Raw genomic sequence first — 105000 nt, 5'->3', positions numbered from 1 at the left:
AAAAAAGAAGAAGAAAGAAAAGGAGCAGATGCCTTACCAACCATAAACCAAAACACGCCAGTGAGGCCTTTAGAGCCTACCTTAGGTTTGAATAAAACGGTAAGATAAACCGAAACAAAATAATTAAACAAAATAAACAATCAAGGAGGAGGAGGAATTTTGTTTAATGTCCCGTCACACATATCGGTGATTGAAGACAATTTGTTAAAGTATTTATGAATACATTTGAGTATTCTCAGTTAGAAGGGGTGGGAGATGTGAATGAATAGAGGGTTGGGGGGAAACTGGGCAAATGAGGGTGAAATGAGGGTGAGTAAACAATCAAATAAATACATTTAGCATGATAAAATGAAAGACACGTAGAATGCAAATGACGGAAATTAAAAATGAAACTGGAACAATAACACCACCAACATCAATCAACAACTTCGGTTACTGAACAACCACCTACCTGAAACATGGCTTCGTCACACGACTCGTTGATCCCCAAGTTCATCATGGTGTTGGACAGAGTCCGACCCATGAAGAACTCCAGGGACAGATAGTACACTCGCTGCACACACACACAGAGTACATTTCTTTCTTCTTTTTCCATTATGTAACTGAATACACGAATACAACGAAACATGATACATCAAAGGTACAACTGCATTACCACAAATGGCGATATGCAAAATATAGACGAGCTGTATTCAAAAACAAGGCACCAGATACACAAACGATAGCAAAAGACATTCAAACAGAAAGAGGAGAAGGGAAAAAAACTTGCACAGAAGCGATTCTCCATCCCTCAAAAAGCTGACTAAGTCAGTCACTAGTTGTAAGGGGGGGAGGGTGACCTGACTCACCCAGCACATATCTTACATTTTAAACACCTGTTCTGAGATTTATGGCTTTAAATCATCTTGTTGATATACCAATCATAATAAGTAATATCCTATTTTGTGTTGATTCTCAATCTGTCTTAAAAGGTTTGCTCCTTTTTGAGAATAATCAAAGAGAAGATTTATTTTTTGAAATTAGGTATTTATTGCACTCCCTATTTGTGAAGGGTACAAATGTTGATTTTTGTTGGATACCATCCCACACTGGATTCCGTTATAACGACCAAGCAGATAGGGCAGCAAAAAGGGGAGCAAAAAATCATATAGATAGTATAAAAGTATATTGCCCATTGTCATACAAGGAAATAAGCAATATACTAGAAAGAGACTTTTATAGGTGCTTGAATTCAAGTCTAAAACCTCGTCAGTTGACTCTCTCAGACTTTGGTCCAATTCGCAGACCAATTCTGAGCTTAGCTCTCAGACTATTATCAAATTCTTTACGGACCAAGTATTGTTCTAATGTCAAGTGTATATGCTTTAATAACCTGACAATTGAGCATATAATTTTTCACTGTAGCTTGATGAAGCCTTTTGTACACGAAAGTGTGTCTTCACAAGTGACTGAGAACGTTGATGTTTTTGACTTTTTGCATTCATTATCAGTTGTTTCGCTTGTCAGTTTAACGACTTCTCTTTTACGAAGTCCTTTAAGTAATTTCCTGTAACTGTATTTAGAGGGTTTTTTTTGTTTGTTTGTTTTTGTTTTTCTTTCAAATTTCACCCACATTTTTACCCTCATTTGCCCAGTTTCCCCAAACCCTCCATTCATCCACATCTCCCACCCCTTCTAACAGATAATACTCAGATGTATTCATAAATACTTTTACAAAATGTCTTCAATCACCGATATGTGTGACGGGACATGAAACAAAAAATTCCTTCCTTCCTTCTGAGATTTTGTTTTTCAGTTGCCAGCAAGAAGCTATCATTCTTGTGTAAACATGGAAAGAAGATCTGATGTCTCTATGACTTCATGCAAGAACAATCTCTGTGATGAAGACTGACACTCGTCTTATAATTACAAGTAAACTGATAGTGACGACAACAACTTTAACATGAAAATAAAGGAATATAATTTCTTTTTAGACGTTGAATTTTTCTTTTCCCTACACGCACACACACACACACACACACACACACACACACACACACACTACTAAACTATATGACATCACCTTGACGTGTTACGCATATAACAAGTAACTATGTACAGTTTCTCTCTCTCTCTCTCTCTCTCTCTCTCTCTCTCTCTCTCTCTCTCTCACCACTATCCATCACCAAGACGTGTTCTGCACAACAAATAACACACGAACACAGTACCTTGGGGTCTGTGGCGTCGTAGTGTTGCTGCGTCCTGACCCATCTTCCCACCAGATGGTCCCTGACAGTGTGCGCCAGGGCAGAGTAATGGTCCCTGCACGAGGCCAGGTCTCGGTCCTTCATCAGGGTGAAGTGCAGGTGGCGGTTGAAATCGTTTTTGATTTCAGCCACCTTCTTCAAGGGCGCGATGTGTCGGATGGTGATCTGCTTCCGTTTCTCGTGTATAAGGGCGTGGTGATGGTCGTCATGCCTCTTGGACTTCTCGGCTTCTGGGTTCAGCTCTGGCATTGTAGAGGCCGATCCGTTTTGGGGTTTGGAGGAGGAATCCATTGTTCAGATTTTTTTTTACTCTGCACACAGATTCATTCAACAGTGTAGGATTCCATCTAAAAGGTCAATCGGGGCAATTAATTAGTATTCAATGTAGATCTCAGCAGAGGAAGGTGGGGCCCAGTCCTCTCCGTCTGCTGTTTAAATCTTCCCCAACCAAAGTCAAGTGTCCATTCACATCATGGTAAATACAGGAATCTATCATTTATATTTTTTTTCTGTTAACAGTCACACAAACGTTTAGGATTCTGCTACAACATTCAGATTCACACAAACGTGTAGGATTCTGTCTAAGCTTTCAAATCCATCATTCATTTTTTTTTTAATTCAGTTAACAGATTAACACATCCAAACTTGTAAGTAAATGATCCTTGAACAACAACAAACATTTGACTTGACATAAATAATGCCCGCAGTCAGTTTCCGCCCTTACTGTCGTCGTTTCTCAGAGTGAGACAGAAGAGTTTCATTTTCTTCAGATTTGGGTCACAGGATGGCATTCGGGGGTAGAACTCAGCTTCTCTTATCTGTCACTACCACATTTCCTGCATTCATCCATCAAGTTGTGTTTCTCTTGTAGTCGTCATCCGGTTACTTGAAAATGGGTAGGAAACGAGAAAATTATCATGGAAACAGACACACACACACACACACACACACACACACACACACACTTTCTCACTCTCATTCTCTCTCTCTTACCCGTCGACGGTTTCAGGTGCTGTTCAAAGAGGGTATTTCCTCAAAGTGGTGAGTTCACCGATCAGCTGGCTGATGCCCAAAAGTTGTTCAGGGCTGTGGTCTTGCTTACTCCGTGAAGGTGCTGTGTGTCGAGGCGTTGGGTCCTGGAAAAGCGCTCGTACTGGTCGTTGTGGAAAAGCAATCTCCACAGTCCAGTCTCGGGTTTTTATAGCCACAGATGTCCTCTGTGTATATCATGTGACGCACAGAGTTGGTCAGCTGCTGTGGTCAACAATTTGCCAAGCTGGCCTATCAGTGGTGGCGGCAGAGATTCGGTGATGCAATGGGTGAATGGGGGAGGAGGCGGGAGGTGGGAGGGTGGGTCTGGGAGGGGGTGGGGTGGGGCAGCGAGTGATATCTGACGCTAGCAAGTGGCGGGTTCTTCGGTCAACTGATCAGGCAGACTGCTAAACAGTTGCCTGGAGCATTACAGACACTATAATTCTCAATGCCTGGAGGAGGTTGCAAGTGGGGGTTGGAGGTGGGATGGCAGGGGGTGATGGTGGGGAACTGATTCAATGGAGAGAGGGTGAAGACGAGACGTGTGATATTTGACGACAGCATGTGGTGGGTTCTTCAGTCAGCTGATCAGGCAGACTGCTAAACAGTTGCCTGGAGGAGGGTGGGGGTGGGAACTAGGAGGGGTGGAGGTGATGGCGGGGAACTGATTCAGTGGGTTAATGGGGAGGAGGGAGGGGGGAGAAGACGAGACGTGTGATATCAGCCTGTGGCGGGTTCTTCAGTCAGCTGATCAAACGGAGAACTAAACAGTTGCCTGGAGGAGGTTGGGGGTGGGGAATGGGTGTGTTAGTGGGGGTGACGGTGGGGAACTGAAGCAACGTGTCAAAGGGGAGGAAGGATGGTGAAGGCGAGAAATGTGATATCTGACGACAGCCTGTGGCGGGTTCTTCAGTCAGCTGATCAAACGGAGAGCTAAACAGTTGCCTGGAGGAGGTTGGGGGTGGGGAATGGGAGTGAGGGTGCGGACAATGGTGGGGTAAATGAAGCAACGTGTCAAAGTGGAAGAGGGAGGGTGAAGACGAGACTTGTGATATCTGACTGAAGAAGGTACGGTGGCGGGGCCTGTTCAGTCAGTTGACCAGTACCCCCGAAAATGGAGTATGGCAGCCTACATGGCGGGGTAAAAACGGTCATACACGTAAAAGCCCACTCGTGTGCATACGAGTGAACGCAGAAGAAGAAGAAGAAGTTGACCAGTCAGTGATAGAGGAACATTGAACTTTTTTTTTTGTCTGGAAGAGGTTTGGGGTGGAGGAGGGGAGTGTCATAGGGTGGGAGTGGGGGAATGATGCAAAGAGAGAAGTAGAGGAGAAGTTGGGGCGAGACCAATTGTGTGTGTGTGTGTGTGTGTGTGTGTGTGTGTGTGTGTGTGTGTGTGTGTGTGTGTTGAAAAAGAAAAGTATTTTTCCAATCTACCTGATTGTTACTTTTTATCATTGATTCAGATCATGTGTAGCAGTCACAAATTAAATCAGTGTTGAGACTTGTAGACGTCATGATAATCCACACGAATGGTGTACGAGTCATTACTGTGATATGGGTGTGATTGGAGACCAATTTCATTTTATGATGGAATGCGTGAAATTTGCAGTTCTCCGAAATGAGTACATTCCAAAGAGATATTTGAATCTGACATAGTTTTTATTTACTTATTTGGTTTTTATTATTATTATTATTTTCGCAACTTGTTGAAAGCAGGGAGAAGAGTGTTTGAAAGTGGGGAATTCATCCAAATATATCGTCAGTTTATATTCTCCATGCCATAATTGGTCTGGACGCTAGTTATTCGGATAGAAACGATAAACCAAGGTCCCTTGTGCAGCTTGCACTTAGCACACGTAAAAGAACCCATGGCAACAAAAGGGTTGTCCCTGGCAAAATTCTGTAGAAAAAACCCCACAGGAAAACAAAACTGCGGGCAGAAAAATGCACAAAAAAATGGGTGGCGGTGTCAGTGTATTGATGTGCTCTCCCTGGGGAGAGCAGCCCGCATTTCACACAGAGAATTCTGCTGCCACAAAAAGAGTAAAACAACAAGAACAACAATATGGATCAATGGATTGAATGTTCTTTCCTTATTCTTGCATGTGTGCATCTGTTTGTGAGCATGTGCATGTGTGTGTTTGTACACATGTGCATTCATATATGTGTATGTATATATATATATATATATATATATATATATATATATATATATATATATATATATGTGTGTGTGTGTGTGTGTGTGTGTGTGTGTGTCTGCACGTGCATGGGCGTGTGTGTGTTTGTGTGTTTGTAACGTGTGTACATGCCTGTATATATGTGTACGTGTATGTATGAGTATACGTGTATGTAAAACATGTTTGCATATGTGTGTGTTTGTGTGTTTTGTGTGTGTGTGTGTGTGTGTGTGTGTGTGTGTGTGTGTGTGTGTGTGTGTAATGTCTATACATATGCGTATGTGTGTGTGTGCTTGCACACGCACGAGCCCGTCTTTACTCTGAGCTCTCAGGATTAGCTCTGCTCTCTTTATTTCTAAACTTTGAACGTGAAGAAACCGACTGCATGGACCACTGACAAATCTCCGGGTGCCTTCTTCCGAACTGGCCAACGTGTCACTGTCTGTCTCCATGCTGACAACACTGGTCAGGCTGTTGTCACATGTGCTGCATGAAAGTGCCGTGGCAGACCCAGCGGTGTCACTGTTGGACTTTTGGACCAGGGTTCACCAGTTATCATCATCACCATGTCGGCCGGCGGTGGATTCACTGAGTTTTTCAGTCACTCTCCGCTCCGCCCCCACAACATGATGATAATCCAGGCCTCCAGTCTTGCCCGCAGATCGCCAAACTTAATTCGTCTCCCCACAACACCTTCCCGGTAGAATCGGTCGGAAAAAAAGTGAAGAAAACGTTCACCAAGTTTTCAGGGATTGTGGCCCCAGTTTCTGCATGGTATCGTGTCTCGGCCGGGATATATTCACTTTCCTCCAACTTCCCTCACTCACTGGGTACCTGACTTCAGTTTGGGAAGAAACAGCGAAAGAAGAGGATCGTTCCCCACTGCTTTAAGCTGATGAACAAGAGATGCCCGCCCAACCACCGCCAGCCACAAACACCCCCTTTCCACACACACACACACACACACACACACACACACACACACACCACCTACCCCCCTCCCCGTCCCCCGCAACACACACAGCCAGAACACCCCATCTCCATCTGACTCCCCACAGAACGAACACACGAGCACCCCCAGCACTCTTCCCCACATTATCCCACGGACGTGATTGAATTTAAAAGTCTGTGACACTCCCCTCACAGCACACACCACACCACATGATGTGACTGGAATTCAAACACTAGAATGACAACTTCCATACATAATCCCACACAGACATCAAATGAAACGTGAACAGTTATCAATGCACACACACGCACGCACACACACACACACACACACACATCACGCACAACAAAAATACACAAAAGACATACCGAGAACCACAACACCCAAATGATGTAATACTATATACCAATATCACAATATCTAAAAGCCAAATCACAATACTAAAAAAACCCAGTCCAAATGATTAAAACCAATGACGAACATGAAAATGCCAAAATAATGCACTGCTCAAAATCACAACACTCAAAGATCAGTCTCACTCTCCGTCCCTCGCTTCCACACAACGCCTCAATGACACATGTTCACACAAAACAGAAACGAGCACACATCCGCACTTTCGCGGGCATCAGGAGATCGACAAAAGGCAGTTTTAAACAGATATTAGTTTTGAAGTTGGTTTTGAAGTTTTAAAGTGGACCGTTAGCTTCTTCTTTCATATGGCAAGGAATTCCATTGAGTAGGGGTGATGAACATGGAGGATCTTTGACCGAAGGAGTTGGACGTAATAACAGAGGGAATTTAGAAACTGCAACTGTCAGATTATGAATGTATTTTTCTTGCTGAAATGTAAACAGTGGGGAGATGAGAAAAAAATTAGGTGAAGAACGGCAGAAAGCGTTGTAGCAATATCCTGTCTCAGCTAGCAGTAGGGTTGTTTGAGAAGGGGCCGTGTCCGGTCACTGTTTGGGCGTTTGAATAAAAGACGGGTTGATGATTTTTGGACTTTCTGGAGTTAGTGAATAATGTACTGCGGAGAACCAGCAAGCACAGAATAACAATAAACCAATTTCGAGAAAACAAAAGCACAAATGAGAGTTTGGGCTGCAACAGACAGGAATTGACGAATGGAAGCAATGCGGTGAAGTACTTTGCATGCTGACTTACATATATTTTTTTCAATGCTTGTCCATGGTCATGTCGCAAGAAAGTCAGACACAAAGGTTGCTTTTGCGTGATCTGCAAAGGGAATGTCGGTCTGACCTACATGGAAAGACGTGGGTGCTGTGTCTGGGAAGAGTGATATGGATATCTCACAGAGTTGGGTTTGTTTAGTTGTCCACTTATCTCAGTTTTGGATAACTGAATAACGTGTGTATATGACGCAACGGTCCATGTTTGCGGACTGACTAAGATCAGCTGAACTGTCATCCAAGGCTTTGGGCGCATGTGCGCGCGCACACACACACACACACACACACAGAGAGAGAGAGAGAGAGAGAAATTCACACAGACTCACACACGCACACAAGCACACACACGCACGCACACAAGCACACACACGCACGCACACACAAACACTGACGTACACGCACACACACAGACACACAGACACACACACAGACACACACACACAGACAGACACACACCACACACACACACACACACACACACACACACACACACACACACGCTTTGACACCCCGTTTTAAAAAAAAAATTGACACTGAAACTGAAACATCACGTCCATATCAATCTCTTTTCAGCCACCTCAGAGCAGGAGGGAAAAAATGCCACGAAAGGAAGCAGTTATATGACAATATTAATGAAGTGAAGTGAAGTCGACCAGACCAAGAGTCACGTCGCAAACAAGTCCAAAGGTTGCTTGTTGACCGGCTTCTAGATCAGCACAATCTCCAGTTATATGGAGATACGTCTCTGTGTGTTGTGTTGTGTTTGGTTACCTCCACAGATAACGTTTCTGACTTAAATGGACCCTCTTCTCTTACGCTCCTCCCCTCCCCTCCACCCTCCCACACACACAGAAGCACACAGAAGCACATACACAAACACAAAGACGCTGACACAGACAGACAGACAGACAGACAGACACACACACACACACACACACACACACAGAAGCACATACACAAAGACGCAGAGACACAAACAGACAGACAGACACACACACACACACACACACGCACGCACACACACAGAACCTTTATTACTGAATTGGAAAACATGACCGGTCCTCACACAGACAGACAGACAGACAGACACACACACACGCGCGCGCGCGCGCACACAGAGAGAGAGAGAGACACTTTTGACACTTTGACACTTTGACATTTTTATTGTCATTACCTGTAATGGTCTATTGACAAGGGGGTGACGGGGATTAATTCTTAAATCCTCTTAAATGCAAAGCAACATTCTGCTTAACAGCATTTCATCACCAAACAAACAAACAAACAAAATCTCTAAATATAACTCTCTCACGATACATTAAGCAAGCGGAACACACACACACACACACACACACAAAGAAACTAATCAATCAAACTCGACCACCCATTCTAGGAGTGAAATAGTTCAATATATCAATTATCTACCTTACCAAATTAACATAAGAAAATAAAATTTACATATGGATATCCTCCTCATTTACTCTGGTGTGTTCTGATCATAGTGATTATGCCTTATTTTTTGTGCTTCTGAGATAAATTTAGCTACTGACTGTATGATATATTCATCATCAGACGATAAAACAGAAAAAACATCATGTCTTTTAGCTAGATGAGATGAAAAAAATGTACATTTTTCTCTTACTTTATCGTATAATTTACAATGAAACAAAAAATGTTTTTCGTCATCTACACTAGATGCACACAAAGGACATGGCAATTCTGTGGATGCTGCAGGTTGAAACCACAATTTATTTGCATTGAAACCAAATGTCCGTAGCCGAAATCTTGCATAATTTAACCTGTGCCACTTATCTGTGATGACTGTTAGATATTTTTCAGTATGAAATATACTTTTGAATGAGAAAAACCAACTATATTTCTCTTTGCTTTCCATATCTGAATGCCAATTTTGCTTAAAAGAACAAATCAATCTATCTCTAAATTCTGATATAAACTGCTGTTCATTTCCCACTTCCTGATACATCCACACAATTCCAAAACCGTGTTCAGACAAAACCTTTTTTACACTATAAGTCCAGTTTTCCTTTCCTAATTCCATTTGTAACAACATCATCTCGTAAGCCTGTCTGGGTAAACGTGATTGTGGAAGTTTCAATAATTTCAACCAATACTTAATGCATTTTACAAATGTTCTTATATACAAAGGATATCTGCCCGTTTCCCCATATAACATTGTGTTGGATGAATGAATTGGCACATTTAAAAAACGTTTAATTGCATAAGTATGTACTTTTTCCATCTGTGAATTTACCTTTAGTCCCCAAACTTCGGCTGCATATGTAAGTATAGGTTCAATCTGTGTATCGAACATTTTCCAAAACAAACAGTAATCAATAGACTTAAGCTTTTTTAATGAATTCAATATTTCAATAACACCTTTCTTTGCTTTCCTGCAAGATTCTTCCCAAGCATAATTTAAGCTTAATTTTGTTGAGAATATCATTCCCAAATATTTATATGAATTTATAACTTTAACATCCTCATTTCCATAAAGCCATTTTTCGTGCACTGACAGATGTCCACCCATTCTAAATACAATAATGTTAGTTTTATCCATGTTCACTGTTAAACCCAAATAGTCTGCTTCTTCTTTCAATGCATTTAATTGGTTCTGTAAACCCCTAACAGTTCCAGACAAAAGAACAACGTCATCTGCAAATAACAGTAAAAATATCTCGATTGCTCCCGGAATTAATTGAATTCCATGTCTTCCTTTTCTCGACAATTCTGTTGCTAATTCGTTAATAAAAAAGGAGAACATTTGTGGGCTCAAAAGACAACCTTGCTTTACCCCATTTGGGCAATCAAAATATTCTGAATATATACCTTTCTCACGTACGCATGCAAGCACTGACTTATAAACACCTCTAAGAGCATTGTATAATTTGCCATTCACACCACTTTCACGCAGAACATGCCATAATACATTACGATTCACGGAATCGAAGGCCTTCCTGAAATCAATGAAAGCAACATAAAGTTTTGTGTTATTGAGTAAGTATTTTTGGACAAGTGTGTACAATGTAAATATGTGATCTGTTGTACTGTAGTTACTTCTAAATCCTGCTTGCTGTTCCATTATTTTTTCTTCTTTTTCAGACCATTTGGTTAGTCTCTTGTTCAATATGTAAGTGTACACTTTACTTAGAATACTGGTAAGCGCTACTCCCCGATAATTGTCGGGATTGTTGACTAGAGAGAGAGAGAGAGAGAAAGAGAGAGAACACCTTTAATACTAAACTGGGAAACATGACTGGCCCGAACACAGACAGACAGACAGACAGACAAACACACACACACAGAGATAAACACATACACACAGACACAGACACACAGACACACACACAGACAGACAGACAGACATACACACACACACACACACACACACACACACACACACACACACACACACACACACACACACACACACACACAGCACCTTTATTACTAAATTGGGAAACATGACCGGCCCGTACACAGACAGACAGACAGACACAGACAGACAGACAGACAGACACAGAGAGAGAGAGAGAGAGAGAGAGAGAGAGAGAGAGAGAGAGAGAGAGAGCACCTTTATTACTAAATTGGGAAACATGAACGACCCGCACCGGGTACGGTTCTCGTTCGATCACAGAAGTCAAGAATCGTCAGGCCCGGCTATTACTTGGATGGGTACACCAGGTGCTGTGGACATTCATTTTGGAAGAGGAAGGTGCCAGAACAGTCAAGACACTTATCTACCAATGCAGTGTCCGTGGGGGTCTGGGTTCGAATCCCGGTCAAACTGAGCGTCTTGTAATTCGGATGAGACGATAAACCAAGGTCCTGTCTGCAGCACGCACTTGGCGCACTGAAAAAGAATCCATTGCATTGAGGGTGTTGTCCTCTGACAGAATCCCATACAAGAAATCCAGTGGGATAGGCGGTACGTAAACATACAGGCACGCACACAAGGCCAGCCTTTCGCCGTGTTTGGTTATACTGCTGGTCAGGCATGTGCCAAAAAAGGAAGTGTGGTGTAGTGCATATGGATTTGTCCGAACGCAGTGACGGGCGCAATAGCCGAGTGGTTAAAGCGTTGAACTGTCAATTTGAGGGTCCCGGGTTCGAATCACGGTGACGGCGCCTGGTGGGTAAAGGGTGGAGATTTTTACGATCTCCCAGGTCAACATATGTGCAGACCTGCTTGTGCCTGAACCCCCTTCGTGTGTATATGCAAGCAGAAGATCAAATACGCACGTTAAAGATCCTGTAATCCATGTCAGCGTTCGGTGGGTTATGGAAACAAGAACATACCCAGCATGCACACCCCCGAAAACGGAGTATGGCTGCCTACATGGCCGGGTAAAAACGGTCATACACGTAAAAGCCCACTCGTGCATACGAGTGAACGCAGAAGAAGAAGAAGAAGAGTCCGAACGCAGTGACACTTCCTTGACTAAAAACTGAAACTGCAACTCGAGTCTGCCTTCATCGGGCCTGGTTATGTCCCCACTCCAACACTCTGCGCTAAATGTAACAACAACAGCAGTTTCAGTTTCAGTAGCACAAGGAGGCGTCGTCACTGCGTTCGGACAAATCCATATACGCTACACCACATCTGCCAAGCAGATGCCTGACCAGCAGCGTAACCCAACGCGCTTAGTCAGGCCTTGAGAAAAAAGAAAAAAAAAAGAAAAGAAAAGAAAGATAAATACATAAAAAAGAACTACCACTACTACTAAAAATATATATAAGGCGCAAAAACTTGAAGTCAACTATAAGCGTACAAAAAACAAACAAACAAACAAAAAACAAAAACAAACAAACAACTTAAATAAATAACAACAGCAACTCAAACAAAACGTACCCGTTCATATTGGTTGTTTTTTTTTGTTTGTTTGTTTGTTTGTTTGTTTTAAGCACAAAAATTGAGTAGCTGGCTGTCGACTTTAAAATATTTCGGTTTAACCCAGCAGACTGTATAGCTGTTTGGCTGTTCAGCAGCTACATTTATTTTTCCGCCAATCACTGCGTTAGTAAATTTCAGTCCAGGGTCTGGACGTCTCTGTGCGTCGTTACGTCATCACATCCTTAACCCCTCGACTGTTGCCGACAAATGTGTTTGTCTCAGTGAAGGGTTTCAACCTCACTGCGTGAGATAACCTTATTGAGGTCACCATTCATTATTTGAATTTCAGTCTTCCTCATTAGGATCAAGATTACCTTTAATCGACAGAATCAACTTTCTCGTTAAAAAGTGCACAAACAGCGGGAACTGCGGATTAAACTGATGCCAGACATTCATAGTTTACCGAGGTGCAGCAGTCATAGGGTTAATTGAGTTTAGAGCTTGGTCTCCGACCGAGGATATGCACTTTATAAGTATCCATTTAAAATAAAATCGTATTAAATTCAATTTACACATATTTATACTTTTTTGAAATCTTTTTTTTTTCTGTATTCATTGTTCATTTCTTTGTGTGTGTGGTGGTTGTGTTTTTTTTCTTCTTCTCTACATTCAGTTCTACCCCCAAAACACACCCGTCCCCAACGGACAAAATTCACCCGTGTGCAGAGTGGCACGGACTGCTTTGAGGTAGGTAGTCCAAAAGACGAAGACCCAGTCGAAGTGACCAGCTCAACGTGTGAAGATAACAGTTTGCACGATCGTCAAATGTAGTTCTTCTGTTTTGCACTAAGGCTTTCTCCGACTGATTGCTCCAGGAAAAGTTCGTCCACTCCTTCTTTTCAACGTTTTTTAGCTGGTGAAAATAACAGGTGTGCTTGAGGGCAAATACGAACAGGCAAGTCTAATTGCGAACGATGGGTTTAGGTACATGTAGACAATTAAAACAGAAGCAGTTCTTGAACTCATTAGACATAACATATTAATAGAACCTCGCCCCAGACTATTGTATTGTTGGTTTTGATCACACACACACATACGTACCCTTTTGAGACTGGGAGTGTTCAGTAACTGTGCAGCATCGTTCGCAAAGAGACTTGGACTCACGTCCAAATATCCTAAGGTCTTATTTCAAACTACACTATTTTAGTGATTCCTGTCAAAACTGACGTTTTGATCTGTCAACAACATGCATTCTTAAATTCTCCCCGCACAGGTAATCAGTGCGCGTTTGTGATATCCAATCAAATCAGCTATTTTAAACTGTGTCAAAGTTCAGCCGGATCCTGCTACTCGCTTCCTTTGATTTTTGGATTTTGAGAGCATGTTTGTGCGTGAAGCGAGACTGAAGAAAAAATGCGGAAAAAGCTGGCTGATGTTTGACTGGTTCTTGGAAATGGATATTCACTTAGGTATCAGAACGAGGTCGAAGCAGACGTTAAAATGTGAAAAGTGAGGGGTGAGAACGCTTCAGATTTGGGCGGCGATCTTTTCACATTCCTCCAGCGTCTTTTTTTTTTTTTTTTTTTTGCACACAGTGTTGACTTCATCAAGATTTTGCGCCTGATAAATATTATTATCATTAGTAGTAGTATTTTTTTAAATTTACTTATTTATTATTTTTTATTAATAATTTATATTATTTTTATTTTTAGTTAAAAAAATTTTTTTTTAAAATTTTTTTTATTTAAAAAAAGACTTATTTATTTATTTATTTATTTATTTACTATTTCATTTAGTTTCTTTTTTTCATTTTTTTTTCAAGGCCTGACTAAGCGCGTTGGGTTACGCTGCTGGTCAGGCATCTGCTTGGCAGATGTGGTGTAGCGTATATGGATTTGACCGAACGCAATGACGCCTCCTTGAGCTACTGATACTGATACCTCAGTCCAGCCTCAAATCGGTAGCAGTATGTGTGTGTGTGTTGGTCGGTGGGTGGGTCAGTGGGGACGGAGGGGGGGAGGGGTTGTGTCAGGAGAGCTCTGTGCATTTACGCGTATGTATGTTGGTGTGTGTGCGTATATTTTGTCACGTCTTGAATACGGTCCCTTAAGGGTACCAAATAAAGAAAGAAAAGAAAGAAAAAAGAATATCTTCATGAACTGTGCATAAACTTGCATTCACTTGCCGGACCTTAACTCACTGCAAAGAAACTGAGGAAGAAGACAGAGTAGGATGGTGAAAACGAGGAACTGAGAAGAGAGAGAGAGGTTTAGATAGACCGGCCGGACAAATCAGAAGAAGAAGAAGAAGAAGGCGAGATAAGTGACGATGAGGATCGAGGAGAAAGAAAGAAATGAGAGAAAGATCACCAGAGATGTCGGTCCGGACACCGGACACTAAGAACTGACGTGGTGGGGGGAAATAATGAAATAGAAAAGAAATAAACAGGTTAAAGAACGATACAAAAGAAACAGGAATGAGAAAAAGAAAACGATATCCGAGGTCATGTTGATTTATGGGGATATAGCCTCACCGACTCCCCACCCCCACCCCCACCCACACACACACACCGACACCGACACCGACACACAACCACACACACACACACACACACACACAAACACACACGGCACACACACACACCGTGCACACACGGCACCCGGCGCGCACACACACACACACACACACACACACACACACACACACACACACACACACACTGTAAACCCTATTCAGGGCGGAGACTGGATGTAAAAAAGTACCCGTGACCAGTGCTTATCTATTATCCTCGAAATAAAGAATTTGTCTTGTCTTCTCTCTCTCTCTCTCTCTCTCTCTCTCTCTCTCTCTCTCTCTCTCTCTCTCTCTCTCTTTCTCGAAAGTGAAGGGAAAAAAAAATCATACCACACAATCATATCATAGCGTTTAGGTTGGATGGTCGATTTCAAAGAAGCCGACATTTGTATCGTTTTTGAATATGCACGGAGAAAGTGCAAATTAACTGAATATGTATAGGTTTACTTTTCTTTTTTCTTACTTTTGTTTTAAGTTGATCACGCCGTGAGTTTGTCGAACGTGGGTATAGCCGTTTTCGACATGAGTGTTTTCTATTGTCTTGCAGCAGGTTTGTTGCTGCGACTTTGTTACATATTATATTCATGCTATTGGTTTGTATGTGTTGAACGATTATTCTGATGTGTCCCATGCCAATAGGACTGTAATGTCAATGGCATTAAAACATTTTTCAGTTTCAGTTTCAGTCTCTCTCTCTCTCTCTCTCTCTCTCTCTCTCTCTCTCTCTCTCACACACACACACACACGGTACGGGAGCACTGGCAGTCATTCGTTCAATAATGTCTTGTCATCTCTCTCTCTCTCACACACACACACACACACACACACACACACACACACACACACACACACACACACACACACGGTACGGGAGCACTGGCAGTCATTCGTTCAATAATGTGAGCCCATGCTTTGGAGAGACATATTATAGACGATTGTGGTAAAAAGATACACTGTCGGTCAGAGGAAGTCACCCATGTTACAAAGAAAGATAATTCACAATAACAAAAATGGCAACAGCTGAGAAGAAGAAATCACGTGGAAAGAAAAAAGACTCCGAAGCAAAGATGAAAGACGAACTTTCTCTTGAATTCATCAAAGATCTTGGTGGAACAAAGGTATGTGTACATATGAATATCATTCTGAAGACTTGGTATCTACAAGACTGAGAGCTGACAGATTTTTACAATTTATTGTTGAACACACGTGGGTGTCTGAGCCAGTATACGTGGATCTACTGGCTCAGACACCCACGTGTGTTCAACAATAAATTGTAAAAATCTGTCAGCTCTCAGTCTTCCATTTCACATCTGACGACCACAGAAATGTGCACCTAATATAGCAGTGATAATGATAATTGTTTGCATGTTATTTGCATCAGACAACAATCTTACACTGATTTTAAACGAAGTAGCTGGCCGTTAACCCTCGATCGATACGAAGCTCGGTGCTTCGCTGAAATCTTAATCCCGATGAGATTGTCATTCAGTGAATGTTAAGACAATAAACCACTGCATTCGGTAATCATTACATCTGGTAATTTGGGTGGGAGTTCCTCGGTAATTGAAAAAATAGCGGGAGTTCGTTAGTAATTTTGGTGGGAGACTCGGCAAATGTAGAGTCAGAAGGAGGTGTTGGGGTGACCTATATCATATGTGGGTCAAGAGTTTGATTCCTGGTTTGACTTTTTAAGTTTTTTGTCGCTCTGAAGACTTACACGGACCAGTTCTATCAGCTATTGGTGAAAAGTTTGTGCCGGACAACAGTGAAAGCAAACTCAAGAATCAAGAACTTAGGCACTTATTTCCCTGAAACGTCAGAACTAAACTATGCATAGACTTTCATTCAAAGAGAATTGAACGTTGCATCTGGTTATTATTTGGGACCGATGTCAAGCTGCTCATAGCACACCATTTGAGGATCGATGCCTAGTGCCAGCCAATTTTAAGAACTCTTTCATTTACTTTTGGAAAAGAGTGAGTGTGTAGGGGTGTATTTGTAAAATTAACAATAACACAGAGTGTGTGTGTATACACGTGTGTGTGTGTGTGTGCACATGTGTGTGTGTGTGTGTGTGAATGTATAATTGTGTGCCTGTGAATGTGTAGGTACTCAGTAAGTCACTTTTAGTCAGTCATTTATGTAACAGTGACAACCAGAAACTTGTTCACTGTGAAAAGCATCTTGTGAAACTGAATACATTATACTGATGACCAACAAGCTTTCTTTTTTTTTTTTTTATCTTATGATCCTATTCCTTATGTCCTGCTCCAGTTTGGTCCCCACATCTCAACCCCTTCCCTCTGCCTCCATTTCTTTAGCTCTCTCTCTCCCTCTTTCTCTCTTTCTGCATGCAAGTGTGTATGTGTGTGTTTGTGTGTGTGCATGTGTTACTCTGTGTATGTGTGTGTGTGTGTGCACGTGCGCACGCCCGCGCATGTGTACGTGTGTGTGTGCGCACACTTCATCATGTATGTCCTGCAGAGATTTGTTCTTTCTTTCTTCCTCGTCCTTTCCCTGTGTGCACTATATCAGTATATATTAAATGGATGTAGAGTAGCAAGGACAGACTGGAAGAAAAGGCCATGCCTAAAATCTTTATTCTTCATTTCTTGAATAAAAACGTTTTGAGTTCTGTACCTGTCCTAATCAATCAGATCAGTCTACACTGTGTGAGGATGATACAGTTTAGTGCTGATTCTATTTTGCTTTATGAATTATATCTTTAATCTTTAATTTACTAATGTTTGATCATTGTTCTGCTGCAAGTTTTATCACCTGTTGCATTTTTCACATCATCACTGTGCGCATGATGGAAATTAGTGTATTTTGTCAACCTTATTGTTTTTGTTTTTGACAGGATGACCTTCGTATGCTTGCTGACCTTAACGATGATGATGAAGAGCTTTTGCCTCCTTCTAATGACCTGGATGCAGACCCTGTTAAGAGAGAGGAGGTATACAAATATTTTGTGCATGCATGCTTTCAGTGACATCTTCTATTACTGTATCAGTTAACTTCTTTGGATTAGAGTTAGAATAAAAAGAAGTGCTCATCTTTGGATAATTGTAGAATTGTAGATAGTTTTAGACAAGATTAAATGACTAACTTAAATCCCTCTTTCACCAATTACAGCAATTTGGGAAATAAGCTAAGTAGTATTTTTTACCAAAACAGAGATTGCAAAAGAAAACTGGCATGTAACAGAACGTCTCAAAATGATACTGAGTGAATTATTTCCTTGGCTACATATACTTTTGTTTTCTATCAAAACAACAGAACTATATTTAGAATGTTTGGAATTCAAATAGCAAAATATCCTCTCCAAAATATTAGGGGAAAAGAAAACTCTTAAGTACCAATTTTTTAAGGAGTGCGGAAACAGACAGGAGCTTAATCGAAACAATTCAAGATGGATTTCTGATTGTGATGCAAACAGTGAGTCAATGTATGTCCCACTCCCAGTCGATATATTCAAAGAGACATATCATATGATATGGCTTGTGCAGAATATACTTCATATGATTATGTAATATGTAATAAATGTATGGGAGGCAAAATCCAGTGTAAAAATATCAAAACGGGTTAGGGATTGAGAAACGGGATAGAATGACTCAGAAGAACTATACTTTTGGTGAAATTTATTATTAATTATCTGCCTCTTGGAATAAAAACAGTTGGGTGCTTCATCTTGATGTTCAGAATCTTCCCCCCCCCTCCCCCCGCCCCACCTACCCCCATCATCTTGATGATGTCTTTATCAAAAGAGGATCAAAGATCAGCAAAACAATTTCATGAATATGGAATAGCTTCATTAATTTTCTGACAAACTCTGTTACAGGTCTGTTGATGGAGCCATTATTAATAGATTGATTGACATGTTTTATGTTTCAGGTTTATGAGTTCATAAAGCAGTTGGGCATATTAGATGAGGGAGCTGAAGAAGAGAAAGAAACAAAGTAAGTTCAGCTGTTGATCATGATGATTGTTGCATTTATGTTTCATTCTAATCTTTCTTATCTGAGCATGCTTTAAATGAAATTGTACTGAATCCACGGAAAGAACTAGCTGTAGAAATTCCACCTTCCTGTACCTGTTTTGTTTATTTACTTTTTAATTTGGCTGTTTATTGCTTCTGGGTTTTTTTTATGTCATTATTTGTTTCTTAACTACTGAAATAATTGCTAGCTGACTAAAGAGAATAAAATGTTTTTAGTATGTGGCATAGGCATAGATGGTGATGTCCTGCTTTTATTGGATCAGAACAAACACAACTGAAAACTGCCAGATGTTGATTTAGCAGCAGTGTGGGCTCTCCTCTGGTGTGTGCTTCTTTGCAACCTGACTTTAATTTTAAATTGATAACTCTCTGTAGACTGCTGGTGCTGGGACTGCGGCAGAACAGTGTGCCTGAGTCTGGGTCTGGTTAAGCATCTATGGGGGGCTGCGGATGAGATGTGGGAGGGTAATGTCATTGAAACAATACTAAAGAATGGGCAGCCCCCTGCATTTCCCCCAACGCCCCCCCCCCCACCCCTATCCCCTCCGACCCCCTCCCCTAAAACAACAACAAGAATAAACCTTTCATTGATTTATTCAGTTTTTTGCTCTTGCTTATCGGTATCCAATTTTTGGTTTATATATTTATTTGTCTACTCTGTCAGAAAACGTAAGAAGCTTCTGACAGCTCCTGACTTTGAAGACAGTGACGATGAGCCCCAGACAGCGAAGGAAAAATCACCAGCAGCTGACATTCCACAGCCTGGAGAAAAACAGAAAAAGAAAAAGGAGAAGAACAAGTTCAAAGAGGCTGAAGAGACCCCCCCAGAAGGCAGCCAGTCAAAGGTGAAAAAGAAAGACAAAGCGAAGAAATCCGCAGAAACCGAGCAGACTTCAACGTCACAGAGTGACAACACTGTCAGCACGAAGAAAACGAAGAAGGAGAAGAACAAGTTCAAAGTTCAGCACAGTGAGGTCAGCAGCACAACGGTCAGTGGGGAGGAGGAACTGCTCAGTCATCTGAAGACACGCCCACAGCGCACCCACATGCTGCTGAAAGCTGGCGATGCCTGGCTCGATGAACAGGTTGGTGCTGTGTGCCTTTTTTTTTTCTGCTTCTTCTTTTTTTTTTATATTTTTTTTTTTTTAGAATTTGTATAGTCATAGAAGAAGTCTGGAAAATTATTGTGGGGAAATGAGAGAACCATTTCCAGGTCTGTTAAAGTCTTGTGGGTCAGCCCTGAGATGGCCTAAACGGTCGGCTGGGCTCTAAACAACATGAATTGAAGTCTTGTGGGAAAATGAGAGAACTATTTCCAGGTCTGTTACAGTCTTGCAGGAAAATGAGAGAAAAACCATTTCCATGTCTGGTAAAGTCTTGGAAAATATTTTTATTCCTCAGGGTCAGGAAAAGTCTTGGAATTTTTAATAAGTCATGACCAGTACTTCTCAACAAAAGCTTAATGCATCAAAAAACACACAAAAAAAACAAACCAGTACAAACAACAAGTGGTGAAAATTGAATATCAGCACCAGTGTCTTTAGTGAGCCATGTTGCAGACAATTTGGTATTTGCTTTGGCTTTGTGTTTGGTGTGGAAATTTTTCAGTTTGGTGTGGAGAAGGTCTGGAAAAAGTTTGGAATATTGTTTAATCACATCACATGCATGCACACCCACCCACACGTATGCACAGGTCTACATGCACGAACATATACATACTTAAACACACAGTATATATGTATTAAGATGTACAGTACAAATTAAAAACAAGTGCTAACATTGACACACAGTGTGTGCATGGTGTCTCACAGGTCAGCAGTGCTGCGGAGGAGACCACCAAAAGCCTGGTACAGCAGTGTGAGCAGTTTGCTGCCAAGCTACTGGAGGATGAGGTGGCGCTATACAAAAAACGTGAGATTCTTGTTCCTTTTTGTAACGTCACAATACAGACTGATAGCTGGAATTTGATGACTTATTGGTTCATGTCTTACAAGTCAAGTTATTCAGGGCTTGGGTCTTTGTTTGGTGAAGGTTGTGGGATACATATTGCATGTAACTAATTCAAGATATTAAACACATTTGGCACATTGATCCCATGAATACGCAGAAAGAAAGAAATGGAATTTGAATTGCTCCCCCAGAGAGAGAGAGAAGACGAAGAGTGGAAAGTCGAACTGAACACAGAAAGAAAGAAATGGATTTTCTTAAAATTTTGTTCCCCCAGAGAGAGAGAGAGAAGACGAGAGAAGACGAAGAGTGGAAAGTTGAACTGAACACAGAAAGAAAGAAATGGATTTTCTTAAAATTTTGTTCCCCCAGAGAGAGAGAGAAGATGAAGAGTGGAAAGTTGAACTGAACACAGAAAGAAAGAAATGGATTTTCTTAAAATTTTGTTCCCCCAGAGAGAGAGTTGTAGTGGGTTTGTGTGTGTGTGTGTGTGTGTGTGTGTGTTATATTTAATTCCCTTCCCATTTTCCCTGTTGTTAATGCACTGCTTCTAAGTGCATATGTGACTGACTTACCACTAGAAATGTTGTGCTATTTACAGTCACAGAAAGAAAGAAATGGATTTTCTTAAAATTTTGTTCCCCCAGAGAGAGAGAAGATGAAGAGAGGAGAGTCGAACTGGATCAGGACGGTGCTGACCTCGGGCACCTTGTCGGACAAGATGGCGGCCCTGATGGTGCTGGTGCAGGAGTCCCCGGCCCACAACATGGCTGCCCTGGACACACTGGTCACTATGGCCAAGAAGAAGGGCAAAAGGGAGGCCATGCTGGCGGCAGGTCAGAACCTCATTCTTTTCTTCTTCTTTTTTTTGTCTTTTTCTTTTCTTTTTTAATAGATAATCTGATTTTGTTTTTGTTTAGAGAAAAAAATTGATGGATGACTAGGTGTGACATGGGTGGATCAGAGGTCCAGAGAGTGTATGGGAGGGTGTACGCTATTTGAAAAGCCCTTGCAACATCACACATTTTTGTTGAGATTAAACTATGAGTCAGTATGATAGTGATGCATATCAACGTCATGATTATTTTAATTGTGTATTTTGCACTGGTGATGTTAGCTGTCAGTCTAATCGTATATTCTGCACTGGTGATGTTAGCTGTAAATCTAATCATATATTCTGCACTGGTGATATTAGCTGTATCTAATCGTATATTCTGCACTGGTGATGTTAGCTGTCAATCTAATCGTATATTCTGCACTGGTGATGTTAGCTGTCAATCTAATCGTATATTCTGCACTGGTGATGTTAGCTGTCAATCTAATCGTATATTCTGCACTGGTGATGTTAGCTGTCAATCTAATTGTATATTCTGCACTGATGATGTTAGCTGTCAGTCTAATCGTATATTCTGCACTGATGATGTTAGCTGTCAATCTAATCGTATATTCTGCACTGGTGATGTTAGCTGTCAATCTAATCGTATATTCTGCACTGTCACTCTATCAGCTGGTATGCACCATAGTCATTGTTTGGTGGCATTATTAGTTTTGCTGACTTCGCTGAGGTCAAATGACTTGATGTTTTGGTTTGTTTTTGCTCATCTGTTGAATGTGGCTTGTCTTGTATTGATTGAAAAGGAAAGAACCTTATTTACGAGGGTCATTCAATAAATAAGGTGAATTTTTCGGTATAAGGACTTCTAATACAGATAGAACCTTTTTTTTTTTTTTTTTTTTTTCAACGTAGTCTCCCAGCACTGTCACACACTTTTCCCATCTGTGCACAAGCTTCCGTATTCCCTCAGCGTAAAAATCTTTGGACTGATGTCTCAGCCAGTCGCTCACAACACTTTTGACTTCATCGTCACTTTCAAACTTCGTGCCTCTCGTGAACGCTTTCAAGGGACCAAACAGGTGAAAGTCTGAAGGGGCAAGGTCTGGGCTGTAAGGGGGTTGAGGGAGCAGTTCCCAGCCCAGCTCGTTGATGGTCTGCACCGTTCGGGCTGCTGTGTGAGGCCTTGCATCTTTGGCACCCACCGGCAGCTGACCTTCTAGTAGCCAAGGTCATCATGGACAATTTTGTGTGCTGTCCCAACAGATAAGCTCAAAGTCCTTGCAATGTCATCCACTGTCACCCTTCTGTCAGACTGAATGAGGTCATTGACTGATTCGATCACCTCAGGAGACCTCACTTCTGTAGGCCTTCCAGGCCTGTCTTCATCCTCAACACTGCTCCGTCCTTCTTTAAACAATTTAGCCCACTTGTAGACATTTTTTCGGCTGAAACATGTGGCACCATACACAGTTGACATTCTCCTATGAATTTCAACTGGTTTGCACCCTTCAGCAACCAAAAACTTGATAACTGACTGCTGTTCAATCCTGGAGCATGCTTCTTGGTCGGCCATCTTTGTTAATCACCAAAACTCTCAAAGTTTTTTTTAATCTGCAAAACAAATTAAATCCATGTGAAAAAGAAGTAAAACAAAAAAAAAAGAAAAAAAAAAGTAAGCTTCTATCTGTATTAGAAGTCCTTATACCAAAAAATTCACCTTATTTATTGAATAACCCTTGTACAAGGGGGAAAAAGGGTCAGGGACCTTCAAATGAAAAAAAAAAAATCCATTTATGGCAAATAGTAAATTTTCTTCTCTTTTTTCTTTTCTTTTTTTTTTTTCCTGTTGGAACATGCTGACAAGGTGGACGCTTTTTTTTTTGCTTTTTTTTTTTCCACCTGGTTGGTTTCTTCCTGAGTCTTAATCCAAGCCAATTGCAGGAAATATGTATTTTTTCTTGTTTGTTGTTGGAGAATTTCTGTAAAAACAACTGGAGCCTGAAGAATGTGGAGATTTCTTATGAAATGTGGTTGTTTATTGTAGGCAGGGTTGCTAGTTTTAATTTTCATCCCTTAAGTTGTAGTGGGTTTGTGTGTGTGTGTGTGTGTGTGTGTTTTATATTTAATTCCCTTCCCATTTTCCCTGTTGTTAATGCACTGCTTCTAAGTGCATATGTGACTGACTTACCACTAGAAATGTTGTGCTATTTACAGTCACTTTGTTTGATAATACGTAACATTAGCACATTGTGTATTGTAAGGTCATTAGCAGCCACTCATGATGTATTGAATGATCCTACCTGGTTTCATTCTGTGGGATTTTTATTCCCACAGATACTTTGAAGAACCTGCTTGTGTCAGATACCAGTCCTCTGCCTGACGACAGGAAGCTGATTGCTTTTGATGCCGTAAGTCATGGTTTATATATCATAGGCTCTTTGTCTGGTCTGTGTCTCTCTGTTACCTGTGGCATTACTGGAAATGAGTAAACCTGATTGTGTGCTGTGTGTTTTTCTGTTCATACATTGGTGTACAGCAGAGTGGGATGTTTATTTTCATTGACATTCATTGCCATTTCAGTTCTTTTTTTTTTCTTCTGTTCTTGTATAATGTCATTAATATTGATAATACATATGTAATTTGCTTTCCTGTCGTGATCAATGAAATTTCATCAGCAGTTTTCAGATTGTTTTTTTTTCATAAAGCTTAGCTCCTTTTTTTTTTTTTTTTTTTTTTTTTAATCTTTCTTTTTTAGGAAAAGAAATGCTTGAATGGCATTGAAAATAGCATTTTGAAATGCATGAAAGTTGTTTTTGTGTTTGAGTCATGTATTACACATCAATTTTTTTTATATCGCACAAGGCAGTTGAACATGTTCATGATTTATGCTGAAAGGCACTACACAAAACAGAATTATGATTGCCATTGTTATTATGAACCGTTTCAGCGTCCATTCTCCACATTGTGGGGAGTGTGCAGTGGGAACAGGGACAGTGTGGATCGACGGCTGATGGCCTGGCACGCCGAGGATCTGCTGAGGCAGAAATATGCTGCCTTTGTCAGCGCTCTGGATGTGAGGCTCTCTGCTTGATTTGTCTGGCAGTGTTGTGGAGTGTGTGTGTGTGTGTGTGTGTGTGTGTGTGTTGTATGTTGTGTGTGTGTGTGTAGTGTGTTGTATGTTGTGTGTGTGTGTGGTTTGTGCGTGTGTGGCATTGTGTGTGTGTCTGTGTGTGTGTGTGTGTGTGGTTTGTGTGTGTGTGGCATTGTGTGTGTCTGTGTGACATTGTGTGTGTGACAGCATGTGTGTGTGTGTGTGTGTGTGTGTGTGTGTGTGTGTGCGACAGCATGTGTGTGTGTATGGTGTGCAGTATGTAGTGTGTGATGTGTGTGTGTGTGTGTGTGACAGTGTGTGTGTGACAGCATGTGTGTGTGTGTGTGTGTGTGTGTGTGTGTGTGTGTGTGGTGTGCAGTATGTAGTGTGTGATGTGTGTGTGTGTGTGGTGTGTAGTATGCAGTGTCTGATATGTGTGTATGTGACATTGTGTGTGTGTGTGTGGTTTGTGCGTGTGTGGCATTGTGTGTGTGTATGTGACATTGTGTGTGTGACAGCATGTGTGTGTGTGTGTGTGTGACAGCATGTGTGTGTATGGTGTGCAGTATGTAGTGTGTGTGTGTGGTGTGTAGTATGCAGTGTCTGATATGTGTGCATGTGACATTGTGTGTGGTGTGTGTGTGTATGTGTAACACTAACAGCATGTGTGTGTGTAGTAGTAGTAGTAGAAGTAGTCTTCAGTTTAACATGTTTCCACTTTGTGATATTAGACCTAAATGCTGTTTTGGGGTCACTTTTAAATTTGGCTGTATTTTGTCCAATGATTTCATTGACAGGTGATGTCCTACGACACATTGGTTGCCTGCAAAGAAAAAGCTCTTGGTAAGTTGTCCTGCATAACTGCAGTTGTATATGACTTTTTTTTTCTCTTTAATTCAACTGTAGATATATAACACTGGTCTATTCGGATAGAACTGTGTACAGAGTTGTTTTTTGAAGCTGAAAGTATGCATCAGCATAGCACATTTCTTGTATGCTATTATAAAGGATTGGAGTGGAGTATTAAGAATGGCTTGTCCATAGATACTGATGTTTTTTTGTTTGAAATAATGATTTGTCTTAGTCACAGTTATGGTTAGCAGGCAAGACATGAATAGGATCATGGTCATATTCATAAAGTAATCCATGTGTCACACTGAGCAAAAGATGTGTTTGTTCTGTTATTTTTCTTTTTCTGGTTCTCGAAATTTTATACGGCTAGGCCATTCTGTCTCTCAGCACTGGGAAGACGAATTGTTATCTCCTCTCTAAAAAAAAAAAATAGATGTATATATATATATATGTGTGTGTGTGTATATATATAGTCATAATTGGTGCATTCCACACGTGTGCTTGCTGCTGTATTGTGATGCAGGGAAGTAACTGTGTTCGGGGTAGTCAATGTCGTGTTTGTGGAGTATCCTTACGTTTACAACCTGCTTCACTTGGAAGGTAAAGCTTTTGTTTTATTGAGCAATCTGCATCAGACCAACTGACTGCTTCGAATGATTTTGTCTGTAACCTTTGTCTTTCATGTGGTGATGTGGTGCCAAAAAGTGGATTTTCGGTGCACAAAGAATGATTGACGTCAAATCATTGGTAATTGCATAGATATTGACGTCATCCATGCGGAGTTTGTCGTAGGGGAGGAAAAAACGTTGGTTTTGGGTTTTGTTCCATGTCGTGTTCATGTGTTGCTGTTAGTCTTCAGTCTGAGTTTTCTTTTTGTTCAGCTGAAGGGTCAGGGCCATCGACTAGCGAGTCGAGTAGTTTTTTGTTGTTGTTTTTTTTGTTTAATCTTCTTTCTCGAATAGTCATTCCTGTGGACCTACTGTCCTTAATGACAAATTTCGTGTAGCTGAGTGCCTAGCCATCTGGTCAACCATGACATTGGCAAGTTTGTGTTGGTGCTAATTCTATGTGCTGGTTTGATCAGCGGGTCAAATCCAGGTTTTCTTTATTCTTTCGTTCAAAAGTGTCTCTTGCCTCTCGATGAGGTAGCTGCTGTGCTGTCATCACTTGTGTTTATGTTTTGCTGAGGCCAGGAACAAGACGTCACCTATTTGTGCACCCTCCTTGTCAACACAGAGCGTGTGTATTGTGTTGTGTGCACGTTGTCTGGGCGTGTTTTACATGCGTGTTTCATCATCTGTTGCTGCTGTCATCCTAGCCTGCGCCCCTGCTGCCGTCGTCGTCGTCGTTGTCTTCACTTCGTCGTCGCTGTCGTCGTTGTCTATGGTTGTTGTCGTCGTTGCTTTCTCTTCGTGCTGGTTTGATCAGCGGGTCAAGTCCAGGTTTTCTTTATTCTTTCGTTCGGAAGTGTCTCCTGCCTCTCGATGAGGTAGCTGCTGTGCTGTCATCGCTTGTGTTTGTGTTTTTGCTGAGGCCAGGAACAAGACGTCACCTATTTGTGCACCCTCCTTGTCAACACAGAGCGTGTGTATTGTGTTGTGTGCACGTTGTCTGGGGCGTGTTTTGCAGGCGTGTTTCATCATCTGTTGCTGCCGTCATCCTAGCCTGCGCCCCTGCTGCCGTCGTCGTCGTCGTTGTCTTCACTTCGTCGTCGCTGTCGTCGTTGTCTATGGTTGTTGTCGTCGTTGCTTTCTCTTCATCATCATCGGCGTCTTCGCTACATCTTCGTCCTTGTCGTCTTCACTTCAGTCTTCATTGACGTTGTCAGCTATTCTACCATCGTTGATGTCAACGCCATGGCTGACTTTATTTCGTGATTTGTGTGTGTGTGTGCAAGGGCGTGCGTGTGTGTATCAATAGTTTATATATATATATATGTAAGTGTATTTTCTTTGCTTTCATTACAATTGGCTGTTTGAGTATAAAAAACATTTGTTTCTTTTATCTGTGGCTTCATATTATTTTGTTTTTGTTAGTGTCATTGTGTGGGAGTGTCATCAGTTAGGGGGGGTTGGGAAAGGGAAATAAGTTTCGGCTTAGCGACCGTGACAAATGGTGGAGATGCGGGGTACTTTTAGTTAGTGTGTGTTGGGATTTGTTTAGCTGGGTTAGGATATAGGTTAGGGGGGCAGGAGGGAGGGGTGTCCTTGTCTTGATCATTAGCGTTATAGCAGTGGGTGTTTGGCGGGCGTGTACGATATATCCCGGGTGGCTGTACGTAGTATCCTCCCCTAGCTATATATTGCCGGGCAGAGCTTGTCAACTTGTGTTGTTGAGTGTTGTGTATGCATTGTGTCTGGCGCCATGTTTACATGTATATATCATACGGTATGATATGTGTATGCACATACTTGCACTTGGGTGTGTGTCAATTACTTCATGCATTTCTTTGCTTTGTGGTAATGAATTTGATTTCGATTTGGAGTTGCTCTTTGGGGGCTGATGTTGACTCTTGATTGGTTTGTTATATATATCCTCACTGAGGTGGATACCTGATATGACAGTTTTTGCAATTGCATTCATGTCAGGGAGATGGGACAGTGACGCCAGTTTATGTTGGGTTGTTTTACAACCAATTGTAGTTTGATGATTGTAGTCGATTGTGGATGGGCATTCGTACTGGCTCAGTTCAGGGCAAGGTGGTCACGAATGAGGATATTCGTTTGGTTTATATTTGATTCCCTTGTGAGTAATATTGTTACCCAGGGAATGTGTTAGCAGTAGTCACACGTGTGGCAATAGCCCCACCGGTTGGCTGGGTTTTGGGCGGTAGATGTGGCTTGATTTGATTCGAATCTGGGGTTGACAAATTACTTATTTATTGAAGCTTCGGCTGAATATTTACTCTTTTTTTTCCCCCGTCAGTTGTGTAAAAACTAGAAACGCGTCGGCTTGCTAAAGCTTATGCCTCGTCATACCCGTGCGACCCCACAATATAATCCGGACGACATTATGGCTACTGAGGAGACTGAAATTAGACCGGCGGGTTCTGCTCCTGCTCGAGAGGACATGTATGTGAACTTAGGTCAGCTGGGAGCACGAATGGGACTTCAGGGCGAGGCACTGGCCAAGTTCATCACCGAGTCTATGAGAAATGAGGAAGAAAGAGTCACCAGACAGGAACAGCTTGCTCGGCAGAAAGAGAAAGAAGAGAGAGAAGAAGCCCGCCTTAGAGAGAAAGAAGAGAGAGAAGAAGCCCGCCTTAGAGAGAAAGAAGAGAGAGAAGAAGCCCGCCTTAGAAAGAAAGACGAGGAAGAGAAGGCTCTTAAGCAGGCTGAGCTAGAGATTAAACTCAAGGAGGTACAGCTCAAAGAAAAGGAAATGCAGGCCCAGTCGGAACATCGATGTAGACAGTTGGAAGTTGAGGAAACAAAATACGTCCACCTAGATCCTCTGGGAGATGATGATGATGTCGACGCATTCATCACCCACTTTGAGCGTATCGCTGGTCTCTGTCACTGGAATGATTCATCTCTGTCCACTCGATTAATTCCCCTTCTGCGGGGCAAGGCGAGAGAGGCAGTGCTGAGATTGTCCCCTACAGAACTGACTGACTACCATACGGTCAAGACCGCACTGTTTCAGCATTTCCGTCTCGACGCTGAAGCTTACCGGAAAAAATTTCGAAATATTAAAAAGGAACCAGCTGAGACGTTCACCCAGCTACTCGAGAGGATGAGGCGGTGGTTTTCGTTATGGTGCGTGACAGCAGGGAAGAACGAAAACAACGTGGAGGACGTCAAAGATCTTTTGATCCAGGAACAGTTCTTTCAGATGCTCAGTTCTGAATTCATAGTTGAGGTAAAAAGATCACGTCCGTCTACTGTTGATGATGCAGCAAGAGAAGCCACCGTTCTGGCAGAAGCCAAAAGAATGGGCAGAGAGGCTAAGCGAGACAAGCAAGGGTCAAATGGACAGGAACAGTCTCTTGGAGAGAGAAATTGTCAAGCAGAAATGGTCCAGAGAAACAGTAGTCCTGAAATTAGTAACCCGAACAATGGGAGGAATGATCATGCCTATTCCAGGATGCCAAGATCATCAGGATCGAAGGCATCTGTAGTGTGCTACAACTGCCAAAAGAAAGGACACTTGGCTCGTCATTGTCCAGAGCCTGCACCCATTCAGCTGGTCCGCAACAGATCTAAAGCCTCGAGCCAAGTAGTACCTACTCTCTGTGGCACCTGTGCTAACAAAGAGTACAATCCTCGGTGCATGGTCAATGTAAATGGCATGTTAGTGGAAGGGCTACGGGACACTGGAGCAGGATACACGGTAGTGGCAAAACGGCTGGTCTCAGCTTCAGCTTTTACAGGTGAATTGGTGCCAGTGGTGTTGGCTTCGTCACAGTGCCAAAGTCTTTTGCCCGTAGCTGTGATAGATCTGGATTCGCCTTTCATAAAGGGAAGGGTGGAGGTCCTGGTCATGGCCAGTCCTGTGGAGGATGTCCTCATCGGCAACTTCACACGTAGGCCTGGAGAGGCTGTGTGGACGAGTGTCCCCGTGTATGCTGACCCGGCTTTGGTCAGTGCAGTGCGAACCTGTGCTCAGAGGAGGCAAGAAGGTCAGGCACGAGAGGTTTTGCCTGTCCAAGAATGCGTTTTGGAAACCACCCCTGACACGTTGGCTCTCATGCAAGAAGGGGATGAGTCTTTGAGACGAGCCAGGGAAGACTGTGACTCTGGTGCAGAGATGGCCACTGGATACGGACACGCATCATTTTTTAGGAAAGGTGGGGTGTTGATGCGACAATATCAGGGTCCCAAAGGAGAGTCGACGCAAGTGTGCGTACCCAAGGAGCTGCGTCACGCTGTGTTGAGTCTGGGACATGACATTCCTATGTCCAGGCATCTCGGGGTCAGGAAAACCCGTGAGAGAATAAGGGATAGTTTTTACTGGCCTGGCATGTGTGACGACATTCGTCGATATTGTCAGTCCTGTTTACAGTGTCAGCTGAAAAGAATTATCCAATCGTTGAGAAAGAATGTTTGGCAGTGGTATGGGGGATTCAGAAGTTTCAGTCCTACCTTTATGGGACCCCATTCATCGTTCAGAGAGACCATTCGCCCCTACAGTTTCTGGACAAGATGAAGTCGGCGAGTGGAAGAGTCACTCGCTGGGCTCTTCAACTGCAACCTTTTCAGTTCAAGGTCCAGGCGATTCCTGGCAGGGAAAATGTGGTGGCTGATTATCTGAGTCGGTTGTGAGATCCTAATTCGTGTTGGTGCAGGTCCTGGTTTGTTCGTAAATCCTGCTCAGTGTGAGGTTTTGTTTGTTGATTTAGAACATACTGTTCTAAATCTTGAGGCGGGGGAATTGTCACACTGAGCAAAAGATGTGTTTGTTCTGTTATTTTTCTTTTTCTGGTTCTCGAAATTTTATACGGCTAGGCCATTCTGTCTCTCAGCACTGGGAAGACGAATTGTTATCTCCTCTCTAAAAAAAAAAAATAGATGTATATATATATATATGTGTGTGTGTGTATATATATAGTCATAATTGGTGCATTCCACACGTGTGCTTGCTGCTGTATTGTGATGCAGGGAAGTAACTGTGTTCGGGGTAGTCAATGTCGTGTTTGTGGAGTATCCTTACGTTTACAACCTGCTTCACTTGGAAGGTAAAGCTTTTGTTTTATTGAGCAATCTGCATCAGACCAACTGACTGCTTCGAATGATTTTGTCTGTAACCTTTGTCTTTCATGTGGTGATGTGGTGCCAAAAAGTGGATTTTCGGTGCACAAAGAATGATTGACGTCAAATCATTGGTAATTGCATAGATATTGACGTCATCCATGCGGAGTTTGTCGTAGGGGAGGAAAAAACGTTGGTTTTGGGTTTTGTTCCATGTCGTGTTCATGTGTTGCTGTTAGTCTTCAGTCTGAGTTTTCTTTTTGTTCAGCTGAAGGGTCAGGGCCATCGACTAGCGAGTCGAGTAGTTTTTTGTTGTTGTTTTTTTTGTTTAATCTTCTTTCTCGAATAGTCATTCCTGTGGACCTACTGTCCTTAATGACAAATTTCGTGTAGCTGAGTGCCTAGCCATCTGGTCAACCATGACATTGGCAAGTTTGTGTTGGTGCTAATTCTATGTGCTGGTTTGATCAGCGGGTCAAATCCAGGTTTTCTTTATTCTTTCGTTCAAAAGTGTCTCTTGCCTCTCCATGAGGTAGCTGCTGTGCTGTCATCACTTGTGTTTATGTTTTGCTGAGGCCAGGAACAAGACGTCACCTATTTGTGCACCCTCCTTGTCAACACAGAGCGTGTGTATTGTGTTGTGTGCACGTTGTCTGGGCGTGTTTTACATGCGTGTTTCATCATCTGTTGCTGCTGTCATCCTAGCCTGCGCCCCTGCTGCCGTCGTCGTCGTCGTTGTCTTCACTTCGTCGTCGCTGTCGTCGTTGTCTATGGTTGTTGTCGTCGTTGCTTTCTCTTCGTGCTGGTTTGATCAGCGGGTCAAGTCCAGGTTTTCTTTATTCTTTCGTTCGGAAGTGTCTCCTGCCTCTCGATGAGGTAGCTGCTGTGCTGTCATCGCTTGTGTTTGTGTTTTTTGCTGAGGCCAGGAACAAGACGTCACCTATTTGTGCACCCTCCTTGTCAACACAGAGCGTGTGTATTGTGTTGTGTGCACGTTGTCTGGGGCGTGTTTTGCAGGCGTGTTTCATCATCTGTTGCTGCCGTCATCCTAGCCTGCGCCCCTGCTGCCGTCGTCGTCGTCGTTGTCTTCACTTCGTCGTCGCTGTCGTCGTTGTCTATGGTTGTTGTCGTCGTTGCTTTCTCTTCATCATCATCGGCGTCTTCGCTACATCTTCGTCCTTGTCGTCTTCACTTCAGTCTTCATTGACGTTGTCAGCTATTCTACCATCGTTGATGTCAACGCCATGGCTGACTTTATTTCGTGATTTGTGTGTGTGTGTGCAAGGGCGTGCGTGTGTGTATCAATAGTTTATATATATATATATGTAAGTGTATTTTCTTTGCTTTCATTACAATTGGCTGTTTGAGTATAAAAAACATTTGTTTCTTTTATCTGTGGCTTCATATTATTTTGTTTTTGTTAGTGTCATTGTGTGGGAGTGTCATCAGTTAGGGGGGGTTGGGAAAGGGAAATAAGTTTCGGCTTAGCGACCGTGACACCATGTTCTGGTTTGACCCAGTATAACCAAGGGAAAAAAAGACTTGTTTTGATGTTACGTACTGGTACTTTTATTATTTTAATATGCAGAGTAAATTCAGAAATTTTGGAAATGAGTAGAATCAAATCAGAGCTTTCTTGCTGTTTGGTTTTTGTCGGTGGTGTTTATGTTGTTGTTTTGCACGCAGCTTCTTATCCTGGACTGAAAATCCTGAGCTTGTAAATCTGATTGATGTTGATTTTTTGTTGTTTCTTTTCCACCAGCTATCATGCAAAATCTTCTTACGTCCAAGCCAGAACAGGAAAATGTGAGTACATGAACATGGAAATGCAACCACAGAGACTTAGTTAGATATTACTCATTTTCATGAGGGACTTAACTGCGATTATCCTCACTCACCCCGGGTGTGGATGGGTACCTGAGCAAGTTGAGGACGGCTTATTCATTGAGCCCTGCACCAGGGCATTACTCTGGCATCAAAATTACTCTCATTAAAACAGTTTTCACGTTCATGCATAATCATATGTGGAGTGATGGCCTAGAGGTAACGCATCCGCCTGGGAAGCGAGAGAATCTGAGCATGCTGGTTCGAATCACGGCTCAGCCGCCAATATTTTCTCCCCCTCCTCTAGACCTGAGTGGTGGTCTGGATGCTAGTCATTGAGATGAGACGATAAACCGAGGTCCCGTGTGCAGCATGCACTTAGAGCACATAAAAGAACCCGCAGCAACAAAAGGGTTGTTCCTGGCAAAATCCTGTAGAAAAATCCACTTCGATAGGGAAAAATATAACTGCACACAGGAAAAAATACAAAAGAAATGGGTGGCGCTGTAGTGTAGCGACACGCTGTCCCTGGGGAGAGCAGCCCGAATTTCACACAGAGAAATCTGTTGTGATAAAAAGAAATACAAATACAAGTAAACTGCAAAGAAAGGGAACTAACTTCTACAGTATTTGCATGATGTGTCCACACGTAATTTGGAGGAAAAACAGTAAAAATTCTCCATTTTTTACGGCAACATTACGGCACTGAAGCCAATGGAAGCTGTAAACTCCCCTGGTTTGAATGGGTTAAAGTGGCAGAAGCAAAGGACTGCGGCCTTTTCTTTCTGTGCTGAGCCCTAGACAAACTGTCCTGATGGTTGTAAAAAAGATACGGGACCTTTCTGCGGCCTTTTCTTTCTGTGCTGAGCCCTAGACATACTGTCCTGATGGTTGTAAAAAAGATACGGGACCTTTTCTTTCTGTGCTGAGCCCTAGACAAACTGTCCTGATGGTTGTAAAAAAGATACGGGACCTTTCTGCGGCCTTTTCTCTCTGTGCTGAGCCCTAGACATACTGTCCTGATGGTTGTAAAAAAAGATACGGGATCTTTAACTTTTTTTTTTGTTCACACCTCACCCTCATAGTGTGCTGCTCCTGTTTGTGATGTGGCAGCCAGCAGTGTATCTTCAAATTTTAGAGGGGAAAAAAAAAGCAACAACCCAGTTTTGGGTAAATTTTTGAAAGCTTTTGCTGTGTGCTTCCAGACAATTTTTAATTCATTGCACACTGTTTTCTGAAGAATTTTGCTTTGGTATTGCCATGTGGTTACAAGTGTATTGTACTGTATTGTGATGCATTGTGTTGTTATATTGTGTTGTACTTTATTGTATTTTTTTTAATTTATTTATCAGGTTTTGCTGCCGATGTTGATAAACAAACTTGGTGACCCCAACCACAAAATAGCTTCCAAGGCATCATATCTGCTGATCAAATTGGGTGAGTGGTGCATCACCTGTTTGAATTGGTATGGAGTTAAAAAGGGGTGTGTGTGTGTGTTGTTGTTGTCTTCAGTTTAACGTCTTTCCACTTGAAGTGATATTAGACGGGAAAAAAAAAAAAAAAAAAAAAAAAATAATAATAAAAAAAAAAAAAAAAAAAAAAATTAAATAAATAAAAAAACTGTGGGGGTAGGGTCTGTGAGAGGGGCAGGGGTAAAAGTGTGTGTATGTGTGGAGGGTGAATAGGGAGAGACAATGCCAGGAAAAATGGAAACGTTATAAACGCCAACATCAAACAAATATAACTTCTATAACAAATGTCCTATAGGACTATGCAGCAAACCTTCTGCAATAACAAATAACATATTGGAATTGTTAATAACACATTCAAAAGTTCAAAAGAATGTGTGTGTGTGTTTGTATGTGCATGCATGTGCATGTGTTTCTTTTACTTTACTTGTATCTTTTAAAACAAATCATCGTATTTCCAAATGAAATGTAGATAAGTGTGTATCTCTTTTCTTTTTTTTTTTTTTAATTGTTAGATTTGTTTTATTTGATTTTTATTTTCATAAATGAAGTAATGTTTGCAACTACCTTAATGGCTTATGATGTTTTGTGAAAAAAAATCACTAAGTTCATGTTGTTAGACTGCCTGAGTCATGCCTCTGGTTGTTCTTCAGTTAACTGCTTACATTTTACATTGCTTCCGAAGAATACATTTTGTTACTTTTTTTTTTTCACAAAGACTCCTGGCTACAAGGATTGTAATTTTCATTTTTTTTTGTAAGTGCATATGTTTACATAATTCCTGCACAATTCACATTGCTTGTTATGTGTATATTTTTACATAATTCCTAAACATTTTACAGTGTATATGTTTACATAATTCCTTAACAGTTTACAATATAACTATGTTATGTGAATACATATACATAGTTCATGAGCAGTTTACTATGTTATGTGCATACATAATTCCTGCACAGTTTGCAGCGTATATTAAGTGCATAAGTATGCATAATTTCTGAACAATTTAGAGCGTATGGCATGTGCATATGCTTCCATAATTCCTCAACAATTTTACAATTCATGTTCATTTACATTACGTTAATTCATTTATTCATTCATTGTGCACCAGTGGAGGAACACCCCAACATGAAGTCGGTCATTGTGGGAGAAGTGGAACGACTGGTGTACCGGCCAAACGTCACGGAGCGAGCACAGTGAGTTGCCATCGTACATGGTGTGGTACTGCCCATCTGGAATGCAGGGCAGCAGCGAATACCCGTCACCACTCTTGTCTGTTTGGGACCAGTTTCAGAGTGGTACCCCGGGTGTGCGTCAGGGTCTTCAGTTCTCCTTGAATTGTTCTGTGCCAGTATGTTTTTTTTTTGGCCTTCCTGTCTTGCACCTATCTTCTGGTGTCCAGTGAGGGGCTGTGCGGGTGATGTTACCTTTGAGCTCTCTGTCCAATCCATTTTCACTGCCCTCTGGCTCTCGTGATGGTGGTCTCCATGTTCTTTTGATTGCACTGGGTGAGTAGTCGTTGATTGGAGGTTGTGTTGGGCCAAAAGATTTGCAGGATTCTTCAGAGTTTTTATGTTGTGGAAGGTGAGCAGCTTTGTAGGATCACTGTCAGTCTGAGCCGTAGAGCAGTGTGGAAAGTATACATCCTCGGTACATCCTCAGCTCCATCATACAGGGTTTACATGAAGTTAGGGAGCAGTTGGAAACTCGCACACTTTTCTTCTTTGGGGCTTTGTGAAATGATGCTGAATTTTCAGCAAATGGCAGTTGTTTGCAGCCAGTGTACGCTTGCACTTCCTTTTTTCTTTTCTTTTTTTTTTTTTTTTTTTTTTTTTTTTACAATGAAAGATCACAACTGTTGTTTATAATCCACTGAATAACTGTAAATTTTTGGCTGAAACATTGATTTTTCTTACGTACATTTCAAGCTGTTCATGTTGCACATGGAATCAGATGTGAAATTGAAGTAAAGTGAGTGTGTGTGTGCGCGTGTGTGCATGGTGTATGTGTTGTGGGGGGGTGGGGGGGGGGGGCAGGTGCGTGTGCACTTGTGTATTATCTGCTGTGCAGATTGTTTCTTATTTGTTTTTGTCTCTGTGTGTTTGTGAGTGGGTGGCACTGTGAACACACGACCTAAGTGTAGAAATTTTTACAAGCTTCATACAAATCAAGTTCATTCATTCATTCATTCCCTTGTTTTGGTGGTTGTTTGATGCACAGTTATTTGTTCAGGTGAATATGTCATTCAGTGCATTGTGTGTCGTATTGAGGTACTGAGCCATGTGCGACGTGAATATGTCATTCAGTGCATTGTGTGTTGTGTTGAGGTACTATGCCATGTGCTACATGTATGTGTCATTCAGTGCATTGTGTGTTGTGTTGAGGTACTACGCCATGTGCTACGTGTATGTGTCATTCAGTGCATTGTGTGTTGTGTTGTGTTGAGGTACTACGCCATGTGCTGTGTGTATGTGTCATTCAGTGCATTGTGTGTTGTGTTGAGGTACTACGCCATGTGCTACGTGTATGTGTCATTCAGTGCATTGTGTGTTGTGTTGTGTTGAGGTACTACGCCATGTGCTATGTGTATGTGTCATTCAGTGCATTGTGTGTTGTGTTGTGTTGAGGTACTACGCCATGTGCTGCGTGTATGTGTCATTCAGTGCATTGTGTGTTGTGTTGTTGTGTTGAGGTACTACGCCATGTGCTATGTGTATGTGTCATTCAGTGCATTGTGTGTTGTGTTGAGGTACTATGCCATGTGCTATGTGTATGTGTCATTCAGTGCATTGTGTGTTGTGTTGAGGTACTACGCCATGTGCTACGTGTATGTGTCATTCAGTGCATTGTGTGTTGTGTTGAGGTACTACGCCATGTGCTACCTGAACCAGATCAAGCTTCACAAGACAGACCATGCTCTTGCTTCCCAGCTCATCTCCATCTACTTTGCTTTCTTCAAGGTCAGTGCCATTGCTTGGGATTGCACGGGTGATAATGAGTTTGGGGCTTGTGTGTTGTGAGTTTTCTGTCATTTGTGTGTGTGTGTGTGTGTGTGTGTGTGTGTGTGTGTGTGTGTCCTGGTGTTTGTGGGTGTGTCTCTGACTCTGCATGTGTGTATGTGTGTGTGTGTATGTGTATGATGTGTGTGTTTTTGTGATGATGGTACCCCCAGGGCTGTGTGTGTATGTGTGTTGTGTGTGTGTGTGTGTGTGTGTGTGTGTGTGTTTCCTATTCACGCAGTGTGTTATTTTCATCTGTGCCTGGCCAGTAGGGAAGGTGATGGGGGAGGGGCACAGTGGCAGAATCCATTAGGTGTTGGACTTCTTATCCAGTGTTCAACAGTGACCAGGGTTTTGAGGCCATGTTTCAGCATATTGTTGTGTCCCATGGTAAAGGCATACACATACACACAACACACACACACACACACACACACACACACACACACACACATTGTCACACACACACACACACACACATTGTCACACACATACACACACAGACACACACATACACACATGCACGCACATTGTCACACACATACACACATGCATGCATATACACACATGCACACACACACATGCACGCACACTTGCAATGTCAGACACACATTGTCACATAAACAACACACAACACACAACACACACACACACAACATAAACTACACACACACAATGCGCACACTGCCATAAAGTCAACCAACAGATGTGTGTGTGTGTGTGTTTCAGGTGTACGTGAAGAAAGGGGAGGCGGACAGCAAGATGATGGCAGCACTGCTGACAGGGGTGAACCGGGCCTACCCCTACGCTAAAGGTGAGCACCACAGCTTCACCACCACCTCCTTGTGTGTGCAGCGGTGGCCCAGTGGTTATGCACCCAACCAGGAAGCGACTGCCCACTGGGTCGAGTCCCACATACGGACTGGGATTTGTATTGTATTGTATTGTATTACTCATTTTGTCACAACAGATTTCTCTGTGTGAAATTCAGGCTGCTCTCCCCAGGGAGAGCGCATCCTTACACTGAGAGCGCCACCCTTTTCTTTTTGTGTATTTTTTTGCCTGCAATATTATTTGTTTTCATATGGAAGTGGATGTTCCTGCAGAATTTTGCTTCTTAGGCAACACATCCAACACATCACCACTGGCCAACACTCCACTAGTCTCCCTCTTCTAATCCCCCTCCACCATTAGACCTTCTATGGTGGTCTGGGTGCTAGTATTGCGGATGAGGCTGTAAGTGCAGCATGCACTAAGCGCATGTAAAAGAACCCATAGCAAGAAAAGGGTTGGAAAAATACACTTTGATAGTAAAACACATACACTTGCAGACATGGTCTCCCACAGGGAGACCAATAATTATTTTACACAGAGAAATCTTTTGTGACAAAAAGCAAATCAGTACAACACAGAGAGCGGGGGACCTTCTGGTTCAGACTGCCTGGCTCAGAAGTGAGACAGTGATAAATAAATGGTGTGTTCGCTTGGAGGTAAGGTGTCCACCTAAGAAGCAAGAAAATCTGAGCACACTGGTTCGATTCCCATAGTCACCAGCATTTTCTCCCCCTCCACTAGACCTTGAGTGGTCACTCTTGTGGTCTGGACGCTAGTCATTCGGATGAGACGATAAACTGAGGTCCCATGTGCAGCATGCACATAGTGCATACTAAAGAACCCACAGCAATAAAAAGGTTGTCCCTGGCAAAATTCTGTTCAAAAGTCCACATTGATAGGAAAACAAATAAAAATTGCAGGCAGAAATAAAAAAAAAAAAAAAGGGTGGCACTCTCAGTGTAGTGACGCGCTCTCCCATGGGAGAGCAGCCCAAATTTCATACAGAGAAATCTGTTGTGGCAAACAAGAATAATATAATATCAGGGGGCACCCATTGCTGTCAGAAACTTTTTTTTTATAATTCGAAACCTTTGTCTAGAATGCCGCTGTGTGGAGAAACCTGTATGAACGGAGAGACTCATCGTGTGGGTGTTGTGTGGTGTTTTCAGTGAAGCAGGACTTCCTGGCGGAGCAGATGGGGACGCTGTACAAGATTGTGCACATCGTCAACTTCAACACGGGCATCCAGGCTCTGATGCTGCTGCTTCACGTCGTGGACCCCAGGTAAGGAATCAAGAATAAGATGTTACATGTCTGTCTGAGTGTCTGAATGTGGGCGTGGGTTCGTATCCCACTTCTGACACCATGTAAAGATACTGACCTGAGCCATGAATGTCTGTTGACAAGCTGAGTTATCGTTCCTTGTTCAGTGGTGGTTGTGTACTTTCACGTACTTCAGTTTCGCACCAAATATGTCACAGTATGCGTGCCTGAAATCTGATTGAATGACACAGGAAATGAATAATGAGCACCCAACGGCAGCCGTCAGTTGGCTGTACCCAGATAGGAAGCCTGTTGTGCAGATGACCCTGAGTTTGTAAAGTGCTTAAAGCTTGGCCTCCGAACGAGGATAGGCACTGTATAAGTATCTGTATCTAATCAAATCAAAGTAATCAAGAAACAAGAATATTCAGTCCTCTGAACCGTATTGGGGCATGGAGGAAGTCACATCGTTGGTATTACACACCAAAATCAAAACATAAATAGCAGTTAAAACATGTGGAATTGGTGATAAAAACAGATAAATAAATGGCCATGTCATCTTGCAATATTTGCCATTTTTTATTTCTCCTCTTTCAGATATGCTTTTCCTCCCTGCTTTGTTTAATTGCATAAAAAAAATTATTTGGATTCAGATATTTCTTTGGAATGTACTGGTTTTGAAAACCTGCAGATTTTGGGGTAATTTATAATAGAATCAAATTTATCTCCAATCATGTCCATGTCACAGTCATGACAAATACACCATTAATGTGGAATGTTATGACATCTACTAATGATCTACAAGACACACACACCAACAGGACTAAATGCTGTGAGTTGTGTGTTGACAGTAACAGTGGGAATGACCGTTTCTTCATGGACTAAATGCTGTGAGTTGTGTGTTGACAGTAACAGTGAGAATGACCTTTTCTTCATGGACTAAATGCTGTGAGTTGTGTGTTGACAGTAACAGTGAGAGCGACTGTTTCTTCATAGACTTTATGCTGTGAGTTGTGTGTTGACCGTAACAATGATTTGTATGTAGACAGTAACAGTGAGAATGATCGTTTCTTCATGGACTAAATGCTGTGAGTTGTGTGTTGACTGTAGCAGTGAGTTGTGTGTTGACAGTAACATTGAGTTGTGTGTTGACAGTAGCAGTGAGAATGACCGTTTCTTCATGGACTAAATGCTGTGAGTTGTGTGTTGACAGTAACATTGAGTTGTGTGTTGACAGTAACAGTGAGTTGTGTGTTGACAGTAGCAGTGAGTTGTGTGTTGACAGTAACAGTGAGTTGTGTGTTGACAGTAACAATGAGTTGTGTGTTGACAGTAACAGTGACAGTGACTGTTTCTTCATGGACTAAATGCTGTGAGTTGTGTGTTGACAGTAACATTGAGTTGTGTGTTGACAGTAGCAGTGACAGTGACCGTTTCTTCATGGACTAAATGCTGTGAGTTGTGTGTTGACAGTAACATTGAGTTGTGTGTTGACAGTAGCAGTGAGTTGTGTGTTGACAGTAACAGTGAGAATGACCGTTTCTTCATGGACTAAATGCTGTGAGTTGTGTGTAGACAATAACATTGAGTTGTGTGTTGACAGTAACATTGAGTTGTGTGTTGACAGTAGCAGTGAGAATGACCGTTTCTTCATGGACTAAATGCTGTGAGTTGTGTGTTGACTGTAGCAGTGAGTTGTGTGTTGACAGTAACATTGAGTTGTGTGTTGACAGTAGCAGTGAGAATGACCGTTTCTTCATGGACTAAATGCTCTGAGTTGTGTGTTGACAGTAACATTGAGTTGTGTGTTGACAGTAACAGTGAGTTGTGTGTTGACAGTAGCAATGAGTTGTGTGTTGACAGTAACAGTGAGTTGTGTGTTGACAGTAACAATGAGTTGTGTGTTGACAGTAACAGTGACAGTGACTGTTTCTTCATGGACTAAATGCTGTGAGTTGTGTGTTGACAGTAACATTGAGTTGTGTGTTGACAGTAGCAGTGACAGTGACCGTTTCTTCATGGACTAAATGCTGTGAGTTGTGTGTTGACAGTAACATTGAGTTGTGTGTTGACAGTAGCAGTGAGTTTTGTGTTGACAGTAACAGTGAGAACGACCATTTCTTCATGGACTAAATGCTGTGAGTTGTGTGTAGACAATAACATTGAGTTGTGTGTTGACAGTAACAGTGAGTTGTGTGTTGACAGTAGCAGTGAGAATGACCGTTTCTTCATGGACTAAATGCTGTGAGTTGTGTGTTGACAGTAACATTGAGTTGTGTGTTGACAGTAACTTTGAGTTGTGTGTTGACAGTAACAGTGAGTTGTGTGTTCAACACTAGCAATGAGTTGTGTGTTGACAGTAGCAATGAGTTGTGTGTTGACAGTAGCAATGAGTTGTGTGTTGACAGTAACAGTGACAGTGATCGTTTCTTCATGGACTAAATGCTGTGAGTTGTGTGTTGACAGTAACATTGAGTTGTGTGTTGACAGTAACAGTGACAGTGACCGTTTCTTCATGGACTAAATGCTGTGAGTTGTGTGTTGACAGTAACATTGAGTTGTGTGTTGACAGTAACAGTGACAGTGACCGTTTCTTCATGGCGCTCTACCGGAAGCTGTTGGATCCTGGGTTGAGGTCGTCGGCCAAACAGCCTCAGTTCCTCAACCTCCTCTACAGGAGCATCAAGGCTGACGTGGTGGAGAAACGAGTGGTGGTGTGTGTCAACTGTGAAATTACTTTTATTTGTATTGAATCGTGTTTGTTTAATTCCATTATAAGTGGTGCATAGTGTTTTGTATTTGTATTTGTATTTCTTTTTATCACAACAGATTTCTCTGTGTGAAATTCGGGCTGCTCTCCCCAGGGAGAGCGCGTCGCTATATTACAGCGCCACCCTTTTTTTTTTATTTTGTCCTGCGTGCAGTTTTATTTGTTTTTCCGATCGAAGTGGATTTTTCTACAGAATTTTGCCAGGGACAACCCTTTTGTTGCCATGGGTTCTTTTACGTGCGCTAAGTGCATGCTGCATACGGGACCTCGGTTTATCGTCTCATCCGAATGACTAGCGTCCAGACCACCACTCAAGGTCTAGAAGAGGGGGAGAAAATATCGGCGGCTGAGCCGTGATTCGAACCAGCGCGTTCAGATTCTCTCGCTTCCTAGGCGGACGCGTTACCTCTAGGCCATCACTCCACAAGGCTGTGTCTGTGTGGTGGTATGTGTCAGCTAGGAAATGACTTTTGTCGACATTGAATTATGTTTGTTTCATTATGTCGTAAATGTTGTGTAATGCCTGTGTGGTGGTATATGTCAGCAATGAAAACTTTTGTTGGCAGTGAGTGCAATGTTGTTATCAGAAACAAACCATACGTAGTACAGATACACAACAGCGATAGGCATTGGACATCATACAATATCTTCACAGTTGTTAAAATCATAAATGAATAATAACAGTCTTCTTTAAAAAGCAAACAAACAAAAAAGCGATAATTAATTGTAAGAGACAGGGAGATTAATTTCTTTCGCACCTCCTCCCTGCCCCCCACCCCCCAACCTTTCCTTCCTCCCATTTCAAAATCATTTGTATTTCTTCTAATCTTTCTTATAATCATTATTGTCTTTTTATTTATGTTCATAGATTGTTTGTTTTTTTGCGTTTTTTTTTAAAAAATTATTATTTTGTTTTATTATTTTTTTCTTTGTTTATTTATATTATTGTTGTTGGTTTTTTGTTTTTTTTGTTTTTTGGTTTTTTTTCCTCAAGGCCTGACTAAGCGCGTTGGGTTACGCTGCTGGTCAGGCATTTGCTTGGCAGATGTGGTGTAGCGTATATGGATTTGTCCGAACGCAGTGACGCCTCCTTGAGCTACTGATACTGGTACTAATTCTTGTATTTCTTCTTTTTTTTTCCCCCAAGGCGTTTTTGAAACGGCTGTTGCAAGCAGGCTCCCTCCTTGGGCCCAACTTCCTGTGTGGAGCCCTCATCATCATCTCAGAGGTAACCATGGGTTTTATGTTTTGACTTTGAGTGTCTGTTTCCTTCATTATTTTCAGTGTCTCAGGAATCCCTTTTGAGGGCAGGTGAGGGGTAGGGGGGCCATGGGTGTTATATTTTGACTTTGAGCGCGTGTTTCCTTCATTATTTTCAATGTCTCGTGAATCCCTTTCGAGGGCAGCTGAGGGGTGGGGTGGGGGGGGTGGGGTGGGGGGTGCGGGAGGGCACTGGTATGAACTGGGAGTGATCATTTCAGAAAGCAAAGTACTGATTTACCACAGAAAAAAACAAAAGCGAAAAAACACACCTCTTTTTTGCACCTTTTCTTCTTTGTGTGTGTGTTTGTGTATGTGAGTGTGTGTACTTTGTGAGAATGTGCGAGTGTGTGTGTGTGTGTGTGTGTGTGTGTGAATTATCATCTGCCTTTGTTCTGCAGAAGATTCTGTTGACTTGTGCATGAGAGCATTCTCTAAGGCCTCACACACGCAGCCTTTTTATATGTACACTTTGTACCCAGAGAAAGTGTATATCCATTACACCCATTGATTCCCTTGGACAGATTGCAGTGGACTTGCTCAGTTTCGTTTTCGTTGAAATGAAAAAAAGTTGTTGTTTTTGTCCTTTTTATTAATTATCCCATTATCCTGTTTCATTTTAGGCTAATATTTTTATACGTTTTTATATGGTTGGCTCTCATATTTTCACTCGGTGGTTTCAGCTTGTCAGCTTTAGCCTCTGCGTTGCTCACTGGTGTTTTCAAGGGGACTGAGCGTGTTTTTGATGACATTGTGTGACGGGTGCAATAGCCGATGGTTAAAGCATTGGACTGTCAATCTGAGGGTCCCGGGTTCGAATCACGGTGACGGCGCCTGGTGGGTAAAGGGTGGAGATTTTTACGATCTCCCAGGTCAACATATGTGCAGACCTGCTAGTGCCTGAACCCCCTTCGTGTGTATATGCAAGCAGAAGATCAAATACGCACATTAAAGATCCTGTAATCCATGTCAGCGTTCGGTGGGTTATGGAAACAAGAACATACCCAGCATGCACACCCCCGAAAACGGAGTATGGCTGCCTACATGGCGGGGTAAAAACGGTCATACACGTAAAAGCCCACTCATGTGCATATGAGTGAACGCAGAAGAAGTGTATGAAGTATGGCTTTGGCAGTACACTCAGCTGTTGTAAGGCTGGTCCTTAGAAACTGCAGTGCAGCTGCACTTAGTAATGGGGTACATAATTGGATTGTTGTGATGTTCGAGTTGGGTTTTTTTTGTTTTTTTTTCCAGCTTCTGAAAGAGAAGCCACACCTCCTGAGGATCAAGCAAGTTGGCAAGGTAAGTGCCTCAGAAATACACAAATAAACAAAAAAACAAAAATCCAATATGTTATGTTTGCTGTATCCTCTGTAGGGATGGCGAGGGCCTTTCAGTGAAGATAGCATGCCTACCTTCTGGAAATTCTGTGCTTTCTATTTTCTGTCGCTCTCTTCGTTTTTAGGTTTTTCGTTTTCTTTCTGTTATCTCTTCTTTTATTTTCTGCCTTACTGGTCCGTTCATCTTTTCTTTTTCTTGAAAGCCTTTTGAATTGTTGTCTATTTTCTGAACTTGGTGATAAGGCATTATTACTATGTTGTATTCTTTTTACGTGTGAGGTAACCGTTCGTAATTTTTTTATTTCTATGCTTGCTCTTATAATTGTGTGTCTTTTGTGTGATATGTGTGTGTTCAAGTTACTTTTTTTTTTATCCTCTGGTGAAAAATTAATCGTCAGAGGCATGTCTTAGGTTTTCACTGCATGAATATGACTGTACTAATTTTTCATTTCCATGTGTGTTTTTTGTTTTTGTTTTCTACATTTATCAGGTTGTAGCTTATCAGTATTGACGGAATTTTCAGCCCTGATATGGTTGTACGAGGTCAGGTGTGTGGTTTGAGAAACAATGATGAATAAATAATTGATTGCTGTAATGTTGGAATCAGGGTGGAGGTTTTTCCTGTCTCTCAGTTCAACATATGTTCAGACAGGCAAGTGTCCTAATCCCCATCATGTTTGTACACTTGCTTAAGTATTAAAAACACATAAATATCCTGTACTCCATGTCCATGTTCTGATGGGTTATGGGAACATGAACGTACCAAGTATGTTTCCACCAAGAGGATTATTTTATTTTATTTTTTTTTATTCATTTTCAGTTGTTTTTTTCCCTTTTTTAATTAAAAAAATTTTTTTAAGATGTGGATTGGCAAGGAGAGAAAGGGAAAGGTGTCATTTGATTTTAACTCACTCAGTACGGCCAGTCCTCTCTTCTCCTCTACACGGACCCCTCGGATGTCCAGTGGGTGTCTGAATGACCCAACCTTTAGCTTCTGTCGTCAGAATTGTGGTATTCTTTGTCAACATTCACGTCTTCAGTATAAGAGCGTTCCGCTTGCAATATTTTGATGATGGTAATTGGGGTGAAACGCTGTTAACGTCGTCTCTTTCGCTGTTCGTATGGAGAGAGTTAAGCTTTTTTCTTTTCTTTTTGTTTACTGTTTCATTTTGCTGAGGGTTTATTTTTTACCTTCAGGTTTTCTTCTTTTCACCCACTGTGAGAGTGAAGTGAGAGGTGCCATAGCAGAATCGGTTTTTAATGAAGTGTTTTACTTCAGATTCAGTGTTCACCAGTGATCAAAGTTTGAGGCCCCCCTTCACAGGGTGTTTTGTCCTTGACAAAGCCTTCATTTTGCTCCAGTTCTCCTCACTCCAACCTCATGTGAATGGCCACCTGAATTTGGCTGGGGAAGGGTAAAGGTTGGAGAAGGTTAAAATGGTGGAAGGAGAAGATCAGGCCCCGCCTTCCTCTGCCGAGCCTTCCTAGACACAGTGGACATGAAATTCAGTGACCTGATTGGCCATGAAAGGCTATGGGGACCCTCAACGTTAATCCTCTTTCACTTTTTACCAGAGTGCAGTAGGAGCAGACCTGGCTCTGGAGGACGACGACGAGGAGAGGTTTGTGGACCTGCCCCTGCCCCCTGAGTTTGAGGAATCGAACCCTGCAGGCCATGAGGAGGCACAGAGCCAGGAGGCACAGAGCATGGAGGAGGAGGAGGAGGTGAAGACAGCGGAAGACAGCAGCAGCAAGCCCCAGGGAGGCACGTCAGCGAAGGGGTCCTGGCTTCATCGGCAGAATCTGACAGGTTGGCGTTCCGTTAATTGTGTGTGGGGGAGGGTGTGTGTGTGTGTGTTTCAGTTTAACGTCTATTCACTATAAGTGTTTTTAGACGGAAAGGAGTAAAGTAGTGTATAAAGGAAAGGGAATGCATGTGATTATTAGTGAAAAAAAAAAAAAAGTTCATGTTATGTATCAGAGGAAAAGTATATCATAAGAAAAGAAAAAGTCTAAAGAGGTTGTGGTGTGTATTGAATGAGTTGTCATGGGAAGGAGAATATGTATATGCATATCAACAAGTATTAACCTACAACAATGTAAATATAAATAACAGTGTGTGTGTGTGTGCATGTTTGTGTGTTTGAGTATGTCTTTGTGTGTGTATGTCTGCATACATTATGCCATTTATGTGATGTTTTCTTCAATCCTAAATGGCCCCCGGCCAGAGAGGAAGGCTCAGTTGGAAAGATGTGGGCCACATGATGAAGGTCTTGTCCACCTCACATGTGTAAGGACTGAAATTTCTGCAACAGGGCCCACATTCATGACCCATCTGGCCTTCCATATTCAAAGGAGAAGAAGTAAAGCACCAGTGTATATGAATTAAAAAGACAGTGTGGTAAATGTGAAGACTAGAGGGAAGTCAGATGACTGTAAAAATGTAGTTGGTTTATTTTTACTTGTCCTTTATATTCATTACACCATTATCCTGTTCCATTTTACTTTTTAGGCTAGTGTTATTATACATTGTCCTTTTTATTCATTACACCATTTCCTGTTCCATTTTACTTTTTAGGCTAGTGTTATTATACATTGTCCTTTTTATTCATTACACCATTATCCTGTTCCATTTTACTTTTTAGGCTAGTGTTATTATACATTGTCCTTTTTATTCATTACACTAATTCCTGTTCCATTTTACTTTTTAGGATAGTGTTATTATACATTGTCCTTTTTATTCATTATCCCATTATCCTGTTCCATTTTAGGCTGGTGTTATTATACATTTATTATATGGTAGGCTCTGAAGACCCTTAACACTGCGCCAGGTTTATTTCTTAATGAGGCATCTGCTCGTTTTTATATATTTTTTAAAAGCAGGTGTGGAGTGGGACGTACTGTCCCATTTTGTTTGCCGTCTCACTGATATAACTTCCTGAAAAGTGATTGTTTCCGTCACATTTTCATGTCAGTTCTGTTTTGGTTTTTGGCTTTCAGAGCAGCGTGGTTACGATTGTTACCAACGCAACCCTCTGCACAGCCACGCACAGAACGAATGTCTGTGGGAGCTGCAGGTCCTGACACGCCATTTCCACCCGTCCGTCAGCCTGTTTGCTCAGAAGATTCTCAAGGTACGTATAACTGACTACAACGGTGGTGGTTTTGTGAGTCCAGTTTCATTGCCAGTTTCTTGGAGGTGTCGGAGAATGCAGACTGATCCATACAGGCTGCATCACATCTGCTGTTAAAAATTTTTTTAAACCAAATTTTTAAGGTAGCAGATGCCTGACCTTAGCATAAACCTCAACATGCTGATCAGACCTTGTGAGTCCAGAGAAAAGATCGCTGACATGGATTACAGGATCTTTAACGTGCGTATTTGATCTTTTGCTTGCATATACAAATGAAGGGGGTTCAGGCACTAGCAGGTCTGCACATTTGTTGACCTGGGAGATCGTAAAAATCTCCACCCTTTACCCACCAGGTGCCGTCACCGTGATTCGAACCCGGGACCCTCAGATTGACAGTCCAACGCTTTAACCACTCGGCTGTTGCGCCCGTCTGTAGAACGAGTTAATGTTCTATACAAACCTGGGGTAGATTCTCATTGCCCTGGCCAATGCGTTAGGTTCATGTGAAAGTCCGGCACCTGCTCCTTTGTTGTTGTTTTTCCATAGCAGATGCGGTGTTGCGTACCTGGATCAGCCTGCAAGCTGTAATACCTCCTTGAAACTGAAACTGAAACTTGTGTTCAGAACTGCATGTGTCGTGTTCACTTGTTGGTGCCAGTCGTCTTCTGCTTTTGTCCGTTTCTGTTTTAGCCGCACCTTTTTTTTCTTTTTTTTTTTGCATCTGTACTCTGTTTTCTGTTCTCGGAACAATTTGGAACATATTTTTGATTCCCAGTTGTTGTTTTTTTTTCACCTTCCATTTTGTAAACTTAGATATATTTATTATCCCCTCTTCCGACACGCCCAACCTTTTTTTTTTCCTTTCTTTTTTTTTTTTTCCAGTGAGGAAGAATAAATGTCAGTGTAATGGTTATATTGCAACTGTTTATAAAAATAAAAAAAAGCATGGCTTGTGTTTGTATGAGAGAGAAGAATAGAAGATGTGTTAGTGTGTGTGTGTATGCACACATATTGATTCTTTGATTAATAGGAATAGTTATATAGTACCTGTCCTCAGTCAGACACCAAGTTCTAAGTGCTAGACAAACAGGGAGTCATTTGCACAACAGGCTGCCTACCTGGACAGAGCCAAGTGAGAGCTGGCTTTAGGTTCTCATCAGTTATAATCTGTGTCATTCAGTCAGGTTTCAGTCATGTGTGCACGTAAGCGCACATGCACACACACACACACACATACATGCGCACGCACGCACACACACACACACACACACACACACACATACACGCACACATACACACACACACACACACACACACACATACACGCGCGCGCGCACACACACACACACACACACACACACACACACACACACACACACACACACACACACACACACACACACACACACACACACACACAACACACTCATACACACTACAGTGCATTCTACTAAGAAATACTGCCAGGGATAACCTTGTCTTGGATTCTTCCACGTGCGTCAGTTGCATGCAACACACAGGACCACAGTTTATCATCTCATCCAAATGACTGTGTGTGTGAGAGTGTGTATGTGCATGCAGATATGTGCACGAGTGTTAAGTTCTGAGTGTGTGTGTATGCATCCAACTGTGCGGACAAGTGGTAGTGGTGGTTGTGTCTCATGCTGTCTGAATCTGACTGTTTTCAGGGGGAGGCAATACAGTACACCAGCGACCCTCTCCAGGACTTCACCCTCATCCGCTTCCTGGACAGATTTGTCTACAAAAACCCCAAGAAGAAAGACGCAGGTGAGTGAAAAGTGCAGTATAGTAGGCTATGTTTATAATTATATTCAAATAATGTTTCTTAATTCTTTCTGTTTTTACATTAAGAATACTAGTTATTACCTGCAGTGTGTGGATGTATGTATGAAATGATGTATGTGATATTTTTTACATTTGTATCTTCGTAATATTTGTAGGGGCTGTTGTTGGCTTTTACAGTTATGGTCCCCATGTTGTTTACTTGTTTATGTTGTGATAATGCACCTGACCAAATTTCTCCAGTTGGAGATAATAAAGTTATTCTTATCTTCTTATCTTATCTAATAATAATAATGGTATTTATATAGCGCTGGATCTCATGCAGAGACAAATCAAAGCGCTTTCGCACCAGTCATTCACACGCATGCATAACTCTAAAACTGTAGAAACTAAAGACAAGGAAGGGCAGGCAAGGGAGGCTATTTTGGGAAGAGGTGGGTTTTAAGGCCAGACTTGAAAGAGCTGAGTGTGGAGACTTGACGAAGCGAAAAAGGAAGTTCATTCCAATCGCAAGGTCCAGAAACAGAGAAAGAACGGCGGCCAACAGTCAAGTGTTTGAATCTGGGTATGCGTAAACAGAGTTGTAAACTGTCCTGTGCTTTTTTCAGGAGGGATACAAAAAAGAGAATACTTTAATATCTCCAGTGAGAGAAATTACTTTGTTGTGTGAATCACCTAAAACAATGCACAGAAATCAGCCATTCAGGATTATACACGTAAAGGACATAAAATGCTTTGATGTAAACTGGAAGTAAACCACACAGTAATCACAGAGGATAGGAATAGATATACTTTGATAAACGGATATATAACAGCAGGCCATTCAACAGCTTATTAAGTAAGGTGTCATATTATGCAAATATGTACACTAGCATATACATTTTGTGAGTCACATCATTAATTATTGCAGCTAAGATAGGTTTGAAAGGGTTTCCAGGAGAATATCTCTAGAACAGGGAATAAAGAATACAGTTTTGCTTCTCTACACAATCGATACTACTTCAGCCTTTTATTTTTTTAATGTTTCTTTAAAACAGTATATCCCATATAATCTGCTATAGGACATTTTCAACAGCATCTATATTATAACCCACATCAATATACATGTGCACTTACGAATGTGATTTTGACCAAGTGTGAAGGCCATGCTGCACATTCATTCTCTCCCCTCTCTATACATGTCTTTCATTTTATGACATTTTGATGTATCTACTTACCAGTTTTGTTTAGTTTGTTTGAGATTATTTTATTTCAATTTATGCTAGTACTTTACACAAACCTAGGGTGGGCTTTCAAGGCCTGGTTATCCTGTTGAGTTTATGTGCTTCTTTTCTTTTTAATTTTTTTTTTTTTTTAAGCAGATGTGATGTAGCATAGATCAGTATTCGCACTTTGACACCTTGAAACTGAAACTGGCCAACGATTGTTTAATTTTTCTTGTTGGAAGAGGTTTTCTGTGTAATTTATTTCATGCAGCCAAGACAATTTGGTTAAACTTAAGCAATGTTGCAAAGATGAGCAGCGTATCCAGAGGTTTAATACCAGAAAAATACTATCATCATTTATGTTGTGTTTCATACAGTTTGTGTTCTGTTTCTGATAGTTATGTTATTTTAAATTGTTTATGTTTAATTTTGGTGTAAAATACTATTGCTGTTATATGATATCCTCCATGCCTCCAGAAGGGGTGAAAGGATGAAATAGTCTTGATTCTTGTGCATGTGCCGACAGTGGAGGGGAGGAGTGAGACGGTAGGGACAGCCTCAGGGAAGAGACAGCAGACAGGGGAGACCACTGTGGCGGTCAACTCGGCAGAGTTCCTGCAGGGTGGGGAGGAAGCGGTACCAGAGCACGAACGCTACCTGTACAGGTAAAATGACGATCAGGGTAACAAAGAGATCATGCATCAACAGGTAACTGATCAGCTAAGAAAAACAGAGGAAAAAATCAAGCGTGAAAAAACATAGCCGTTTCACTACACATACTTTGAAGTGACCTACTAGTGCAGATTCCGGCAGGGAGTCCGATTCCTGTCCTGTGCAAAGTACTATCCGCCTATGTGGAGAAAACGAATGTAGCTACAGCCGATAACCATCCCGGGAGTAGGTTACCTCCCCTGTTTGGATGCACAGATGCAAGAATAGAAGGGGAGGGTGGAGGGGATGGGGCCGGGGGGGGCGGGGGGGGGTGATATACCAAGGGAGGTCACAAGCCACAGCTGCTTTCGGTTTTTCTGCATGAGCAGGTTAGTATTTGGACAGGACAGGACAGGAATCAGACAGGCTCTGGACCAGTGAGTCATGGTACACGTGTCAGATTAGATGTAAATTTCCTTTCATGTGCTGTTACCTTTCCTAGATAGATATCTAGGGGGCCAGAATTGTTCAGAGAAAAAATATACTGAAATTATGCAACAGCTGCACCATATGATCATACAAAATTTGATGAAATTTGAACATCAGTATCAGGATATCTACCAGTCTGTTTTGTCAGTGTTTGTCAACACATTTGTTGCGATACATGCTATATAAGTATCCATCATTATTATCACAATCATTATTATTAATATTAGTATTGCTATCATCCACTTTGGCTTTGTGTTTGGTGTGGAAAAACTTCAGTCTGGTTTGGAAAAGGTCTGAAGAATGCATGGAATTTTGTTGAATCAGTGCAGACGATTTTTTTTTTTTTTTTAGTGCAAAGCAAACTTTGATCTGCCGTGATAGTTTATGCACCCCAGCACTTGTGATGTTGGTGAGGAAATGACCACCAGTCATGCGTGTTGTGTGGGACAGGTACTTCAGCCAGAGGGCGGAGGAGAAGAGGAAGAAAGAGGAGGAGGAGGAAGGCAGCGATGCTGGCAGCATCAGCGACACAGAGTTTGACGATTTCCTGGGTGAGTTGACGGTTTGGGATTTTCACCCTCCATCTATCTCCTGGGTTCGAATCCTGCCCTTGCCCCTTCTCCCAAGTTTGACTGGAGAATCAAATTGAGCGTCTCGTCATCCGGATGGGACAATAAACCGAGGTCCCGTGTGCAGCACTCACTTCGCACACTGAAAAAGAACCCATGGCAACGAATGTGTTGTCCTCTGGAAAAGTTCTGTAGAAGAAATCCACTCTGATTGGTGCACGAGGCCTGATTTAGCATGTTGCAGGTTTTGCTGCTGGTCAGGCATCTGCAGCAGCAGTTGTGGTGTGGCATATATGGATTTGTCTGAACACAGTGACGCCTCCTTCAGAGACTGAAACTATCTCCTATTTTCCCCAGCTCACTGTAGAACTCCCCTCCCATCCTTCCTTTGTGTCTATATGTTTTAAGTGGGGAAAAAAATCAAATGTCGGATTTGATACTTTAAAAAAGATTTCTACAATCCCAAGAGTGTGTGATGGGGTTTATAGATGATAGAAATCCAATGTGAAAATTGACACTTTTAACAAGATGTCTACAGTCGTCAGTATTAGTGATGGGGCTTTTAAATGACAGAAATCCAATGTGAAAATTGACACTTTTAACAAGATGTCTACAATCATCAGTATGTGTGACATGGCATGAAGCAAAAATTCCTTCCTTTGTTGAGTGAGTTGTGTAGTGGTGATTTTACCGTTTCTTTGGATGATATTTTGTTTTCGTTTTTATTCGTTTTGTTGTTTTTGATGTAGTTATTGTGGGGAGGTTGTTAGGTGTTTGTTTCGTTTTGTTTTTAAAGTGTCATTGTTCACAACTTCTGAAAAAAATTGATAAATACAGCACAGCACAGCATAATACAATACAATACAGTGCAATGCAGTGCAATACAATACAACACAACACAGTACAAAACAATACAACACAGTGTGTTGACCAGTGGCTGTGTGTGTTGGCAGACAAACACCAACACAACACAACACAACACAACACAACACAACACAACACAACACACAACACAACACAACACAACACAACACAACACAGTGTGGTTACGGGTGGCTGTGTGTTGGCAGACAAACACCAGCACAACACAACACAACACAGTACAACACAGTACAACACAGTACAACACAACACAACACAACACAACACAACACAACACAACACAACACAGTGTGTTGACCAGTGGCTGTGTGTGTTGGCAGACAAACACCAACACAACACAACACAACACAACACAACACAACACAGCACAACACAACACAACACAACACAACACAACACAACACAGTGTGGTGACGGGTGGCTGTGTGTTGGCAGACAAACACCAACACAACACAACACAACACAACACAACACAACACAACACAGTGTGGTGACGGGTGGCTGTGTGTTGGCAGACAAACACCAACACAACATAACACAACACAACACAACACAGCACAACACAACACAACACAACACAACACAACACAACACAGTGTGGTGACCAGTGGCTGTGTGTTGGCAGACAAACACCAACACAACATAACACAACACAACACAACACAGCACAACACAACACAACACAACACAGTGTGGTGACGGGTGGCTGTGTGGTGGCAGACAAACACCAACACAACATAACACAACACAACACAACACAACACAGTGTGGTGACCAGTGGCTGTGTGTTGGCAGACAAACACCAACACAACATAACACAACACAACACAACACAGCACAACACAACACAACACAACACAGTGTGGTGACGGGTGGCTGTGTGTTGGCAGACAAACACCAACACAACATAACACAACACAACACAACACAACACAACACAACACAACACAACACAGTGTGGTGACCAGTGGCTGTGTGTGTTGGCAGACAAACACCAACAAAACACAACACAACACAACACAACACAACACAACACAGTGTGGTTACGGGTGGCTGTGTGTTGGCAGACAAACACCAACACAACATAACACAACACAACACAACACAGCACAACACAACACAACACAACACAGTGTGGTTACGGGTGGCTGTGTGTTGGCAGACCAACACAACATAACACAACACAACACAACACAACACAACACAGTGTGGTGACGGGTGGCTGTGTGTGTTGGCAGACAAACACCAACACAACATAACACAACACAACACAACACAACACAACACAACACAGTGTGGTTACGGGTGGCTGTGTGTTGGCAGACAAACACGAGCGGCAGCTGGATCATGATGACCTGGGGGACCTGGACTTTGGCCTGGACTTTGCTGGGTAGGTGTCTTCTGCGTTGTGGCTGTTCTCTGGTCACTGGGATGTTGGGGGGTGTTTGTGTGGGGAGGCTGCGGGGTGGGAGGGGTTGTTTATGTTTGTGTGTGTCTTGTGGGTGTGGGGTGGCTGGGTGGCGGTTGTGTTTGTATGTCATAACGTGTGTGTTTGTGTGAGTGTGTGTTTGTGTGTGTTGTGTGTGTGAGTGTTTTTTGTATGTGTGTGTGTGCGTGTGTGCGTGCACACTCATTTCTGTGATGTGTGTGTGTGTGTGTGTGAGTGCATGCTTGCATGCATGCATGCTCATGTTTGTATGTTAAGATTGTATGTTTGCATTTGTGAGTGTGCGTGCGTTGTGAATAGTTCATTAAAAGGTTTTGGGTGTACAAAGTAATAGCTGTAAAGGGCGTTTCAGAGTCCTTTCAGTATGAATTGCGCCTTCAGTCAAGTAGTCTCTTTGGTAAATTCACATATATATTATACACAAAGAAACACACATACATGGCTTTTAGACCTTTGGAGAAAAAAAAATCCACTTCATCTGCATGTGTTATTTCAACTGATTTTTCTTCAGGAACATACGTGGGGAAAAGAAAGGCAAGAGAGGCAAAGCAGCCAAGGCTGACAGCAGCGATGATGAAGAGATGGGTGAAGAGGACGACGACGACGATGATGATGATGGTGATGATGTCGGTGGTCTCTCTGATGAGGAATTTGATTTTGGAGACGATGAAGACGATGAACTGGCTGCAGAGTTCCGACGGGAGATGGAGGCTCTGGGTGATGTGGAGGACGGGGAAGAAGGGGGTGATGAGGAGGATGAGCTTTCTGGTGGTGAGTTTCATGAGGGTGCAGGTGTATGGGTGGCACAGATCAGTAGTGCCACACGCACACACACACACACACACAATTACATTGGTAAATATATATGGCCACTTATACACACACATGTGCACACATATCACATGTTGGAAAGAGTCTAGTCTGTGTAACATCTTGGAGAATTAGACCACCCTCAAAAACATATTTGTACACACACATGCAGGTACACATGAGTGAACACACTCATGCATATTTTTGCCAATGAGGTTACAGAAAATTCCAACAATTTCTGTGAAGCCATGAATTGAATATACCACCTAGCAGGCTCCCACTTTTCTGCAGATCCATGGATTTCCACTGAAAGTAAAAATGAGGTTCAGCTAAAAGAAAAAGAAAAAAAAATAAACAGAAAAAAAAATGAAGGAAAAAAAGTGTCAATTGGATCCTGGAAGCGCTGGTTGAGTGTGCTAGCAGACGACGCTGACGTCACAAAATCTCTGTGAGGTGATCAGTGGTGTGATGGCCATGTACCTGGTTTGTAAGGTACTCTAGCAAAGTCTAGAATGATGTTAACTCATTCTACTCCAGGTACGAGTTAACTCATACCATGATTACTTCCCCTGTGGACCAGGCACAAGTATTCTCGTACCAACACACTATTCTGATTTCGTTCATTCTTGCTTGGTACAGTTGGCATTCTAAACTGAACTATTTACAGATTCTAGAAGCATGAAAACGAAGCTTTGTTTGAACGATTAAATCAACAATTTTCCATCTGTTTTCGCTGCTTAAGTGAACCACCCATTTTTTTCTGCAGTGGTCTCATATAGTGCTGCTCCTGGGGAGTTGTTGCAGGCATGTAGCTGTGGGGTAGAATGAGTTAAACGAGCAGCGCTCTCTTCATGCATGATGCTCTGTATGATCTGTTTCAGATGAACTCAAACAGATGATGGGCGGCCGCAAACGATCCGCTCAAGATGAACCAGGTGCCAAGAAACCGAAGAAAAAGTAAGACCCTGAGTGCCCATTCTTCTGTTGTGTTTTCAGTTTCAGTCCCTTGAGAAGGCATCACTGCGTTTGGGCAAATCCTGTTCACTACATCACATTTGTAAATATTTCTTTTAGATTTATTAAAGTGATCCCATGTGCAGCACACACACGTGGTGCACTGAAAAAGAACCCATGGCAACAAAAGTGTCATATTAATCATGCAGTACAGATTTATGTCCACACACACGCAGCCTTTTTATATGTACACTTTGTACCCTGAGAAAGTGTATATTCAGTACACCTATTGATTCCCTCGGACAGATTGCAGTGGACTTGTTCAGTTTCGTTTTCGTCAAAATGAAAAAAAATTGTTGTTTTTGTCCTTTTTATTAATTATCCCATTATCCTGTTTCATTTTAGGCTAATATTTTTATACGTTTTTATATGGTTGGCTCTCATATTTTCACTCGGTGGTTTCAGCTTGTCAGCTTTAGCCTCTGCGTTGCTCACTGGTGTTTTCAAGGGGACTGAGCGTGTTTTTGATGACGTTGTGTACGTTTTGTGTATGAAATATGGCTTTGGCAGTACACTCAGCTGTTGTACAGATTTATGTCCACACTTTTGTCAAAACAGTTTCCTTTGTTTTTAATCAAGTATATTAGCACAAAATCATTAAGTGTGGTATACTAACAGTTTCCCCTTCACTCAGCCTTACTTTCAATTCCCTTTTAGTCATGCAGAACCAACACTTTTATTTCATTTGAAAAAAAATACCTAGATTTTTTTTTTTCTAGCATTATCTTTATTGCAAAGCCAACACTTTGTGTGTGAACTGTGCCTACCTTAAGGTTTTCGATTTGATTTGATTTTATATGGATAATTATAGTGAACCTATCCTCGGTCAGAGACCAAGCACTTACTGTCTTAGTGCTTTACAAACTTGGGGTCATTTGCACGACAGGCTGCCTGCCTGGGCAGAGCCGACTGCAGGCTGCCATTGGGTGCTCATCATATGTTTTCTGTGCCATTCAATCAGATTTCAGACACACACACATTCACACTCGGACAGACATGTAACATTTTACATATATGACTGTTTTGTTTATTCACCCTGCCATGTAGGCAGCCATACTCCGCTTTCGGGGGTGTCCATGCTGGGTATGTTCCTGTTTCCATGACCCACCGAACACTGACATGGATGACAGTGTCTCTAACTCGTGTATTTGATCTTTTGCATGCGTATGCACATGAAGGGGGGTTCAGGCACTAGCAGTTCTGCACATATGTTTACCTGGGAGATGGGGAAAAACTACACATCATTTGCTGACTGTTCCTTGTAGGAGCCGGAAGAGCGGGCTGGCCAGCATGTTTGCCTCTGCTGATGACTTTGCTGACGTGCTGGAGAGCAACGCGGACACGGGTCTCACCTTGGCCGGCACTGGAGATGCCGTGCTTGTCAACGACAAAACCAGTGAGTTGTGGATAGCATGGTGTGCGAGATAGCGTAGTGTACGAGACAGCTTTGTGAACCAGACAGCATACTGTACTAGACGGCACATTAGTGTACCAGTTAGCATTGTGAACTAGACAGCATACTGTACTAGACGGCACATTAGTGTACCAGTTAGCATTGTGAACTAGACAGCATGCTGTACTAGTTGGCACATTAGTGTACCAGTTAGTGTTGTGAACTAGACAGCATACTGTACTAGTTGACACAGTAGTGTACCAGTTAGCATTGTGAACTAGACAGCATACTGTACTAGTTGACACATTAGTGTACCAGTTAGCGTTGTGAACTAGACAGCATACTGTACTAGTTGGCACATTAGTGTACCAGTTAGTGTTGTGAACTAGACAGCATACTGTACTAGTTGGCACATTAGTGTACCAGTTAGCATTGTGAACTAGACAGCATACTGTACTAGACAGCGCATTAGTGTACCAGTTAGCATTGTGAACTAGACAGCATACTGTACTAGTTGGCACATTTGTGTACCAGTTAGCACTGTGAACTAGACAGCATACTGTACTAGTTGACACATTAGTGTACCAGTTAGCATTGTGAACTAGACAGCATACTGTACTAGTTGGCACATTAGTGTACCAGTTAGCACTGTGAACTAGACAGCATACTGTACTAGTTGACACAGTAGTGTACCAGTTAGCATTGTGAACTAGACAGCATACTGTACTAGATGACACATTAGTGTACCAGTTAGTGTTGTGAACTAGACAGCATACTGTACTAGTTGGCACATTAATGTACCGGTTAGCATTGTGAACTAGACAGCATACTGTACTAGACAGCGCATTAGTGTACCAGCTGGCGTTGTGAACTAGACAGCAGTGTACTTAACAGTACAGTGAACTAGGATGTAGTATAATAAGAAAAGAAAGTGGTTAGCTGTGTGTTAGAGAATCATGTACTTTAAGATTAGTAGTGGTTTTTCTCCTGCCATAACATGAGAGAATCGTTATGAAAACTGTCATACACAGAGAGAGAACAGTTATGAAAACTGTCATACACAGAGAGAGAACAGTTATGAAAACTGTCATACACAGAGAGAGAACAGTTATGAAAACTGTCAAACACAGAGAGAGAATCGTTTTGAAAACTGTCATACACAGAGAGAGAGAACAGTTATGAAAACTGTCAAACACAGAGAGAGAATCGTTTTGAAAACTGTCAAACACAGAGAGAGAGAACAGTTATGAAAACTGTCAAACACAGAGAGAGAGAACAGTTATGAAAACTGTCAAACACAGAGAGAGAATCGTTTTGAAAACTGTCATACACACAGAAAGAGAACATTTATGAAAACTGTCAAACACACAGAGAGAACAGTTATGATCATAAACAGAGAAAGAACAGTTATGAAAACTGTTAAACACAGAGAGAGAATCGTTTTGAAAACTGTCAAACACAGAGAGAGAATCGTTTTGAAAACTGTCAAACACAGAGAGAGAGAGAATAGTTATGAAAACTGTCAAACACAGAGAGAGAACAGTTATGAAAACTGTCATACACAGAGAGAGAACAGTTATGAAAACTGTCATACACAGAGAGAGAACAGTTATGAAAACTGTCATACACAGAGAGAGAACAGTTATGAAAACTGTCAAACACAGAGAGAGAACAGTTATGAAAACTGTCAAACACAGAGAGAGAATCGTTATGAAAACTGTCAGTGACTCACTGTGTTCTCCTTCCCTTTCACTTTCAGGTGCCAAGCAGATTGCCTGGGAGATGAAACGAGGTCGTCAGTCTGGAGGCTCCAGGAACTGGAAAGACAAAAAGCATCGAGGTGGAAAATTTGCCAAAGGAAATAAGAGGAACAAGAAGAAAATGTGAAGTGAGAGAGAGAGAGGGGGGGGGGGGGGGCAGGGACAGATAGAAACAGAGAGTGAGACAGTGAGAGACAGAGAGAGATAGTGACATACAGAAAAAGACACACACACACACACACACACACACACACACACACACACAGAGTAATAGTGAAAATGAGAAAAATTGAATCTGTGAAACAAACGATTGAGAGAGAGAGAGTAATGTTGGTCTTCTTTTGTTGACAGAATGATGTCCACATGTGTTTGACTATAAAAAGAAAAAAAGAGGAAAGATGATTTGTTTGTGATATCATCATGGGTTATTTTGTCTAATTTGCACAATGCTATGCTGGTATTGTTGACATTAAATGTCTGTCATAAAAAAATTATAGTTCTCTGTGTGTATGTGTGTGACAGAGTGTGTATGTGTGTGTGGGTGGGTGTGTCTGTGTGAGACTGTATGTGTGTGTGTGTGTGTGTGAGCATGTGTTTGTGTGTATGCAAGTGTTTGGGCATGTGTGTGTATGTCCTCCTTCTCTCACTTTTCAGACACACAGCCAAACATTCAACCTCAGCCGTGGGAGCTTATCACTTTCCACAATCTATATACATGAGTGTATGTTTCCTGTGTCATTTGTACAGAAGTCAGAAACACATTATGTAACTCGACATAATAACCATCCATTCCATTGCATCGCATTTTTGTGTTATCTACACCCACAAGGAGACAACTTCCACTTATCTTGAAATGAATAAATAAATAGACAAATGAATAAATTTTGTAACAAGAATGAAACCAACAACAACAAACCAAAAATATGTGTCATAACCATGTCACATTTCATCAGAAATGCTGAAGCAAAAAATCCATGGAACTTTCTTGTGCGCTAGGAGGCACTGTGGCAGAACCAGTGTTCGCCAGTGACCAGGGTTCGAAGCTGTGTTTTTGTATGATGTTGTGTTGTCGACGGGCGCAATAGCCGAGTGGTTAAAGCGTTGGACTTTAAATCTGAGGGACCTGGGTTCGAATCACGGTGACGGCGCCTGGTGGGTAAAGGGTGGAGATTTTTACGATCTCCCAGGTCAACATATGTGTAGACCTGCTAGTGCCTGAACCCCCTTCGTGTGTAAACGCATGCAGAAGACCAAATACGCACGTTAAAGATCCTGTAATCCATGTCAGCGATCGGTGGGTTATGGAAACAAGAACATACCCAGCATGCACACCCCCGAAAACATAGTATGGCTGCCTACATGGCGGGGTAAAAACGGTCATGCACGTGAAAGCCCACTCGTGTACATGCGAGTGAACGTGGGAGTTGCAGCCCACGAACGCAGAAGAAGAAGAAGTAGTATGATGTTGTGGCCTAGGGGAGGAGGGGGGAGGGTGGGTGTGGGGGGTGGTGTCTTTTTTCTCCAATTTTCCTCGTTCCGCCGGTGGAATGGGTTCCTGTCTTTTGGGTGGGGAAGGTTGAACGTTGTGGAAGGAGAGGATTGGGCCCCGCCTTCCTGTATCGAGCCCCAGTCACCCTGGATCACTGTCCCAATGGCCATAAAGACTATGGGACCTTTGATTGCTTCCCCCACTTTCGCAACCCCACCACACGTGCACACACTCAGACAGAGCCATGCATACGCATACACACACGCGCGCGCGCACAAACACACATACTGATGATTGCGTTAAAAAAAAAGAAAAAAAAAATTTAAAAAACAACAACAAAAACACCGACAGTTTGTTAGTGGATGTGGGTTAAATCCACATATTTCGGGCGGAAAAACAACAATAAAAACCTGCGAGATTTCAGTGGACTCCATCCTTGTGAACAGCACAACTCTTTCTGATTCATAAGAAGATCTGGATCTCCCTCTCCATCTTCTTCTTCTCTCCTCCTCCTCCTTCACCAGATTCCTCCAGGTCTGTTGGTAGTGGGCGAGAGCAGCCAGGTCTGTTTTCGCCCTATTCAATGTGCAGTTCCAACCTGACTTATGGTTTGTCGCACTACGCGCGCGCGCGCACACACACACACACACACACGCATGCACGCAAACACACACACACACACACAAGTACGCACAAAATCTGACAGAAAATGGTGTGGGGAAAATGAGTAAGTGATCAGCATGATCTGTAGACAAATGAGGACCTAATACCGTGTGCACATACACACTCACTCACTCACGCACGCACACACACACACACACACACACACACACACACACACACACACACACGTACATGCTCACAAACACATACCATTTAAAAAAATTCACACACACACACACACACACACACACACACAAGAACAACAACACACACACACACACAAAGAACAACAACAACACACACAGACACACACACACACACACAAAGAACAACAACAACAACATTGCGCGTACAGACAGAAAAGCGAAGGAGAAAAAGAGAAAGTGATCACCATTATCTACACACGAATGAACACCCAATACCGCTAAATTTTGGATTGCAAAGCATAAAGACTCCTTCTCCAGGAGGAAGGTGTCAAAACCGGCTTCTCGTGATTCATTATTCATGCACAAACGCGGATATATCGCTGCTTCCATTGTCAGTCTCCTTATCTTAAAAACAAAAAGCGCCTTTCCACAAAGCGCATTCTTCCCAAGCCTGTGATGTTATCTTTCAACAGCGTAGCCATCTTTACTTTTTTTTTTTAGAGAACCCTCAACAGCTGTCTGTCTCTCTCAGATGTTTCCTTCCATCCACCTTCTGTTTCTCTGTCTCTCTCGCTATGTCTCTGTCCTCTACCCCCCCCCCTACCCCCCCCAAACTATGTAATGTTCTTTTTCAGAAACAATTCAGGAACACACGGAAGTTATGATCATGTTGTAAGAGCTTTGTGTTTGTCAGAAAGGTATCCGCCGTCCTTTACTTCGGCGGTACAGATTCTTGAAATTCTGTACTTATAACCACCCCCTCCTCTGTCTCTCCTTCTGTCCCTGTCTCTGTGTCTCTGTCCGTGTTTCTGTCTCTGTCTCTTTCTAAGGCATGATTTTAATTTCAAGTTGATTTTCTTACATTTTCTCCTTTGCTCCTCCTCCTCCTCTCCCTTTTCTTCCTCCTCCTCCTTCATTCTTTTTTGTTTATCCCTCTTATTTTTGTATTTGTGTCTGCCTGTTTCCGTGTGTGTGTGCGCGTGCGTGCGTGTGCGTGCGTGTGCACACGCATGTGCATGTATGTGATATATAATTTTTCAAACATTAAAATGAAACTTGACAGTTCCGTGAACCCCGTTCCTGGATATCAGATGGCAAAACACCACATGCACCGAAAACCAGGTTGAAATAAAAACAGGTCCAATTTCCCATTTGCGAACAAAAACTTTTTTTTTTTTTTTTTTAAATTCGCCAGTCTATACTTGTCTTCCCCAACCTGTTGTTGACGCCAGAAGATAAGGAAGTTTCAGATGTTTATGTTGTGCGTGGGTTTTCTTGTTGTTTGCCTCTGACACTGAACCACCAAGTGAAGGGGACTTAGAGTGTGTGTGTGTGTGTGTGTGTGTGTGTGTGTGTGTGTGCATGCACGCGCACAGTGTGTGCGCGCGCGCGCATTAGCACGCTTTTTTTTGGTGTGTGCGTACGTGTGGGTACGAGCGAGGCTTATTTTCATCCTTGTTTTCATTTTAATCATATGCCTTCCGTGTATCTTTCCCTTCGCTGTGTTTTGGTACATTAGTCTAATTTCTTTTCTATGTTAGCGTTTTACACAAACCTGGGATCGGCTCTCCAGGACTGATCAAGTGTATGCAAAGGTCAAATAAGGGAACTTTTTTTTCTTTTAGCAGATGTGGTTTAATTTTTCCATCCGACACCTTGAAACTGTAGCTATGTCTATGTGTTTCTTTCCTTCTGTCTCTGCTCCCGCATCGCCCCCCTCTTTCTGTATATATACGGACGTGTGTGTACGTGCGCGCGCGTGTGTACAAATATGTCCGAGACTTCAGTTCCAAATGAGGGAGGTGTTCGTAGACGGAAATGAGCGCATAAGATTTGTCTCTTTGTACCTATATCTCTCGCATTGTCTATCTCTCTCTCTCTTCACTTCTGTTTCTCTACCCCTCTGTGTCTAGCTTTGCCCATGTCTCTCTCTGGTTTGTGGGATAAGGCGGTGTTTAGGTACTTTTGTTAGGGCTGGGATGGCGTTTGTATTTAGTTTGGAAGGTTTCCGTCCTGAGCCCACTCATCTCTTGTTTACAGCTGCATTTACGCTCATTTGGTGTGCTTGTGCGAGTGTGTAAATAGATGCTTGGAGCTGTCTCCGCTGTACTAGCGTTCCATCTGTGGTGTAGTTGTAGAGAGCTGAAAGCGTTCTGGGACAAATTGAGCTGTGTCTAGGGTCTATTACCCGGAATATATCTTGGGTACGTAACACACCCACTCTCCACAGAACGTTGTATGAGCAAGCTGGGGTGATCATCGAGTGTGAAGATAGACCCATCCCGACACATGCACCCAACACGACGTAACGTGGACTTTGCGATCTTTCTTGATCGGTTTGTCACACACACACTGCCTCTGAAACGCGTTTCTTTGTGATGAGTTTGAATGCTGTGTGTGTGTGTGTGTGCACGTGTATGTGTGCGCGCGTTTTGAGTTTGTTCTGAGTGTTGGTGCAGTGTTGTGTAGTATGTGCCCGTGTTCGTTCCGAGGTTTAACTTGTTCATGTTGCTGTAATTCAACTGGACGAAGTGAGGCAGGGATGATAGCGATAACGAAAAGTAAAAAATTGTACTCTGCAAGATGCTGTAAAGTCTTAGATCCCGGTTTTTGTTTTTAGTTGTTGCTCATAGTTTGCATTATGTAGGTTCTGTATCAGAATGTCCGTTTTCTGTGCGTGCATGCGCGCGCATGAGATCCTTTACTATCATAATGAACTTTTTTTTCAATGACATTTGTAGACAGCACAGCTTAACACCTTTACAAGCATACACTGGTTTTCGAGTCCACGTCCGTCAGTTCACATGCACATACGATACGCACTATATCATCCATTTCCCTCAAGAGCGCAATTTCAATGGTTCTTGGACTTGTTTTGTGTTTTAAGGGGGGACACGGCAGTACAAAAGAGACAAAAATGATTTTTCATTTGGGTTTTTGATGGATTTTGATTCTTTAACATCTCTATCATATGCATAAGTTTTTCCACTGTAAAGATGTCTTTAAGAATGAAAAAATTGCCAATAAAGATTGCTGAAAATCACGTTTATTATTTTTTGTTCAATTTCGACGCAAATCGTCAGGTTTCTGGCCTTAACATACCTTGGACTTGCTCAATGATGAGTATACCTACAACCATGACTGTTATGACATGTTATTGAAGTTTTGTCACGAGTCTGAAAATTCTCTGGGTTTTAATTCATAGCAGTTCCAATCTTTTTACCCATTGTAAATTTTGAGGATTTAGCAATACCCAAAATTTCAAAAATTCATAAAAAGTACAATTGAAGAATCAACGCAATCTCACGTGAAAATGAAGATATTGTGGATCAAGTCCACATAACAAAAAGTGTCTGCATGCACCACATGGACCACAAACCCGATTTCTTTGATACATTGGCGGCCATTTTGATTTGCTTCCATAACGGGTATTCACAGAAATCCAATACTGTTTGTGATCCACAAGTGGTGATACACCTAGTAGACAAAGATAGTCGGAGAAAGTCATTTGAGTTAGTGTCTGGCCTTGAGGCAGTGAAGCTGGAGACAGGACCATGAGGGGCGAGGGAGAAGCAGGAGGAAGGTTAACATTTTAAGACCAGACAGCGAGGGAGAGAGAAATCAGATCCGGAGAAAGACCGTCACGGACACACAAAGAACCATTTTCGCTCAAAGCAACCGATTTCATTTTATTCTTCCTCCTTGCCTTTTTCAATCCATGTCCAGATTCAAGCATTCATCGTCTTTGTAGATCCATCACCTGCCAGTACTCTTATATCGTCCATTCCTGTCCAACGTTTTGAAGAACTTCCCGAAAACCCATGCCTCGGTCAGCAAGGGAAATATCCCCTATGTGGGACCCAGCAAATCTTTCCTTCACTGCGTTCTTGCAAAGCTTGATTTTGATTTGGACAAAGATTGAAGAGCTTGCATATGCCACTTGTATACAGGTCTTGTGCACTGCGTTGCAGACCTGATGGACACAGAACGTGAATGAATAAGTAAATGGATGAATGAATGGTGAGAAAAGACAGGACGTACAGAACCAACTCAAAGATTTCATAATTTTCATTTTCACAATATAAAATGGGACAATGTCGAATTCAAATAAAGCATGAAGGAATAGAAAGTAATGATACTGGTTCTTAGTCTCAAGCCAGCATTTCAAAAAAATATATTGCGAATTGAATTTCCATATACTCTGCATTGCTGAACACTGAGTACATCAATGCCAAAAATGGATGTATATTTTTGTCTACTAAAACAGGAAAAGGTTACTATACCCCCTATCACATGGGCTGATAAGATAATGGCCGTCTAATGGCCGTCTAGTAGAGTTATGTTACTCTATCACCCACCCAGACCATACTGGTCATCACTTATAACTTCATTTTTTTAAAACCAAATCATCCCTGTACATTGTGCATATATGTATGTGCGTGTGCATGTGTGCATACAGTCTTCCACTCTTAATCTGTACAAAATACATGGCATCTTTATTCGAATGAAACTTCATGTCTTCATCCGTTTTCTTTCAACAAATGTATTATCGTAATTACATTCGCTGAATTAGACCACGAAGAAGACAACCAAAAGCGGTGTTAAGAAATGGGGCCAATTTCATTTTTAAAACTAAAATGCAATCATCCGCTTTGTTTCATTACTGATAGGGATATTTTACATTTGTATAGAATAGCACTAATGCACCAGGTCATTCAACACATGACGTGTTAGGAAACCCCGTAGGGATGCCTGAAAATGTAACATTTCACGCTAATAGAAACTAGAATGCGTTTGGCTTTGTGCTCACAATTACAATGGTCACACCCAGCTGGTGGGTTAAGAGATTCATCCACAAACGACACTAAAAAGTGCAAGCACAAGTGCACATGTTTTGATAATAGACATGTCCACTGAAACACCAGTGTAGACAATTAAGACGTGTTGGAACAGCATGCAGAGAGAGAGAGAGAGAGAGAGAGAGAGCGAGAGAGCACAACATGCACACAGACGGAGAAAAATTGAGGGGAAGCGTCCTTACTCAGTACGGCCAGTCTTCTCTACACAGACCCCTCGGATGTCCAGTGGGTGTCTGAATGACCCAACCTTTAGCTTCCGTCGTCAGAAATTGTATTCTTTGTCAAGATTCACCTCTTCAGTATAAGAGCTTTCCGCTTGCAATATTTTGATGGTAATTGGGGTGAAACACTTAACGTCGTCTCTTTCGCCGTTCGTATGGAGAGAGTTAAACTTGTGAATGAAGAGTATCAACTTCCATAAATATCCAAACATAACCACAGCCATTTGTGCGGAGGTTATGTCAGTAACAGTTTTGTACATTTCTATCATGTCAAAGCATTCTGACTTTTCTGGAATACGTTGACAACGGCTGCTTGTGAAGCCATAACTAAAATCGAGTACATTTCGCAGGGGAATTTCTAAACAGTGGACATCTTCCAAGTTTGCCGTTTGCCATATCAGTGAGTGAAACTAGCACAACCTATGAAATGCATCACACTGTTCACAATATTAATACTTAACTTTACGGCGCGATTGCCAGTGTAAATTTTCAAAGTGCCCAACATTATCCTGTCAAAGTAAAATTAACTATCGACAAACATGCGTTCATGCATACAAATCAATTCCTGCATACAAAATACAGCAGCACATTTCCAAACTTAGCAACCAACATCGTCAGATGCTGGAATAAATGAAAAAAACATTTGTGAGAAAACGCGCTCGCATACATGCTTGCCAGAACACTCCACACACTTGTACACTAGGATTGAAAATATACAGTTAGTGCACAAGGGTGTGTGTGCACGCACACACCACACACACCATGAGTGCTAGAAGGTGGAGAAGTTGAGGATAGGGACGGTAACACACAAAAGATACAGATCACACACACACGTTAACCATCTTATAAAAACGTGGTATCACATCTAAGACGAAACCACGTGCTAAAACACCAAAAAAAACAAAAACTGCATTATAACAGCTTACATAAACACTAACACTGGCTTGCTGACAGACTTTGGTTTATTCGTTGTGCAAAGAAAAATGTTTACGGAAATAGTTTTCAGGTCTAAGGTATGGAGATCAGGGTGTTTCTGGGAGAATTCCAAAAGTTGGGAAGTTAGCTCTTTAAGACCTATTTCCTGTGCATTTCAGATCAATGCTTTGGAACTTAAGTTTCAAAACTCGATCTTAATGTTCTGCAATGTTCTTGAGTTTACCGTACAGGAGATAAGGAAAGACTCAAAATATACTCCAGTGTCTGACAGACAGGACTATAGGAAGCCAGTGAATCGATTTAGAAGATAGAAGAGGCAGTATGTGCAGCTTTTTGAGCGAGAATAAGTCGCGCACCATTGTTCTAGTCTGCAAAGTTGAATTTCAGATGAGTGATACAATGAAAATCTAGTCAGTTATTTAAAGATTGAGAAGGTATTTTGCTACTATCTGAAATGTGAGGCAGTGCCAAAGTGGTTATTTCATTAAACTTCGGTGTCTTTACAATGGACTACGGATTAAATATTGCCCTAAGATATGAGAAGCATATTTTGGGAGTGTGATTTGATGAAATCCTACGAAAGTGTCACTACAGTGAACGTTTTAATTTTTACACTCGTTGAATTAACGATTAACGGTTTCTTTTATGAAGTCCATTAAATTTTAAAAACTGTACTTAAAATATTTCAAATATCTTTGGATTACACCCTCCTATTGGGTTTCCCCCAGCTCACCATTCTCGTCTTCCCTCCTACCTTTCAAATGGTAACATTCAAATGTGAAAATTGCTACTTTACAAAATGTCTACAGTCACCAGTAGTTGTGACGGGACATTAAAATTCCACTCAGTTTCCCGGAGCTAAGAGTTTGGTTTTGTCTTCATTGAGCTTTGCTTATTAATTTTCTGTCCACATTTCAACCACACAGTATTCAGACTATTGACTTGAAATCACGTTGTGGAGCGGCATTTTGTAATTCAGTGCCAATCTATGGTAGTTAAATGTTTTGAAGATGTAAGGCTTGGTGTAGAAAGTGAAGATAGGGCCTGGTACTGATCCCTAATTATAGATGGAATGATAGAATGAAAGCTGATTTGAAAGCTGTGACGAAAAGCATTTTAACTCTCCATACGAACGGCGAAAGATACGTCAACAGCGTTTCACCCCAATTACCATCATCAAAATATTGCAAGCGGAAGGCTCTTATACTGAAGAGGTGAATGTTGACAAAGAATACAATTCTGACGACGGAAGCTAAAGGTTGGGTCATTCAGACACCCACTGGACATCCGAGGGGTCTGTGTAGAGGAGAAGAGAGGACTGGTCGTACTGAGTTAAAGCAGTAGATCAAATACCAAGAGGTAGATACAACTGACCAAATTTCTCATTTACAATCTAAGCACTAACACCACGACAGGCTTAGCAATGCAACTGCAGACACGTCTTTGCTTAGAGATGTCTCACATCGAGTCCAGTTACCAGTTGAGTTGGCAGAGGGAAAGATACACAAACGGAAGATAAAAACTTAACGGAGATAATGACAGGTAAGACCCTGAGAGAAAAAGTGGCAAACTGGAACAGGTAGACATGGGGCGAAAATAAATCACGGATTTTTAATTCATTCCCCATGGAAGTTAAGGGCACTAAATTTTTCAAATATGCGGAGTTAAAACCATTGCCTTTATGAAACATTGCGTTTTTTGCATTGAGATTTCATGACAAAAATCCCTGTATGTTCTGAGTAAGTCACGTCGCATGTAATTACAGCCTTTTCTCCGCTAACACTGAGTAGGTAGCATGTACAAATTCAAACGCAAAACCTTTCAGAGTTTTATGAGCGTTCAGGATTTAGTGGACTAGATTTTTCGTTTGGGCCTATCATCCTCTCCATGGACAGACCAGAGCCGACTCACCTGTGTGACGTGTTCCTGACGAGGTGGCCCCACCTTCCCCAGCCATCAGTCCCACCAGCAGCACCACCAGCAGCACGTGCATTGTTCCTCAGGTCTCACTTCTCAGCTGACAGATCCTTGGGAAAAGGCCGTGGAGCAGATCTGTGTCACAGTGCCACACTTCAATGTAATAACGGCATCAGGAAAACAGTGGGGAAATCGGGAGAGGTTAAAATTCAACAAGTGCACATCAAAGGACGTGGGTGGATACATTCGTGATAAGGGCCTGCATCTGCTGACAAACATTACCAAATTCTATGAGTATCATAAAGAGGAAAGCAACACGTTTCTGGTTTTTATATAAATTGAAGCAAATGAGTGCGACAACTTGTTAGGCCCTGCTGAGCATTCTCCAACCCTACATTTGAAATTACGCCATTACAAAACTTGAAATTACGCCATTACAAAACTTGAAATTACGCCATTACAAAATGGCTCCATTCACATTTCTTCCTTCACTGTGTGACTGGCTGAGTGAACATCCACACCTTGTGAACAGTCACGTAAGAATGAAAAACCTGTAAGCACTATACAAGTGTTCACTGAGTTAAAACTTGTGTTCGTCTTTTAAAGTTATAGTGCTTTGTGAAAATACCTACATCAGTTTAAATACGTTGTGCTGTAACATACATTTACCTTTTGAAAAAAGAAAAATTGCAAAGGCAAATAAAAAGTCAAACCCAAAAGCTGAAAAGGGAAAAGGAACGACCAAACCCTACTTCAGCACATCAAATCAGAAATAGGAATTAATGGGGAAAATGAAATAAAGTTTGAAAACTTTTTGGCAGTAAACAGCCTTCAGGTCGATTTTCCATACAGAATCTCTGCAGTTTTTTTTTAGTTTTTTTTTTAGGTGCATACAAGGACTTGCCATTGTAGACAAATTTATGAACCGAGCAACATGGCTGCACCTGAATGTGGCAAATTAATCTTTTTGAAAAGTCAACCTAATGTATAGCTGAAAACCACAGAAAATCAATGGTAGTGTCACTTAACTTCCCAAGATAATTGTTTTAAGCCCTAGAATTTAGCTTACTGAAGTCAAAGTATATATTATTTTTAGAACCCCCCCAAAAAAAAAACTCCCCCCCAAAAAAAACAAAAAAAACCCACACACACAAAAAAAAAAATCAGTGAACAGCTTGCCACAATAACTTACACAAGACAAAAAGCGTAAAAGGAAAATTTAGACAACTTGAATTGGAAGACTCAAATACAGTGAAGAGAGAAAAAAAAAACCCACAAGAGTGCATGAAGTAACAGAGTCCGAGATACAGTGAAGAGAGAGAAGAAAAGAGACAGAAGGAAAGAAGGAAAGAAGAAGAGAGAACTTACTGCAGTGTCCCGTTCCTTCCAAAGCTCTGTCCACACTGCTGGTGACTGTCAACATGTGCACGTTGTCACCTCCCTAAAACTCACCAGGCTCCTCGCTGTTTGCACGTGCATTCCCAATTCCACTCGTAACAGGAATATCACATGCAGTGACAAAAGTACTCACTTTGGGGATGGGAGGAAGGGTGGGAGTTGTGTCGGGGGGTGTGGGGGGCGGGGGGGGGGGGGGCAAAGGTAGTGGCTGGGAGAAGGGAGGATGGAAGAGAGAAAGAGAGGGAGGGAGAGAGAGAGCAACATGCACACAGATTGGGAAATGTGGGGGAAAGTTCTTTAAATTTGTGGAGACAGGAGAGAGACGGACACTCGCACATGCACGCACACATGCACTCTCTCTCTCGCTCTCTCTCTCCCCCTCTCTCTCTTTTCATCTATGTCTTTATCTTTGTCTGTCTGTGTCTCAGTCTATCTTTGCATGCCTCGATGCGCGGTATGTGTGTGTGTGTGTATGTATGTGTGTGTGTGTGTGTGTGTGTGTGTGTGTCCTTTAGCATATATACATAGAGACAGACAGACAGACAAACAAAGACAGGACTAAGCAAAAACAAAGAGCATTACATAGCACATAAGATCCGCTGAAAACAAGAACAAACAGCAACAACAAACATTACTGAATCTTTTGAAAGTTTTCTCTTGTTGCCCATTGTAACGGAATTTTTTTTACGTAATTACGTAGGCCTATGCTGTTTTCACCTGGCACTCCATTCGAACCATACTTACTTACTTACTTGACTTAACCCTCTTCGTTCCGGTCAGAACACAGGGCCCGCACTGCAGATTTCCATCTCGCTCTGTCTTGGGCTGTTCTCTTGGCTTCACCCCAGGTCATGTTGGTGGACTGAGTTCTGCCTGTAGAGTTCTTCTCCAGGTGGTGACTGGTCGTCCCCTCTTCCGCTTCCCCTGTGGGTTCCAGTCCAAGGCGTGGCATGGAATGTGGGCCTGTCCCCTACACAGGGTGTGTCCAACCCAACCCCACTTCCTCATCTGGATATTCTTGCAACACAAATGCGAATCTAGATTTGTGTGTGTGTGTGTGTGTGTGTGTGTGTGTGTGTGTGTGTGTGTGTGTGTTCTCTTCCCCCACCTCCGTCCCTCGCTCTCTCTCTTTCTCTGTTCCCGTTCTCTCTATGCTCATTGTGCACTGTGTGTGTGTGTGTGTGTGTGTGTGTGTGTGTGTGTGTGTGTGTGCTCCAGCACACACAAGCAAAAACAAAACAAAATTTTTTTTAATCATTTTCGTTCACAGTCAATCTGGAAATCCTCAGTTCTCACAAAGTGTCTGCTTCCTTCCAAAGCCAGCCACTGTGCCCAGACCTGAAGACAGCACGTGCAGCATTATTCAGACAGCTCTCTCTCTCTCTCATACACACAGTCACGTCTGTATTCAATTATTTGGCGTGGCTCCTGAGCGTGAAGAAGAATCCGAAGTCACACGCAATAATGACATTTTCCTTCCTCAATATATACCGCACTGTCTGGGTTGTTTTTTTTCCTGTTCAGATGTATGTCTGTGTTTGTCCGTCTCTGTATCTCTGTGTGTCTCTGTCTCTGTCTCCCTCTCTCTCTGTGCCAATGTCTCCCCACTGTATCTCTGTGTGTCTCTGTCTCTCTCTCTCTCTGTGCCAATGTCTCCCCACTGTATCTCTGTGTGTCTCTGTCTCTCTCTCTCTCTCTGTGCCAATGTCTCCCCACTGTATCTCTGTGTGTCTCTGTCTCTCTCTCTCTCTCTCTCTCTGTGCCAATGTCTCCCCACTGTATCTCTGTGTGTCTCTGTCTCTCTCTCTCTCTGTGCCAATGTCTCCCCACTGTATCTCTGTGTGTCTCTGTCTCTCTCTCTCTCTGTGCCAATGTCTCCCCACTGTATCTCTGTGTGTCTCTGTCTCTCTCTCTCTCTGTGCCAATGTCTCCCCACTGTATCTCTGTGTGTCTCTGTCTCTCTCTCTCTCTCTCTGTGCCAATGTCTCCCCACTGTATCTCTGTGTGTCTCTGTCTCTCTCTCTCTCTGTGCCAATGTCTCCCCACTGTATCTCTGTGTGTCTCTGTCTCTCTCTCTCTGTGCCAATGTCTTCCCACTGTATCTCTGTGTGTCTCTGTCTCTCTCTCTGTGTGCCAATGTCTCCCCACTGTATCTCTGTGTGTCTCTGTCTCTGTCTCTCTCTCTCTGTGCCAATGTCTCCCCACTGTATCTCTGTGTGTCTCTGTCTCTCTCTCTCTCTCTGTGCCAATGTCTCCCCACTGTATCTCTGTGTGTCTCTGTCTGTCTCTGTGCCAATGTCTCCCCACTGTATCTCTGTGTGTCTCTGTCTCTCTCTCTCTCTCTCTCTCTCTGTGCCAATGTCTCCCCACTGTATCTCTGTGTGTCTCTGTCTCTCTCTCTCTCTCTCTCTCTCTCTGTGCCAATGTCTCCCCACTGTATCTCTGTGTGTCTCTGTCTCTCTCTCTCTGTGCCAATGTCTCCCCACTGTATCTCTGTGTGTCTCTGTCTCTCTCTCTGTGCCAATGTCTCCCCACTGTATCTCTGTGTGTCTCTGTCTCTCTCTCTGTGCCAATGTCTCCCCACTGTATCTCTGTGTGTCTCTGTCTCTCTCTCTCTCTGTGTGCCAATGTCTCCCCACTGTATCTCTGTGTGTCTCTGTCTCTTTCTCTCTCTGTGTGCCAATGTCTCCCCACTGTATCTCTGTGTGTCTCTGTCTCTCTCTCTCTGTGTGTGCCAATGTCTCCCCACTGTATCTCTGTGTGTCTCTGTCTCTCTCTCTCTCTGTGCCAATGTCTCCCCACTGTATCTCTGTGTGTCTCTGTCTCTCTCTCTCTCTGTGTGCCAATGTCTCCCCACTGTATCTCTGTGTGTCTCTGTCTCTCTCTCTCTGTGTGTGCCAATGTCTCCCCACTGTATCTCTGTGTGTCTCTGTCTCTCTCTCTCTCTGTGTGCCAATGTCTCCCCACTGTATCTCTGTGTGTCTCTGTCTCTCTCTCTCTGTGTGTGCCAATATCTACCCACTGTATCTCTGTGTGTCTCTGTCTCTCTCTCTCTGTGTGTGCCAATGTCTCCCCACTGTATCTCTGTGTGTCTCTGTCTCTCTCTCTCTCTGTGTGCCAATATCTACCCACTGTATCTCTGTGTGTCTCTGTCTCTCTCTCCCTCTCTCTCTGTGCCAATGTCTCCCCACTGTATCTCTGTGTGTCTCTGTCTCTCTCTCTCTCTGTGCCAATGTCTCCCCACTGTATCTCTGTGTGTCTCTGTCTCTCTCTCTCTGTGCCAATGTCTCCCCACTGTATCTCTGTGTGTCTCTGTCTCTCTCTCTCTCTCTCTGTGCCAATGTCTCCCCACTGTATCTCTGTGTGTCTCTGTCTCTCTCTCTCTCTCTGTGCCAATGTCTCCCCACTGTATCTCTGTGTGTCTCTGTCTCTCTCTCTCTGTGTGCCAATGTCTCCCCACTGTATCTCTGTGTGTCTCTGTCTCTCTCTCTGTGCCAATGTCTCCCCACTGTATCTCTGTGTGTCTCTGTCTCTCTCTCTCTCTGTGCCAATGTCTCCCCACTGTATCTCTGTGTCTCTCTCTCTCTCTCTGTGCCAATGTCTCCCCACTGTATCTCTGTGTGTCTCTGTCTCTCTCTCTCTCTGTGCCAATGTCTCCCCACTGTATCTCTGTGTGTCTCTGTCTCTCTCTCTCTCTGTGCCAATGTCTCCCCACTGTATCTCTGTGTGTCTCTGTCTCTCTCTCTCTCTGTGCCAATGTCTCCCCACTGTATCTCTGTGTGTCTCTGTCTCTCTCTCTCTGTGCCAATGTCTCCCCACTGTATCTCTGTGTGTCTCTGTCTCTCTCTCTGTGTGTGCCAATGTCTCCCCACTGTATCTCTGTGTGTCTGTGTGTCTCTCTCTCTCTCTGTGCCAATGTCTCCCCACTGTATCTCTTTCTGTCTCTTCCTGAAGCTCTTTCTCTGCATTCCTCTGTCTGTCTGTCTGTGTGTATGTCTGTCATTCTCTCTCTCTCTCTCTCTCTCTCTCTCTCTCTCTGCCTGTCTGTCTGTGTGTATGTCTGTCATTCTCTCTCTCTCTCTCTCTCTCTCTCTCTCTCTCTCTCTCTCTCTGCCTGTCTGTCTGTGTGTATGTCTGTCATTCTCTCTCTCTCTCTCTCTCTCTCTCTCTCTCTGCCTGTCTGTGTGTATGTCTGTCATTCTCTCTCTCTCTCTCTCTCTCTCTCTCTCTCTCTCTGCCTGTCTGTGTGTATGTCTGTCATTCTCTCTCTCTCTCTCTCTCTCTCTCTCTCTCTCTCTCTCTCTCTGCCTGTCTGTGTGTATGTCTGTCATTCTCTCTCTCTCTCTCTCTCTGCCTGTCTGTCTGTGTGTATGTCTGTCATTCTCTCTCTCTCTCTCTCTCTCTCTCTCTCTCTCTCTCTCTCTCTGAATGTCTCTCTGTTGTCCACCTTCTGAGAGTGTCCATTTGTCTCTGTCTCTGTGTCCCTGTCGGGTTGTTTGCCTGTATATATGGGGGCACTGAAGAGATTACACTATTTGTTACTTGATGGAAATTTGTTGATTATCAGTCGTTTTAGTTGATTTGTGTCGTCGAATTTGTCATGTCATGTTATTTTTTTTCTTTTCTTATTATCATCTCAAAATGATATACCATTCAGTAAGGGGCCTTGGCCTTCCTCTAAATAAATATATCGCTATCATTGTCGTTATTGTTATCTCTCCCATTCTGAACTGAAAACGAATAAATCACACACTCACGCACACACGCACACACACACACACACACACACACACACAAGCAAGCACACGCACACACGCACACAACCATCGAAATAACAGAACAGTGTCTGGAAGATTTCCCCTGCCAGACAGTAGCTTCCTGTGTTCTAAAAAAAAAAGACTTTTCGTGCTGCTTGTCTCTCTGTCTGTCTCGTTCTATCCGTCTTGCCTGTGGGTCTGTCTCTGTGTCTGTCTCTCTGTTTGTCTGTCTGACTGCCTCTCCCTGTCTCTCTGTGTATATTTATCTCTCTGTCTCTATGTCTCTATCTCTGCACGATCTGTTTGTTTCTCTCTCTCTCTCTCTCTTCTCTCTCTCTCTCTCCTTTTCTTTCTTTCCCTCTCTCTCTCCTTTCCTTTCTTCCTCTCTCTCTCTCTCTCTCTTTCTCTCTCACTCTCTCTCTTTCTTCCTCTCTCTTTCCCTTTCTTTCTTCCTCTCTCTCTCTCTCCCTCTCTCTCTTTCTCTGTCCTCGCTACACCCCTCTCTCTCTAAAGCCAAAAAGACGCCAAGATAACACGATATTGCCAATATGGCTTCCTACGTTCTGAAATGGACCGATTTTCCATGATGCTTCTGTGTGTGTGTGTGTGTGTGTGTGTGTGTGTGTGTGTGTGTGTGTGTGTGTGTGAGAGAGAGAGAGAGACTTTATATCTCTGTCTTTGTCTCTTTGAATCTATCTATCTCTCTCTATATCTATCTGCTTATCTATCAGTCTATCTGTTTATCTATCTATCTATCTCTGAATGTGTGTGTGTGTGTGTGTGTGTGTGTGTGTGTGTGTGTGTGTGTGTGTAGTCCCTCTTTACTCTCTTGGAGATGAATGTGGAAGTAATTATCACTTGCACTGGGTGTGCATTGCTAAATTTGTAGCTAATCTTTTAATGATGTGCTTTGTCCTGTCAAAAAAAAAAAAAAGAAAAAAAGAAGAAGAAAAAACCAACCAACCAACCAAACAAACAAAAACAACAACAACCAGAAGTGACTTTTTTGTTGTTGTATTGGAATGTGTGTTTACTGCAACACTCCCCTACCCCCCCCCTCCCCTCTTGTGCCCCCCTCTCTCTCCCTCCCTCCCCTCTCACCGTCTTTCCCTCTCTAGCTGCTTGAACATGGGTCTGATCTGCAACACCCATGTTTACCCCTTGTTGTGTTTCTCTGCAACCTTCCTGGTCTTGTGTCTGTGAATTATTGAGTAGGTCAGGGGAGATGTTGGATGCTGAAAATAGGTCCTCTCTGTCTCTCTGTCCGTGTCTGTCTCTCTCTCTCTGTCTGTCTCTGTCTCTGTCCTCTCTCTCTCTCTCTGTATGTGTGTGTGCGTGTGTGTGTGTGTGTGTGTGTGTGTGTGTGTGTGTGTGTGTGTGTGTGTGTGTGTGTATGTGTGTGTGTGTGTGTGTATGTGTGTGTGTGTGTGTGTGTGTGTGTGTGTGTGTTGGATTTAAACCATGTGGGGACCAGCGTGAACTTTGAGACTTTGCATGTATGTGTTAATGGTATATGTGTTCTATGGTTGTGTGCGTGCGTGAGCGCGTGCATGCGTGCGTGTGTGTGTTCGTGCGTGCGTGTGTGCATGCGTGTGTGTGTGTGTGTGTGCGTGTGTGTGTGCGTGTGTGTGTGTGTGTTGGCCTTACGGATGTGATTTTGACCAAACGTGAAGGCCATGCTGCACATTCATTCTCTCCCCTCTCTATACATGTCTTTCATTTTATGACATTTTGATGTATCTACTTACCAGTTTTGTTTAGTTTGTTTGAGATTATTTTATTTCAATTTATGCTAGTACTTTACACAAACCTAGGGTGGGCTTTCAAGGCCTGGTCATCCTGTTGAGTTTATGTGCTTCTTTTCTTTCTTATAATTTTTTTTTTTAAGCAGATGTGATGTAGCTTAGATCAGTATTCGCACTTTGACACCTTGAAACTGAAACTGAAACTGGCCAACGATTGTTTAATTTTTCTTGTTGGAAGAGGTTTTCTGTGTCATTTATTTCATGCAGCCAAGACAATTTGGTTAAACTTAAGCAATGTTGCAAAGATGAGCAGCGTATCCAGAGGTTTAATACCAGAAAAATACTATCATCATTTATGCTGTGTTTCATACAGTTTGTGTTCTGTTTCTGATAGTTATGTTATTTTAAATTGTTTATGTTTAATTTTGGTGTAAAATACTATTGCTGTTATATGATATCCTCCATGCCCCCAGAAGGGGTGAAAGGATGAAATAGTCTTGATTCTTGTGCATGTGCCGACAGTGGAGGGGAGGAGTGAGACGGTAGGGACAGCCTCAGGGAAGAGACAGCAGACAGGGGAGACCACTGTGGCGGTCAACTCGGCAGAGTTCCTGCAGGGTGGGGAGGAAGCGGTACCAGAGCACGAACGCTACCTGTACAGGTAAAATGACGATCAGGGTAACAAAGAGATCATGCATCAACAGGTAACTGATCAGCTAAGAAAAACAGAAGAAAAAATCAAGCGTGAAAAAACATAGCCGTTTCACTACACATACTTTGAAGTGACCTACTAGTGCAGATTCCGGCAGGGAGTCTGATTCCTGTCCTGTGCAAACTACTATCCGCCTATGTGGAGAAAACGAAAGTAGCTACGGCCGATAACCATCCCGGGAGTAGGTTACCTCCCCTGTTTGGATGCACAGATGCAAGAATAGAAGGGGAGGGTGGAGGGGTTGGGGGGGTGGGGGTGATATACCAAGGGAGGTCACAAGCCACAGCTGCTTTCGGTTTTTCTGCATGAGCAGGTTAGTATTTGGACAGGACAGGACAGGAATCAGACAGGCTCTGGACCAGTGAGTCATGGTACACGTGTCAGATTAGATGTAAATTTCCTTTCATGTGCTGTTACCTTTCCTAGATAGATATCTAGGGGGCCAGAATTGTTCAGAGAAAAAATATACTGAAATTATGCAACAGCTGCACCATATGATCATACAAAATTTGATGAAATTTGAACATCAGTATCAGGATATCTACCACTCTGTTTTGCCAGTGTTTGTCAACACATTTGTTGCGATACATGCTATATAAGTATCCATCATTATTATCACAATCATTATTATTAATATTAGTATTGCTATCATCCACTTTGGCTTTGTGTTTGGTGTGGAAAAACTTCAGTCTGGTTTGGAAAAGGTCTGGAGAATGCATGGAATTTTGTTGAATCAGTGCAGACGATTTTTTTTTTTTTTAGTGCAAAGCAAACTTTGATCTGCCGTGATAGTTTATGCACCCCAGCCCTTGTGATGTTGGTGAGGAAGTGACCACTAGTTGTGCGTGTTGTGTGGGACAGGTACTTCAGCCAGAGGGCGGAGGAGAAGAGGAAGAAAGAGGAGGAGGAGGAAGGCAGCGATGCTGGCAGCATCAGCGACACAGAGTTTGACGATTTCCTGGGTGAGTTGACGGTTTGGGATTTTCACCCTCCATCTATCTCCTGGGTTCAGCACTCACTTCGCACACTGAAAAAGAACCCATGGCAACGAATGTGTTGTCCTCTGGCAAAGTTCTGTAGAAGAAATCCACTCTGATTGGTACACGAGGCCTGGTTTAGCATGTTGCAGGTTTTGCTGCTGGTCAGGCATCTGCCCAGCAGTTGTGGTGTAGCATATATGGATTTGTCTGAACGCAGTGACGCCTCCTTCAGAGACTGAAACTATCTCCTATTTTCCCCAGCTCACTGTAGAACTCCCCTCCCATCCTTCCTTTGTGTCTATATGTTTTAAGTGGGGAAAAAAATCAAATGTCGGATTTAAAAAAAGATTTCTACAATCCCAAGAGTGTGTGATGGGGTTTATAGATGATAGAAATCCAATGTGAAAATTGACACTTTTAACAAGATGTCTACAATCATCAGTATTAGTGATGGGGCTTTTATATGACAGAAATCCAATGTGAAAATTGACACTTTTAACAAGATGTCTACGATCATCAGTATGTGTGACATGGCATGAAGCAAAAATTCCTTCCTTTGTTGAGTGAGTTGTCTAGTGGTGATTTTACCGTTTCTTTGGATGATATTTTGTTTTCGTTTTTATTCGTTTTGTTGTTTTTGATGTAGTTATTGTGGGGAGGTTGTTAGGTGTTTGTTTCGTTTTGTTTTTAAAGTGTCATTGTTCACAACTTCTGAAAAAAATTGATAAATACAGCACAGCACAGCATAATACAACACAATACAGTGCAATGCAGTGCAATACAATACAACACAACACAGTACAAAACAATACGACACAGTGTGGTGACCGGTGGCTGTGTGTGTTGGCAGACAAACACCAGCACAACACAGTTTCAGTTTCACTTTCTCAAGGAGGCGTCACTGCGTTCGGACAAATCCATACATGCTACACCACATCTGTTGAGCAGATGCCTGACCAGCAGCATAACCCAACGCGCTTAGTCAGGCCTTGAGTGCATGCTTACATATTTGTGTACCTATGAAAGTGGATTTCATTTTACGTAATTTCGCCAGAGGACAACACTCTCGTTGCCATGGGTTCTTTTTCAGTGCGCCAAGTGCGTGCTGCACATGGGACCTCGGTTTATCGTCTCATATGAAAGACTAGACGCCCAGTTTGATTTTCCAGTCAAACTTAGGAGAAACGGCGAGAGCGGGATTCGAACCCACACCCTCACGGACTCTCTGTATTGGCAGCTGAGCGTCTTAACCATTCTGCCACCTTCCTCCACGACAACACAACACAGTACAACACAACACAACACAACACAACACAGTGTGTTGACCAGTGGCTGTGTGTGTTGGCAGACAAACACCAACACAACACAACACAACACAACACAGCACAGTGTGGTGACCGGTGGCTGTGTGTGTTGGCAGACAAACACCAGCACAACACAACACAGTACAACACAACACAACACAACACAACACAGTGTGTTGACCAGTGGCTGTGTGTGTTGGCAGACAAACACCAACACAACACAACACAACACAACACAACACAACACAACACAACACAACACAACACAACACAGTGTGGTTACGGGTGGCTGTGTGTTGGCAGACAAACACCAACACAACATAACACAACACAACACAACACAGCACAACACAGCACAACACAACACAACACAACACAGTGTGGTGACGGGTGGCTGTGTGTGTTGGCAGACAAACACCAACACAACACAACACAACACAACACAACACAACACAACACAGTGTGGTGACGGGTGGCTGTGTGTTGGCAGACAAACACCAACACAACATAACACAACACAGCACAACACAACACAGTGTGGTGACGGGTGGCTGTGTGTTGGCAGACAAACACCAACACAACATAACACAACACAGCACAACACAACACAGTGTGGTGACGGGTGGCTGTGTGTTGGCAGACAAACACCAACACAACATAACACAACACAACACAACACAACACAGTGTGGTGACGGGTGGCTGTGTGTGTTGGCAGACAAACACCAACACAACATAACACAACACAACACAACACAACACAACACAACACAACACAACACAACACAGTGTGGTGACGGGTGGCTGTGTGTGTTGGCAGACAAACACCAACACAACATAACACAACACAACACAACACAGCACAACACAACACAACACAACACAACACAACACAGTGTGGTTACGGGTGGCTGTGTGTGTTGGCAGACAAACACGAGCGGCAGCTGGATCATGATGACCTGGGGGACCTGGACTTTGGCCTGGACTTTGCTGGGTAGGTGTCTTCTGCGTTGTGGCTGTTCTCTGGTCACTGGGATGTTGGGGGGGTTTGTGTGGGGAGGCTGCGGGGTGGGAGGGGTTGTTTATGTTTGTGTGTGTCGTGGGTGTGTCGTGGGTGTGGGGTGGCTGGGTGGCGGTTGTGTTTGTATGTCATAATGTGTGTGTTTGTGTGAGTGTGTGTGAGTGTGTGTTTGTGTGTGAGTGTTTTTTGTATGTGTGTGAATGTGTGTGTGTGCGTGTGTGCGTGCACACTCATTTCTGTGATGTGTGTGTGTGTGTGTGTGAGTGCATGCTTGCATGCATGCATGCTCATGTTTGTATGTTAAGATTGTATGTTTGCATTTGTGAGTGTGCGTGCGTTGTGAATAGTTCATTAAAAGGTTTTGGGTGTACAAAGTAATAGCTGTAAAGGGCGTTTCAGAGTCCTTTCAGTATGAATTACGCCTTCAGTCAAGTAGTCTCTTTGGTAAATTCACATATATATTATACACAAAGAAACACACATACATGGCTTTTAGACCTTTGGAGAAAAAAAAAATCCACTTCATCTGCATGTGTTATTTCAACTGATTTTTCTTCAGGAACATACGTGGGGAAAAGAAAGGCAAGAGAGGCAAAGCAGCCAAGGCTGACAGCAGCGATGATGAAGAGATGGGTGAAGAGGACGACGACGACGACGACGATGATGATGATGATGGTGATGATGTCGGTGGTCTCTCTGATGAGGAAATTGATTTTGGAGACGATGAAGACGATGAACTGGCTGCAGAGTTCCGACGGGAGATGGAGGCTCTGGGTGATGTGGAGGACGGGGAAGAAGGGGGTGATGAGGAGGATGAGCTTTCAGGTGGTGAGTTTCATGAGGGTGCAGATGTATGGGTGGCACAGATCAGTAGTGCCACACACACGCATGCACACGCACACACACACACACACACACACGATTACATTGGTAAATATATATGGTGACTTATACACACACATATGCACACATATCACATGTTGAAAAGAGTCTAGTCTGTGTAACATCTTGGAGAATTAGACCACCCTCAAAAACATATTTGTACACACACATGCAGGTACACATGAGTGAACACACTCATGCATATTTTTGCCAATGTGGTTACAGAAAATTCCAACAATTCCTGTGAAGCCATGAATTGAATATAACACCTAGCAGGCTCCCACTTTTCTGCAGATCCATGGATTTCCACTGAAAGTGAAAATGAGGTTCAGCTAAAAGAAAAAGAAAAAAAAAATAAACAGAAAAAAAAAATGAAGGAAAAAAGTGTCAATTGGATCCTGGAAGCGCTGGTTGAGTGTGCTAGCAGACGACGCTGACGTCACAAAATCTCTGTGAGGTGATCAGTGGTGTGATGGCCATGTACCTGGTTTGTAAGGTACTCTAGCAAAGTCTAGAATGATGTTAACTCATTCTACTCCAGGTACGAGTTAACTCATACCATGATTACTTCCCCTGTGGACCAGGCACAAGTATTCTCGTACCAACACACTATTCTAATTTCGTTCATTCTTGCTTGGTACAGTTGGCATTCTAAACTGAACTGTTTACAGATTCTAGAAGCATGAAAACGAAGCTTTGTTTGAACGATTAAATCAACAATTTTCCATCTGTTTTCACTGCTTAAGTGAACCATCCAGTTTTTTCTGCAGTGGTCTCATATATTGCTGCTCCAGGGGAGTTGTCGCAGGCATGTAGCTGTGGGGTAGAATGAGTTAAACGAGCAGCGCTCTCTTCATGTCATGCTGTATGATCTGTTTCAGATGAACTCAAACAGATGATGGGCGGCCGCAAACGATCCGCTCAAGATGAACCAGGTGCCAAGAAACCAAAGAAAAAGTAAGACCCTGAGTGCCCATTCTTCTGTTGTGTTTTCAGTTTCAGTTCCTTGAGAAGGCATCACTGCGTTTGGGCAAATCCTGTTCAGTACATCACATTTGAAAATATTTTTTTAAGATTTATTAAAGTGATCCCATGTGCAGCACACACACGTGGTGCACTGAAAAAGAACCCATGGCAACAAAAGTGTCGTATTAATCATGCAGTACAGATTTATGTCCACACACACGCAGCCTTTTTATATGTACACTTTGTACCCTGAGAAAGTGTATATTCAGTACACCTATTGATTCCCTCGGACAGATTGCAGTGGACTTGTTCAGTTTCGTTTTCGTCAAAATAAAACAAAATTGTTGTTTTTGTCCTTTTTATTAATTATCCCATTATCCTGTTTCATTTTAGGCTAATATTTTTTTTACATTTTTATATGGTTGGCTCTCATATTTTCACTCGGTGGTTTCAGCTTGTCAGCTTTAGCCTCTGCGTTGCTCACTGGTGTTTTCAAGGGGACTGAGCGTGTTTTTGATGACGTTGTGTACGTTTTGTGTATGAAATATGGCTTTGGCAGTACACTCAGCTGTTGTACAGATTTATGTCCACACTTTTGTCAAAACAGTTTCCTTTGTTTTTAATCAAGTATATTAGCACAAAATCATTAAGTGTGGTATACTAACAGTTTCCCCTTCACTCAGCCTTACTTTCAATTCCCTTTTAGTCATGCAGAACCAACACTTTTATTTCATTTGAAAAAAAATACCTAGATTTTTTTTTTTCTAGCATTATCTTTATTGCAAAGCCAACACTTTGTGTGTGAACTGTGCCTACCTTAAGGTTTTCGATTTGATTTGATTTTATATGGATAATTATAGTGAACCTATCCTCGGTCAGAGACCAAGCTCGTACTGTCTTAGCGCTTTACAAACTTGGGGTCATTTCCACAACAGGCTGCCTGCCTGGGCAGAGCCGACTGCAGGCTACCATTGGGTGCTCATCGTATGTTTTCTGTGTCATTCAATCAGATTTCAGACACACACACATTCACACTCGGACAGACATGTAACATTTTACATATATGACTGTTTTGTTTATTCACCCTGCCATGTAGGCAGCCATACTCCGCTTTCGGGGGTGTCCATGCTGGGTATGTTCTTGTTTCTATGACCCACCGAACACTGACATGGATGACAGTGTCTCTAACTTGCGTATTTGATCTTTTGCATGCGTATGCACATGAAGGGGGGTTCAGGCACTAGCAGTTCTGCACATATGTTTACCTGGGAGATGGGGAAAAACTACACATCATTTGCTGACTGTTCCTTGCAGGAGCCGGAAGAGCGGGCTGGCCAGCATGTTTGCCTCTGCTGATGACTTTGCTGACGTGCTGGAGAGCAACGCGGACACGGGTCTCACCTTGGCCGGCACTGGAGATGCCGTGCTTGTCAACGACAAAACCAGTGAGTTGTGGATAGCATGGTGTGCGAGATAGCGTAGTGTACGAGACAGCTTTGTGAACCAGACAGCATACTGTACTAGATGGCACATTAGTGTACCAGTTAGCATTGTGAACTAGACAGCATACTGTACTAGTTGGCACATTAGTGTACCAGTTAGCACTGAACTAGACAGCATGCTGTACTAGTTGGCACATTAGTGTGCCAGTTAGCATTGTGAACTAGACAGCATACTGTACTAGTTGACACATTAGTGTACCAGTTAGTGTTGTGAACTAGACAGCATACTGTACTAGACAGCACATTAGTGTACCAGTTAGCATTGTGAACTAGACCGCATACTGTACTAGTTGGCACATTAGTGTACCAGTTAGCATTGTGAACTAGACAGCATGCTGTACTAGTTGACACATTAGTGTACCAGTTAGCGTTGTGAACTAGACAGCATGCTGTACTAGTTGGCACATTAGTGTACCAGTTAGCGTTGTGAACTAGACAGCATACTGTACTAGTTGGCACATTAGTGTACCAGTTAGCGTTGTGAACTAGACAGCATGCTGTACTAGTTGGCAGATTAGTGTACCAGTTAGCATTGTGAACTAGACCGCATACTGTACTAGTTGGCACATTAGTGTACCAGTTAGCATTGTGAACTAGACCGCATACTGTACTAGTTGGCACATTAGTGTACCAGTTAGCGTTGTGAACTAGACAGCATGCTGTACTAGTTGGCACATTAGTGTACCAGTTAGCATTGTGAACTAGACAGCATACTGTACTAGTTGACACATTAGTGTACCAGTTAGTGTTGTGAACTAGACAGCATACTGTACTAGTTGACACAGTAGTGTACCAGTTAGCATTGTGAACTAGACAGCATACTGTACTAGACAGCACATTAGTGTACCAGTTAGCATTGTGAACTAGACCGCATACTGTACTAGTTGGCACATTAGTGTACCAGTTAGCATTGTGAACTAGACCGCATACTGTACTAGTTGGCACATTAGTGTACCAGTTAGCGTTGTGAACTAGACAGCATGCTGTACTAGTTGGCACATTAGTGTACCAGTTAGCATTGTGAACTAGACAGCATACTGTACTAGTTGACACATTAGTGTACCAGTTAGTGTTGTGAACTAGACAGCATACTGTACTAGTTGACACAGTAGTGTACCAGTTAGCATTGTGAACTAGACAGCATACTGTACTAGACAGCGCATTAGTGTACCAGTTATCATTGTGAACTAGACAGCATACTGTACTAGACGGCACATTGGTGTACCAGTTAGCGTTGTGAACTAGACAGCATACTGTACTAGTTGGCACATTTGTGTACCAGTTAGCATTGTGAACTAGACAGCATACTGTACTAGACAGCACATTAGTGTACCAGTTATCATTGTGAACTAGACAGCATACTGTAATAGACAGCACATTTGTGTACCAGTTAGCATTGTGAACTAGACAGCATGCTGTACTAGACAGCACATTTGTGTACCAGTTAGCATTGTGAACTAGACAGCATACTGTACTAGACAGCGCATTAGTGTACCAGTTATCATTGTGAACTAGACAGCATACTGTAATAGACAGCACATTTGTGTACCAGCTGGCATTGTGAACTAGACAGCAGTGTACTTGACAGTGCAGTGAACTAGGATGTAGTATAATAAGAAAAGAAAGTGGTTAGCTGTGTGTTAGAGAATCATGTATTTTAAGATTAGTAGTGGTTTTTCTCCTGCCATAACATGAGAGAATCGTTATGAAAACTGTCATACACAGAGAGAGAACAGTTATGAAAACTGTCATACACAGAGAGAGAACAGTTATGAAAACTGTCATACACAGAGAGAGAACAGTTATGAAAACTGTCATACACAGAGAGAGAACAGTTATGAAAACTGTCAAACACAGAGAGAGAATCGTTTTGAAAACTGTCATACACAGAGAGAGAGAAGTTATGAAAACTGTCAAACACAGAGAGAGAATCGTTTTGAAAACTGTCATACACAGAGAGAGAGAACAGTTATGAAAACTGTCAAACACAGAGAGAGAATCGTTTTGAAAACTGTCAAACACACAGAAAGAGAACATTTATGAAAACTGTCAAACACAGAGAGAGAACAGTTATGATCATAAACAGAGAGAGAACAGTTATGAAAACTGTCATACACAGAGAGAGAACAGTTATGAAAACTGTCACACACAGAGAGAGAACAGTTATGAAAACTGTCATACACAGAGAGAGAACAGTTATGAAAACTGTCATACACAGAGAGAGGACAGTTATGAAAACTCTCAAACACAGAGAGAGAACAGTTATGAAAACTGTCAAACACAGAGAGAGAACAGTTATGAAAACTGTCAAACACAGAGAGAGAATCGTTATGAAAACTGTCAGTGACTCACTGTATTCTCCTTCCCTTTCACTTTCAGGTGCCAAGCAGATTGCCTGGGAGATGAAACGAGGTCGTCAGTCTGGAGGCTCCAGGAACTGGAAAGACAAAAAGCATCGAGGTGGAAAATTTGCCAAAGGAAATAAGAGGAACAAGAAGAAAATGTGAAGTGAGAGAGAGAGAGGGGGGGGGGGGGGGCAGGGACAGATAGAAACAGAGAGTGAGACAGTGAGAGACAGAGAGAGATAGTGACATACAGAAAAAGACACACACACACACACACACACACACACACACACACAGAGTAATAGTGAAAATGAGAAAAATTGAATCTGTGAAACAAACGATTGAGAGAGAGAGAGTAATGTTGGTCTTCTTTTGTTGACAGAATGATGTCCACATGTGTTTGACTATAAAAAGAAAAAAAGAGGAAAGATGATTTGTTTGTGATATCATCATGGGTTATTTTGTCTAATTTGCACAATGCTATGCTGGTATTGTTGACATTAAATGTCTGTCATAAAAAAATTATAGTTCTCTGTGTGTATGTGTGTGTGACAGAGTGTGTATGTGTGTGTGGGTGGGTGTGTCTGTGTGAGACTCTGTATGTGTGTGTGTGTGTGTGTGTGAGCTTGTGTTTGTGTGTATGCAAGTGTGTGGGCATGTGTGTGTATGTCCTCCTTCTCTCACTTTTCAGACACACAGCCAAACATTCAACCTCAGCCGTGGGAGCTTATCACTTTCCACAATCTATATACATGAGTGTATGTTTCCTGTGTCATTTGTACAGAAGTCAGAAACACATTATGTAACTCGACATAATAACCATCCATTCCATTGCATCGCATTTTTGTGTTATCTACACCCACAAGGAGACAACTTCCACTTATCTTGAAATGAATAAATAAATAAACAGACAAATGAATAAATTTTGTAATAAGACTCAAACCAACAACAACAAACAAAAAATTTCATAACCATGTCACATTTCACCAGAAATGCTGCAGCAAAAAATCCATGGAACTTTCTTGTGCGCTAGGAGGCACTGTGGCAGAACCAGTGTTCGCCAGTGACCAGGTTTCGAAGCTCTGTTTTTGTATGATGTTGTGTTGTCGACGGGCGCAATAGCCGAGTGGTTAAAGCGTTGGACTTTAAACCTGAGGGACCTGGGTTCGAATCACGGTGACGGCGCCTGGTGGGTAAAGGGTGGAGATTTTTACAATCTCCCAGGTCAACATATGTGCAGACCTGCTAGTGCCTGAACCCCCTTCGTGTGTAAACGCATGCAGAAGATCAAATACGCACGTTAAAGATCCTGTAATCCATGTCAGCGATCGGTGGGTTATGGAAACAAGAACATACCCAGCATGCACACCCCCAAAAACAGAGTATGGCTGCCTACATGGCGGGGTAAAAACGGTCATGCACGTGAAAGCCCACTCGTGTACATGCGAGTGAACGTGGGAGTTGCAGCCCACGAACGCAGAAGAAGAAGAAGAAGTATGATGTTGTGGCCTGGGGGAGGAGGGGGGAGGGTGGGTGTGGGGGGTCGGGGGGGTGGGGGGTGGTGTCTTTTTTCTCCAATTTTCTTCGTTCCGCCGGTGGAATGGGTTCCTGTCTTTTGGGTGGGGAAGGTTGAACGTTGTGGAAGGAGAGGATTGGGCCCCGCCTTCCTGTATCGAGCCCCAGTCACCCTGGATCACTGTCCCAATGGCCATAAAGACTATGGGACCTTTGATTGCTTCCCCCACTTTCGCAACCCCACTACACGTGCACACACTCACACAGAGCCATGCAGACACATACACGCGCGCGCGCGCACAAACACACATACTGATGATTGCATTAGAAAAAAACAAACAAAAAAATAATAACTTGAAAAAATATTTTAAAAAAACAACAAAAACACCGACAGTTTGTAAGTGGATGCGAGTTAAATCCACATATTTCGGGCGGAAAAACAACAAGAGAGGCAAGGCCTTCAAGACTCACTTGTGATAAATTATGTCCCCTAGCATTAATTACAGAGTAATTTCCCTTCTTTACTATCTGCACCAAAACGTTTAATAAAAATTCCATGCTTAGCAAAAGAAGTTCCTGTTTGAACAAAAAATGATAATAATGACTGCTCTTGTTGTTGTGTCAGAATAAGAGGTCAAAGTGCCAAGTTTAGAGAATACAAAAAATATAAATATAACAGTAAATGCAGTTTGCATATAATTAGGCTTCATTTTTTTATTTTTTTGTGCCCATCCCAGAGGTGCAATATTGTTTTAAACAAGATGACTGGAAAGAACTGAATTTTTCCTATTTTTATGCCAAATTTGGTGTCAACTGAAAGTATTTGCAGAGAAAATGTCAATGTTAAAGTTTACCACGGACACACAGACACACGGACACACACACACACAGACAACCGAACACCGGGTTAAAACATAGACTCACTTTGTTTACACAAGTGAGTCAATAAAAACCTGCGAGATTTCAGTGGACTCCATCCTTGTGAACAGCACAACTCTTTCTGATTCATAATAAGATCTGGATCTCCTTCTTCTCCATCTTCTTCTTCTCTCCTCCTCCTTCACCAGATTCCTCCAGGTCTGTTGGTAGTGGGGGAGAGTAGCCAGGTCTGTTTTCGCCCTATTCAATGTGCAATTCCAACCTGGCTTACGGTTTGTCGCACTACGCGCGCGCGCACACACACACACACACACACGCATGCACACAAACACATGCATACACGCAAACACACATACACACACACACACAAGTACGCACAAAATCTGACAGAAAATGGTGTGGGGAAAATGAGTAAGTGATCAGCATGATCTGTAGACAAATGAGGACCTAATACCGTGTGCACATACACACTCACGCACGCACGCACGCACACACACACACACACACACACACACACACACACACACACACACGTACATGCTCACAAACACATACCATTTAAAAAAAATTACACACACACACACACACACACACACACACACACAAGAACAACAACAACACACACACACACAAAGAACAACAACAACACACACACACACACACACACACACACAAAGAACAACAACAACATCATTGCGCGTACAGACAGAAAAGTGAAGGAGAAAAAGAGAAAGTGATCACCATTATCTACACACGAATGAACACCCAATACCGCTAAATTTTGGATTGCAAAGCATAAAGACTCCTCCTCCAGGAGGAAGGTGTCAAAACCGGCTTCTCGTGATTCATTATTCATGCACAAACGCGGATATATCGCTGCTTCCATTGTCAGTCTCCTTATCTTAAAACAAAAAGCGCCTTTCCACAAAGCGCATTCTTCCCAAGCCTGTGATGTTATTATCTTTCAACAGCGTAGCCATCTTTACTTTTTTTTTTTTTAGAGAACCCTCAACAGCTGTCTGTCTCTCTCTCTCTCAGATGTTTCCTTCCATCCACCTTCTGTTTCTCTGTCTCTGTCTCTCTCGCTATGTCTCTGTCCTCTACCCCCCTACCCCCACCTATGTAATGTTCTTTTTCAGAAACAATTCAGGAACACACGGAAGTTATGATCATGTTGTAAGAGCTTTGTGTTTGTCAGAAAGGTATCCGTCCTTTACTTCGGCGGTACAGATTCTTGAAATTCTGTACTTATAACCACCCCCTCCTCTGTCTCTCCTTCTGTCCCTCTCTGTCTGTCTCTGTCCGTGTTTCTGTCTCTCTGTCTCTGACGTGTTTCTGTCTCTGTCTCTTTCTAAGGCATGATTTTAATTTCAAGTTGATTTTCTTACATTTTCTCCTTTGCTCCTCCTCCTCCTCTGCCTTCTCTTCCTCCTCCTCCTTCATTCTTTTTTGTTTATCCCTCTCATTTTTTTATTTGTGTCTGTCTGCCTGTTTCCGTGTGTGTGTGTGTGTGTGTGCGTGCGTACACGCATGTGCATGTATGCGATATATAATTTTTCAAACATTAAAATGAAACTTGATGACAGTTCCGTGAACCCCGTTCCTGGATATCAGATGGCAAAACACCACATGCACCGAAAACCAGGTTGAAATAAAAACAGGTCCAATTTCCCATTTGCGAACAAAAACTTTTTTTTTTTTTTTAAATTCGCCAGTCTATACTGGTCTTCCCCAACCTGTTGTTGACGCCAGAAGATAAGGAAGTTTCAGATGTTTATGTTGTGCGTGGGTTTTCTTTTTTGCTTCTGACACTGAACCACCAAGTGAAGGGGATTTAGAGTGTGTGTGTGTGTGTGTGTGTGTGTGTGTGTGTGTGTGTGTGTGTGTGTGTGTGCATGCATGCACGCGCACAGTGTGTGTGCGCGCGCGCGCATTAGCACGCTTTTTTTTGGTGTGTGCGTACGTGTGGGTACGAGCGAGGCTTATTTTCATCCTTGTTTTCATTTTAATCATATGCCTTCCGTGTATCTTTCCCTTCGCTGTGTTTTGGTACATTAGTCTAATTTCTTTTCTATGTTAGCGTTTTACACAAACCTGGGATCGGCTCTCCAGGACTGATCAAGTGTATGCAAAGGTCAAATAAGGGAACTTTTTTTTCTTTTAGCAGATGTGGTTTAATTTTTCCATCCGACACCTTGAAACTGTAGCTATGTCTATATGTGTTTCTTTCCTTCTGTCTCTGCTCCCGCATCGCCCCCCTCTTTCTGTATATATACGGACGTGTGTGTACGTGCGCGCGCGTGTGTACAAATATGTCCGAGACTTCAGTTCCAAATGAGGGAGGTGTTCGTAGACGGAAATGAGCGCATAAGATTTGTCTCTTTGTACCTATCTCTCTCGCATTGTCTCTATCTCTCTTCACTTCTGTTTCTCTACCCCTCTGTGTCTAGCTTTGCCCATGTCTCTCTCTGGTTTGTGGGATAAGGCGGTGTTTAGGTACTTTTGTTAAGGCTGGGATGGCGTTTGTATTTAGTTTGGAAGGTTTCCGTCCTGAGCCCACTCATCTCTTGTTTACAGCTGCATTTACGCTCATTTGGTGTGCTTGTGCGAGTGTGTAAATAGATACTTGGAGCTGTCTCCGCTTTACTAGCGTTCCATATGTGCTGTAATTGTAGGGAGCTGAAACTGTTCTGGACAAATGGAGCTGTGTCTAGGGTCTATTACCCGGAATATATCTTGGGTACGTAACACACCCACTCTCCACAGAACGTTGTATGAGCAAGCTGGGGTGATCATCGAGTGTGAAGATAGACCCATCCCGACACATGCACCCAACACGACGTAACGTGGACTTTGCGATCTTTCTTGATCGGTTTGTCACACACACACTGCCTCTGAAACGCGTTTCTGATGAATGAGTTTTGAATGCTGTGTGTGTGTGTGTGTGTGTGTGTGTGTGTGTGTGTGCACGTGTATGTGTGCGCGCGTTTTGAGTTTGTTCTGAGTGTTGGTGTGTAGTGTGCCTGTGTTCGTTCCGAGGTTTAACTTGTTCATGTTGCTGTAATTCAACTGGACGAAGTGAGGCAGGGATGATAGCGATAACGAAAAGTAAAAAAAATTGTACTCTGCAAGATGCTGTAAAGTCTTAGATCCCGGTTTTTGTTTTTAGTTGTTGCTCATAGTTTGCATTATGTAGGTTCTGTATCAGAATGTCCGTTTTCTGTGCGCGCAGAGATCCTTTACTATCATAATGAACGTTTTTTTTCAATGACATTTGCAGACAGCACAGCTTAACACCTTTACAAGCATACACTGGTTTTCGAGTCCACGTCTGTCAGTTCACATGCACATACGACATGCACTATATCGTCCATTTCCCTCAAGAACGCAGTTTCAATGGTTCTTGGACTCGTTTTGTGTTTTAAGGGGGGACACGGCAGTGCAAAAGAGACCAAAATGATTTCATTATTTGGGTTTTTGATGGATTTTGATTCTTTGACATATGCATAATTTTTTCCACTCTAAAGATGTCTAAGAATGAAAAATTTGCCAATAAAGATTGCTGAAAATCACAAAAGTTAGTTTTTTTTGTTCAATTTCGACGCAAATCGTTTCTGGCCTTGCTCAATGATGAGTATACCTACAACCATGAGACTTGACATGTTATTGAAGTTTTGTCACGAGTCTGTATGAAAATTCTCTGGGGTTTAATTCATAGCAGTTCCAATCTTTTTACCCATTGTAAATTGATTTCGCAATACCCAAAATTTCAAAAATTAATAAAAAGTACAATTGAAGAATCAACGCAATCTCACGTGAAAATGAAGATATTGTGGATCAAGTCCACATAACAAAAAGTGTCTGCATGCACCACATGGACCACAAACCCGATTTCTTTGATACATTGGCGGCCATTTTGATTTGCTTCCATAACGGGTATTCACAGAAATCCAAGAACACTGATCCACAAGTGGTGATGCACCTAGTAGACAAAGATAGTCGGAGAAAGTCATTTGACTTAGTGTCTGGCCTTAAGGCAGTGAAGCTGGAGACAGGACCATGAGGGGCGAGGGAGAAGCAGGAGGAAGGTTAACATTTTAAGACCAGACAGCGAGCGAGGGAGAGAGAAAGACTCACGGACACACAAAGAACCATTTTCGCTCAAAGCAACCGATTTCATTTTATTCTTCCTCCTTGCCTTTTTCAATCCATGTCCAGATTCAAGCATTCATCGTCTTTGTAGATCCATCACCTGCCAGTACTCTAGCGTTATATCGTCCATTCCTGTCCAACGTTTTGAAGAACTTCAGAAAACCCATGCCTCGGTCAGCAAGGGAAATATCCCCTATGTGGGACCCAGCAAATCTTTCCTTCACTGCGTTCTTGCAAAGCTTGATTTTGATTTGGACAAAGATTGAAGAGTTTGCATATGCCACTTGTATACAGGTCTTGTGCACTGCGTTGCAGACCTGATGGACACAGAACGTGAATGAATGGATGAATGAATGGCGAGAAAAGACAGGACGTACAGAACTCAAAGATTTCATAATTTTCATTTTCACAATATAAAATGGAATAATGTCGAATTCAAATAAAGCATGAAGGAATAGAAAGTAATGACACTGCTTAGTCTCAAGTCAGCATTTCAAAAAAGTATATTGCGAATTGAATTTCCATATACTCTGCATTGCTGAAAACACGGAGTACATCAATGCCAAAAATGGATATGTATATTTTTGTTTACTAAGACAGGAAAAGGTTACTATACCCCCCTATCACATGGGCTGATAAGATAATGGCCGTCTAGTAGTTATGTGTTACTCGTATCACCCACCCATACCATACTGGTCATCACTTATAACTTTTTTAAAACCAAATCATTCCTGTACATTGTGCATATATGTATGTGCGTGTGCATGTGTGCATACAGTCTTCCACTCTTTAATCTGTACAAAATACATGGCATCTTTATTCGAATGAAACTTCATGTCTTCATCCGTTTTCTTTCAACAAATGTATTATCGTAATTACATTCGCTGAATTAGACCACGAAGAAGACAACCAAAAGCGGTGTTAAGAAATGGGGCCAATTTCATTTTTAAAACGAAAATGCAATCATCCGCTTAGTTTCATTACTGATAGGGATATTTTACATTTGTATAGAATAGCACTAATGCACCAGGTCATTCAACACATGACGTGTTAGGAAACCCCGTAGGGATGCCTGAAAATGTAACATTTCACGCTAATAGAAACTAGAATGCGTTTGGCTTTGTGCTCACAATTACAATGGTCACACCCAGCTGGTGGGTTAAGAGATTCATCCACAAACGACACTAAAAAGTGCAAGCACAACTGCACATGTTTTGATAATAGACATGTCCACTGAAACACCAGTGTAGACAATTACGACGTGTTGGAACAGCATGCAGAGAGAGAGAGAGAGAGAGAGAGAGAGAGAGAGAGAGAGACAGCCAGTCCTCTTCTCTACAGACCCCTCGGATGTCCAGTGGGTGTCTGAATGACCTTTAGCTTCCGTCAGAAATTGTATTCTTTGTCAAGATTCACCTCTTCAGTATAAGAGCTTTCCGCTTGCAATATTTTGATGGTAATTGGGGTGAAACGCTGTTAACGTCGTCTCTTTCGCCGTTCGTATGGAGAGAGTTAAACTTGTGAATGAAGAGTATCAACTTCCATAAATATCCAAACATAACCACAGCCATTTGTGCGGAGGTTATGTCAGTAACAGTTTTGTACATTTCTATCATGTCAAAGCATTCTGACTTTTCTGGAATACGTTGACAACGGCTGCTTGTGAAGCCATAACTAAAATCGAGTACATTTCGCAGGGGAATTTCTAAACAGTGGACATCTTCCAAGTTTGCCGTTTGCCATATCAGTGAGTGAAACTAGCACAACCTATGAAATGCATCACACTGTTCACAATATTAATACTTAACTTTACGGCGCGATTGCCAGTGTAAATTTTCAAAGTGCCCAACATTATCCTGTCAAAAGTAAAATTAACTATCGACAAACATGCGTTCATGCATACAAATCAATTCCTGCATACAAAATACAGCAGCACATTTCCAAACTTAGCAACCAACATCGTCAGATGCTGGAATAAATGAAAAAAACATTTGTGAGAAAACGCGCTCGCATACATGCTTGCCAGAACACTCCACACACTTGTACACTAGGATTGAAAATATACAGTTAGTGCACAAGGGTGTGTGTGCACGCACACACCACACACACCATGAGTGCTAGAAGGTGGAGAAGTTGAGGATAGGGACGGTAACACACAAAAGATACAGATCACACACACACACGTTAACCATCTTATAAAAACGTGATATCACATCTAAGACGAAACCACGTGCTAAAACACACCAAAAAAACAAAAACTGCATTATAACAGCTTACATAAACACTAACACTGGCTTGCTGACAGACTTTGGTTTATTCGTTGTGCAAAGAAAAATGTTTACGGAAATAGTTTTCAGGTCTGACTAAGGTATGGAGATCAGGGTGTTTCTGGGAGAATTCCAAAAGTTGGGAAGTTAGCTCTTTAAGACCTATTTCCTGTGCATTTCAGATCAATGCTTTGGAACTTAAGTTTCAAAACTCGATCTTAATGTTCTGCAATGTTCTTGAGCTTACCGTACAGGAGATAAGGAAAGACTCAAAATATACTCCAGTGTCTGACAGACAGGACTATAGGAAGCCAGTGAATCGATTTAGAAGATAGAAGAGGCAGTATGTGCAGCTTTTTGAGCGAGAATAAGTCGCACACCATTGTTCTAGTCTGCAAAGTTGAATATCAGATGAGTGATACAATGAAAATCTAGTCAGTTATTTAAAGATTGAGAAGGTATTTTGCTACTATCTGAAATGTGAGGCAGTGCCAAAGTCGTTATTTCATTAAACTTCGGTGTCTTTACAATGGACTACGGATCAAATATTGCCCTAAGATATGAGAAGCATATTTTGGGAGTGTGATTTGATGAAATCCTACGAAAGTGTCACCACAGTGAACGTTTTAATTTTTACACTCGTTGAATTAACGATTAACGGTTTCTTTTATGAAGTCCATTAAATTTTAAAAACTGTACTTAAAATATTTCAAATATCTTTGGATTACACCCTCCTATTGGGTTTCCCCCAGCTCACCATTCTCGTCTTCCCTCCTACCTTTCAAATGGTAACATTCAAATGTGAAAATTGCTACTTTACAAAATGTCTACAGTCACCAGTAGTTGTGACGGGACATTAAAATTCCACTCAGTTTCCCGGAGCTAAGAGTTTGGTTTTGACTTCATTGAGCTTTGCTTATTAATTTTCTGTCCACATTTCAACCACACAGTATTCAGACTATTGACTTGAAATCACGTTGTGGAGCGGCTTTTTGTAATTCAGTGCCAATCTATGGTAGTTAAATGTCTTGAAGATGTAAGGCTTGGTGTAGAAAGTGAAGATAGGGCCTGGTACTGATCCCTAATTATAGATGGAATGATAGAATGAAAGCTGATTTGAAAGCTGTGACGAAAAGCATTTTAACTCTCCATACGAACGGCGAAAGATACGTCAACAGCGTTTCACCCCAATTACCATCATCAAAATATTGCAAGCGGAAGGCTCTTATACTGAAGGTGAATGTTGACAAAGAATACAATTCTGACGACGGAAGCTAAAGGTTGGGTCATTCATACACCCACTGGACATCCGAGGGGTATGTAGAGAAGAGGACTGGCCGTACTGAGTAGATCAAATACCAAGAGGTAGATACAACTGACCAAATTTCTCATTTACAATCTAAGCACTAACACCACGACAGGCTTAGAAATGCTACTGCAGACACGTCTTTGCTTAGAGATGTCTCACATCGAGTCCAGTTACCAGTTGAGTTGGCAGAGGGAAAGATACACAAACGGAAGATAAAAACTTAAAACGGAGATAATGACAGGTAAGACCCTGAGAGAAAAAGTGGCAAACTGGAACAGGTAGACATGGGGCGAAAATAAATCACGGATTTTTAATTCATTCCCCATGGAAGTTAAGGGCACTAAATTTTTCAAATATGCGGAGTTAAAACCATTGCCTTTATGAAACATTGCGTTTTTTGCATTGAGATTTCATGACAAAAATCCCTGTATGTTCTGAGTAAGTCACGTCGCATGTAATTACAGCCTTTTCTCCGCTAACACTGAGTAGGTAGCCTCATGTACAAATTCAAACGCAAAACCTTTTCAGAGTTTTATGAGCGTTCAGGATTTAGTGGACTAGATTTTCCGTTTGGGCCTATCATCCTCTCCATGGACAGACCAGAGCCGACTCACCTGTGTGACGTGTTCCTGACGAGGTGGCCCCACCTTCCCCAGCCATCAGTCCCACCAGCAGCACCACCAGCAGCACGTGCATTGTTCCTCAGGTCTCACTTCTCAGCTGACAGATCCTTGGGAAAAGGCCGTGGAGCAGATCTGTGTCACAGTGCCACACTTCAATGTAATAACGGCATCAGGAAAACAGTGGGGAAATCGGGAGAGGTTAAAATTCAACAGGTGCACATCACAGGACGTGGGTGGATACATTCGTGATAAGGGCCTGCATCTGCTGACAAACATTACCAAATTCTAGGAGTATCATAAGAGGAAAGCAACGTGTTTCTGGTTTTTATATAAATTGAAGCAAATGAGTGCGACAACTTGTTAGGCCCTGCTGAGCATTCTCCAACCCTACATTTGAAATTACGCCATTACAAAACTTGAAATTACGCCATTACAAAACTTGAAATTACGCCATTACAAAATGGCTCCATTCACATTTCTTCCTTCACTGTGTGACTGGCTGAGTGAACATCCACACCTTGTGAACAGTCACGTAAGAATGAAAAACCTGTAAGCACTATACAAGTGTTCACTGAGTTAAAACTTGTGTTCGTCTTTTAAAGTTATAGTGCTTTGTGAAAATACCTACATCAGTTTAAATACGTTGTGCTGTAACATACATTTACCTTTTGAAAAAAGAAAAATTGCAAAGGCAAATAAAAAGTCAAACCCAAAAGCTGAAAAGGGAAAAGGAACGACCAAACCCTACTTCAGCACATCAAATCAGAAACAGGAATTAATGGGGAAAATGAAATAAAGTTTGAAAACTTTTTGGCAGTAAACAGCCTTCAGGTCGATTTTCCATACAGTTTTTTTTTTTTTTAGGTGCATACAAGGACTTGCCATTGTAGACAAATTTATGAACCGAGCAACATGGCTGCACCTGAATGTGGCAAATTAATCTTTTTGAAAAGTCAACCTAATGTATAGCTGAAAACCACAGAAAATCAATGGTAGTGTCACTTAACTTCCCAAGATAATTGTTTTAAGCCCTAGAATTTAGCTTACTGAAGTCAAAGTATATATTATTTTTAGAAACCCCCCCCCCAAAAAAAAAAAAACACTCCCCCCCAAAAAAACAAAAACAAAACAAACCCCCCCCCACACACAAAAAAAATCAGTGAACAGCTTGCCACAATAACTTACACAAGACAAAAAGCGTAAAAGGAAAATTTAGACAACTTGAATTGGAAGACTCAAATACAGTGAAGAGAGAGAAAAAAACCCCACAAGAGTGCATGAAGTAACAGTCAGAGATACAGTGAAGAGAGAGAAGAAAAGAAGAGACAGAAGGAAAGAAGGAAAGAAGGAAAGAAGAAGAGAGAACTTACTGCAGTGTCCCGTTCCTTCCAAAGCTCTGTCCACACTGCTGGTGACTGTCAACATGTGCACGTTGTCACCTCCCTAAAACTCACCAGGCTCCTCGCTGTTTGCACGTGCATTCCCAATTCCACTCGTAACAGGAATATCACATGCAGTGACAAAAGTACTCACTTTGGGGATGGGAGGAAGGGGGGGGAGTGTGTCGGGGGGTGAGGGGGGGGGGGGGGCAAAGGTAGTGGCTGGGAGAAGGGAGGATGGAAGAGAGAGAGAGCAACATGCACACAGATGGAGAAATGTGGAGGAAAGTTCTTTCAATTTGTGGAGACAGGAGAGAGAGATAGACAGCGAGTGTGTGTGTGTGTGTGTGTGTGCGAAAGAGAGAGAGACACACAGAGAGAGACACAGAGAGAGAGACAGCGAGTGGGTGTGTGTGAGAGAGAGAGAGAGGGAGAGAGAGAGAAGGAAAGAATGAGAGAGAGAGAGAGAGAATATGTATGTATCTGTGTGTGAATTGGACAAGGTCTTTGGTAGAATGATTACCAAAACTGAACATGGGGGCTTTGGGAGTACAGTCTCCAGATCTGAATAGACATGTTCAAAACGGTGCTGGTTCTGCTATTTCCTTATAAAGTATGTCAGAAACATTGACAATTAAAACAGTGGTGCTTCGGGACAACAGAAACTATGCCACTAACTTCTTTCGTGGGCTGCAACTCCTATGTTCACTGGTATGTACATGAGTGGGCTTTTTGGGTTTTTTTACGTGTATGACCGTTTTTATCCCGCCATGTAGGCAGCCATACTCCGTTTTAAGGGGTGCGCATGCTGGGTATGTTCTTGTTTTCACAACATACCGAACGTTGACATGGATTACAGGATTTCTAGCGTGCGTGTTTGATCTTCTGCTTGCGCATAGACACGAACGGGATTCAGGCACTGGCAGGTCTGCACATATGTTGACCTGGGAGATCGGAAAAATCTCCACCCTTTATGCACCAGACGCCGTTACCGAGATTCGAACCCGGAACCCTCAGATTGAAAGTCCAATGCTTCAACCACTCGGCTATTGCGCCCATCGATGCCGCAAACAGAGACAAAGGGAGACAACAGTGGGAGCTTTATTGGTACGGTATATCAGAGACAACGGCAAACGGAAACTGGTCGTTCGCTGTGATGTTCGAGAAACTACACCAGCTGCTGTGGCGTGGTGGTTAGCGTCGCGGGCTGATGTCTGGCAGAACGTGGGTTCGATTACCAGTGGAAGTGTTGTTCTTTTATCTTTTTTCAAATTTTTTAAAATGTTTTTTTTTTAATATATATTTTTTTTAATAATTTTTTTTACTGTGCCTGGCTCCTACCTAGAATTATCATTTAGAATCAGTTCACATTTACATCCCTGATAGGCTGACGTCGAAACCAGCAACCACAGCACCGATAATAACCCTATCTGACGAGTGCTTAGACTAAAAAGTAAAATCAAAATCATAGAATCAATCTTTCTTCCATCCAAGCTTGCTTCATGGAGTGGTTTTGTATTGTATTGTATTGTATTGTATTATAATGTTTTACTCTTTTGTCACAATAGATTTATCTGTGTGAAATTCGGGCTGCTTTTACAGCGACAGCACTTCGTGACACTGAGAGCACCACCCATTTTTCTTTGTATTTCTTTCCTATCAAAGCAGACTTTTCCACAGAATTTTGTCAGGGACAACTTTTTGTTGTTGCCGTGTTTGTTTGGGTTTTTTTAAGTGCGCTAAGTGCATGTTGCACATGGGACATCAGTTTATCATCTCATCGAAATGCCTAGCGTCCAGACCACCCCTCAAAGTCAAGTGAAGGGAGAGAAAATACTGGCGACAGTGGGATTCGAACCAGAATCTCTCGCTTCGTTGAGGGACGTGTTACGACAAGGCCAAAACTCTTCTCCACCACTATAGCCTGGGCTTACCACAGAACATATGTAATTGATCTCCCCAATCATTTTTTCTTGCTGTCATCATTTGATGACGAAGTTTTCTGTACCCCCACACTCCACACCCCACACCTCCTCCGCCTTCACGCCCACCCAACCCCAGCCTTCCAATCTCAACCTGACATCAAAGGCAGAGTGAATACGTCAGGGAAATACGTCAGAGAGCGGCGTGACCACGAAGGCGGGGCAGTGGCGTCCGTCTTGGTCTTTGTTCTCCTCCCACGCAAATCGATGTGGCTGTGGTGCGTTGGTGTCCGGGGTGGGTGGGGAACCTGGGTGGGGAACCCTCAGCAGTACTGTGGGCCGTGGGAATGGGTGGAGAACCTGGGTGGGGAACCCTCAGCAGTACTGTGGGCCGTGGGAATGGATGGTTGTGCAGGGTGGGTGGGGATGAAAAGAAACGTTCCGCGGGATGAGTGGTGACACAATACCATCCGTGAGTAACGCCCGTGACTGTTCCTGTCTCTCATATTATTGCCACGGACACTCGCACGTGCATGCACACGCACACATGCACTCTCTCTCTCGCTCTCTCTCCCCCCCTCTCTCTCTTTTCATCTATGTCTTTATCTTTGTCTGTCTGTGTCTCTGTCTATCTTTGCATGCCTCGATGCGCGGTATGTGTGTGTGTGTGTGTATGTGTGTGTGTGTGTGTGTGTGTGTGTGTGTGTCCATTAGCATATATACATAGAGACAGACAGACAGACAAACAAAGACAGGACTAAGCAAAAAGAAAGAGCATCACATAGCACATAAGATCCGCTGAAAACAAGAACAAACAGCAATAACAGCAACAACAACAAACATTACTGAATCTTTTGAAAGTTTTCTCCAGTTGCACATTGTAACGAAATTTTTTTTACGTAATTACGTAGGCCTATGCTGTTTTCACCTGGCACTCCATTCGAACCATACTTACTTACTTACTTGACTCAATCCTCTTCGCTCCGGTCAGAACACAGGGCCCGCACTGCATATTTCCATCTCGCTCTGTCTTGGGCTGTTCTCTTGGCTTCACCCCAGGTCATGTTGGTGGACTGAGTTCTGCCTGTAGAGTTCTTCTCCAGGTGGTGACTGGTCGTCCCCTCTTCCGCTTCCCCTGTGGGTTCCAGTCCAAGGCGTGGCATGGAATGTGGGCCTGTCCCCTACACAGGGTGTGTCCAACCCAACCCCACTTCCTCATCTGGATATTCTTGCAACACAAATGCGAATCTAGATTTGTGTGTGTGTGTGTGTGTGTGTGTGTGTGTGTGTGTGTGTGTGTGTGTGTGTGTGTGTGTTCTCTTCCCCCACCTCCGTCCCTCGCTCTCTCGTTCTCTCTCTTTCTCTGTTCCCGTTCTCTCTATGCTCATTGTGCACTCTGTGTGTGTGTGTGTGTGTGTGTGTGTGTGTGTGTGTGTGTGTGTGTGTGTGTGTGTGCTCCAGCACACACAAGCAAAAAAAAAAAAAAATTTTTTTAAATCATTTTCGTTTACAGTCAATCTGGAAATAATCAGATCTCACAAAGTGTCTGCTTCCTTCCAAAGCCAGCCACTGTGCCCAGACCTGAAGACAGCACGTGCAGCATTATTCAGATAGCTCTCTCTCTCTCATACACACAGTCACGTCTGTATTCAATTATTTGGCGTGGCTCCTGAGCGTGAAGAAGAATCCGAAGTCACACGCAATAATGACATTTTCCTTCCTCAATATATACCGCACTGTCTGGGTTTGTTTGTTTTTTTCTGTTCAGATGTATGTCTGTGTTTGTCCGTCTCTGTATCTCTGTGTGTCTCTGTCTCTGTCTCCCTCTCTCTCTGTGCCAATGTCTCCCCACTGTATCTCTGTGTGTCTCTGTCTCTCTCTCTCTGTGCCAATGTCTCCCCACTGTATCTCTGTGTGTCTCTGTCTCTCTCTCTCTCTGTGCCAATGTCTCCCCACTGTATCTCTGTGTGTCTCTGTCTCTCTCTCTCTCTGTGCCAATGTCTCCCCACTGTATCTCTGTGTGTCTCTGTCTCTCTCTCTCTCTCTCTGTGCCAATGTCTCCCCACTGTATCTCTGTGTGTCTCTGTCTCTCTCTCTCTGTGCCAATGTCTCCCCACTGTATCTCTGTGTGTCTCTGTCTCTCTCTCTGTGCCAATGTCTCCCCACTGTGTCTCTGTGTGTCTCTGTCTCTCTCTCTCTCTGTGCCAATGTCTCCCCACTGTATCTCTGTGTGTCTCTGTCTCTCTCTCTCTCTCTGTGCCAATGTCTCCCCACTGTATCTCTGTGTGTCTCTGTCTCTCTCTCTGTGCCAATGTCTCCCCACTGTATCTCTGTGTGTCTCTGTCTCTCTCTCTGTGCCAATGTCTCCCCACTGTGTCTCTGTGTGTCTCTGTCTCTCTCTCTCTCTGTGCCAATGTCTCCCCACTGTGTCTCTGTGTGTCTCTGTCTCTCTCTCTCTCTCTGTGCCAATGTCTCCCCACTGTATCTCTGTGTGTCTCTGTCTCTCTCTCTGTGCCAATGTCTCCCCACTGTATCTCTGTGTGTCTCTGTCTCTCTCTCTGTGCCAATGTCTCCCCACTGTATCTCTGTGTGTCTCTGTCTCTCTCTCTGTGCCAATGTCTCCCCACTGTATCTCTGTGTGTCTCTGTCTCTCTCTCTCTCTGTGCCAATGTCTCCCCACTGTATCTCTGTGTGTCTCTGTCTCTCTCTCTCTCTCTGTGCCAATGTCTCCCCACTGTATCTCTGTGTGTCTCTGTCT

The 105000-nt window shown here is 42.5% G+C and overlaps 3 protein-coding genes and 2 long non-coding RNA genes across 5 annotated transcripts in view; 2 read left to right on the top strand and 3 right to left on the bottom strand.

Moving 5' to 3' along the window:
- Positions 1-5028, bottom strand: part of LOC143296301 (glycogen phosphorylase, muscle form-like) — a 27375-nt gene extending 22347 nt beyond the window's left edge. Inside the window, exons 1-3 of the mRNA XM_076608152.1 lie at positions 5008-5028; positions 2208-2429; positions 452-553 (exon numbers count right to left, since the gene is read on the bottom strand). Of these exons, the coding sequence (XP_076464267.1) occupies positions 452-553; positions 2208-2429; positions 5008-5028 (345 nt within the window). The remainder of the gene's footprint in view (positions 1-451; positions 554-2207; positions 2430-5007) is intronic.
- A 10998-nt stretch (positions 5029-16026) lies between these two features.
- On the top strand, positions 16027-60837 carry LOC143295810 (CCAAT/enhancer-binding protein zeta-like). The gene is made up of 28 exons (XM_076607442.1): positions 16027-16144; positions 17887-17982; positions 18921-18985; positions 19691-20111; positions 20838-20937; positions 21621-21809; positions 24143-24216; positions 24756-24881; positions 25697-25742; positions 33204-33247; positions 34618-34702; positions 35843-35927; positions 37595-37691; positions 38460-38544; positions 39734-39848; positions 42400-42541; positions 43745-43825; positions 45112-45159; positions 46773-47007; positions 48198-48331; positions 50020-50119; positions 51866-52004; positions 52930-53030; positions 55254-55320; positions 55889-56148; positions 57069-57144; positions 58467-58597; positions 60354-60837. Exons 1-28 carry the CDS (start codon positions 16037-16039, stop codon positions 60479-60481), a joined length of 3378 nt encoding a protein of 1125 aa, XP_076463557.1. The 5' UTR covers positions 16027-16036; the 3' UTR covers positions 60482-60837.
- A 5477-nt stretch (positions 60838-66314) lies between these two features.
- On the bottom strand, positions 66315-72048 carry LOC143296467 (uncharacterized). Its single transcript, XR_013057145.1, has 3 exons — positions 71954-72048; positions 70580-70720; positions 66315-66625 (listed from the first exon to the last, which is right to left on the bottom strand). It is a non-coding gene; the product is annotated as an uncharacterized LOC143296467 (long non-coding RNA).
- A 5820-nt stretch (positions 72049-77868) lies between these two features.
- Positions 77869-88368, top strand: LOC143296300 (uncharacterized). The gene is made up of 8 exons (XM_076608151.1): positions 77869-77872; positions 79008-79146; positions 80059-80159; positions 82408-82474; positions 83061-83329; positions 84265-84340; positions 85664-85794; positions 88231-88368. Exons 1-8 carry the CDS (start codon positions 77869-77871, stop codon positions 88356-88358), a joined length of 915 nt encoding a protein of 304 aa, XP_076464266.1. The 3' UTR covers positions 88359-88368.
- Positions 88369-94923: 6555 nt separating this feature from the next.
- Positions 94924-100406, bottom strand: LOC143295704 (uncharacterized). The gene is made up of 3 exons (XR_013057069.1): positions 100312-100406; positions 98933-99073; positions 94924-95059 (listed from the first exon to the last, which is right to left on the bottom strand). It is a non-coding gene; the product is annotated as an uncharacterized LOC143295704 (long non-coding RNA).
- Positions 100407-105000: the final 4594 nt, after the last annotated feature.

The sequence above is a fragment of the Babylonia areolata genome, chromosome 21 (assembly GCF_041734735.1).
Source record: "Babylonia areolata isolate BAREFJ2019XMU chromosome 21, ASM4173473v1, whole genome shotgun sequence".
Classification (NCBI taxonomy): Eukaryota; Metazoa; Mollusca; class Gastropoda; order Neogastropoda; family Buccinidae; genus Babylonia; species Babylonia areolata.
This window is presented reverse-complemented; position numbering and strand designations above follow the sequence as displayed.

What these genes read in the sequence shown, in the direction of transcription:
- LOC143296300 (XM_076608151.1), top strand. An exon ending in CACGAACGCTACCTGTACAG is followed by an intron (nt 79,147 to 80,058) that starts GTAAAATGACGA and finishes TGTGTGGGACAG; the next exon opens with GTACTTCAGCCAGAGGGCGG. An exon ending in TTTGGCCTGGACTTTGCTGG is followed by an intron (nt 82,475 to 83,060) that starts GTAGGTGTCTTC and finishes ATTTTTCTTCAG; the next exon opens with GAACATACGTGGGGAAAAGA.
- LOC143295810 (XM_076607442.1), top strand. Translation starts at nt 16,037, where the DNA reads ATGGCAACAGCTGAGAAGAAGAAATCACGTGGAAAGAAAAAAGACTCC. An exon ending in ACCCTGTTAAGAGAGAGGAG is followed by an intron (nt 17,983 to 18,920) that starts GTATACAAATAT and finishes TTTATGTTTCAG; the next exon opens with GTTTATGAGTTCATAAAGCA. An exon ending in GGTGGCGCTATACAAAAAAC is followed by an intron (nt 20,938 to 21,620) that starts GTGAGATTCTTG and finishes TTGTTCCCCCAG; the next exon opens with AGAGAGAGAAGATGAAGAGA.